We start from the raw sequence: 144,179 nt of genomic DNA, 5'->3' as shown, positions 1-144,179 counted from the left end.
ATACCTTTTGACTACCTTCACACATTCTGCCCACCCTAGTCCCTTGTTTCTGGCAACCACCAATCTGTTTTGTAACTGTGATTTGGGGTTTTGCTTGTTTGTTTGCTTGTTTTTAGATTCCATGTATAAGTGGAATCGATCACATGCCATTTGTCTCTTTCCATCTGACTTATTTCACTTAACATATCCCCTCAGTGTCTATCCATGTTGTCACAAATAACAAGATTTCCTTTTCTTGTGGCTGAATTATATACATATCACATTTTCATTATTCATTCATTCTTCAATGGACACAAGTCACTTCTATATCTTAGCTATTGTTAATAATGCTGCAATGAACATGGGGGTACATATACTTTTGGAGTTAATATTTTCATTCCTTTTGGTAATATTTATTCCCAGAAGTGAAATTGCTATATTAAATGGTGGTTCAATATTTAATTTTTTGAAGACCTTCCATACAGTTTTCCATAGTGGCTACACCAAGTTACATTCTCACCAAAAGTAATGTGGGAATGTGTTTCCTTTGCTCCACATTCTTCCCAACATTTGTTAATTCTTGTCATTTTTCTAATAGCCATTCTAACAGGTGTGTTATTGATGATTGTTGATGTTCAGCATCTTTTCAGGTACCTGTTGGCCAGCTGCATGTCATCTCTGGAGAAATGCCTATTTAGCTCCTCTACCCATTTTTAAACCAAATTTCTTGTGGTTTTTTTCTCAATTGACTTGCATGAATTTTTATGTATTTTGAATACTAACCCCTCTTCAGATATATGATTTACAACTATTTTTTCCTGTTCTGTTTTCATTTTGTTGATAGTTTCCTTTGCTGTGCAGAAGCTTTTTAGTTTGGTGTAGTCATATTTGTTTATTTTTGCTTTTATTGCCTTTGCTTTTAGTCAAATCCAAAAAAAAAATCATTGCCAAAAGCAATGTTATGGAACCTGTTTTCTTTTAGGAATTTTATGATTTCAGGTCTCATGTTTAAGCCGTTGATCCTTTTTGAGTTGAGTTTTAAGTATGGTGTTGACTAGTGTCCACTTTTAGCCTTTTGCATGTGGCTGTCCAGCTTTACCAGCACCATTTGTTGAAGGGACTGTCTTTCCCAGTTATGTGTTCTTGACTCCCTTGTTGTAAACTAACTGACTCTATACTCTTTATTTCTGGACTCTCTTTTCTGTTCCATTTATCTATGGGTCTGTTTTTTATGTCAGTACTATACTGTTTTGATTACTCTAGCTTTGAAACATAGTTTGAAATCAAGAAATGTGTTGCCTCCTGCTTTGTCCTTTTTTCTCAAGATTGTTTTGGCTACAGTCTTTTCTGATTCCATACAGATTTTAGGATTGTTTGTTCTCTTTCTATGAAAATGTCCTTTGAATTTAGATAGGGATTATATTAACTCTGTAGATTGCTTAGGGTAGTATGGACATTTTAAAATATTAACTCTTCTAACCCATGAGCATAGACGATCTTCACTTACTGTGCCTTCTTCAGTTTCTTTCGTCAATATCATATGGTTTTAAATGTACAGGTCTCTTACCTCCTTGGTTAAATTTACCCCTAAGTATTTTGGGTTTTTTAATGCAATTATAAATGGGATTATTTTCTTAATTTCTCTTTCTGATAATTAGTTATTACCATGTAGAAGTGCAACTGATTTTTTTTATTGATTTTATATATTCAAATTTAACTGAATTTTTTGTTAGTTCCAATAGTTTTTTGATGGAGTCTTTAGGGCATTCAGTACACAATAGGATGCCATCTGCTAATGGTAACAGTTTACTTCTTTCTGATTTGGATGCCTGTTATTTCTTTTTCTTGCCTAGTTGCTCTGGCTTGGATTTCCAATACTATATGAAATAAAAGTAGCAGGAGTGGAAACCCTTGTCTTGTTTCTGATCTTAGAGGAAAAGCTTTCACCTTTCCACTGCTAATAATGATGTAATTTGGGAGCTTGTCACATATGAGCATTATTATGATAAGATATGTTCCCTCTGTATCTATGTTGTTGAGAGTTCTCATCACAAATGAGCTGAATTTTACCAAAAGCTTTTTCTACATCTCTTGAGATGATTGTGTGACTTATATCTTTCAATTTGTTAATATGACATATTACATTGATTGATTTGCAATGTTGAATCATCCTTACATTGTTGGAATAAATCCTAATTGATCATGGTGTATGATCCTTTTAATATACTGTTGGATGTAGTTTACTAATAATCAGTTAAAGATTCTTTGTATCTATATTTATCAGGAATATTGACATGTAATTTTCTTTTCTTGTGTCTTTTTCTGGTTTTAGTATAAGGATAATACTAGCTTTGTAAAATAAGATTGGAAGTGTTCCCTTTTGTTTTTTCTGGAAGAGTTTGAGAAAAATTGATGTTAGTTCTTCTTTAAAAGATTGGTAGAATTCACCAATGAAACCATCTGGTCCTAAAGTTTTCTTTGTTGGGAGGTTTTTTATTACTGATTTGATCTCCTTACTGGTAATCAGCCTATTCAGATTTTCTATTTCTTCATGATCGTCTTGGTAGGCTATGTGTTTCCACGAATTTATACGCTCTTCCAATTTGTACAGGTTTTTAGTGTTCATATTTGTCTCTTATAACCCTTTGTACTTCTGCGGTACCAGTTGTAGTGTCTCCTCTTTCATTTATGATTTTGCATCCTCTATTTTTTTTTTTCTTGGTGAATCTAGCTAAAAGTTTATCTATTTTGTGTGCTCAGTCGCTTCAGTCATCTCTGACTTTTTGCGACCTAATTGACTATAGCCCTCCAGGCTCCTCTGTCCACAGGATTCTCCAGGCAGAAATACTGGACTACATTGCCATTTCCTTCTCAGAGTATCTTTCCAACCCAGGGTTCCATCTCCTGCATTGCAGGGAGATTCTTTACTGGCTGAGCCATTAAGGAAGCCCTATCTATGTATTTTATTTAAAAAGAAAAGAAAACAGCTCTTGGCTTCATTGATCTTTCTGTTGTCTTTTTAGTCTCTATTTCACTTATTTTCATTCTGATCTTTGTTATTTCCTTCCTTCTACTTACTTTGGACTTGGTTGTTTGTTTGTTTTTCTATTTCTTGAGGTGTAAATTAGATTGTTTATTTGAGATCTTTTTTGTTTCTTAGTAAGCATCTATCATTATGAACTTTCCTCTTAGAAAGCTCTCTGCTCTCTTGCTACAAACCACAAGTTTTAGTATGTTGTATTTCCATTTTCATTTGCTTCAAGATACTTTCTGATTTCTTTTTTGATTTCTTTGTTGATCCAATGATTGTTTAGTTGCAGGCTGTTTAAACACCACATATTTGTGAATTTTCCAGTTTTCTTTGAATTGATTTCCAGTTTCAAATCATCACAGTTAGAAACGATGCATGATATGATTTTAATCTCATTAACTTTATTAAGATTTGTTTTGTGGCCTAACATTTGATCTATCCTGGAGTAAGTTTTGTGTGAGCTTAAGAAGAGTGTATTTTCTGTTGTTTGGTCATGGAATGTTCTGTATATGTCTGTGCATGTATGCGCTCAGTCGCTCAGTTGTATCCAACTCTTTGTGACCAGTCTTCTCTGTCCGTGGGATTTTTCAGGCAAGAATGCTGGAGTGGGTTGCCGTTTCCTACTCCAAGGGATCTTCCCCACCAAGGGACTGAACCTGAGTCTCCTGTGCCTTCTGCATCGGCATGCGGATTCTTTACCGCTGCATCACCTGTTAAGTCCACCCAATTTAATAAGTGATTTAAGGCTAGTTTTCCTTATTGAATTTCTGACTGGATGATGTTAATATTGACAGGTATTAAAGTCCCCTACTATTACTGGATTTCTATCTATTTCTTCCTTCAGGTCTTTTCATATTTGCTTTACACATTTTGGTATTCTTATGTTGGGTGGACAGATAATTACAATTATTATATACCCTTGATGGATTGACCCCTTTATAATGACTTCTGTGTCTCTTATTACAGCTTTTGTTTTAAAGGCTGTTTGTCTGATATATGTACAGCTACTTCACTTTACTTTCCGTTCCCATTTGTGTGAAGTTATCTCTTCCATTCCTTTATTTTCAGTCTGTGTGTATTCTTACATCTGAAGTAAGTCTCTTTTAGGCAGCATATAGATGGGTCGTGTGTTTTTTTTTAAATCCATTCAGCACCTTGTTGTCTTCTGATAGACAAATTTGGTCTTTTTACATTAAAGGAACTATGAAAGGTATGGACTCGTTGCCATTTTGTTAATTATTTTCTGGCAGTTCTGTAATGCCTTTCTTCTTTATTCTTCTTTTGCTCTCTTCCTTTGTGGTTCATTGATTTTCTATAGATTTTTTTTTTCTGTGACTGTTTTCAGTTAACAGAATGAAACAGACATGATGTTGTAACAGCATGGGCTCTAAATCTTAAGAAGGTATTTTTATACGTGGAGTCCTGACCACCACGTACTCATGATGCTCTCAGAGCCTCACCTGAAGATTACATCCTGTTGGACCAAATGGACTTAACATACATATATATAATAGGTAGCAAATTTCTTTTATACTTAAACCTTTATATTTTGTATTTTCTATTAGTTATATCTGAAATGATCTTTGTATAAGGGCCATTACCAAACAAGAGAGAGGTTTTATAAGCTAGGCAAATACCTCAAGAGAGGGGTTTGGGGAAGAAGATACATGTATATGTATGGCTGAGTCCCTTCGCTGTTCACCTGAAACTACCACAACACTGTTAACCGGCTATACCCCAATACAAAATACAAAGTTTAAAATTTAAAGGGGAAAAGGAATGTAACTCCTTTTCATTTAGATAAAGAGCTGTCTTGTAAGCACAGAAATTTGGGACAATAGAGGAGGATATGAGGTCAGATGGTTTCTTATTGCCATTACAACTGTTCATGTCATCTGTTAGGAAAGGAGAATGATGGGAAAGTAACTGAAACCTCCTGAGCCCCTACTATGTGCTAGGCACTGGCCTTGGGTCTTTATGTATTTTACTGAATCTTCACAAAACCCTTTTGAGTAGGTCCTCGTAATACTGCAGATGTAGAAGCTGCAGCTCTGAGAGGGTAACTGGTGAACATTGTGTTCTGTCAGGCAGGTCTTCCATCTGGATGCACAGCTTCTTCTCTTCTCCTCTCTCCTTTGTTCAATCCCAGAAGCACCCTTTTATATCAGTTCTGTTACCTCCACCATTAAGCATAATTAAACAATTCCCAGTTGTGGATGTGACCAGTGATAGAAGCAAGGTCCGATGATGTAAACAGCAATATTGCATACGAACCTGGAATGTTAGGTCCATATTCAGTTCAGTTCAATCACTCAGTCGTGTCCGACTCTTTGTGACCCCATGAATCGCAGCACGCCAGGCCTCCCTGTCCATCACCAACTTCCGGAGTTAACTCAAACTCACGTCCATCGAATCTGTGATGCCATCCAGCCATCTTATCCTCTGTTGTCCCCTTCTCCTCCTGCCCCCAATCCCTCCCAGCATCAGAGTCTTTTCCAATGAGTCAACTCTTCACATGAGGTGGCCAAAGTACTGGAGTTGATTTAGCTTTAGAATCATTCCTTCCAAAGAAATCCCAGGGCTGATCTCCTTCAGAATGGACTGGCTGGATCTCCTTGCAGTCCAAGGGACTCTCAAGAGTCTTCTCCAACACCACAATTCAATTCAGCACTCAGCCTTCTTCACAGTCCAACTCTCACATCCATACATGCCCACTGGAAAAACCATAACCTTGACTAGATGGACCTTTGTTGGCAAAATAATGTCTCTGCTTTTGAATATGCTATCTAGGTTGGTCATAACTTTCCTTCAAACAAGTAAGTGTCTTTTAATTTCATGGCTGCAGTCACCATCTGCAGTGATTTTGGAGCCCCAAAAAATAAAGTCTGACACTGTTTCCACTGTTTCCCCATCTATTTCCCATGAATTGATGGGACCAGATGCCATGATCTTCGTTTTCTGAATGTTGAGCTTTAAGCCAACTTTTTCACTCTCCTCTTTTACTTCCATCAGGAGGCTTTTTAGCTCCTCTTCAGTTTCTGCCATAAGGGTGGTGTCATCTGCATATCTGAGGTTATTGATAATTCTCCCAGCAATCTTGATTCCAGCTTGTGCTTCTTCTAGCCCAGTGTTTCTCATGATGTACTCTGCATTTAAGTTAAATAAACAGGGTGACAATATACAGCCTTGACATACTCCTTTTCCTATTTGGAATCAGTCTGCTGTTCCATGTCCAGTTCTAACTGTTGCTTCCTGACCCGCATATAGGTTTCTCAAGAGACAGGTCAGGGGGTCTGGTATTCCCATCTCTTTCAGAATTTTCCACAGTTTATTGTGATCCACACAGTCAAAGGCTTTGGCATGGTCAATAAAGCAGAAATAGATGTTTTTCTGGAACTCTCTTGCTTTTTCCATGATCCAGCAGATGTTGGCAATTTGATCTCTGGTTCTTCTGCTGTTTCTAAAACCAGCTTGAACATCAGGGAGTTCACGGTTCACATATTGCTGAAGCCTGGCTTGGAGAATTTTGAGCATTACTTTACTAGGATGTGAGATGAGTGCAATTGTGTGGTAGTTTGAGCATTCTTTGGCATTGCCTTTCTTTGGGATTAGAATGAAAAGTGACCTTTTCCAGTCCTGTGGCCACTGCTGAGTTTTCCAAATTTTCTGGCATATTGAGTGTAACACTTTCACAGCATCATCTTTCAGGATTTGAAACAGCTCAACTGGAATTCCATCACCTCCACTAGCTTTATTCGTAGTGATGCTTTCTAAGGCCCACTTGACTTTGAAATCCAGGATGTCTGGCTCTAGATGAGTGATCACACCATCGTGATTATCCGGGTCGTGAAGATCTTTTTTGTATAGTATAGTGTTATTTCGGAGTTCGAATTTTGGAAACACACTACCTGGGTTCAGTGCTCAGCCCTATCACTTCCTGAGTGGGTTGGGCAAGTAATTTCCCCACCTGTTAAGTGGAGAAAATAACATCACCTCTCTCTTGGATGTAAAGCACACAAAACGGTATCTAGAACACAGTGAGAGCTGTGTTTCTCACCACTGACCAGCTTACAACTCATGGTCTCAGTGACGTTGATTCTTCTCCATTCTGGCCCTGTCTTGAGCACCACCCAGGAATTTTGTTATACTCTGGTTACCTTCAGTGTGAACTGAATTACAGTCTTTCTGTCATCTGCCTATATCTGCTCTAAAAAAGAATTTTTGATCCATGTGTTATGAAGTAAGGGAGACAATAAGACAAGACCCCTAATTTGGGTCCTAATATCTCTAACCTTTAGTTTTCCCTTTTTGCTTTTCCCACCTGTTGGTGGCAATAGAAGGAGTGGGGCTCAGAGTTTTCCTCATCCCACCCTCTAGATTTTGAAAGCTGCCACTAGGAAAGGATCTGATAAGCTAATTTCTGGGTAATTTACTGATAAGGCCTAACCAACAACCTCTTCTTTTAGGGACATTTTGAAGTTTTACAACAGGTTAAAGCCTAAACCAAAAGATCTCTAATGTTAGGGTTTTGGTATGAGTTAGGAGAAGGATTGGAGAAGGCAATGGCACCCCACTCCAGTACTCTTGCCTGGAAAATCCCATGGACGGAGGAGCCTGGTAGGCTTCAGTCCATGGGGTCGTGAAGAGTCAGACACAACTGAGCGACTTCACTTTCACTTTTCACTTTCGTGCGTTGGAGAAGGAAATGGCAACCCACTCCAGTGTTCTTGCCTGGAGAATCCCAGGGAGAGCCGAGCCTGGTGGGCTGCCGTCTCTGGAGTCGCATAGAGTTGGACACGACTGAAGTGACTTAGCAGCTTAGCAGTAGCAGCAGGAGAAGGATAGGTTTGCATTTTGGTTTTGTGTTGCTGGTATGGGACTGCAGAGAAGGAAAGGGAGGAAGCTCACATTTTTCCTATGAACCCAGTCTCTATCCTCCAGGCTGGGAGTGAGCTAACCATTTGGCAGTTGGGGAGAAGCACTGGATTTTTTCCCAGAATTTCTTGAGGCAACTCAACTAGGACAGAAAATCAGAATTTCTTTCAGGGGAACCGAAGAGTGGGGTTAGATGGCGACTCCACCAAAAAATAGAATGTTTACTGAGAACAAAAACATATCTAAGCCAGAATAGGATAGAGTGACCCACAAGTAATGCCAGGAATGAGTCTGAGCCCTGACCTTACACTCTTTTTTAATTTGAGCTGGCTTTGTGTGCTATGAGACAGTGACAGGTTCAAGGTCCCAAAACATGTTCACTTGTTTCTGCCCTTTCTTGCTGTTCTCAGGGCTGGTACACCTTCTAAAGAGCTGTGGATGGAGAGAGCCATTGACTATTGTGACCAAGAGTTACTTGGACTTCTGGAAAAGCGAAATTCCAGCCAGGCCCATCCATCAGCCCACACAGAGTTCCCTCTGCACTTCTTTCAAGTAAAGTTCTTTGGAAATGTGAGGAGGAAATGGATCTACAGAAACGAGAAGCCCAGATGTAGCAGTTCATCTGCTAGAGGAGAAGAGCTAGATCAGGAGCCTAGCGATGGGCATGGGAGTAGGGTGGGCAGCAGGAGCAGCAGCAGAAATGCATGCTTTCCTGATTGTGGGTCATTAGAGGCCTTTATGCAGCAAACACTAGCTACAGACTTCATAGATATGTTTTCAGACATTAGATAACATGTTTTCACATATGTATGTCACTGGTTTTTCGAACACATTTGGAAGCTATATGTAGTAACATGGTTAATGCTGCTGCTGCTAAGTCACTTCAGTCATGTCTGACTCTGTGTGATCCCAAAGACGGCAGCCCACCAGGCTCCTCTGTCCCTGGGATTCTCCAGGCAAGAATACTGGAGTGGGTTGCCATTTCGTTCTCCAACATGATTAATATCATCTCTAATTTATAATTCATTGTCAATGAATGCATAGTAAAGTTCAATGACTCTTATACAGGGTTCCACGAACTAACTTTGACTTGCAAGAGAGAGTCTTGCTCTTGTAAAGGTTAGAAACACTGGGCTATATATATGTCTTTTTATTGCCACTGCCAGGTACTCTGTGACAACCTAGAGGGGTGGGATGGGTTGCCAGACATGAAGGGGATTCAGGAGGCAGCAGACATATGTATACCTATGGCTGATTCATACTGATGTACAAAAGAGGCCAACTCAATATTGATGTCCTTGATCACTGCCTCCTGCACAACATCACGAACATAGTTCTTCAGACACTCTGTCTATCAGATCTAATCTATTTGTCACTTCCACTGTATAATCGTAAGGGATTTGCTTTAGGTCATACCTGTGTTAGCAGACAGATTCTTAACCGCTAGACTACCAGGGAAGTCCTATTTTATTTTCTTTTATTAAAACTCAACAGTTAATTCTTTTATTAAAACTCATCCAAACCAATGCTTATGCATATAACATTGAAGAAGTGCTGCTTCTTCAAATTTATATCCTCCTTCATCATCTTTGTACTTCTCCTCATCAGCATCAAAGAATCAGCTGCCGTTTGTGTTTTGTTGGGAAACTCATGTTCACAGTATCTGTTCCCACGTTTAGTAAGCAGACTGTTTCCTTGAGTTGAGACACCACCTCGGTGACCTGACATTTATTTTAGGAGCCAGAATGACGCTGGTCCCTACAATAAATCTCAGGACACTCAACAAATTTCTGAATATCCTATGATGATTGCGGGGCTTCCCTGGTGGCTCAGTGGTAAACACCTGCCTGCCAATACAGGAGACACAAGTTCAATCCCTGGGTCAGGAAGATCCCCTGGAGAAGGAAATGGCAACCCAGTTCAGTATTCTTGCCTGGAAAATCACTTGGACAGAGGAATCTGTTGAGTAATAATCCAGTCCATGGGGTCGCAAGAATCAGTCACAACTTAGTGACTACACCACCACTACCATGATGATTGCTTCCTTGCTTTCAGGGAATATTAAATATGAAATTCTTTCAAAACATGTATATATTTCTGCTTCCTCTATCAGATAACTCAATCATAAAAGGGCTAATATACTTTATACTCTCTGAACTCTGAAGGTCTCTGATTTGAGAGCAGTAATTTGGAGAGTAGGAGCAGAGATGTAGAGATTCATTAACAAATGGTATCAAATCAGGCTAAACAAGAAGTCACTTTGTGTGATGGAGGAAAATTAATAAAACTATTTTTAAAAGTCAACGAGCACCCCACTTAAGTGTGGGCTATGCATAGCGAGTTTGGAGGAACGTAGTATGGGAGGTGGGGGTGGGGAGAGGTAACCTTCCAGTGGGGAAATCTGATAAAGATTACCTCAGCCATGTGATCAAGGTCAACATCAACAATCACAGGTCATGTTGATAGTATATACTGTTGATATGGTGTGATGAAAATGGCACCTTACATCTGAGGTCCTCTACCAAAACCCGTTACCTTAGTCTAAGCACAAGAAAAGCATGAGACTTGTCCCCAGAGGGGCACATTCCCTTACCTCTTACAAAATCACTGCTGCTGCTGCTGCTAAGTTGCTTCAGTCGTGTCTGACTCTGTGCAACCCCACAGATGGCAGCCCACCAGGCTCCCCCATCCCTGGGATTCTCCAGGCAGGAACACTGGAGTGGGTTGCCATTTCCCTCTCCAAAGCATGAAAGTGAAAAGTGAAAGTGAAGTCGCTCAGTCGTGTCTGACCCTCAGCGACCCCATGGACTGCAGCCCACCAGGCTCCTCCATCCATGGGATTTTCCAGGCAAGAGTACTGGAGTGGGGTGCTATTGCCTTCTCTACTAGTATACCTCAAAACTGGCAAGGTCATCAAAACCACTGAAAGCTTGAGAAACTCTCACAGCCAAGAGGAGCCTAAGAAGATACAGCAACTAAATGCAATGTGGTGTCCTAGATGGAATCCTGACATAGGAAAAGGACAATGGGTAAACACCAAGGAAATCTGAATAAACGATGGACTTTAGTTAATACTATTTTGATATTAGTTCATTGATTATATCAAAGGTGCATCAGTAGATGTTAATAATAGTGGAAACTGGGTCTAGGGTATAGGGAACTCTGTACTATTCAGTTTCTTCCACAAATCTTAATTGTTCTAAAAACTAACAGCTATTTTTAAATTTGAAAATTTAGGAACAGTTATTTAAAATAAGAACAATGACAATTTTTTTAACAAGCTCACTGAGCCCATACGTGGGGCGGGTGGGTAAAAGCTCTTTTTGTTAAGAAGGGACCTTTCTGCCTAATGATTTGACTTCATCTGACTTTTTCTGGAATTCTCTGTAATGAAAAGAATATATAAACTATTGATTTACTCTGTACTCCCATGGCCAACTCACATTTTCTAGGCCACAGCCACCTGGAAACTTCAAGTTAAAATTTATAAGCATAAGCTAAGTTTTTCCCCAGAAAGAGTAGAAGTTATTTTATAGTTGTACCAGGATTGGTTTTCTGGCTGTACCATTTATAAGCTGTGTAACAATATTGAACATATCACTTAACCTTTCTGAAACTCAGTTTTCTCCTTTCTTTAAAAAAAAGAAAGAAAAACAAAAGACATTGCCAGATTATGACAAGCAAGACAACATGTAGTCCTTAAGTCAGTATCCAGCACATTAAAGTTCCCAGTAAGTGATAGTTAATAATAAACAGGGTCGTCAATCCACAACAAAATGAGATCATCGCTTGGGTTGCACCAAAATATAACTTAGAGCTCTTCCCTTCCAGTCCTCTTTCCCACTCCAGCAGGTCACACAGCATCAAGCATCTAGAAGGCTTTCTGCCAAAAACGGTACTGGTTTGTTATCTAAGTGAGTCTAGTTCATTTAGCAAAGTCAGGGTCTTTGTTATTGTTTTCATCACCACTAGCTGAGCAGAGAAAGACCAAGCCACAGGGTACATCTCTGCCTGCCAAAGTCCTGTGTTCCTGAAACAAAACTGCAATAAAAATGGCAGTTCACGGCAGACACTGAGCCCAGGCTCGGGAGCCCATGGGGAGGGGCTGCTCCTTCTCCTCTTCCTCAGCACCTGTCACTGAGACAGGGTGGCCCAGCCCGGGGGCAGCTCCAGCCCCGGGGCTCCCAGCAACGCCGCCCAGCCCACTCAGCGACTAGAAAGCGCCCATTGAGGGCTTGCAGCTGCCGGGGCCGCTTGCCCAAATACTGCATAAAGCCTCAACTTCAGCTCCAGTGAAGAAGTCACTACTGTGTTCTTCCTGAGCCCCAGTCACGGCTATCAAACATTCAAAGCAAACTGGCGATGGTTAAACACTGCATGTGTTTACACCCCGAATCTTGAATCACAATGGGGAGGCTTGAGCTGCCAAGGCCCGGCTTTATTCTGGACACTGAAGTCTGTTCTCTGACCCACCGGACAGGAGTAGCGTTGAGTAAATACCAGATCACTTTGCTTTTCATAGATGTTTGCTCTCAGGGACTTCAGTGGGGTTCGTCTCCAGGCAGGGCTTGAAGGGCACACACTTGCAGAGTCAAGATGCTGTCTCCCGTGAGTGGGCGTTCAGAAGCTTTAAGGCTTTGGAAGCCATCCCTAAAGAGAAAACCCAACAGTATAAAATAAAATATATCCAAGCAGATGAAAGGATAACTGGGATCCTGAAAAAAAAGAGAAAACTGCTATGAAAAAAAGTGAGGAGGAAAAAGAAGAAAGGCAGTGTGGTTAGTGGGGAGAGCTGAGGGCTGGATGTTCAGAGCCTCCTAACACTGTTCTCTACCCTTGAGAATTTAAACACAATTCATTTTAAAAAATACTATAATAAGAAAGACCCTTTGCCTCGCCCCTTTATCTAGGATAAAATACAAAACCTAGATTTTCTTTTAAATGTCCCAGTCTGTTCTGTGCTGCTAACTCTTTCAGGGTTTTTATCCTTTACATTGCATGTCAGGATTTTGTGTGGTTTTTTTTTTTTTTCTGACTACAGAAAAGTACATCATCATTGTGACAAATTGAGAAATGCAGGAAAGAAACATAAAGAAGAAAGTGTAAGTACTATATCTTCGAATTAGAGCTTGTATTTTTACACACTTCCTTGCCCCCTTTGTACACAGAGAGAAAGAGAAAAAAGTTATTTTAAACATACTTAAATAGAATCCAATTTTGTTTAGCTTTATACTATGTGTTGTTTTTCTTTTTTTTGAACTTCTCATGACCATTCCCCATACCACTAGATATTCCTAAAAGAATGACTCGTAATGGCTTTGGAATATTTTCACCCCATGTTTTTCAATGCCAAAAAAGGTTCAAAACAGAGTTTTACTTATACCATGCCATACTTTTAGAGAACAAGCTTTTTCTAGCTAGAGAGTATAAGGAAATTTATTTTGCACTAGATATATACCACTTTCTCCAGAATAATTTAGGAATTGCAGCTGGATTCAGCATAGTATTTGGCAAGTACAAATATAGTAGTAAGATGAAGTTTTCTTACCTTCAGATGTGCTCCAAAAGGGAAATGAGACAAAGGAATGGAAATTGAGCACAAGGGTGGGTTGTAGATGTGAGGAGCGAAGCCAGAAATGGGAGATGGTGACTCATTTCTCACACACAATCACACACACACACACTCACTCACTCACACCCCGACTTCTGCAGTCTGTGCACCAGCTGACAGGACCTCTCTCTTTCAAGAACTTTGAAATCAACACTCAAAAGGATCCAGTGAAAATCATAAAGATTAAGAGGAAAAGACATACTACATATTAGAAATGCAGACTAATTGAAGGGATGACAGGCAGATCGAAGGACAAGCCCTCCAGCATTGTCTGGGCACTTGCCTCACCTACAGCCATACATCGGATATGAAGGTGAAAGAATAAGCTACAGTGTTTGGCCCTGAGGAGCTCCCAGACTAATGGAGAAGACAGGATGTAAGCAAGTCGTTTCAGCTCAACATGAGACTTGAGAATGGAAGGCAGCCCTTAGCCAGCCTGGGCGCAGAAGGATGAGGATTCATGTGGCATCAGAAGGTCTCAGAGAGGATGCAGCCTAGGAGCCAAGCTGAGAAGAATGAGAGCTCACAAACGTAGGAGGAAAGGGAAAATCACGGGGGGAACACTGAGTTAGCAAAGAAAGAGAAACAACTCTATTTTAAAACATCTTTTTATCATGGGCTTGAGACCCAATATTATTTGATATAGACTTGTCCTTTTTTCCTGTAATTTACATACAGAATATATAATATTCTGAAGCACCCCTGAAAACTTTGATAATTTGAAGCATATTCCAAATAAACGAAGGGACAGTCATTTAAAGAAACCCTATTTAATTTGTTGGGATTCCCTGGTGATTAGATAGTAAAGAATCTGCCTGCAATGCAGGAAACCAGGGTTGGATCCCTGGGTCAGGAAGATTCCCCTGGAGAAAGGTAATTTGTTTATCTAGATAATCCCTTATTCCATTATTTTTTTAAAATATAGGATTATACATACTGCAATTAGTGCAATGGTGAAAATAGATGTCTCCCTACTTATTGCATTTGTTAGTTCAAAACCCAGAAGGACCTTGAATGAATTTTATGTTTATTTTCTGATGCCCTGTCTCTCACTCACACATACCCACTTACTTAGTCAACTTATATAGTGAATATTAAAATTCAGATGGCAAAGGCAGGCAACAGTACAGATAAATGTGGCCAGTTGTTGTTCAGTCCTTAAGTCCAGTCTGACTCTGTGATCTCCAAAGACTGCAGCACACCAGACTTCCCTGTCCTTCACTATCTCCTGGAGTTTGCTCAAACTCATGTCCACTGAGTCGGTGATGCTATATTACCATCTCATCATCTGTCATCCCCTTCTCGTCCTGCCCTGTCTTTCCCAGCAGCAGGGTCTTTTCCAATGAGTCAGCTCTTCATATTAGGTGGCCAAAGTATTGGAGCTCCAGCTTAAGCATCAGTCCTTCCGAAGAATATTCAGGATTAATTACCTTTAGGATTGACTGGTTTGATTTCCTTGCAGTCTAAGGGACTCTCAAGAGTCTTCTTTACCACCACAATTTGAAGGCATTGATTCTTCAGCATTCAGCCTTCTTTACGGTCCAACTCTCACATCTGTACTTGACTATTGAAAAAAAACCAGAGCTTTGACTATACGAATCTTTGCCAGCAGAGATGTCTCTGCTTTTTAATATGCTGTCTAGGTTTGCCATAGCCTTCCTTCCAAGTAGCATCTTTTAATTTCATGGCTGCAGTCACCATCTGCAGTGATTTTGGAGCCCAAGAAAATAAAATCTGTCACTGTTTCTACTTTTTCCCCTTGTCTGTGGGCCATTAAAAATAAGGCCAGTATGAATGCAAATTTTACAGATTAATCTCTTTTTTTAAAAAGCAAGTTGAGTTGATTTTGAAAACTATCACATTTGCAAAGCTGACTTAGCATTTATAATTCTCAGGATTTTTTTCAGTCAGTTTGCAGGCTCCCGCAACCTACACAGTGACAGTTAAGGTAGGTCAGGACTATAATTACCACTTAGCAAACAGAGAAACCAAAATGAAAAGGCAAGGTTGGCTTTTAGGGGCTCTCCCAGGTAGACCTTTAGATTGTCAGCTGTAAATAGAGAGGTTTTCTGAAGTGACTAGAGGCTGCAGCTCAGATGAGTTCTAGGTCCACTGAGTTACAACACAGCCTTTTTCAGGAGGTGAATCATGCCCTCTACTTCAATTTAATTAGAACTCTCAAATCTTGATGGTATTGAAAGTATCTATGAATCTGTGGCAGGATGGTCAAGTGCCCCACAAATTAGCTGAAGGGACAGGAGGCAGGAGATTATTCTTATCTCCCTATATTATTGCTTTGATCCCCAGGCCAGAATGTGTTTCACTGTAGTTAGAGTAAATACAGACTGAGAATGACTTTTTTTTTTTCCAAACAGAAAAAATTTCATTTTTCATTTGTCCAAAAGAGCAGTGATAACACAAAAGAAGACAAGTGTAGTTGTTATTTAATGAGTCATCTTGGTTTCATTTCTCTTGAATTTTTATTATTCAGAATATAATGTTCCATGGATATGTTTCTAGTTTGAAGGAACTTAAATTACTTCACAAGGTTATACTTTAAAAAAAATAAGATAGTGTAGAACATGGCATGATTGTTTATATGGATTTTAGGTCACTTATTACCACTGTTATCTTTCTCTCCTAGAGTGTGGACTATATACTTACTGGAAAATTTTCTTGACATAGAAATATCTCTGTGTTAACTTTGATTCTGGAATAATCAAGGGTCATTTCAGTGCCCATGTTGTTCTGGTAACTATTGTTGCGTTACACCTTACCCTGAAATCAGTAGCGTAAAACTGACCATTTTATTTTGGTCACAGTTTGTGGGCTGGGAATTCAGGAAGAGCTCAGCCTAGGCAGGTTTTGCTGGGGATTTTTCAGGCTGTTGCCGTCAGATGTTGGCTGGGGCTCCTACCATCAAAGGCTCCACTGTGTTCTCTCCTGAGTGTGTGGTTGAGGAATTGCTATGGGAGCTTGGCATGGTTAGTTAACAGAGCACCTACACCAGCATGGAGGTCTTGGGGTGCTCAGACTTCCCAGATGCCGCATGACTTCACCCAAGCCATCAGTCCCAAGAGAAGCAGGCAGTAGCCTTTGCCAACCTAACCTCCAACATCACACAGCATCACTGTCACAGACTCAACGGGTTACAAGCGAGTCACTAAGATTGACCCCCCTCTTATAGGGAGAAATATCAAAGACACATTTTTAATCTGCCAGATATGTCTGTGTTTGTGTGTTAAATAACAACTTAGAGTGTATTATCTGAAACTGGCAACCTGGATCCTGCACAAGTCTGTGAGTTCATTTTTTACTTACAGTACCTAGCATAGGCACTGTGTTGTATCGAATGATCCAGGGCGTCCCTGGTGGCTCAGACTATAAAGAGTCTGCCTTCAATGCAGGAGACCTGGGTTCGATCACTGGGTCAGAAAGATACCCTGAAGAAAGGAATGGCTACCCACTCCAGTATTCTTGCCTGGAGAATCCCATGTACAGAGAACCCTGGCGGGCTGCAGTCCATGGGGTCACAAAGAATCAGACTCGACTGAGCAACTGAAACACACACATGTTAAACTAAGCAGAGAACTGACAAGCTAAGGACACTGCAATCCAAATGAAGAAGGGACTTTGTGACTGCCAAATGTTTACCTTTTGTGAGCTGGAAGGATGATTGTGCTGATAAAACCACTCTATATAGTAACAACAGAAAAGCTTGGGGTTTAAAGGTAAAAGGAATCTCAGAAATCCTGTGGCCCCACCATTCCTTATAGCCTTCCTCGTTGTAGCCCAAGGGCCTCGCTGGTGGCTCAGAGGGTAAAGTGTCTGTCTGCAATCGTGGAAGACCCGGGTTCGATCCCTGGGTTTGGAAGATCCCCTGGAGAAGGAAATGGCATCCCGTTCCAGTACTCTTGCCTGGAAAATCCCATGGAAGGAGGAGCCTGGTAGGCTACAGTCCATGGGGTTGCAAAGAGTTGAACACGACTGAGCGACTTCACTTTCACTTTCATTGCACCCTAGTTTTTCCAGCTGAAGCCCAGAGAAAGTAAATGACATAACTAAGTGACAAAGATCAAGTCTCCAGTCATAAATTCCAGTCACTGCTTTTGGTACATTATAAAACTTTTTGTCAGCCACTGTTTGAGGTTATGACTTGATCAAATTGCAGGGGCTTCCCTGGTAGCTCAGACGGTAAAGCATCTGCCTGCAGTGTGGGAGACCTGAGTTCAATCCCCGGGTCGGGAAGACCCCTGGAGAAAGGAGATAGCAACCCACTCCAGCACTCAGGCCTGGAAAATTCCATGGATGGAGGAGCCTAGTAGGCTGTAGTCCATGGGATCACAAAGAGCTGGACACAACTGAGCAACTTCACTGTGTTCACTGGTTCACTGTGGTTTAGATCTTTTTCATATATAAGGGTGAATGAGGTTGAGACTCTGCCAACCTGTTGACTCAGCATGAGTCCTTTTATTGCTGGACTTTTCTATCCATTCCATCAGGCAGATAAAAGAAGTCCTAGAAATGTCTCACTGGGAGGCCCCAGGAGTGGCTCTTTTCCGTCTCGGGGCAGAAAACCTAACTTCCTAAGGCTTTCCTCCTGTCTTGCAAAACGATCTTGTAGCTTCTACGACTGGGCAGTGTAGAATCTGGAAAGCTTCCTGCAATTTACAAAAAGCAGTTAGGTAATGAAGGTATCCCTAAGATGGCCTAAAACCTGTCACAAGGATCCACTGTATTTCTGGGTAGTGACCACCCAGCCTACTATGACAACGTGAGAGGCTGTCCTAGCTGTTTGGAGTCTTGGAAGCAGAAAGATAGCTCAGTCCCCTATTTTGCACTACACTGATGCAGTTTTGTCTGGAAGAATAGGATTTTTAAAGTGACCACCCAGTTAATTACTATAAGGAAAGAAATCACACCTTCTCCTTTGAAGTTTCTGTAGCTCCCTTTAGCAAGGGAAGGCTCCTGCCATAGCCTGTGTCAGGGCCATGTTTGAGGCTTGTTCAGTTTAGTAAATTGCATAGTTTTGCAGAAAGACAAGTGATAGAACTGGTGCCTTGGACTTGTTCTTAAACTAATGTCTTAGCTCTATAAATATGCCTTTAATTCATTAAATTGATGTTTGTGAAAGTGACTGGCTCATAGCATGAACTCAGTACACATCAACTCCCCTTTTCCAACCCCTCAGAACTATATAATGAGCGACTCATGTCCACAATACTAGTGTTTCTCTAAAATCTTCTGACTCTTCGTTAGCAATGAAATGTCGTTAATATTTTCTTTCCTGACCTTATTAAGGCAGAAAAATCTTCTGGAGCTCTTTGTATTAGGGTTCCCCAGAAACCTAATAGAAAAAAAAAAAAAACAAATATATATATGTATAGAAAGTGAAAGCAGCTCAGTCGTGTCTGACTCTGTGACCCTATGGACTGTAGCCTGCCAGGCTCCTCTGTCCATGGAATTCTCCAGGCAAGAATACTAGAGTGGGTAGCTGTTCCCTTCTCCAGGGGATCTTCCCAATCTAGGGATCGGACTCAGGTCTCCCACATTGCAGGCAGATTCTTTACCATTTGAGCCACCGGGGAAGTCCATATATATGTATGGAAACATAAATATACATATGTGTGTGTGTGTGTGTGTGTGTATGTATATATAGAGAGAGAATTATTATAAGGAATTAGTGATCATGGAGGCTGACAAGTCTCCATCAGACTTGCAGTCACTCTCCATAAGATCTGCAGTCAACAAGCCGGAGACCCAAGAAAGCCAGTTTAGTTCCAATCTGAGTCCAAAAGCCTAAAAGCACCAGAATCAATAGTGTAATTGCAGGCTAAAAGCCAGCAGAGTTTCAACTCAGGAAGAGCCAGTCTGAGTCCCAGGGAAGGAGAAAAACCAATGTCCCAGCTCAAGGTGATCAAGCAAGAGGAAATTCCCTCTCCTTTGAGGGAGGGTAAGCCTTTTTATTCTATTCGGGTCCTCAAATGATTGGATTGGGTTCACCCACAGTAGGGAGGACACTCTTCTTTACTCAGTCTGCCTATGCACATGTTAATCTCATCCAGAAACACCCTCACCAACACATCCAAAATGTCTAGGCCCTCTGTGGTCCAGTACAGTTGATACACGAAATGAACCATCACATTGCTCTTCCAATGAGTGCTAGCCAAACTGAATTCAGGTGAAATCGGTATAGTTGTAACAAAAATGACTTTCTAGTTAAAATGGATGTGTTACTGAGGATGTGTAATGTAGCTAATTCTCTGTGCCATCAGGCGTAACTGAGTGCTCAGAACATTTCATTCCAGTGCTGTGTGCTTAGTCGCTCAGCCATGTCTGACTCCTTGCAACCCCATGGACTGTAGCCCGCCAGGCTTCTCTGTCTATGGGGATTCTCCAGGAAAGAATACTGGAGTGGATTGCCATGCCCTTCTTCAGCAGATCTTCCCAACCCAGGGATCAAACCCAGGTCTCCCACATTGCAGGTGGATTCTTTAGCATCTGAGCCACCAGGGAAGCCCACAGTAATTTTGTGGTTATGTAAAGGAGAAAGTGCAAGTCATTCAGTCGTGTCCAACCCTTTGCGACTCAACCCCATGGACTGTAGCCTGCCAGGCTCCTCTGTCCATGGAATTCTCCAGGCCAGAATACTGGAGTGGGTGGCTGTTCCCTTCTCCAGGGGATCTTCCCAACCCAGGGATCGAACCCAGGTCTCCCGCATTGCAGGTGGATTCTTTATCGTCTGAGCCAGCAGGGAATCCCAGCATTCCAGAGCGTGTGAATAAATGTGATGTTCCCCTATCTTTGTCCCTGGGAATGCATTTGCAAGGATAAGGCAGGGCCAGAGGCAGGAGGATGTCCTATGTAGAAGGTTGCCTAGGTCACTATCCTAGGAAGGGGTGCTGGTGCAAGCCCTCCATCCTCCCTTCAGAAGGTGAAAGACTTGCCTTCAGAGGTATCACAAGACATAGAGAGTACAGTACACTTCACAGACGTTTACAGGCAGCAATGGCATTTTAGTGCCAGTAGTCAGAAGGTAAACCATCTGCACAATCATGATGGATCCAAAATTCAGAAATTGTAAATGGGCTGCACTTTGGTCTTATTTAGAAACCAAATATTGCTGCTCATACGGTAGCAGCAATATTCTTGCCTGGGAAATCCCATGGACAGAGAAGCCTGGCAGGCTACAGTCCATGGGGTTGCAAGAGTTGGATGCGACTTAGCGACTAAACCACCGCAGCAGCAGGTTTGCACCTTAGCAGTCGGGGGTGTCAACTGCAGTGGTTCAGAGCATGCAACTATTAGGGCTGCTACTGCTGCCAACACAGAAGCGAAAATGGGGAATCTTGTAGAGTTTCGGAGTAGGAAAAAAAAGTTATAAAAACAATGGCTGAAGAAGCCTTGTGTTAGCTAGAATTTGTGCTTGTGTTAGCTAGAATCCATTATCTTTATAATGAATCACTGAAGAGATTGTATCTATATAATGTTGTACGCCCATTGTACTGTTATCTTGCTCATGATACAGTCTGAAAACAGAAACAGAGAGCATAACGAACTTGTCCTCAGGTCACGCAGCAAGTAAGTACCAGAGCTCCCTGCAGGGGTTTGAAAAGAGAGTCTGGCTCCATGTCTAGTCACCAAACTAGATGCCCCATCTAGAGAAGTGGGTCCTTTCTCTGCAACTCAAACAAAACCACAGTCTCCCCCAGGAACCCCATAGGGTTGCTGCCTTGTCCTGCCAAGGTCCAGGGGGATTACTGAGCAAAGGTTCTCCTTTTGTGTTTTCAAGCCGTGCCACTGAAGCCATAGGTAGAAGTTTATGGGGGTGAAATGAAGACCAGCTCTGGTGGAGTCAGAGCCTCTCCTCTGGACCCTTCACCTAACTTGAGCCGAACTCGCTCCATCCACCATCAACTACAAGCCCCTTGAAGTTTTTTATTGCCCATTCCACTCAAGACTTGAATTTCCCTTTGAAGTTTTTGTTAGTTTTATAACAAATATCTTGGCACTGAATTTTAATGTCCATAGCAGTGGGGCTGCCCTTGGGAAATATTTCCGTCTCCTCCCTTGGTCCTCATCACAAAGAAAGAGGGCTGCCTCTTCTTCCTTTGTGAGGAAAGCTGCGGACTGGAGACGCAGCGGTGAACAAAGCAAACAGGGCCCCTGCTCAGAGTGTATAGTTTAATGGGGAACACAAATGTGATTCAGAGACTTACACATAAATATAAAGCTTACTGTGGCAAGTGCTATAAGGGAAAGGAGCAGAGTTCAGTGGGCCAGAATGGGAGTTGACCTACTCAGGAAGGTCCAGGCAGCCTTCCCTAAGGAGGTGACACAGAGTGAAGATCTGGAGAGAAAGGAGAGTGTGTCACAGGAAAAAGCTGCTCAGAGGCTGTAGACCCAGGCAGGAAGGAGTATGGGGATTTTGAGGAACCAAGAGAAGACCAGCGTGGCTGGAGAACAGTGGATGGGGATGTGGCAGATAATGAGGGAAGAGAAGGAAGCAGAGGCAAGACCATATCCAGCCCGCACGAAGCGGGGCTTGTATGCCTAGAGCAGTTCTTGCAACGTTAACTTTTCATCAGAATCACCTAGGGAGTGTTTTAGAAATACTGGTCAGAAGATCCCACTCCGGAACAATTCAATCCAGGCGTCTGGAAGTGAGACCCAGGCCTAAGTTTCGTTTGTTTGTGCATTTGCTTGTTGTAAGGCCTCCAGATGACTTTATTGTGAAGTTTGGAATGAGAATCATTGCCCTGCAGCAAAAAAGGAAACAGTATAACATTTAAAAGATGTTTATTGCATGTGTTTGGGGGGAGATGGATGTCATCATCAGATTTACACTTCAAAAAGCATCCCTTAGCTAGAACCGTGGAGTAAGAAATGCTAGGAATTAAAGGGTTCAGAAAGGAGACCAACTGAGTGACAAGTAAATGGTGCAACAATTTTGGATTAGGGTAGCAGCAATGGAGGGCTTCCCGGGTGGTGCTAGTGGTAGAGAATCCAGTGGAAATGAAAAGAAATGGGTAAAGATGAGAGACTTCTCTTTGAACAGCTGGGACTGGTGGAATGGTGAAATGATGGACTTGGTACAGGAGAAAAGAGGGATGATAACTACTGGGGTTCTGCTTATACAGCAGACTAGATAATTGCCCTCTTTACTGAGACAGGGACAAAAGCTAGCCGCAGACATGGTTAGAGTGAGTGTGGGTCTTCAGTTTCGGCCTGTGGTGTATGGTTTCATTGCGTGCTTTACTTCTCTTTTCTCCAGGTGATCAGTATGTCGCTCACCAGTCCTTGCTATTTATTGTCCATTAAAACAAACAGCAGCTACAACAACAAGATTATTGAGCACTTACTAAGTTCAAGTCACTTGCCTTATTAATCTGCTTTCAATTTACTCGAAGAAGCTTACTTATGAGTGAATAAGCTTTCTTAGTAAATATACCTATTTCCCTAGCACAGTTCTATTTCATCTTCTCCTTAAGAATTTTTAATACTGTGTATTTATTAAGACATTGAATGCCAAGTGACAGAAGCCCCACTCCAATAAACTTAAATAGAAAAAACATTTTGTTGTAATGATATAAAGGTATCTCATGGATACAAATTTGAATCTGCAGGAAAAGCTGAAATCAGGAACTCAGGACTCGATGGTAGCTCTCCTCAGTTCCTCCTCTCTGCAAAGGTGCTTTGTTCTTCTCTCTCCTCACAAACCAGCTTCCATGACGTTTCATGTCAGCATGAAAGAAAATAGGGTAACAGACAGTTTGGGAGCTTTAAATGTTAGAGCTCAGACTGACTGACTCATCACAAAATCCAAAATCCTGAGAAAGGAACTCATTGGCTCAGTCGAGCCACATGTCCTTCTTTGGACCAATCAGCTGTGGCCAGGGGATGGTCCTCTCACACTGATTCAGAAATCCCACTGCACTCTGGCTGAAATGGATGCTCCTATGATAACCCCTGGGTACTGCATCAGTACCAGGCTTGCAAATCCTGGAGAAGCAGAGGTTAGGCAAATAGTGCAAGTTTTCCAATTCATCCCAACTGAGTAAATTCACATATGTGAGCCATCAGGTCCATCTGAGAAGAGTTTCAAAAAGGTCGATAATTTGCAAAATATTTTATCTCTCTGGACTAGTGCTATCGTGACATCTGAAGTTTCCAAAATTTCTAGAATGTCATATCAGATAGTGACCACACCAGTATGTTTGTATTTGAATGTATATGATTTGGAAAGGGCTTCTCTGGTAGCTCAGATGATAAAGAATCTGCCTACAATGCAGGAAACCTGGGTTCAATCCCTGAGTCAGGAAGATCCCCTGGATAGGGAATGGCTACCCATTCCAGTATTCTTGCCTGAGAACTCCATAGACAGGGTAGCTTGGCAGGCTAAAGTCCATGGGGTTGCAAAGAGTCGGACATGACTGATCAACTAACGCTTTTCATGATCTGGACTACAAGGTTTTGAATGGATTCAACAAAGCAATGGGAATGCACTAAGTGTAAAATTATGCTGATTTGAAATATCATTTGCATTTCTGTAGATGGAAAATTATATAACAATTTCTAGCTCTTTTGATTCTCATTAATATTTGATTAACACTGACTCCCCAAAGCCCTAAAAGAAGGAGCAGGGGTTGCAATTTCAATTGCATTTGGGAAAATATGTACTTTGTTCCCTTGGAAATGAAGGAGAACATATTAAATGACAAGTCACGAAGAAGCTGGTTTTGACAGTGTTTTCTTTTGAAGCTCTAAGATAAAATGAGGACTTTGCATATGACGGGTGATGAAAATGATCAGAAATAAAGATTTTGGCTGGGCTTTCTTATGGATGGGCCTTGAAAAACATTAGGAAATGATCAGGTTGATATTTGCATTCTAACTTCTCAGGGTGGGGCCCTCTTTGCAGACCATAGTCATGTATTCATGACCTTTGGAACGTCCCTCAAGGCATTTACCATCCGGTTAGAATTAAATGGATGCATGGCTAATAACATTTGTAAAACTTCTACTTCTGAGAGTCCAGTAGACAGTCTACATTAGTTTTAGAGAGAAGTCAAGGGATGGGAATCCAGGCAGGCATGAGCGGCCTTGCGCTGCTGGCCTGACAAAACTGTGAAATAACTGCCTCCAGACACTTTCATCGGGCTTCCCTGGTGGCTCAATTGGTAAAGAATCCACCTGCAATGAGGGAGACCTGGGTCCGATCCCTGGGTTGGGAAGATCCCCTGGAGAAGGGAAAGGCTAGTGACTCCAGTATTCTGGCCTAGAGAATTCCATGAACTATACTCATGGGGTCACACATTTATCAGCACAGACTGGGTTTTCTCCCTGTTGGCCTGTCTTTACTTACCTTTAACTTCCTTCTCCATCTTCTGGAGGGCCTCTCTGATTCATTTCAGTCTTGCTCTCAACTCGTCTTTAACTCTTTCCTGCTAAGGCGCTAACTGAAAACTGAGGTGTTGTCTCAAACACAGCAGGGCAGCGGATTGAGGGTTTAGATTCTGGATCTGTGTCTGCTGTTATCAGTGTCATCTGGGGGTCAGTTTCTCTCCTGTCCCGAGACCTCAGTTTCCTCACCTTTAAGACAAATGGGAAAGAAGTAGATGCTAAACTCTCTCCCCGGTATTGCATGTTAGTCTATGTAAGAATAGCTTTCAGATGAGTTTGTATTCTAAAAGGTATGAGGAGGACAGTCCCTCTCCCTCCCCAGTATAATTCAGAGGAAGGGTCAGCAAACTCTTTCTGTAAAGAGCTAGTAACATTTTAGGCTTTGTGAGGCATACAGTCCCTGTTGCAACTACAAACTCTGCCAGGCGAGCATAAAAGCTGCAGAGGAAAGGGGAGTTATTTATGAAAATAGGTGGTAGGCTGGAGTTAACCTGCAAGATAGAGTTTATAAACCCCTGGTTTAGAAGATGCTGTATGAGACCAAGTTGCTTGAGTTGAATTCAAAACTCAGCTCTACCAGTTCCCTGATCTTTTTGTGCCAGTTTCTTTATCTGCAAAGTGGGAGAGATGGCACAGTGGATAAATTAATTCTTATGTGTAGACCAGTGCTTGATTCATAGGAAGTGTGGTTAGTGGTTATTCTCCTCCCACTTTTCAAATTCATGTTATGTTTCTGCACACTGTCTTTCTGTTGATGAGCTTAGCCCAACAAGCTATTCTGCAGGGAGGTGTTACTAAGGCAAGGGCCACTGGCCTGCCAGGTGAAGAAAGACCTATCCCTGGACAGAAACTCGTCTCTTTTGAGCTTTCTACTGGTGGACAGTCACAGCTCTCTCCAAATCTTCTTACTAGAGCAAAAGCATATGAGCTTGGCCTGCCTCAGATGAATGGCTCTTATGCCCTCTTGTAGGATATCACCTGAATCTAAGACAAATGGTCTTCTCCCTTCTGCAGGGTAGCCTTATTGTTACGCCAAGAAGTTTCTGAACCCCTCGCTAAGAGAGGATGAATAAGGAAAAGCTTGACAAAGCCACCTCTGTCAAAGTACTGAGGCTCCCTTGGTGGTCCAGCAGTTTAGACTCTGTGCGTCCAATGCAGGGGTTGCAGGTTTGATCCCTGGTCCGGGAAATGAGATCCCATGTGCCATGAACTATGGCCAGTAAAAAAAGGTACTGAGTCTCATGATGTGTAGAATAATAGATTACCAAGGATTGGTGAGGGAATGCCTCCTGCATGAGGGGAATGTCAAGACACAGTTTTAATGTCGTCCAACATGGTCTGCTGAAGGGAGATGGTGTTGTTGCTGGGTGTGGAGAGGGTATGTGCCATCATTTTTGGCCAAGTAAATGGTTTGGGAAATGGGTACATATTCTTTTTTCCTTTTGAATTGAGTGACTGAAAAAACAGCAGGAATTGCCATCTCTTTGCCACAGAACTGTGTGGTAGAGTCTTTTATAGCATTTCACACTTAAAGAAGCTTTGTCCTTAGATTGCATCGTCAGCCTGCATGGTTCCTCCTACTTTTTCCTGTGGCTCAGTGCCTGAATTATGTACAAGATTATTAACCTTTTACAAGGCCGTTGTTGACAGACCTGTAGTCATGTATACAAGTCATAAATCTTGTCTTCCATAAGTCAACAGTGCCTGTTACATTTGGCAAGTGCTTACCGGGCACCAGCTAAACCAGAATCATACCAGTGAGGCCATGGGCCAGACCAGTAAGCCCCACACCTGGTTTAGGAGATGTAGGTTCTTGTCATGATTCTGTCACTAATTGGCTGTGTGACTTGGAGCATCACCTAACTCAGTATCATGGAGATAGTTATCTACCCTCTCTGAGACTCAGTTTCCTTCTCTGAAATATAAGAGAGTTAAACTATTAGGTTGGTACAAAAGTAATTGTGGTTTTGAATTGTTGAAGTTTGTTGTTTGACATTGGAATATATTCTTAAATGTGGTTATGTTATATATCATTTTAATGTGTATTTCTCGCTTTATGTTTTTTGGTAATGACTTATTAAGTGAAAGTGAAAGTGAAGTTGCTTAGTCGTGTCCGACTCTTTGCAACTCCATGGACTGTAACCTACCAGGCTCCTCCATCCATGGGCTTCTCCAGACAAGAATACTGGAGTGGGTTGCCATTTCCTTCTCCAGGGGATCTTCCTGACCCAGGGATTGAACCCGGGTCTCCCGCCTTGCAGGCAGATGCTTTAACCTCTGAGCCACCAGGGAAGTCCCAATGACTTATTACTTGCTGTTTATTTTATATTTATTTTAGACTAGGAAAATGATGTTAGACAAAAAGCAAATTCAAGTGATTTTTTTATTGAGTTCAAAATGGGTTGTAAAGCAGCAGAGACAACTCACAACATCAACAACCCATTTGGCCCAGGAACTGCTAACGAACATACAGTGCAGTGGTGGTTCAAGAAGTTTTGCAAAGGAGACAGGAGGTTTGAAGATGAGGAGCATCATGGCCAGCCATTGGAAGTTGACAGTGATCAACTGAGACCATCATCGAAGTTGATCCTTTTACAGCTAAACAAGAAGTTACCCAAGAATTCAACGTTGACTATTCTATGGTCATTTGGCATTTGGAGCAAACTGGAAAGGTGAAAAAGCTCAAGGAGTGGGTGCCTTGTGAGCTGATTGGAAAAAAAAAAAAAAATCATTGTTTTGAAGTGTTATCTTCTTATTGTATGCAACAACAAACCATTTCTCAGTCAGGTTGTAATGTGCAATGAAAACTGGATTTTAAATGACAACCGGTGATGACCAGCTCAGTGGTTGGACCAAGAAGAAGCTCTCAAGCACTGCCCAAAGCTAAACTTGCACCAAAAGAGGTCACGGTCACTGTTTGGTGGTCTGCTGCCCATCTGACCCACCTGGTCCACTACAGCTTTTTCAATCCTGGCAAAACCATTATATCAGAGCAGTATGCTCAGCAAATCGATGAGATACACCAAAAACTGCAGCAGGCATTGGTCAAAAGAACGGGCCAAATTCTTCTCCACGACAACGCCTGACCACACGTCGCACAATGAACATTTCAAAAGTTGAACAAATTGGACTACAGAGTTTCGCCTTACCTGCCATATGCGCCTGACTTCTTATCAGCCCAACCACCACTTCTTCAAGCATCTTGACAACATTTTGCCAACAAAGTTCTTCCACAACCAGCAGAATGCAGAAAATGCTTTCCAAGAGTTTGTCAAATCCTGAAACATGGATTTTTACAATATAGGCATAAACAAGTTTATTTCTTATTGGCAAAAATGTGTTGATTGTAATGGTTCCTATTTTGGTTAATAAAGATGTGTTTGACGTAGTTATAATGATTTAAAATTCACAGTCCAAAACCACAATTACGTTTGCACCAACCTAATAGATACAGCAGGTACTTGCCAACTCTGTGATTCAGGATTACCCAAGAAGGGAGATAAGGTGTTCCCAGAGGTGTGAAGTTCTCTGATCAGCCTAGATCCTGAGGGAACTTCCCTGGGGGTCCCGTGGTTTAAACTTTGCCTTTCAAGGCTGTGAGTTCAATCCCTTGTCAGGGAGCTAAGATCCCTCAAGCCTCATGGCTAAAAGACATAAAACAGAAGCAAAATTTCTCCTGGATTTGTAGTGATAAGATAGATTAGCTGATAATTGCAATGGTTAGACTGAAAGTTGCCTAGAAGTGACTTAGCACAGATTGAGGATAAGGAGCACATTAACCGAAAGGGAGGTATCACTGAACAGCAAGGCAGCCCATGCTGCAGTCCTAGAGTTAAAAAGCCCCAGCGGAGATTTTATTCTGCTGCTCTCCATCTGTGAGACCTGGGTCAAATCACATAGCCTTCCCAAGTCGTCTTCTTCATCTGTAAAGTGGAAATCATGATGCATGCTCTGCCTACAATGTAAAGCAGATGCATCAATTGAAAGAATTCATGACCAAGCCCTCTTGAATCGTTACAATCCAATACAAAAGCCGTAAGCTGTCATAAGCATGGCTCCCTTTTACAACAGAAAGCATAAGATGTATTTTTCAAACATATCCATGCTTAAAGAAGCTCATGTCCCCCCAAACCATCCTAAATGAGGAGTCGTCATTCCTTCACAATGCATTTTGCTTAAAGCTGTTAGCATTGTGATACAGTCACCCAACAAAAGATTTTAACTTCTTGTAGAAAATTGGTACTGTCGGAATATAGCCTTACCTGATCTAAAGCGTTTTCTTTGCATACCCAGCTTGGCAAGACCTAGAGGAAAGGCAGTGGGGTGGAGACTAGACTGGAGAGGCTGATGGTAATGGGTTTCCTTTATTCTGTGAGGCTGTCTGAATCCTTGGGGCTCGCACTGACAGTTCTGGATCCCCTCCAGTGGAGGGAACAAAGGCTGGGGTTTCTTTTGAAAAATTCTTTCTGAGCACTGAGATTGTCCAGCACAGTTTCCTTGATAAAGGGCTCATTATCTATCAGTGTGACTTTGCCCTTAATTTTTATGCTGGCAGTGCCAACATGAGCATATTTAAGCCAATCCTTTTACCCAGACAGCTGTAACAGCACCCTAACAATTTGTGCCAGTGCTCAAAGCTTGGGTGTAGAATATAATCAACTATGGGTGAAATTTCCAATTAGTTGAATCACCAAGAAATACAATTTATCAGCTTGCTTTTCCTCGTATTTACACTTCTTGTCATTTTCCAAATGCAAGCCCATTTTAAATTTAAAAAACATAGAACATTTCAGAATTGCTTCCTTAGCTCAACCGACTCATGTTTATAGATCTAAAGAGGTTGCTTTTGTTGGAGAAAGGTGGCTCCAAACTTCGGAAAAGGGGACCCTTTGAAAAAGAAATCCATATTAACAATGAACATATGAGCAACCAGCCAGAGAGGGAGAGTCTGTTGATGGTGATGGAGAAAATCTTATATATCACCAAGTCTAAACAAGGTGACTGCATTTTAGTCTCTAAAACTGGAAGGACTGGAATATGATGTTAGCTCAGAAAGCTGAAAGCTAACTAAGCATACTGTAAGCTTCGTAAACGATTTTTAATCAAAATGACAAAGGTTCAAGGAGCCTACACAAAACGGAATCAAAGAGTACAAGTGAAGTAGTACCAAGGGAAGGCGTGTGAGATGGGGTATATAAACAACACTGCTCACTGATGGGGGAGGGGTGCTCCCCATTAGGTGCCTGGGACACTTTGGTAAGGTTTTCCAAAGGCAGGATGAAACATCCCTCAAGCTTCCCCACCCCGTGTAGTATGGATGTTTTCAGGGTTTAACCCACGTTGTAGCATGTGTCAGAACTCCATTCCCTTTTTTACAGCCAAATGATGTTCCATTGCACATCAGTATACTTTGTTTAGCGTTTCATCTGTTCATGAACATTTGTGTAGTTTTCAGCTTTTGGTTATTATGAACAGCACTGTTATCAACACTGCATGCAAGTTATCTATTTGAATCCCTTCTTATTGTTGTTTTTATTTGCATTTCCCCAATAACTAAAGATGCTGAGCTTCTGTACACTTTATTCTTGGGTAAAGTGTTCAGATCTTTTGTCCATTTTTAAAAACGTTTTGTTTACTTAAAAAAAAAAATGATTGTGTTGTGAGGGTTCCTGACCTATTCTAAACACAAGTCCTATGTCGGATATATGTTTTGACAATATCTTCTCCAAGATGTGGCTCTTTAGTTTCATGAATGGTTTTTGAGAAACAAATGTTTGTGATGAAACCCAATTTATTGATTTTCTTCTCTTGATAGTTCATGCTTTTTGTGTCCTAATACTTAAGAACTCTTTCCTAAACCTATATTCTCTTTTAAAAGTTCCATTTTTAAGTGCAGATCTATGATCCATTTTCACTCAATACCCCATATTCAGTGGGGTACTAACATCAAGGTTCATTCTTCCTTGCATGTAGCTTTCCAGTTGCTCCAGGCCTGGTGATGTTTTAGCACCACTCTAACAAAGGTCCGTCTAGTCAAGGCTATGGTTTTTCCAGTAGTCATGTATGGATGTGAGAGTTGGACTGTGAAGAAGGCTGAGCGCCAAAGAATTGATGCTTTTGAACTGTGGTGTTGGAGAAGACTCTTGAGAGTCACTTGGACTGCAAGGAGATCCAACCAGTCCATCCTAAAGGAGATCAGTCCTGAGTGTTCATTGGAAGGACTGATGCTGAAGCTGAAACTCCAATATTTTGGCCACCTCATGCAAAGAGTTGACTCATTGGAAAAGACCCTAATGCTGGGAGGGATTGGTGGCAGGAGGAGAAGAGGACGACAGAGGATGAGATGGCTGGATGGCATCACCGACTAGAAGGAAATGAGTTTGAGTGAACTCCAGGAGTTGGTGATGGACGGGGAGGCCTGGCATGCCGCGATTCATGGGGTTGCAAAGAGTCGGACATGACTGAGCGACTGAACTGAACTGAACTGAACTGACTAGTAGCATTAATGGCCCTGTTGCTCTGTCCTCACATCTGGTTCTGACTTACTCAGACCTTCAGAGATTCTGTCTGAATAACCTTTGCATTCTATTGCTTTAACAGTAACACATATTAAGAATTTCCAGTTGTTTCATTTAAACTTCCAGACCTTTCTCCGTTACTGAGTGTCCACAGTGTACCGGGAAGTCTATTATTTGCTGGAGTCATACAAAAATACAAGTGGTTCCTGGCATTCAAAAAAATAGCTACAAAATTTTGTTTGCATGTTTCATATTTTATCAACTCAAATTAGATTATCACATTTTTTTAATCCAGCTTCTTATTACAGGGGATTTTGAGAGCAGATACAGAATAGAATTAACTGAAAGTTATTACTAAGGTGGCTCATTTACTTCCATTGCATACTGGTTGATTTATTTCGTTTCCTTCCCAAAGTGTGAGGACTAAAGAGCTGAAAGAGACAAGAAATGCCCAGACCACAGATTATGACCAAAGAACTTTGAGTACAGGTGATGATGATCTGACATGTTCACTGAGGGTACAGTCCGGAAGTTGCCTCTCCTTCTGATCCTTCAACATGGTTATCAGCATGTACAAGCTCAGAAACAGCAGAATGAGAATTCTCAATCTGTTGGCCTTCTGAATTCTCCCTCTGCTAGGAAGTACTATTCCAGCCAATAATTTTTTATGTGCCTCGTAATATGTGTTTAACCTGGGTAGCTCACAAAGAGTGGAAAATTTTAAGCTAAATAATACAAAGATTGATTTTTTGTCCCATTTTAGTTATCAGGGCAGGAGATAGGGCAAATAAAAATATTGGGCAAAATGTCAGAGTATTTTGCCCCAAGGTTGCTAGCACTGGTATCTCACCCATTACCAATTCTCAGCCATTGAATTCCTGCAAATGTTTGGTGTTGTAGAGAACAGAAGTTTCGAAATACATGAGCCTTGAGATTAACAGTTTGACCTCAAGTTCATTATCTTCTTGGGCGTCCTTTCTTTTTTTATTCTTTTTTTAGGCCCACTTAATTTTATGTCATAGAGCATCATAAAACTATAAACTGGTGGTCATAACTCTTATGTGGCCTAAACCCAGGGTTCAAAAAATGTTGAATGAATTGCCAGCATTTAATAATTGGGAAATCGCCCATAAAAAAAAAAAAAAAAAATCTGGATTTCCAACTTCTCTCTGAAAGGCCTGGCAAATCTGGGCTCACATTCCTGCATGACCACAGTCAGCTAAACTCTAGTACCAGCTGCTTCCTTTAAGACCAGCCATTTAGGCTCCAGTTTCTCCCTAGCTGGCTTTCCTATGGCACTTTTCCCACCTGGGTCCTTTAAGACAGTGGTTCTTGAACCTGGCTTCAAATACTGGAATCATATGAAGAACTTTAAAAGATACTGATGACTCTGTTCCAACCCCCAAAGATTTTGATATAATCTGTTGTGTAATCCAGGCATTGGGATTTTTATAAGCTCCCCAGGCAATTCCAAAATTGAGGATCAGTCTAAAAGCATCTCAGAGTTTAACTTGCATACAAAACACCTGGGGACCTTGTTGAAATGCAAATTGTGATTCAGCAGGTCTGGGATTCTGCCTATCTAGCAAGCGCCTACATAGTGCCCGAGCTGCCGGCTCTAAGACAAAGGCTTGAAGGCATTTGTTCTTGTTTAATTTTGATTTTGACCCTGAATGACAGACTTAGGTTTCAAGTCTAAAGGAAGTTTATTCTTTTTGTTTGAAGTTGTTTATTTATTTATTTCTGGCTCTTCTGGGTCTTTGCTGCTGCGTGTGAGCTTTCTCTAGTTCAGCGAGTGGGGGCTACTCTCTAGCTGCGGTGCACGTGCTTCTCGTTGCACTGGCTTCTCTTGTTGCCGAGTACAAGCCCAGTAGTTGTGAGGCCCAGGCTTACATGTGCAATCTTCCTGCACCAGGGATTGACTCAGGGCCCCCTGTGTTGGCAGGAAGACTCTCAGCCACTGAACCACCAGGGAAGTCCTAACGGAAGCTTGTTCTAGCACTCCCGTCATTGAAGTAGCTGCGGTGATGGTGACAAATGAGAATATCCTACTGGTCCTCTTTGAGGAGGGTACTTCTCAGCTTGCTGTGGGCTCTGAAAGCCTTTCAGTGTTGGGGGTCCTTGACCCCTGTAGGTCTGCCTTCTGAGCCACCTTCGCTGTCACCAACCATAATATCATGTCACCACACGATAAATCCTCTCTCTCTTTGGAGAACTGTACCTCCTTTGACATTTTGAGCTCTTTGATGGTGGCACTGCTGCCAGCCACCAGTTCGACTGTTACTGATTGAACAGTAGTGTTTGCGCATTTATTTGAGCATTTTATTGCAGTGGTTTCAGTTTGTGTTTCCAGATGCCTTAGGCCTGGAGCAATGGTTCTCACACCCTAGCATGCCACTTGGAAGGCATATTAAAACAGATTCACAGACTCTACCCCCAGTATGTCTATTTCACTGAGGAGGGAATTTGTATTTCCAACAAATTCCCAAGATGTAATGCCATGGCAGATCCAAAGACCTAGAGATGCTCTTGGTCTCACCACATGGCTTCTTATAACAGTTACATTTTGGGAGTCCAGATAAGATTAGATTAAAGGCAAAAGTTATTTTTTAAAAATCTGAATACTGCTATTTTGGTGACTTTCGCTTTTATTATTCAAGTTAGTAGAAAATGAATAAATAATTGAATATTGGTGAAATGGTGAAGAGGTATCAATTTAATAGAGATGAAACAAAGACTGCTGCTGCTGCTGCTGCTAAGTCACTTCAGTCGTGTCCGACTCTGTGCGACCCCACAGATGGCAGCCCACCAGGCTCCTCTGTCTATGGGATTTTCCAGGCAAGAGTACTGGAGTGGGTTGCCATTGCCTTCTCCGGAAACAAAGACTAAAATTATTCAGTTTATGGAAAGAGAGACATATTGTCCTTCCAGGCAACACTCTATGGACTTATGCTATGTGTTCAAATAGGATAGAAAAATATATATATACTGGAAATAAGTGGCTGAAGTCTAGAAAAAGCAGCTTGATCAAGGAGTTCATGCTATTTTTAGTTATAGAACCCCACTAGAGCAGTATGTAAGTGTCTTTCCAGGAACTCATTATATAGGAAAGGAGACAGCTGGTAAGGTTTCTTCAGGCCCATGCCTAACGGAAATACAGCAAATGTCATACCAGTTATATCTGTTTATTGGACTGGATAAAGTTATTCTGTCACAGGGGGAGGCCCCTCCTTTCATTTATAAAGCTCAATATATGAGGTCCTTCATTTCACAGGATGCATGGGAATGATGTAGCTTGGTAAACTTCATATTTACTTTTAGATGAAGTGGATTCTTACGTAAGTAGGTAGCTGTCTGCTTTTGTATCCCCAGCTCAAGAAATACGTTGGAATAACAAAAATGCCAGGCCTGAAAACCCTAGAGTAGAACTAAGCTGTCCATTAGAATGTGAATCACCTTTAGGGATGACTGTCTTTCCTAAGGACAGTCAATAAATTTCAGGATATTCTTCCTCTACTTCCATTGTCCATTAAAAATAAAGAAAAGAAAAAAACTACGGAATTAACCTGAAAAAAAAAAACCCACCAAACTCAAACTTTGACAAAAGTAAATTATTGGTTAAAAAACAAAAGTAATGTTCTTGCAAGGAAATTGGGAACAGGGCTTTAGGGCAAGTCGACTGGGCGGGTGCAGGTCTCGAAACCGCAGAAAGAGGAATCTGGGAAGAGGTTTTTAAAAGGCGGACTATTACGTGTTTTCATGGGCGAAAAGAGGAACAGAGAGGGTGGTGGCATCCCATCATACCGTCAGAGGAAGGTTTGTATCAACAGCAGATTTTTCTTGAGCAACTAAAATAATGAGGACTAGCTGAAAAATACGCATTAGAAAATTAAGAAATTTAAGGAATTCACAGTTCCCGTGAGCTTCCTTCCACCGAGCCACGAGCAACTGCGGTCTGCCTGAGCGACCTACATTTCCTCCGTCATCTCAGGACTGGGAGGGATCAGTCAGCGTGCGCCCTCCTCATGAAACTCTGCCCTTCTGGCGGGCCCGCCTGGTTCCCGGGGACGGCAGTGCCAGCCAGGCTCCTGGAGTTCGAGGCAGGCTGCGGACGCCTGTCCCTCCGGTTCACCCTTTCACCCCTCCTTCACCCCGAGGCGCCACGCGGGGTGGCGCGGTTTTTCCGCCCACCTCCGCGGCCGCACTGGCCAAGCAGAGAACTGCAGGGCCTCCGGCTTTGGCTAGCCTGGAATCCGAGTGCTCCCCGCCCCAGCCCCTGCGCTGGGACGCTGGGGGCTCGAAAGATGCTGGGATGTGTTTCAAGACACCGCGATTAGAGACGCAGCTTCTAAGTCTGAACTCGTCCTCGGTCTCTCCCAGACCCGCCGCCTCCAGTCTCGAAGACTCCCGGCAGCCGGCTCAGCCCCAGGCGGGGAGCAACCTGGCCGGCCCGGCGGGCGAAAACCCAGAGCACTCGGCCGGGTCGCCCAGGGCATCCCCGCGGCTGGGGGCGGAAGGGGAGCCGGGCCGCAGGAAGGGTCGGCAGGACCCGAGCTCCGCCCAGCTGGCCGCCGGGCTCGCTGGCCGCGCGGTGAATGGCAGCGGCGGAGGGCGCGGTGCCAGCGGAGAGGGGCGGAGCCGCGGACGCTGGTTGGCGAGGGCTCGGGGGCGGGGCGCGCGGGGCGGGGCCGGAGGCGGGGCCGCTGCCGGGCGCTGGAGCTGCTGGCGCACGGAAAGGAGTCGCGAGCAGCTGGAGCGGAGTTGGAGGAAGCGGCGGCCACGGCTGGCAGCGGGTTGGAGACGGCGAGCTCGGGTCGGGAACGGCTGGCGGATCTGAGCTGGGTCAGGGGCTCATCGGAGCCGTGCGCGCTAGAGGCTGCCGGTGTAGCCTGGGCTCAGCAGAGGAAGGAAGCCGGCCGGTGGGGGAGGTAGGCGGCGGCAGCGGGTCCGGGTGTGTGCTCGGGAGGGGGAGGCGGTGCGTGCGCGCGCGGCCACAGCCGCTGTCTTCCTGTCACCAGCAGCCGCTTCTCCTTCTGCAGAACCGAGCCGGGGGAAGCGAGCCGGCCGCCTTCCTCCCTGCCGCTGGCATCTGCCGCCCTCCGGGCACCCGCGGGTCCCTTTCTTGGCCAGCGTCCCCGCGTGCTCCCGGCTCCCTCGCGGCTCTCGTTTCCCTGGTCCTCTTCCGAGCGGGGTGTGCGCGCCGCCGGGAGCATTCTTCCCCGGAGTTGCAGGCGAACTCGGGCTTCCGCCACCTCTCCGTCACCGTACACTTTCCTGAGGGTTCCCCCCAGTCGCCCGGCTGCAGTTTTCCGGAGCCCTTCAGCGAAGGAGAGCGCCCTGACCGCCGCCTTCGCGTTAGCGGGCCGGATCTCTGCTTTCCCCCGCGCTCTCCGGCTGCACCTGGGTCGCTGCCCGGGGCGGGCGGGGGTCCCAGGAGCTCGCCCGCCGCCCCCGCCCTTCGAAGTTTGCCTCCCTCCTCTTCCGGGGTGGGGGAAGTGTGCCTCGGGGCGGCCGGTCGCTGGGGCCCTAGCTCGGCGTGTGGTGCCGGCCGGGCCTGTGGCAGGTTGTTGGAGGCAGATTTAATGGGGTCTTCGGATAGCCCAGAAATCTAGCTTTTTGTAACGTGGGGCGAGACCGGAGGGACCGGCCCCGCAGTATGGAGCCGGCTAGAGGGAGCGAGAGAGCGTGCAAGCCCGAGCTGAACGATCGTGCGGAATTGTCTGGAATCCACAGCTCTCACGCTCACTTCCCAAGGGCAGAAACTGCCCGGCAGATCACAAGACAAAGAGAACAGGAAAGCTCAGGCCAACCGCTTGAGTGCAGAAATGTACTTTGGTAACCAGATTCGATCGTGTAATGAAAGGGTGTGAGAGAAATGGCTGTTACATGTTGAAAGCAGAATGTGTGTGAACTGGATTTGGGGAAATTCTGCTTCTCTGGACGTAGTTTAATATCAGAAAGCTCTCACGTTTACCGTTAATCTCTGGTGTAGCTGCAGCACTGCTGGTATACAAGTGTGAGTTTACTGGGTTTGGGGGTTTGATGACTTTCGAAGCGATAGGGGGTTTTCCGGCCTTTTTTGCCCCCCTCTCCAGTTCTTTCCTCTTTGTCAGTCTGTGCGAAGTACGAATGGATAAAACAGTTCCGGGTTTTGAATGCAGCATTAGATTGTCATTTCAGTTTGATGGGGCTGAAGTTTTAGTTGTTAGGCGGGACATTCACAGTGTAAGTGACCCAGGCATTATGTGAAGTGGGTTCTTTTGCTTTTTTTTTTTTTTTTCATTAGCTTGTGTTGCCTTTTGGCAACTTTAAAGATGGTTAGGTGTTAGTTAGAAAAGGTCAGAATAGGAAGACAGGTTTATCACTCATCATCAGGAATTTGGTGACTTTGCACAGAAGGGCACAAACATTGAAATCGTTGAAACACACAAATCATTGAAAGAGAGGGAAAAAAAGCACTCAGCCATAATTTCTTGATAGAGTACACTGTCTTGAAATAAATAGTTTTTTTAAAAGCAGTAGATGATAGTTTTCTTAGGAACAAGAGTTACTTAAGCTTTGGGAAGCAAGTGTTTTGGTCATTCCAGAGAAAATACCCAGAGTTATTATTATTATTATTATTATTTTTTTTTGAGGGATCCCTCTTCAATTTGGAAAGATATGTTTGGTTGAGGATCAGGTTTAAACTGGAAAGGCCTGTGGAGGAGGCTCTCTGCCTTGCAGAAATCCTAGGTTATGTCAACTACTGGCTTCTTTAGCTTTTATATGCCAATTGCAACTAGAGAGTTGTACTTTTTTTCCATAGAAGTATATAAATTTTTGTGATTGGAAGAAAGTTTTGTATATCTGATACTGGCTTTCAAAGTGGGTTAGGATGTAGCTTTTTAACTTTCCTCTTGATCTGGGACCTGTTGTTGTCAGTTGCATAACAGATATTTGCATTGTACACATTACTATCTGCTGTTTTATCTCCTTTTGTAAAATGATGGTATCACTGTGTCTTTTCACCTCTGATGCTGAGAGCCGACATGAAAAAAGCATTTCATTTTCCATTGATTAATTGTATTGTCTTTCTCTAGCTGTGTCTTTAAATTTATTAAGAACGGTAAACCCCTAAAGTATTAAGTTGATTTGGGAAATAGAAGTGGTACAATAAGTGATAGGTGATATGTATTTTGCTTATTGACAGTGATGGTGGTAGTGCAAATTTATCTGCTGGAAATGCACCTTGGCTGGTTATAGAGGGTTTTGTATTTTCATGCAAGCCTGCTCCACTTACTCAAATGTTGTGTTCTTAAAAGTTTTGTTCATATCTTTAAGTAAAATTTCATGAATGCCATATAATTCTTAGGCTAGTATGTTGGTCAAAATCTTTCTTAGGTATTTTAAGGGAGTATTCTAAAAAGACATCTAATCTGAAAGGTTGTCCACTTGCTCATTAAAACAGGAACAATTCTAGTTCAGCTCGCATTGTGTTTGCATTTTGTCATATGCAAAGTCAATTTTAGTGAATAAAGAGATGGTCAATAAGCAGATTTAAAAAAAAATATTTCATGGTCAGGTAGAATATTGAAAGCTAAGATCATGTTTGCATTTGGTGTTTTGCTTTTAATTCTCCCACAACTGAGGCATACATAATGCAGAAGAAAAGGGGAAGTGCCTTTTTTTAGTATATTATACATTTAGACGGGCTGCCCACAGCTCTTCTATATTTTGGAGGACACAGGAATTTGCCAGTGAAGGCAAGAGAATAGAGTGTCCTAGTGAAGCCCTCAGAAGCCCTTACTTATCAATGGAAGGAAGGGGTTATCACCTTAGAAGGCAAGGCATAATATCAATTATATGACAGCTTTTAATAAAAAACTTAGCCTGTAATTCATTCTTGAGATATTCATCCTATTCTTTTTTCCACCCGCCCCTCTGTATCCCGGTCTCCTCCACCTACACCCTAATGTGATTACCTGCCATGATTCTCCCAACGCTCTTATTGGAATTAGTTGCTTAAGAAAGTGGCAGTTAGAGGCAATTTCACATACATGATGCCAAAGCAGCTGAAAATAGATTGTAATTACTGCTAACCATGTCTGTTTGGGTGATGTTAGGGTTTTTGTGTATTTATTTGAAAGGATAGAGTGAGTGTAATATACCTTTTGCTTAAAAAAAAAATCCTAGTATAAGAACATCTTGGAGATTTTAGCCTTCCAGCATTGTTTTCCTTGAAGTATATCTATACATATGTGCTCCCCATCCCCACTGCCCCCCACCTCCTGCACCTGTAGTCAAAACGGTGTTCATGTTAATAATCACTCCAGAGAGTATTGCAGTCATAGGAGTCTGGCAGAAGGGAGGAGAGAGTGAAGAAAGGGAGGTGCCAGGCTGGACCCCTCTCCCTCACTGGACTTCAGTGGTCCAGCCCTGAGCTCAGCCTTAGGAGCTAGGGCTGTAACAGGAGCAGCCACTGCTTTCAGTCCCTGGAGAATTGTGTGAGTGGGATCACCTGTTTTCCTTTGAAGGCAGCTAGGAAGCAGCCACCACAGCTTCCTGGAGAGGAGTTTTGTCCCCTAACTCCACCCCCTGCTTCTTACCACCCTCTCGCACAGCCCTGGCCCCTCCCAGGTCTCCTCAGCCCTGACCTCTATAGAGCCACCCTCTGCCCCAGGACTAGATGGACAAAGTCCACAAGCAACCCTTATCTGTCTATCTATTTACTCTGAAAAGGAGTTAAAGAAACAGAGTTTTATTTTGGCTAGCTTCAGGAATCTTTCTGTACAGTTTGCAGAGTTTAGAAACAGTGCCAAAGAAAAATTCTTGGCAAATGTTTCCAGTTTTAAATAGGAATTGTATAAGTGGCAATCAATGCTAATAATAATGATAGGATATACAATACTGCTGCTACTGCTGTGATTTACTAGCTGTCTGACCTGAGGCACATTATTTAACGTCTCTGTGCTGATTCTCCTATCTGTAAAATGGAGATGATAAACTGTACCCAGAATGCGAGGATTAAATGAGTTGATATATACAAAACTAGAAGGACACTGCCTGGCCCCTAGTATGCACTGTGTCGGTGTTAATTATATTAAGCTCTGATTATCAAGACCAGAGCTCAGTCTCTGTATAAATAATTTCCTTTTATCTTCATAATAAACAGTGGCACAGAGAGGTTTAAGAGACTTGGTCAAGTTGGAAAATCTAGGACCCAGTGGGGACAAGCATCTTTGAGTGTGAAGTCCAGTGCTTACACTCACCTGCTTGCTGAGAATTTTCCACAGTAACATCCTATTTTCGCAAGAGGAGAGACGCTAGAGTGTCTTTTTCCGCCCTGCCGTTCCAGGGCAGCCTCTTCTCAGGGCTTCCTTGCCCCGGGTGATGCAGAGAACTGGAATGGTCCACCCCAGGGCCTTTTCTGGCTTCTAGGATGTGTTTCTCAGGCTCTGGAAGCTGCAGCCTCCCTGTGATGACCGCTGAGCCTGAGAAATGCATCCAGCTGGGGCTGTGTTTCTGCGCCTCCAGCAGTGCTGGCGCCATCCCATCGCTTTGGTTTCTGGAGAGCCCCATGTCCTTGTTGTTTGACCAGGGCTTGTCCAGTCCCCACACACCCAGCCCCCAGAGGGCCTGCGGGCAGGAGGCATGGCTCAGATGCCCAGCTCCCCCAGAGCATGGCAGCCTGGCACTCATTCTGGTTGGTTTGAAAAATGAATGGAGATATTTGAGGTTGCTGATTTGGGGCTTCATCCCAGCCCTTCATTTTATTTTAATTGAGATGAAGTTCTCACCCCATAAAATTTTACCCAGAGCCCAGCACTTTAGGTTGAAATTCATTATGTTTAATAGGAAAATTTGATTTTCATGATTTCCAGGACACCATATTTGAAAGAGGAAAAGATTTTTAGATGATGATTAGATGATTAATTCTGTTTTCTGTTTTTTAAAAGAGCGATGTGAGTTTAGGTAGGGAGCTTGCCCTACTGAAGATGAAAGGATGAATTGTAGGGCTGGGGGCCCAAGAATTGATCCGTAGCTTTGCAGCTGGATTGAAGGTCTGTCTTGTTCTGAGAACCAGGACCAAACAGCTGATTTCATGGCAAGGTAGAATCACACGATCAGGATATATTCTTGGTTTATTTTAAGTGATTTGAAAATATTCTTTATTCCTGCCTCCCCACCAAGATTGCTAAACCTCTGTCCTTTGTAAATGGGAATGAGTAAGTCAACAAAGTCAGAGGACTTTTCAAAGAGTTGTGTTTGGTTCTTTGCCCAAATGCCTGTGGGTTAGAGGGTTAAATTGGAAATTTACTTTCAAGCAGTTGTACGTTAAGAAGTCGTGGATAGCTACTTGTGGGGTATCAGAAACAACTTTATTCTGAGGAACAGAATGAGAATTGGTCAGTATTTTAGCAGAGAAAAAATCTGCCTTCATTGCAGGCAGTCTATAAAAGGCTTCAAAGAGAGGAGCAAAATAATTCCTGTGAAGGAACTTTTGAACTGTTTCATATGATGTTCTAATAAGAGTAAGTTAATTTGTTATTTGTTCCTAGGTTTTCTTTATAGCTTTTGTTACAGTAACTCAGGTTATGCACTGGCTTAGAGCCTATGTCATAAAACTGCCTCAGTTGTTTGAAAACAGTAATTACGAATAGTGGATACTGTTGTTTAATTGCTAAGTCCTGTCTGACTCTTTTTGCGACCCCGTGGACTGTAGCCTGTCAGGCTTCTCTGTCCATGGAATTTACCAGGCAAGAATACTGGAGTCGGTTGCCCTTTCCTTCTCTAGGGGATCTTCCCTGCTCAGGGATCGAACCTGCATCTCCTGCAATGCAGGCGGATTCTTTACCATCTGAGCTGCAAGGGAAGCCCCGTGGTGGATATTATCTGCATATAAAAACCTAAACTGTGGAAATAATTCCAATGGAACTGAGTGGAAATAGTTCAATGGACAGGGGCATGTAGCCAAAGAGGTTAAAGATTCAAGCTTGTGAATCTGCGGAACATATAGTGTGGGCTCCACACTGACCACAGGCGAGTAATCTAGGCACTACCAGTGTCTGAGGTTGCAGAGATTTCTGCTGTGCTGGGGCAAACCTGAAGGTGAGAGAAAGAGAACTTGCCAGTCCTCTAAACATGATCTCCCCAGTGACTGTGGATGATTTACATCTCTCCCCCACCACCCAGCAGGGACTGAGTTGTCAGAAGTTGTGCAGTGACAGGACTAGGGTAGCAGCAGGAGGCATTTAGGTGACAGAAGCTGAAGCTTGTAGACCAGAAATGGACAGGATTCCAGAAGAGGGCAGCCTTGCCATTGCCTTCTCCATTCTAGAGGTTGGGTGCCCAATATTTGATTCACCCCTTTATGGACTTGTTTGGCAAGGGTGCATCTCAGTGAAGTCTCTTTGGAAGAAAATCTGCATGGTCCAGGATGCTGAGTCTCAGACTTGAGGGCACTCCTGCTGAGTTATAAAGGCTTCTCTATGTGCACGTGTTTTTTTGTTAAAGAGCCACAGACACTGCCAGTAAGGCCACTATCACAGAGAGTAAAAAGCAGACCGTCAAGATGAGTTTGAGAGGTCTGAGTATGCAGGCAGGGGGTCTACGTGGATGACCTTATTGACGTATCTGGCCATCCATGGGCATCCAGGGAAACTGAGTGTGAGCAGCAGGTTTTAGAATGTTAAAAGTGATGACTCTGGAGCCAGACTGCCTGGATCTGAACTCTAGTTTTACCTGTCACTTGCTGAGCATTGTCATGGCCAAGATATCACAGCCAAGACACAAACTCTCTGCACCTCATTTCCTCTTGCGTAAAGTGAGAATGTTGGTAGTACCCACCTCATGGTTACTGACCCATGTTAATACACATATCAGTCAGTCAGTTCAGTCACTCAGTCGGGTCCAACTCTTTGCTACCCCATGTATCGCAGCACACCAGGCCTCCCTGTCCATCACCAACTCCCGGAGTTCACTCAGACTCATGTCCATCGAGTCAGTGATGCCATCTAGCCATCTCATCCTCTGTCATCCCCTTCTCCTCCTGCCCCCAATCCCTCCCAGCATCAGTTGACTCTTTGCCAAAGAGTCAACTTTTCGCATGAGGTGACCAAAGTATTGGAGTTTCAGCTTTAGCGTCATTCCTTCCAATGAACACCCAGAACTGATCTCCTTTAGGATGGACTGGTTAGATTTCCTTGCAGTCCAAGGGGCTCTCAAGAGTCTTCTCCAACACCACAGTTTTCAAAAGCATCAATTCTTTGGTGCTCACCTTTCTTCACAGTCCAACTCTCACATCCATACATCACCACTGGAAAAACCATAGCCTTGACTAGACGGACCTTTGTTGGCAAAGTAGTCTCTGCTTTTCAATATGCTATCTAGGTTGGTCATAACCCTCCTTCCAAGGAGTAAGTGTCTTTTAATTTCATGGCTTCAGTCACCATCTGCAGGGATTTTAGAGCCCCCCAAAATAAAGTCTGACACTGTTTCCACTGTTTCCCCATCTGTTTCCCATGAAGTGATGGGACCAGATGCCATGATCTTCGTTTTCTGAATGTTGAGCTTTAAGCCAACTTTTTCATTCTCCTCTTTCACTTTGATCAAGAGGCTTTTTAGTTCCTCTTCACTTTCTGCCAGAAGGGTGGTGTCATCTGCATATCTGAGGTTATTGATATTTCTCCCAGCAATCTTGATTCCAGCTTGTGTTTCTTCCAGCCCAGCATTTCTCATGATGTACTCTGCACATAAGTTAAATAAGCAGGGTGACAATATACAGCCTTGACGTACTCCTTTTCCTACTTGGAACCAGTCTGTTGTTCCATGTCCAGTTCTAACTGTTGCTTCCTGACCTGCATATAGGTTTCTCAAGAGGAAGGTCAGGTGGTCTGGTATTCCCATCTCTTTCAGAATTTTCCACAGTTTATTGTGATCCACACAGTCTAGCTCCCAATAAATATTTGATGGTGATGGCTGAATGGGTTAATACATCTGTAGCTCCCAGTATTAGATGACGACCATGACGGCAATGAAATGGCAGTCCACTCCAGTACTCTTGCCTGGAAAAGCCCATGGACAGAGGAGCCTGGTAGGCTACAGTCCATGGGGTCGCAAAGAGTCGGACAAGACTGAGCGACATCCCTTTCACTTTCATGATGACAGTGACATCGTTTAAATGGGCGTGGCCATCAGGGGAAAGTGTAAGGTGTACAGCAGAGAAGCCACGTGCTTCCTCCCTCTAGCCAAGGCCTCTCTGTACCTCTCCATAGGATGCCCTTCACGTGCCCCCCAGATGGCTAGGCAGGTCTCCCTCTTAATTGCTCTCCACTCACTTAATTGCCACTGAATCATGACTGGCCTTGGATTGTTTTCATTGGTCTTTCTGGCCTTGATGGTGGAGTCCCAGAAGATAAGAGTAGTGTGTGTTACTTGCAGCCCTAGGGTCATAGAAGATCTGGGGATTTTTTTTTTTTTGGTTGAGGGCCCAGAATTCTGCACAAGATTCTGACACACAAAATAATGTGGTTCTTACAAATGGTGAGGATGGGGGGCTTTGTAGAGACAAGTCTCCGGCATGTAAGGCGAGGATTGTTATTGCTGCTCTAGAGTCTAGTAGTTGCTAGAGTCTTAGGGTTCCCTGGTGGCTCAGAGGTTAAAGTATCTGCCTGCAATGCAGGAGACCTGGGTTCGATCCCTGGGTTGGGAAGATCCCCTGGAGAAGGCAATGGCACCCCACTCCAGTATTCTTGCCTGGAGAATCCCATGGGTGGAGGAGCCTGGTGGGCTACAGTCCACGGGGTCGCAAAGAGTCGGACACGACTGAGCGACTTCACTTCACTTTTACTTCACTAGGGTTCCTCAGGGTTCTTTATCTCTTTGCAGGGATTTAGCTTCAGGCCAGTGTTAACATAGTTTTTAGGTTTATACAACCTTGAGCAGACCTAGAGGCTTTTCGTACTACAGTGTCCCCTGGTGCAGGACATGCATAGCTGCAGAGATATGTCATGAGCAAGGCTTGGCAATTTGCTGAGGCTTTTTAGAGGGGAGAGGAGGAGTTGCAGGGGGCAGGGAAGAAGAGAGAGAGGGATCATTATACTGCTCATTCTGTTAAGAATCTCACCAAACTGGCCTTCTGGGTTGTTGAAACAGGAAGCCATAGGCAGCAGCTGGCGGAAAGATCTACCCAGCCTTCTAGTTGAGGATTTTCCTCCCCCCAAAAAGACATAAATTGCCAGGAAAAGCTAAGAAAAATTTCAAGGCAAATTTGGAGGAATTAAATTATTCTTAGGCATATTGCCTGGTTTCCAGGCATTTAGGGATATGTAAATTTCCATGTTCTTTAGAGTTCTGTGTCTCGTTTGTAACAGAGTACATTAGTACTAAAAATGGGATTTGCTAGTTCTACATTTTCGTGTGAATTTATGCAGTGAATATTTAATTTGATTCTGGATCTGGCAAAAGGAGAGGCTGTCTTCAAACATAACATAGTTTATTTTTCTCATATGCTCTGCTGGCTGCTTTAATTTTTTTTTCCTCTGCCGACTGAAATACAAAGTAGAATACTACCCCAAATTAATATTCTTGCTACACAAAGATCTCCAGTGTTTGTTTTTGCTTCTTTTAATATGTAACTCTTCTAAGAGTGTTATTGTATTACAGCTAAGAGGCTTTAGCCATGTAAAGTTGAATGCTTTACACTTCTGAATGCCAGCATAACAATTAATCTGTGATTAGATTTTGCTTCTTAAGATGCCTGCACCGCAGAGTGCCTATAATATTAAACTTCTAAGGGGTTCTACTCTTGAAAACTTACAAAAGCTCTCTTTGACATAGCACACCGACATTGTGAGGCTATTGTTTTTACTGCTTTATTGTTCAGCCAGCTTAACTGAAACCTTGAGTTTGCTTTTCCTCTTTATGACCAAGATAACCTGGAGAAATGAACGTGGGGCGCATAGTGTGTCCGAGTGCACGCTGTTCTCTGTTGTTCTAGTGGCAATCCAAGCTGCTTACTGCCTCTCTTAAGAGAGTCTCTTGACTCTCCAAGCCCTCTGCCTCCACTAGTTAAAAAAAGAAGAAACTTGCATTTCCTCCTTCACTGAACTGTCTTCATAGAGTGATCTGCAGCGGCTATCTGCTTTCTCTTTATTCCTTAATTCCTTAAAGGCGTGCTGCAAAGTCCACAGGGTTGCAGAGTCGACACAATTTAGCAACTGAACAGCAACAGATCCTCTATACCATTAGACTAGAGTGGCTTGCTCTGCTTTTCTGCCATGCGTCCACGATGGACGCAGCCCTGGGGTGACCTAGCCCTGTCTGTTTTACACACCCAGAGGCCTCTGCAGGATTTAGTCTTAGAGATCACCCTTTTCTACCTGAACCCTCTTACCCCTTATTTCCAGGACGTGACATTGTCTCCAGACCTGGACTTTCCCATTTCAGCAGCATTCAGTGAGCCTCAGTGTTTTGACCTTGGATTTTTTTTTTAACTTTTAATTTTTTTTTTTCCTGAGTTCCTTCATTCCATTGAGTTTGCCCATGTCTTATTTGCAGCTGATTACCAAACTTCAGGTGTGTTCCCTGTCCTGAATCACAGACCAGGTTTTCAGCTACTCACATGTGGGTTTGGATGCTCAGCATCACTTCTAGCCCACCAAGGCCTCCTGGCTTCCCTTTGCCTGATACTGGTATCTACGGTCTTCTCATGAACTCAGGGTCAGGTACCCTTTTTGCTTTCTCTTTTTTAAAAAAATAATGTATCACTTTTATTGCTTTTTAATATCAGACAGTAATAACCTTTGGGATAAAGGAGAAAGTGGGAAGGAGAGAGCATTTTTCCTTTTTATATTGTACTTTTCTGTATAGTTTATGCTTTCTACTTTGCTTTTTATTCCTTGGAAGGTACCAGCAAAATGACCTATGTTCTGGTATTATATACTAAATTTTTGTGTCTTTTTTATTTCTGTGTATTACCACATGCTAAAATGTTGCTAAACAGACACACAAGTAAATATTTCTTGGTTATCTGACTTCATGTAGAAATGAGTTCTAAAATAGTGGATGGAGTAGCTGACCTCTAGGCCCCAGTAGTCGACAGTGCCTTGAACTCAGCTGAGCAGTGCTCAGCTCTCGAGGCTGGGAAGAGCCCTTCCTCTTGGCTTCTCTGCCGTCCGGTTCCTCATCTTGCTGTGGTCTCTCTGTCTCCCCCACTGGGATGCAGTATCCCAGTCTTGCGTGCTTCTCTCTCTCCATCCCTTTATTCAGCGCTGCCATGCCCCCCCACCTCTTTGTCCCTTTTCAGTTCCCACCTCTCCACGCCTTCTCCTGCCACTTTGGTTCATGCCCTCATGCCCACTTGCCCAGACGGCTGCAAAACGCCTTGCCTGGCTCTCCTCTTCTGTCTCTATGACAGCCCCTCTCATGCATCAGGATTCGATTGAAATTCTTCACATGTAACCCTGGTCCTGTCCGTCCCCTTTCTCCAAGCCTTTTCCTGGCTCCCCATTGCAGTTAGCATGACTCATGAACTCACCACAGGCATGCGTGGCGTCATACCACCCCTGCTTATCTTTCTAACTCGGATCCGATGCCTCCTCTTGGGCTTCACACATACTGGACTGCCTGTTCTGGCTCTTCCCAGAAGGTGACGCGTGCCGCCTCACAGCTTCACCTAAGTTCTTGCCACATGTTCTGTCTTCAGACGCCTGCAGTGAGATGGGGCTCGCCCCTGCTTGAACTCCCTAGCGTTCAGTCTCTGCTCTCTTAGGACACGTACCTCATGTCATGCTTCCTTGTGTCCCTTCTTGTCTCAGAGATGTTGCCACGTGCCAGCACCCCTCTCAGCCTGCCGAGCATTCTTAGAAAGCAGGGACCGCCTGCCTCCCTCGTCTTTGTTGTGTATACCGCGTGAAGTGCGAGCACGCCGGCCCGCGTCCTTCTGCCCGATTGGTTAAGTACTTGTTGAATGGCAGTCCAAGCCCAGACTCACGCAGATGGCCCAAGTGTGCTGCTCATTCATAAGCCTTGCTTTCCCTCTGCTAGGTGCAGCTCGCATGTGGCGTGCCACCGTCAACGACAGATGGGCAGCGTGACAAGAGTGTCAGAAAGGATCGGGCCTCGCCGGGGGAGTCAGCTGGGAGTCGACGTGTTGACGAGTCGCTGAAGAGGAGGCTGGTGGGGGCACCGTGGCCACAGAGGAGGAGAGCCTTGACTTCAGTCACACCCTTCATGGAGGACAGATGGACGGCCGGATGGCCAATCACCTCTCCTCCTAAACCTTTGGAGATTGATGCTTTATCCCCTGCTGGAGGTGTATCAGGAGCCTTGGCACACACTCTGAATTCACTTCCTGGAGAAACGTCAGGGTAGACTGCAGTGTGCAGCCAGCCTCAGCCATTGCATGGTCTCAGGTGTGCAGCCATGAGTGCCGAGGGGTACCAGTACCGGGCGCTGTACGACTATAAAAAGGAGCGGGAAGAAGACATTGACTTGCACCTGGGGGACATATTGACTGTGAACAAAGGGTCCTTAGTCGCTCTTGGATTCAGTGATGGACAGGAAGCCAAGCCTGAAGAAATTGGCTGGTTAAATGGCTATAACGAGACGACAGGGGAGAGGGGAGACTTTCCGGGAACTTACGTAGAATATATTGGAAGGAAAAAGATCTCGCCTCCCACACCAAAGCCCCGGCCGCCTCGACCCCTTCCTGTTGCCCCAGGTCCTTCAAAAACTGAAGCAGACAGTGAGCAACAAGGTCAGTATTGATGAGTGATTGCTTCAAGACTCCTTTTTTTTTTTTTTTAAAGGAAAAGTCTCAGATTGGTTGGGCTGGGCTAAAATGCTCTGGGCAGAAATTGTTTTAGCAGCTTTACTTGAATTTACAAACAGTGCATAAAAGTTGGTTAGTTATTACATGGCTAGAAATCTGTGTTCGTGGGGTGGAGGGTTGTTATAAAAAATAGGACATGATGTCTGAGAACCTGTTTAGTGAATGTCTCTGAACATGATTATTAGAGTCACTGTGGAATCAAACACCTATTGCATTCTTATTCATGTAATTGGTACTGTATATCCAAATAATCATTAGGGGAAAGTACAGGGTCAGGTTAATGTAAGTATATTTAATGGAAAATGATCTTCATGGAAAATGGAGAGAGTAATAAAATGACCACAGCACTCGGCAGAGAAGAAACCATTGTTTTTATAACCTGGTGTCTGCCTCTTGGTTTCTTCTCCAGGAGTACTGGCTGAAGCTGAAACTCGATCCTGTAGTTAGTATAGATGCACAGGGAACCTCTTGCTGCCTGGGTCATGTTGTCTGTTCATGAGCAAAAAAGAAGCCACTGAATGTTTTTCTCAAGTGGAAGCCACCTTGATCCAAACCCACTCATGGTTTTTTTTTCCTTTATATAATTTCATTTATTTATTTTTGGCTGTACTGGGTCTTCCTTTTCCCTAGTTGTGGCCAAAGGGGGCTACTCCTTAGGTGCACTGCTCGGGCTTCTCGTTGTGGTGGCTTCTCATGTTGCAGAGCACAGGCTCTAGGGGCTTTAATAACTGTGGTTCCCCAGTCTCTAGAATGCGGGCTCAATACTTGAGGCATATGGACTTAGTTGCTCCGAGGCGTGTGGGATCTTCCCAAACCAGGGATCGAACTCGTGTCTCCTGCATTGGCAGGCGGGTTCTTTACAACTGAGCCACCAGGGAAACCCCAAAACCCGCTCATTGTTGATGGGAGATGGTCCCACTTCAGCTTCGAGCACAGCTATTCCTTAGGTGTTTCACAGGGACGAGCCGTTTGCTGCTTTGCTGTTAACAGCATTGTCAAATCATTTCTTCACTAGTAAATCTCAAGTGTTATTCCCCCTGTATAATCTTTTGCCCACAGACAGAGAAAGGTATGGAAAGATGTGTTTCTAATGGGTGGACTCAACTGCAGTAGTTATTTGTCAAGTAAAACTGACTCTGTATTTCTGAATAAGCTCCTGGTACTCTTGTGTCTTCTTTAACATTGACTTAATCTAGCTCAAATGAATGACGTACCAAGAGTGAAGAAGCAGAATGTAGGGGTAAATAGAATTGGGAATATTTCATAAAAGTCAAGGAACTCGCTAAAGGTACTGGAAGAGAAGAGCTTTTCTCTTCCATCCCAACCCAACAAGGATACTTGTTTTATAAACATTATACCATTTGTTAGAAGTAATGCCCAAATGATACATTTAACTCGACAGTTCAAAGCAATAGTATTTCTTTCTAGATGACTCAAAAAAGCTTGACACATCTGCATGTAATTTTGTCAACCATTGTGTTTCTTGCATAGTTTCACTTAGCTGGGGTGGGGTGGGGAGGCGTGGAGGGAGGTAGGTGATAATTGTTTCTTTTTTCCTACCAACTACATATTCTTCATTTGACTTTTGATATTTTAAGTTAGAGACACTTCCTTATATGGAGACTAATTCAAAAGGGAAAAAAATTAAATTTCTCTCAGCATATGAAAGATTCAGTCAGTTCAGTCGCTTAGTCCTGTCTGACTCTTTGCAACCCCATGGACTGCAGCACGCCAGGCCTCCCTTGTCCATCACCAACTCCCAGAGCTTACTCAAACTCGCGTCCATCTAGTCAGTGATGCCATCCAATCATCTTATCCTCTGTCATCCCCTTCTCCTGCCCTCAGTCTTTCCCAGCATCAGAGTCTTTTCAAATGAATCAGATCTTCGCATTAGGTGGCCAAAGTATTGGAGCTTCAGCTTCAGTATCAGTCCTTCCAATGAATATTCAGGACTGATTTCCTTTAGGATTAACTGGTTTGATCTCCTTGCAGTCCAAGGGACTCTCAAGAGTCTTCTCCAACACCACAGTTAAGAAGCATCAATTCTTTGGCCCTCAGCTTTCTTTATAGTCCAACTCTCACCATCCATACATCTCTACTGGAAAAACCATAGCTTTGAATAGCTGGACCTTTGTTGGCAAAGTAATGTCTCTGCTTTTTAATATGTTTTCTAGGTTTAATATGTATGTCTAGGTTATAGTTTTTCTTCCAAGGAACAAGCATCTTTTAATTTCATGGCTACAGTCACCATCTGCAGTGATTTTGGAGCCCAAGAAAATAATGTCGGTCACTGTTTCCATCATTTGCCCCATCTATTTGCCGTGAAGTGATGGAATTGGATGCCATGATCTTAATTTTTTGAATGTTGAGTTTTAAGCCAGCTTTTTCACTTTCCTCTTTCACTTTCATCAAGAGGCTCTTTAGTTCCTCTTCACTTTCTGCCATAAGGGTAGTATCATCTGCATATCTGAGGTTATTGATATTTTTCCTGGCAGTCTTGATTCCAGCTTGTGTTTCATCCAGCCTGGCATTTCTCATGATGTGCTCTGCATATAAGATAAAGAAACAGGGTGACAGTATACAGCTTTTTTTTTTTGGCCAACACTTATATTTTCCTGTTTTTTTAATTTAATATAAATTTATTTATTTTAATTGGAGGCTAATTACTTTACAATATTGTATTAGTTTTGCCATACATTGACATGAATCCACCACAGGTGTACATGTGTTCCCCATCCTGAACGCCCCCTCCCACCTCCCTCCCCATCCCCTCCCTCTGGGTCATCCCAGTGCACCAGCCCCAAGCATTCTGTATCATGCATCAAACCTGGACTGGCGATCTGTTTCGCATATGATAATATACATGTTTCAATGCCATTCTCACAAATCATCCCACCCTCGCCCTCTCCCACAGAGTCCAAAAGAGTGTTCTATACATCTGTGTCTCTTTTGCTGTCTCGCATACAGGGTTATTGTTACCATTTTTCTAAATTCCATATATATGCGTTAATATACTGTATTGGTATTTTTCTTTCTGGCTTACTTCAATCTGTATAATAGGCTCCAGTTTCATCCACCTCATTAGGACTGATTCAAATGTATTCTTTTTAATGGCTGAGTAATACTCCATTGTGTATATGTACCACAGCTTTCTTATCCATTCATCTGCTAATGGACATCTAGGTTGCTTCCATGTCCTGGCTATTATAAACAGTGCTGCAGTGAACACTGGGGTACACGTGTCTCTTTCGATTCTGGTTTCCTTGGTGTGTATGCCCAGCAGTGGGATTGCTGGGTCATAAGGCAGTTCTATTTCCAGTTTTTTAAGGAATCTCCACACTGTTCTCCATAGTGGCTGTACTAGTTTGCATTCCCATCAACAGTGTAAGGGGGTTTCCTTTTCTCCACACCCTCTCCAGCATTTATTCCTTGTAGGCTTTTGGATAGCAGCCATTCTGACTGGTGTGAAATGGTACCTCATTGTGTTTTTGATTTGCATTTCTCTGATAATGAGTGATGTTGAGCATCTTTTCATGTGTTTGTTAGCCATCCATATGTCTTCCTTGGAGAAATGTCTGTTTAGTTCTTTGGCCCATTTTTTGATTGGGTTGTTTATTTTTCTGGAATTGAGCTGCAGGAGTTGCTTGTATATTTTTGAGATTAATTCTTTGTCAGTTGCTTTGTTTGCTATTATTTTCTCCCATTCTGAAGGCTATCTTTTCACCTTGCTTAGAGTTTCCTTTGTTGTGCAGAAGCTTTTAATTTTAATTAGGTCCCATTTGTTTATTTTTGCTTTTACTTCCAATATTCTGGGAGGTGAGTCATAGAGGATCCTGCTGTGATTTATGTTGGAGAGTGTTATACCCATTCCTCTAGGAGTCTTATAGTTTCTGGTCTTAGGTTGAGATCTTTAATCCATTTTGGGTTTATTTTTGTGTATGGTGTTAGAAAGTGTTCTTGTTTCATTCTTTTACAAGTGGTTGACCAGTTTTCCCAGCACCACTTCCTAAAGAGATTGTCTTTTCTCCATTGTATATTCTTGCCTCCTTTGTCAAAGATAAGGTGTCCATAGGTGCGTGGATTTATCTCTGGGCTTTCTGTTTTGTTCCATTGATCTATATTTCTGTCTATGTGCCACTACCATACTGTCTTGATGACTGTGGCTTTGTAGTAGAGCCTGAAGTCAGGCAGGTTGATTTCTGCAGTTCCATTCTTCTTTCTCAAGATTGCTTTGGCTATTCAAGGTTTTTTGTATTTCCATACAAATTGTGAAATTAGTTGTTCTAGCTCTGTGAAAAATACCGTTGGTAGCTTGATAGGGATTGCATTGAATCTATAGATTGCTTTGGGTAGTATACTCATTTTCACTATATTGATCCTTCCAATCCATGAACACGGTATATTTCTCCATCTATTTGTGTCCTCTTTGATTTCTTTTATAGTTTTATAGTTTCCTGTATATAGGTCTTTAGTTTCCTTAGGTAGATATATTCCTAAGTATTTTATTCTCTTTGTTGGAATTGTTTCCTTAATTTCTCTATTTTCTCATTATTAGTGTATAGGAATGCAAGGGATTTCTGTGTGTTGATTTTATATCCTGCAACTTTACTATATTCATTGATTAGCTCTAGTAATTTTCTGGTGGAGTCTTTAGGGTTTTCTATGTAGAGGATCATGTCATCTGCAAATAGTGAGAGTTTTACTTCTTCTTTTCCAATTTGGATTCCTTTTATTTCTCTTTCTGCTCTGATTGCTGTGACCAAAACTTCCAAAACTATGTTGAATAGTAGTGGTGAGAGTGGGCACCCATGTCTTGTTCCTGACTTTAGGGGAAATGCTTTCAATTTTTCACCATTGAGGATAATGTTTGCTGAGGGTTTGTCATATATAGCTTTTATTATGTTGATTTATGTTCCTTCTCTTCCTGCTTTCTGGAGGGTTTTTATCATAAATGGATATTGAGTTTTGTCAAAGGCTTTCTCTGCATCTATTGAGATAATCATGGTTTTTATTTTTCAATTTGTTAATGTGGTGTATTACATTGATTTATTTGGGGATATTGAAGAACCCTTGCATCCCTGTGATAAAGCACACTTGGTCATGATGTATGATCTTTTTCATATGTTGTTGGATTCTGTTTGCTTAAATTTTGTAAGGATTTTTGCATCTGTGTTCATCAATGATATTGGCTTTTAGTTTTCTTTGTTTTGTGGCATCTTTGTCAGGTTTTGGTATTAGGGTGATGGTGGCCTCATAGAATGAGTTTGGAAGTTTACCTTCTTCTGCAATTTTCTGGAAGAGTTTGAGTAGAATAGGTGTTAGCTCTTCTCTAAATTTTTGGTAGAATTCAACTGTGAAGCCATCTGGTCCTGGGCTTTTGTTTGCTGGAAGATTTCTGATTATGGTTTAAATTTCTGTGCTTGTGATGGATCTGTTAAGATTTTCTGTTTCTTCCTGGTTCAGTTTTGGAAAGTTGTATTCACATCAGATAAAATAGACTTTAAAACAAAGGCTGTGAAAAGAGACAAAAAAGGACAATCCAGGTATAACAATTATAAATATATATGCACCCAACATAGGAGCACCACAATATGTAAGGCAAATGCTAACAAGTATGAAAGGGGAAATTAACAATAACACAATAATAGTGGGAGACTTTGATACCCCCCTCACACCTATGGATAGATCAACTAAACAGAAAATTAGCAAGGAAACACAAACTTTAAATGATACAATGGACCAGTTAGACCTAATTGATATCTACAGGACATTTTATCCCAAAACAATGAATTTCACCTTTTTCTCAAGTGCTCACGGAACCTTCTCCAGGATAGATCACATCCTGGGCCATAAATCTAGCCTTGGTAAATTTAAAAAAATTGAAATCATTCCAAGCATCTTCTCTGACCACAATGCAGTGAGATTAGATCTCAATTACAGGAGAAAAACTATTAAAAATTCCAACATATAGAGGCTGAACAACATGCTGCTGAATAACCAACAAATCACAGAGGAAATTTAAAAAAAAATCAAAATATGCATAGAAATGAATGAAAGTGAAAACACAACAACTCAAAACCTGTGGGACACTGTAAAAGCAGTGCTAAGGGGAAGGTTCATAGCAATACAGGCATACCTCAAGAAACAAGAAGAAAGTCAAATAAATAACCGAATTCTACGACTTCCAACTAGAAAAGGAAGAAATGAAGAACCCCAGGATTAGTAGAAGGAAAGAAATCTTAAAAATTAGGGCAGAAATAAATGCAAAAGAAACAAAAGAGACCATAGCAAAAAATCAACAAAGCCAAAAGCTGGTTCTTTGAGAAGATAAATAAAATTGACAAACCATTAGCCAGACTCATCAAGAAACAAAGGGAGAAAAATCAAATCAATAAAATTAGAAATGAAAATGGAGAGATCACAACAGACAACACAGAAATACAAAGGATCATAAGAGACTACTGTCAGCAACTACATGCCAAGAAAATGGACAACTTGAAAGAAATGGACAAATTCTTAGACAGTATACAGCTTTGACATACTCCTTTACCGATTTGGAACCAGTCTGTTGTTCCATGTCCAGTTCTAACTATTGCTTCTTGACGTGCACACAGATTTCTCAGAAGGCAGGTAAGGTGGTTTGGTATTCCCATCTCTTTAAGAATTTTCCACAGTTCATTGTGATCCACACTGTTAAAGGCTCTGGTGTAGTCAATATAGCAGAAGTATATGGTTTTCTGGAACTCCTGGCTTTTTCTGTGATCCATCAGTTGTTGGCAATTTGTGTTGGCTCAGATGGTAAAGAAACTGCCTCCAATGCTGAAGATCCCGTTTCGATCCCTGGGTCAGGAAGATCCCCTGGAGATGGGAAAGGCTGCCCGCTGGAGTATTCTTGCCTAGAGAATTCCATGGACGGAATTCTATGGGCTATAGTCCATGGAGTCACAAAGAGTCGGACACAACTGAACTACTTTCACTTCATTTTCATTTGTCGCAGTTTGAGACTTCCCTGGTGGCTCAGATGGTCAAGAATCTGCAATGCAAGAGACCCAGGTTTGATCCCTGGGTTGGGAAGCTTCTTTGGAGAGGAGAATGGCTACCCACTCCAGTATTCATGCCTGGAGAGTTCTGTGGACAGAGGGGCCTGGTGGGCTACAGTCCATAGGGTCGCAGAGAGTCAAACACGACTGAGTGACTGAGCATGCATACAGTACGAAAGATTACAAAATCATAAAACTATCTGAGTTGGAGTAGAAAAGATTATTTAAAAGGTGGAAAGGGGTGCCTTGCCAAGATTAGGGACAAAAATTTTGTAAAAATAAGTGTTAAGCAAAAATTGCATTTGATATCTGCTGTAAGGTGTAACTTCATTTGATGATAGTATGCGGAAAAGCCATTTTTCCTTAAAAATAATTTTCTCTTTGTAAAATATAAAATATTTTATAATGCTTTCTTTCTCATGTACTGTGGTAACAACTGAGATTTTTAACAGCTTTCTCTTTTTTTTTTAATGCATAGAAAGTTAGAGTAAAATGAAAAATTTTAGCAGAGTTTAAAAAGAAAGAGATTCATAATGTGCACTAAAGTAAAGAGCAGGCCTGAATATAAATGAGAAATTAGGAGCCATTGAAAGGTTGAAAAGGTAATATGGGGAGGTTGGGTAGGGAATTGAGAAGCTAATTGTTAGATTTTCTAGAAATGTTAGTCTTGTCTTCTGAAGAGGATTCAGCAGCTCATGGTAGTTGCATGTCAGATTGATAGAGAAAACAGTCGTAAGGACAGATTTGTTGGAACCTGTGGGACTCTAATTTTGTTTGCCTAAGAGTGTGTTTATTTGAAAAGTGTTTGCAGGGACAAATTATGTGAAGGTGAGAAAGGATGGTTCTTTTCTTACTGTAATTGAATTCGTTGGCCTTTTTTCTGTTTTTACTCCTTCACCTGACTTAGCCTGTTTTTCAGGTTTGACTGTTTTTATTTTATTGAGGAGTTACCCCCATGACATGACATGCAGGTCTCTTGTGGAAGGAGTGTCCTGAGGATGGTGGGCATGGCACCCCTGCCCCCACGAGCTTGGAATAAAAGGAGGCTGCTGGGATGCGCCTTTAAGACTCCTCACTGCCTACCCTGTTTGTAAAAGGAAGTTGTCCTTAAACTCTGCCCCCAAGTAGAATCTCTGTGAGAAGTTCCCTCTTAGATAACAACATGCTTTCCCCACTTTTCTTGTATGTTCCTAGAAGTAACGCTGTCATGTTTCACTTTGGGGAGGAAAAGAGGGTCACAAACCTATTTGAAGATCTGGCACCCAATTCCTCTCGGGACAATGGGCCATCCACCTATCTGGTTTGCATGCACTTTTCTTAGGAAGCGCTGGCCTGTTGTTTGGATTGAGTTTGTATACTGAATAACCTTGTGTTTATTGGAGTTTAAATGATCTGAGTGCCTAATTGTGCTAGAAAGCAGGCATGAAAGATGAAGTCAGGACCTGAGAGAGATGGTGTGCCCTCTGATGCACTTTGCAGCCCCCCTCAAGCCCCTTTCCCACCTTGTGCTCTGCTTGGACACTCTCTCTGCTGACCTGCTCTCCACTCTTTGCTTAAAGCTTTCTTCTCAAGGAGACTGGCTCTGCCCACCTCAGTCCCACGTGGCAGCCTGCCTCTCTGCTTTGGCAAAGCATTTATCATCTAACTTGCTACAGAATTTACTTGCCGTGTCCTTTGTTTATTTTCTGCTCCCTCAGGTAGACTGTAAGCCCCGTGAGGGCAGAGCACGCTCCATTGTCCCAACAGTGCTGTGGGTGCTCAGCAGGGGGACAGATGCTTGCTGTTGAAATGCATCATCTAACTGATTCACAGCCCACGTGACTGTGGAAATGAGCCATAGGCTTTGTTTGTCAAGTCTGTCGCAGCCCATTTCTGTTTTTAGACATCACGATTTATTGTTCATGCATATCATTCACATCTGAGGAATCTTGCAGCCTTGGCCTTGACTGTTGCCTGGTTTTCTCTGAAACTGTTATTTTTTTATCCCATTTCCTAGGACTGGTGGTTCTGCTGGCAGGAAAGTTTGTGGAGCTGAGAGTGGGCTCTGTCAGCCACTTAAGCGAAGTGAATAGAACTTGTGTCAAGATCAGCAAGTGTCCTTGGGAACAGATTTTGTGCCCTCAATCCCCGTTTTTTATCTCCTCTTTGCATGGAAGCTAAAATCACAGCTATGAGCAGCACATTTCGTTTCCGCAAACCCAGTCGAACCCTGTTTTACCCTCTGGAGAGAACCTCTTCCCTGCCTGGTGCAGGTAACGGGTGTGCATAGTGGATGGGACGTGTGAGCTCTTGAAAAGCAGTCCTGCCGCCCCCTCTGCATCAGGCTGCTTGCACGGGACATGGCATTCCCGTAAACACAGCCCTCTTTAACCACGCTGCCATATTTCCCCTGACACAAGGAAATGAGTTGATGGAAGTGAGGATTTAGGGATAAGAGAATCAAAATGTGTTTCTTTTAGATAGCATCCACTGGGGCTATTTCTTGAGACAGTCTTCTGCAGTCCTTCAATTAAAATCACGCTAATGTGGAATATTTAGACTAGCGAGATTCCATGACCACGTCAGTTCGTATAGGATGTTGAAATCCGCTAGCCTGAGAGATCACTTAGGAATCTGAGTTCATCTCCACCTCCATCCCCCATCCACACACTCCTCCCCCCAGCTCCTACTTTGGACTCTGACAGTGGGTCCCAGCTGGTCCCACATATAAAACATAAAGCACACATTTGGTGTGGCTTATTTTAAACTTTGATCAAAATTCTTTCTAAACAGAAAAGGAGAAAAGCCTGCAGCTTGTGTTTGCTTTCACGGTCTCCCCAGGCACGTGCTTTTTCCATTTTTCACACTCAGTATTTGTGTGTCCCTTCACGGTTATCGTTCCCTGTCTGGGAAGCCAGCTGTAATAAATCACATAAATCAGCCAGACTCTACAGAGGTCACAGAGGATGGTGACCTGATCCCAAATTATATACTTCTGCCGAGCCCCGGGGTAGAGCGTACTGCTGTTACCCACAGAAATGGTACCCGTGAAAATAGTTGGCTTCGCCTCACGAATTCCTGCCTTATGAATTCTGTTTTAGTTCAGAATCTGCTTTGTCGCAAATTTGCTCACCTTTCCTCCTGCTTAAGTGAGACTTTGCTGTGACACGGGAGGACTGTGCTTAGCCACCCCCAGTGACGGGGAGAGACCCTTCACTTTGGTGTTGACTCCCTGTCAGTCACTCTGCTTTGGGGAGCAAGCAGGCCTGGTTATAGGATATTTGAAGATCAGGACCTTGGTGTCCTGTCTTTAACTTCTGACCATTCAGAAAAAAGTCAGAACAATAGAAATTTTTACCCAGATATTAATATATAAGTGGGTTTTTTTGTGGGGCGGGCGGGAGCGTGGAGATCTTAGTTCCCCGACCAGAGATTGGACCGTGGGCCCCAGCAGTGGAACACCCAGTCCTAACCACTGGACTGCCAGGGAATTCCCAATATATGTGTTTGCTCTTTGTGTTTTAGTAAGAAAAGTGCTGCTGAAAGATGTCAATGTAATTGATTAAAGAGCAGGCCTGGGTGGGGGGGGGGGGAATGTGATCATCATTTTTGATAAAATCAGGTGAGCCTAACCACTTTTCTCATGATAGAATATATCACTCAGGCATTTAGTTACATATTAGAACACAATTCTCTCTCTCAGAAGCACCAATGTTTCTATTCTTCTTACTGAATTCTCTAATTTTAAGATGTTGTCCCTGTTAATTTTAAATTTATTTATTTAGTTTCCCCAGAGGAAGTAACCCTAATTAACAATTTCCATATCCACAGTTATTTGAAAAGGAAATTGACGAGAAGAGAAAGGATTCTCACCTTTGCTGCTGTTTAGCAGGAAGGTTCCACCCAGAGCTGACCCAGCCACATTAGAAACTTGCAGGCCACCCCGAGGTGAGAAGGAGCCAGAAGCTCCTCTCTCCCAGGTGGGAATGAGCTGGACCCTCTCCTCTTCAGCTAGAGTTTAGAACTTCTCCCTCCTTCTTCCAGTCTGTTATTAGAAGAGAAGGTCTTGATACTCTTTCCTGGAGCTTCCGTGACAGCTAAGTTCAGGGTTACAGATAAGACATTATTCGAGGAAAAGCTTTCCTACCAGGATTCCATGGCCTGTGTCATTTAGAATCTCAGCTGTAGTATGAAAATTATTACTACATTTTACTTAAGTGAGTTATATTTCAGAGGCTTTTATTAAGGCTACTGGCTCGACAGGTTTCATTCTGTGTTTTTTTTTCCAAAATGGGTAAAGGGTCCAATGTCTATATCTGTGCAACCTAGCAAAGCCCTCCCACTTCTGATTCAAACAGGAGCTGTATAAGTGGAGGGATCCTGTTTTGTTTACTAGCGACCTAGCTAATGTTAATGTTCTGATACAGTTTTCTTTGTCGTGAGAACGCTGTATGTTAAAAGTGTTTCTGTTTTAACTTTTTAGCTTAGTTGTCAATAGATCCTGTGATAACTTTGATGTCAGTCTTTTCTGGTTTCTAAGTGAACATATCTTAGTCTAAAACAGGCAAAATTGTGAATTCTGATTAATAAGCACTTTTCAGTAAGTCAGAGTTTGTGAAAATAAACATTCAAAATTCTGAAATTCAGCAACACATGGCACCTTATATGCTAAGTGGCTTCCCAAAAGGGGGAGAATATGGTACCTCTGGCAAATAAGAATACGAAGTATTAGATGCTATTTACATATCCGTGTTTTTCTTAGTAAAACAAAACAGATGTTAGCAGTACAGCTGGCTGTTGCATATTTGTGTGTTTTTGTTGCTAACAAATTTCCATGAGGAAGGACATAAAATTGGTTTGAAGGCTAAAATGGGAGAAAATAAGTTGATATTTTAACTAGAAATGAGAGGCATAATTATATGATGGATTGTATCTTAATTTTTGAGGTCTTGATTGAATTTATAGCATTCAAAATCAAAACAGTGTTTTCAGCTTGCAATGAAACTAATCTAAATAGAGGAGGTCAGAGTGAACTAGAAATTGGCTTTATTTGAATTACTCGGTACAGCTCCCTAAAATGACAAGTTCAATGGAATGTTAGAATACTTTGTATGGCCTTCCCTGGGGGCTCAGATGGTAAAGCGTGTAAAGTATAAAATACTTTATATAGTAAATGTGTTATTCCTAGTTACTAATTTATATAAAAGACTGTGATTTGCATCTGCTATGATAATTGCATGCAGTATGCGTTTTTAAAATGTTCTGATAAGACGTAACTTTGCAGTTAAAAACAAAGCAGGCAAGCAGAAGATCTTTATGTTTAATTTTTATATGCAGAACTTTGTCCCACTGACTGTATGCCACCTAAAGTTTGGCTGTCGTTGTCCTGAATACCTTCTCTACTCTGTTTCTTGCTTGGGGGTGTTAGCACTCAGCTATTTTGTCTGTTCTTGGTTGGCTGCTTGTATCATGCAGCACCTATAGATTCTTCTGTCCTGTCACAGTCTGATGCATACTAAACTTAGTACTGTGAGTTCGTTACACTCTATTATAGGAGACTATTTGTAATTTGATGATCAAATCTGATACCCAAGATGGTGAAGATGTAGGCATATGTGAAATAGAAATCCCTGTGATATATCATTTGAATCAAAAATTCCACTCAGCTTTGCTTTCTGTAAATTATGTAACCCTTCTTATTTATCTTACTGGTCTCTACTTGTAAAATAAGAAGTAGATGCTGGATCTGGCTATATTTTTATTTTAACCTCTCACTCCAGTGTTCTTGCCTGGAGAATCCCAGGGACGGGGGAGCCTGGTGGGCTGCCATCTCTGGGGTCGCACAGAGTCAGACATGACTGAAGTGACTTAGCAGCAGCAGCAGCAGCAGTGACACTTGACCAGTAAAAGTTTCTCCATTCCTGTTTATAAGAATTGTTGGGCAACCAAAACCCAGAAAATATAAGTTCTCACCAGTAGTGTTTCCGCAGTAATGCAAACCAGGACTTCCCTGGTCCTCCAGTAGTTAAGGCTCCATCACTTGCTGTGCATGGGGCACAGGTTCAGTCCTTGGTCAGGGAACTGGGATCCCACATGCTGAGGGGCGCAGCCAAAAAATGTATGTGTGTCTATGTTAGTTGCTCAGTCGTGTCTGACTCTTTGCAACCCCGTGGACTGTAGCCTGCCAGTTTCCTCTGTCCATGGAATTCTCCAGGCAAGAATACTAGAGTGGATTGCCATCCCCTTCTCCAGGGAGTCTTCATGAACCATGGATCAAATCCTAGTCTTCCCTGCATTGGAGGCAGATTCTTTACCGTCTGAGCCAGCAGGGAAGCCCCGGCCAAAAAATAAAAATAACAATAGTGTAACTCAGAAGCTAGAAGAGAAAACAAGGAAGGAACTCAGAGAAATGAACAAGGACAGGTGAGCAGAGGTGCTCACGTGACCTCACGCAAGCCCTGATTGCAGGTCTGATTGGGATGATGTGGGATTGTTGCTAATGAAAGTGCCAAATTGGTACCAAGTTTTTTCAGATCTGTGTACTGTGTGATTTTAAGATCTATTTCACGAGTGTGAGAATTTATGCTCTACCTTTATCGCTGGCGTCAAAATTGGTTTGGGAGTCTTCCCATTTTACACGTTGCAGTTCATCAGCGAGTTAAGACATTGATGGAATGCCTCCCTTGGCCTGTGTCTGTGTGGCATAACTGAATTTGTTGACGTGATATGTGATCAGAGCTCCTAGGGATTTTTCTAGTGGGTTTTTTGTTAAATTTTCCAAGGCAGGAGGTGATGTTTATAACATTTGCCTATTCAAGTTTTAAAGACTTATTTAGACTTCTTCCAATTTATGAGATAGACATATTAAAATATCTACCCAAGAGAATAATACTCTTGCATAAGTGTTAGGTAGTGTGCATTGTAAAACTAGAGGGACTACTGTGTGGTCAGTGTTATCTCCCAGACTTTACCTTAAGAAGGAAAACGGCGCGGTGCCCTCAGACTCAGCACGTGGGACCACCGCCACAGCAAGAGAAAGGCAGCATTGGTTCCCACTGGCTACTGTGTTTTGGAACATGCAGTTTTCAAAATGACCTGAGGTTGTTCATAGAATAATCTATTGTGAATCTGCACTCTTTTTATTTTTATTCTTTATTTTTTATTCTTTTGAATAAAAGAATTATTTTATTTTTATTCTTTTGAAAATTTTTCTAATGTTTAAGAATGTTGCTTCTTTTATCAGTAAATAATTCATTTGAAATTTCTTTCTATTCCTGTGTCTTAACTATGGAAATGTCATTGAATACTTGTATCATTGTTAATTTATAATTTCAGAGTATTTTACAGCATGGTTAACTTAGGTCTTGCCATGCTTCTTCCAGGAGCAAAAAGTAAATTTTCCATTTTCAAAGGAGAGAGGTTCGAAGAAGTTAGAGCAAGATGTGATTTTATTGGTAAATAATTGCTCAGTGATTATCTACAGAATTTAGTTATCAAAGTATACATTAGAGTCATTGTCCCATGTTTCCCCATGTATTTATTTAAATACTGAAAATGGCTTTTTCAAAATACACCCTAAAAATCTGCTGACTTAACAGTTTGCTAAACATTCTGCTAGGCATTTTAAAGACATTTTTCCTTTGATCCTTATAGCCACTCTGCAAATACGGCATTATTATAACCATTTCCCAGATTAAGAAACTAAAGCTCAAATGATTGTATAAATATTTGAAAGGGGGGCAGGGGGGCTCCCTAAAAGGAGCATTCAGAGGTTCAAGAACACCCCAGCAGGCAGTTGGGTGGGTCTCGTGAAGCAGTCTGTTGTGGAGTTACCAGTAACTGAAGAAGTCAACTATTTTCTGCTTTTTGGGTGGTCTGTAATTATGTGTATTTAATCTGTTAAGTTTAATTGGCTGTTACATTCATACAGTCACACAAATTATCTTATTTTACCTACAACTTGAAGAGTTTTCTTATGTTGCTAAAAGTATGAAAGAGTTGAGTCACAAAGAGAGTGATAATGGATTAGGCCATGAACCTGAAACCAAGTTTGGGGTTACATGTGTGTATGTGCAGTTTTTCTCAGATACCTAAAAGCTGTGTACCATTGATAAGTGGTTAGTTTTGAAGAAGTTAAATGTCTGCCTCAAATGTGTCCCTGAGCTCCACATTTTCTGACTTCTGATTCAAAATTGAGTCATTTTGTCTAAAATTGAGCACAGGCTGGTTATTACCTGCTTCTTAAAAGCCCAAACCTGAAGATATTCAGCATAAAAGTTATGTGTTTTGGCATGTGGATAGCAGCTGCTTAAAATTCCTAATTTTAAGAAATCTCAAATGAAATCACGTGAATATGAAGTCTTGTACCTGAGTTCTGTCAAAATTAGCAATAAATGCCATTTTTAGAGTTTGGCTAAATTACTAACTTCCTTTGAATGTCAAACTTTATTTCTCAAGAATGTTAGTCACTGCCAAGTTTATAACATAAACATCGTGTTTTTGTTACCTGAATTCTGACGACAAGAGGGTAGATGAGGGCAAGTGAAAGGCTCAGGTGAATTTTATTTCTAGGTGTTTAATTTAAAAGGACACTGTGACATTACACAGAGAAAGTCTCTCCAGGGATGTGAGTGCCAGTAAAAATTCTTGGATGCTTTTATTTTTGATTATTATTATTTTTTTCAATTAAAAAGGAAACTTATTAAAAGTTTTCTGATTTAAAAAGGTGTCTGCCTGGTAGTTCTGACATGCTTCTCGCTGGAGTCTCTAAGAAGGTAGAGAAAAGCCCTTACATTCTAAACAGTTATAAAAACTAGAACTAGCTGGAGAAGTGTCTACTGTAAACCAAAGGAACTGGGTTTAAAAATACGGGCAGAATAAGTTTTGACACCTAAAAATAGGTAGGCAGAGCCATGTCCTTGCTGACTCTGCCTGTAATTCAGAAAGAGCCTCCTAGCAGCTGTCCCCAGAATGCTCTTCCCTTCCTCTTTCTAATCTCCTCCAACAGTGCCTTTTTATTCAGTGGAAGGTCATAACTCAGAAAATAACCAGGCAGAGCTGGGGGTGGGATGGGTAGGGGCTGTATTACTGTTACATCCTGAGAATCTTACTCCATAAAAGTCAAGTGCTGGAGGTCGGGTAGAGTTAGAGCTGTGTTTCCTGAGGGTTTGAGTATTGTTTGAGTCCACCATCATTTAGAGCTTCAGAAAGCCTTGGCAGTAAAGGTTGGAGAAGGTTTGCTTTCAGCAAAGCTATATTACAGTGAAAATCACATTGGAAATTGGCCTGGGAACTATTCAGCTCATCTTGCCCACCAGCTCTTGGTCTGAAGCCAGCACCCATGTGGATCAGCAGTAGCTCAGAGCAAACACCAGGGCTAGGCACTTATCTCCCTGTATAGTGACCAATAAATAGGAGGGGGGAAATAGCTGAAAAACATTGCTTTGTAAAGGAAAGGAGAGATCATAGCGAGATTTGAAGGAAGAACAGACTGCCAAACAATGGCCCAAATGAAAGAGGAGCAGAAAGCAGTTAGATGATAACGAGCTAAAAAGAATTAGATGGGATGAAATGAGAGTGAAACCATTAAGAAAAAAATGTAAAGAAATTAAGAATGCTGTATAGTGCATTAAAATCCATAGGAGATGGCAATGAAGAATAGAATTAACACTGCTGCTGCTGCTGCTGCTAAGTCACTTCAGTCGTGTTCAACTCTATGTGACCCCATAGATGGCAGCCCACTCGGGCTCCCCTGTCCCTGGGATTCTCTAGGCAAGAACACTGGAGTGGGTTGCCATTTCCTTCTCCAATGCATGAAAGTGAAAAGTGAAAGTGAAGTCGCTCAGTCGTGTCTGACTCTTCATGACCGCATGGACTGCAGCCCACCAGGCTCCTCTGTCCATGGGATTTTCCAGGCAAGAGTGCTGGAGTGGGTTGCCATTGCCTTCTCCTGAAAGTAAAATTAATGTTGTGAAGGAGAAACTCAAAGCTCTCCTAGAGTCCAAAGAGAGGAGAAAAATAAAAGAAGATTGTAGATGCATTGTGAAAAGATACAACCTGGGGATTTTAAGTGTTGACAAACGAGAAAGAACTAAATCATATCAAATGAAAAAAATAAAGATATATAAGAATAAGCCTGTGTGTATTTTGTGCTGATTTGAAAGTGTTACTCACGTTGTTCAGAGAAGATCAATGAAAGGCCACCTCTAGATATGTTTTGACAATTAAAAAATTTTTGTTTAAGAATACTATCAAACATCTTGCCAAAATATCTGTTTAACTATCACAAACCCAAGTTCAGGCTTCCTTCTCTTTTGTAGCAGTAAAGCCAAGGTGGTGGATGGAGTTTTGAGGAAGAAAAATGGTGACACAAGACCTCAGTGTGTTGCTTCCTTACATATCATGTGGAAGGAATTGAGAGGCGTTCTCTGATAATCAAGAACTCAGGGAGATACGCTCAACTTCTCTTGTCAGGAGGGTGAACTTCAAAATTGCCGTTTCATTAAGTTTTATAATTAGAAAAGCATAGATTGAAAAGAAATTCATTTTGATTATTTTAAAAATAATTAGCAGAAGAATAAAACTGTAAGATTGTTTTTTTCCAAATGCCTAGGCATATTTATTAAAAAAACAACTAGACAACAAAGGGCAAAACTGTTATTGACATGGAGAAAATGTTTACTGTGTATGAAAATTTAAAGAAATACATATATCAACATATATATATACATGCAGAAATATAAAATTCAATTTGTTACCTACCTATATTTGTGTGTTCAACAGATACTTGCTTTGTGTCAGATGCTGTTCTAACATTTTGCTACATTGACATGTTACTTTTCATTAGGTTTCATGACATTGGCCTTAATGTTTTACCTGTTGTAAAGATAAAGAAATTAAAGCTTAGCTAATGGCCCATAGTCACATAGCTTATGCAGGAGTTAGGGTTTGCCCCCAGCCGTGTGACTTTTGACCCAGCTTTCTTTCTTTCTTTCTTTATGTCTGGCTGTACTGGCTCTTCGTTGCTGCGTGCAGCCTTCTCTAGTTGCTGTGAGTGGGGTCTCGTTGCCGTGGTTTCTCTTGTCGCGGAGCACAAGCTCTATGGTGTGCGGGCCTCGGTAGTTGGAGCACACAGGCTCAGTAGTTGGGGCTTGAGGGCTCCAGAGTGTGGGCTCAGTGGTTATCACTCACCAGCTTAGCTGCTGTGCAGCATATGGAATCTTCCTAGACCAGGGATTGAACCCGAGTCCCCTGCATTGACAGGCAGATGAATGCTGAACCACCAGGCAAGTCCTGACCCAGCCTTCGTAAGTGACGGTGTGATGTGGTGGAAGCACGCTTGGGCAGTGTTGTTTGTGCTGTGTGACACTGCTGTGTTTCTGGCCACAGTCTCCTAGCCAGGAGGACAGATCATCTCCTGGTTTGCCAGTGACCTATGCTGTGGTCTGATATCGGGGGAAAAAAAAAGTTAACCAGGTTTTTCCATTCTCAGGCAGTAGACCCAAGAAAATCTAAAGAGAATGAAACAAATGCACGAATTACTCTTGGGTTCAGCAAAAGAACCTCATCGGAACAGACTGGGAAGAGGTGATTAGTTTTAAGGGACAGTTCCTTCCCTTGGCAGTTGGAAGCTGTGCGGCTTATTAAATGGTTAAACTATTAACCTTTGCGTCACCCCTCACTTGGCTAGGGTTTCTCAAAATGTTTTATATATCTATATCCATAGATATATTATTATATATATTACATATATACATAGATATATAAAACATAAACAAAACATAAACTTATGGTATAACTAATATATAATCATGTATGTATGTTACATACATGATTATATATTACATACATTATTATATAAAGTTATATAATTTATGTGTTTAATAACATTTACATAGACAATGTTTATGTAAACATCTGTCTGCTAGAGCAGTGTATAAGGCAATATAGGAAAGTCATTGTTGGGTTGATTATGCAAATATAACTGATCTGTTTCGCTAAAACAGGCTTGAAAGGATTGAAAGCAACTCTAACTCGCTGCTTTCCTGACGATCACTGTCTGCAGTTACATGCACAGTTATAATGTAACTGTCATTTGTGGTCTAATCTTTCCCTCAAGGGAAGCTTGAGAAACCTGGTCAGCTTTAACATTTAGAGGAAGTTTAAACATACTGGAACATAAAATGTACAGTTGTTTAGGTTAAAACTCCGTTTCTTGTCAGATCACATCTATCCAGCTCTTCTGTGATTAGAGTCATCTGACTTTGACCTGAATTAAGAAAGAGCCTCGCTAGACACACAATATGTTTGTTCTTGTTTGCTTTGCCAGCTTCCGGAGACTGTGCAGTGGGCTGAGACCTCTGAAGGCAGTGTGGCCGCATAAACCAGTTGTCACTGGTTAACTGTTTTCATCCCCCTGAGCTGCTTTGGGTGAATTTCAGCCTAGTGACTACATCTCTTTAATATTTTCAGCAATTTATGTTCTTTAAGAGTGAAGATATTTGTGGGATTTTTTTTTGAGGGGGAGGGGTTAGTTATAGTATAGCTATGAGGCTGGTTCCTTTCATATACTCCAGAAGAGAAGGAAAGGGTCAGTTTCACAATGATCTTTTTCCAGAATGCAAAACCACTGTCCTTCTCATCTCTTGGGCAACCCCTGCTCAGTCCATTTTCTAGAAGAATTTAAAATGCAGCCAAGGCTTTGGCTTCAGAGTCTCTGGGTCCCTAAAGGACCATCTTTTGGCTGTGTCATATGTTGTGTTTAGTTTGCATTTTGAAATGTTCCAAATTTTATATGCTAGTAAATATAGTTAATAGTCTTCAGGTTATGTTGTCTCACATTTGTGTGTAATTTCCTAAGAAAGGGAAATGGAGAGGGTGGGGGTGAATAGAGTAGTTAAACCTTCTTAAAAGGAAGGGAGGGAAGTCTCTTGTTTATACATGTTGAATAGACCACTACTGATTGATGTTACTTTTCCTGGAAATCCAATTCTCACAGAGTTGATACTCAATGTTTTAGGCAGAGGTGGTATAGGCTCTGATAATTTTGTCACCTTATTCTAGACCTTTCATTTATGGTCATTTAGTTGAGAAGGCAATGGCAACCCACTCTAGTACTCTTGCCTGGAAAATCCCGTGGATAGAGGAGCCTGGTAGGCTGCAGTCCGTGGGGTCGTGAAGTCAGACACGACTGAGCGACTTCACTCTCACTTTTCATTTTCATGTGTTGGAGAAGGAAATGGCAACCCACTCCAGTGTTCTTGCCCGGAGAATCCCAGGGACGGGGGAGCCTGGTGGGGTCGCACAGGGTCGGAAACGACTGATGCAACTTAGTAGTAGTAGTAGTAGTAGCTGAATGATGAGGGCTCCCTTGTTGGCTCAGTAGTAAAGAATCCACCTGCCAATGCAGGAGACCCAGGTTTGATCCCTGGGTTGGGAAGATCCCCGGGAGGAGGGCATGGCAACCCACTCCAGCATTCCATGGACAGCGGAGGCTGATGGGCTACAGTCCATGGGGTCGCAAAAGAGTTAGACATGACTTAGTGACTGAACAGCAAGTTGAATGATTACATGAATTTTTGATTTGCTAAAAATATGCAATTTTAAAAATTTTACTTTTTAGTTCACTGAATCTGAATGCTGCCTCTTTCCTTTCTTCAATATGTGTCAGATGAAATGTTTTACCTCTGAGATGAAAAGTTCCAAGTTTATTCTTTATTGATACGTTTGCTAGCATGTGTGAGCATTTGCTCTGTGCTTTATCTCTATAATTTTATTTATTTAGTGCTATTTATAGGTGGTGGCTTAGAAAAAAACAACCTAGTAGATGACATTAGACGTCTGATGTAGTAGATGGTAGACAGCTGAGACTTGGCATCCAGGCTCTGACCTGAGGATGTGTGCTTTCTAACCTGTATCGTCCTCCAAGGAAAATGGGGAGGGAAGGAACCTCTAGTAGAAGTAACTTCTCCAGAAATCATGTCATTAAAGCAATCACAGGTTCTGAAAACAAATACTAAAAGGCAGACATTTTAAACGGTCTCACATCTTTGTAATCTTTGCTCTATAATCAGGTTACCCTCAAATTAATTGAAAAATGTTAAAGACAGATACTAAAAATGCTTGATTGGCTGATATTTTGTCTCTGTCAAGATCATGTGCTTGAACCATACGTCAAACCAGAAACTTTTTTGAGACAATTTGTATGAAAATGTCAGCTTCTCTAACAGTTTTCTTGCAGTAAAAAGGGAAGAATATGAACTCTATAAGTTAAAACAGTGACCTCATTCCGTTCATGCAAAAGTGTTGTGCTGTCAGAACAGTATCAATGTTTAAATCTGGAGTTGAACTCCTTGATAGCAGTGCCAGTCTAGAAGAGTATGTGTGTTTTAATGTGCCATTTAAATAAAAGGTTAATTGTTACTCGGAAAAGAGAGCACTCTGAGAACAGTTGAAGCTAGAACATGGATCAGGGGACTGATTGAATGTCCCCATGTGGCCTCTCGTTGGGTCTTCCTCAGGGAACACAGCAGCCAAACTTCAGTTCATGTCAGTCATGATGTCAGAAGCCAAAGAAAAAGTCCTAGGTGCTAGGTGGTTTTGTTAAGTCATCAAGATGGATTTAATGTTTTTACTTGAAGCATTACTTCCAGTAAACCACAGCTTGGGGGCTCAGAGAGTTCTTCCAAGGGTAGACAGGCCCTCAAATGCTTTTCCAGTGTCCGTTACTGCAATCTATTTTAACTCTAAGGCAGAAAACTCTTCCCCTCTTAGAAGTTAGGGTATCCTCTGTAGCTGGGATAGGGGAAGCTTCACTCCCATTAAATGGGAGTTATGAGGGCTTGACCAGTTCGCCCAAAGCTCAACCATAGACAAGGATTTCTCAAATTCACAGGGCCTCTTTCTTAAGCTTGTCTTCCTTCAGACTTAACGCTCAGTTTCTGGGTAAGTTGCTGAATATCTATAGGGAAAGCCCCTGGTTTGAGTTTAGTCAAGCTTGCCAGAGAATACTGGATCTAAGTGGGAATAAAATTTACTGACCCCTGTTCTCAGAGGTTAACATTTTCATTTATGTTTTACATGACTCATTTTAAATTACAGTGCTCTACAGATATAGAAAGAAGCTTTCCTCTTCCCACCCTCCCCCAGACACCACATAATGGAAAAAGCAAGAATTTTCTGCATAAGCAAGACTTTTTTCTTTTTTAAACAAAAAGCCAGTCTCTGATGGGACTTTTTTTCCTGCCAGAATTCCCACTGGTCCACTGTTGCAATATTTACAAAAGGCCACGAAGAAAGAGGAAGGCCCATTTTTTATGCACTTTGCCTCTGTGTTATGTGAAAGTAACTTGTATTTCTGTTCTTGGTGTCAGAAGAATTGCTCTCTTTTCACTTCTCTGATAGATTTATAAACCCACTAGGCCCTCTGAACTCTTAAGGTATCATTTTAAGAGAAGATTTGTTCCTCTGCTCTAACTAGACACGTAAGACTTTGAAGGGTTTTGATGTTCTATTTCCTGTTTAAAAAAAAGGTGTCCTCTCTTGCGAACTCCAACTAGATGAGAGGATTTTCCTCAGAGAAAATTCAGCTCTGGGAAGAACCATCCATGGAGGTCGTAACCTAGAACATTTTTGAAGGGAAGTTTCAGTGAATTAAAAGAGGGCAGGGTAAGGAAACAACATTCTGTCCTACCATAGCTGCAGCTAAATCAACCGTTTCACTCTAGAGCCTGGGCAGTATCATAATTTGTAGCCAATTGTCCACAGAGGTCACTGATTACAGTTCATTGTGGAGGGGAGAGGAGGCCTGGACCCCGCTAAGAATTTATATTAATAGTTGTGTCTTTCCCAGAATGTTATCTGGAGAGCATTCTGTCAACCACTGATCCTCAGTGATCTTTTATTTCTACGTCAGTTCAGTTCAGTCGCTCAGTTCACGTCCGACTCTTTGTGACCCCATGGACTGCAGCATGCCAGGCTTCCCTGTCCATCACCAACTCCCGGAGCTTGCTCAAACTGTTGTCCATCAAGTCGGTGATGCCTTCCAACCATCTTATCCTCTGTTTCTACATAAAAACCTTTTAAAATGGAAGTAATTTGACTTGATTTTTCTTTTTCTTTTTTTAGTTAGGTGAAAGGAAAGTGAATCTGCTCAAAACACGCTTAAAAGAAGTGTATTTGCTTGGGTGCGGGTCTGAGAGATGGAAAACTGCTCTTTCCTCAGTGGGACAGTGTAAGCAACTGCAGTAAACACATATCGCCCCTTGTGTAGCCTTTCTTCTACTTTAGAGACAGTCTGATATGGTGACCAAAAAGAAGCTACATCATGACAAGCTTCCATCCCAGGCCTTTAGCATAAAGCAAGTGCTCAGTTCACTTTGGGGGCTCAGGAGGAAGAAGCAAGTTAGCTTTGGGATCCAGAGTCTGAAGAGTCTGCTGTTGAACAACCACAGGGACCCGGGTGACAAGAGGCTGTTTAATTGAAGCTTCATAAAATGGTTCCTTAAGTTTCATGGACAATTAAGGAACTTTCAGTTTCCTCTCTTTACTCTTGTTCACTTCCTGCTCTTCTAGAATCAAGCGTTAGGTACTCTAGTCTCTCACAATGAGAAGCTTAGACAGATGTAGTTTAAATTAAAGCATTAATTTGGAGTGTTCTGTAGCTGCGTTAATTATATCTTTCCTAAGATTACATTCCTGTGGATTCAACAGAGGCATATGAGCAGCAGTATGACTTATCTGGGGCAAACCCAGATTCTGTTAACCATTGAGCCTTGGTGATCTTTTATTTATACATAAACACCTTTTAACAATGAAATAATTCACCTTTATTTTTTTTTTTCTTTTTTTTTTTAAATACTAGTTAGGTAGAAAAACAAAAGAACTGGCCTGGTGCAGAGTTGTGAAGAGTGTTTGCATGGATGTAAGACTGAAGTATGTATGAAAAAGTCTGTTCCTCAGTGAGAATTAGCAGGAAGCATATGTTGAAAGTTTCTCACCTAAACAGGTCATAATTACAGACTTTAGGATTTATTTCTTTTAATAGAACATGAAGCTCACTTAGTGGTCCTTCTGAAAACTTTCCTTCCAACTGCACATTTTATGTCGAATAGTAAGTTAAATTTCTCAGGTAGGAAGAAGAGTTTTTTGTTGTAACTGTGATTGTAGCTCGTGCCGAATATATCAATGCTGCTTTTCCCTAAGTAGTTGACTAGTCAGCTTTTAAGTTTTCTTCCTTTGTTTTCTAAGATTAGCCTTAAGTCAGTGCATGTTTTTAGAAAAATGTACTTGTTTGGAATGTCTCAGATCTACCATGACCATCAGTGGCAATAGAGGTGAGAAATTACAGCTTTTAACTGAGCATCGTCTAGAATTCTGTAATATTCCATTGCATGACACATCCCATGTTTTTTACAGTTTCTACGAAATTCAACATTGTGTGCAGTTTTATCAACCTCCCTGCATCCCTGGAGCACAGGGAATTATTTTTGTTATTGAGGGGACAAAACAGGGGTGAAGTGACTCACAGTTAATTGCCGGATTAAATCGGGCATCTAAGCCTCTCTGCTTCGGGTAGATTCTCAGACTCAGCTGCTATCTTCAAAAGGAAGAAATACATCGCCGCATCCGAAAAGAACATGGTGTGCAGTATGTGATGGGTTTTGTTAACTATCCCTTGTTTTCTAATCAAAATAGCCTCTGGGCTGGAGGAAAGTTTTGAACTTCTGTAGTAAATCAGTACATCTCTTATTATGTTTCACCATTATTTATAGCATTGTGAATGAATATATTTAACAGTGGCAGGTTATGGTAAGTTGAGGAATTCTAATTTTTTTTCTTTTACTTTAAGATGGTTGAGTTCTACATAGGCTAAGTTCTGATCTCTGTGGGCTTGTGAAGATGCGTCGGAGAATGCGTTCGTTACTGATGTTACAGGAGCACCCAAGCAACCATCACACTTGTTCAGCGTCCTTTTTCATTGTTCTTGCTTTCACGGAGCCCTGTGCACCGGCCGAGCATCTCAGGGCTTTGAATAATGCCCTTTGCCAACCGTTAGTCCTAATTGCTGTAACTAATTTGCTGTGTGACCTAAAGACAGTAACATCCTTAACTTTGGTTTTCTCATCTGTAAAATAGAATTAATGACACTCTACAGGCCAGGGATTTCAGGGAGGCGGCGTCATCACAATACTAATTAGAGTGTTAAAAACCAAATATCTGGTGAAAGCCAGATATACTCATTGATGCCAGTCAAAACCATGAAAAACACATTTGCCACAGACAGATAAAAATATTTCATAGACTTAAGTGATATGTTTAGACCTGAAGGAAATGAAAGGAGTCGAGTTGTTGAACTATAGGAAATGAAGATCTGGGGCCGATTTAAACAGTTGAAAATTATTTGAAGAAGTGTTTTGTCTCCATAGTAATGAATTCTTTTTTAGCTTCTTTTGAGGCTATCCAAAGAAGAAGTGAGATTCAATTACAGCAGAATTACATAAGTTAGACAACAACGGTAGTGATACCAATTCTTTGTAAGATGCAAACCTGAGTACCTCAGTTTCAACAAAAAGGTCACTGAATGTGCCAGAGTTGTGTATGCGTTGCCTCAAAAGAAAATTAAAAAAAAAAAAACCCACAAAAACACTGGGCTAGTGCTCTGAAGATGTTTTCTAGTTAACCCCTGTGTTCTTTTTCTATTTGTACGGCTTCATTACCTGTACAGTTTCACTGACAGACGTTCCAGAATCTTCATCACGCTACCCGGGCACACTGTGTACTTTCCTTTGCTGTGTTTGGAGATAATACTGTCAAGACCATGCTGGATCCTCCCCCACCCCCTGAAAAGCGTCTCCTGTTTTTCGTGTTTATTTCTGAGGAGATTTCCAGGTTGTCTTTTTCTCTTCCAAGCCAAAATTACAGTGACTTAGTAAATTACAACTCTTTCATTTTTTTACCATTACCAATCATTTGTCAAATAGCTCATTTGTGTAAAAAAAAAAACCAACATTCTGAGCCTTGACAGGAGGGAGAGAAAAAACAGTCTTACCCAGCTGAATCTTTTGCCTGAATATTCTTGGCAATAAAGATTGCCACCTATTGGTTAAAGAAAAGAACTAAAACTGAAAAAAGGTTTGCCAGTCCCAAGTACTAAGTGTGATCAAAACAGGATTATTTCAGTGGTGCTCTGGGTGGAGGTATTTGAAAATGTGTGATCTGATGAGAATCTTTATTCCGTGCTTTGAACTTCGCACAGCCAGTATCATTAAAGTACAGCAGATATTTAAGGAGAGGATCCCTTAAATATCTGTTCTCAGGATCCCTTTTAAACATGTATTTTTGAGACTGTCAGAATTCCATTTTAATGGAATCCTAAGTGGGTAAGTGCATTTTTAATTGGACAAATGTTGGAAGCTTGATTTTGAAAACATTTTTCTAACTCTGTAATTTGGGCTTCCCTTCAGACTTTGAAATCCAGCATTTGCTGTCCAGCCAAAATGGGATGGGGTTGGTGACATTGGCTTTTCGTGCCCCGTGGTGCCAGGATGTGTTTTTTCCAGATTGCAAACACTACATAGAACACAGCCCTGGGCTACGTCCTCTCTCCAGCGTCACCAAGTGTCCTTTTAAGGTGCATTTGATAATCAAAAAAAAAAAGCTTCCTATTTTGAAAAGTCCCAAATGGTTGCATACTGGGAAAATGTTCTTTTTAATTATTTTTTCCTAATATTATATATGTATTTATACATATATATAAATTCAGTTATTAGGAATACTTCTACTTGATATAAAACACCAGTGTACCAATTCTTTGTTAATACTGTACCATCTTACGTCTGCCTCCCTCTGTGTTTCCTCAGCATTTAAACACCCTTTACATCTACAGCTAATTAAAGTTTACAGTGTGTTTTATCAGTGCTTGTATGTTACATATGTATATGTAGGTATATATCCTAATAAATTTAGGATTAAGGCCATCACTGTTCCTGTGTTGTTTATTTTTTGCTCATATGTGTTTGTATTTAAAATGTTAAGCATTTTCATCTTAGGTACTTGCCAAATAATTCGATGCCCTTTGTTGGCATCATCTATTTGGTTAGTAAATTTGACCAAGCCTGTTGATCATCCTTCCTGGCTAGGGAACCAAGTACTCTTAACAGCTACAGAAGAGGTGGTACAAGGGAAATTAGGAGAAGAACCATATGTTATTTGACTTAATTTGTACATAGCACACCTATATGTGTGTTAAAAATATACATAAACTGTTATAAAGCGACATATTGATGAATTTAAATTAGTAGGTACAATTAAAAACAAAAGTCAAGCAGAAGAGCAGTTGGAGTGAGGCCATAATAAATCAAGGAATGTTTTTCAGCAGATTCCAATCTGTGTCGGGAGTAGGCTTATACCTGCTGTATACTTTGAAAAGCTGAGATAGAGAAGAAAAGGTAGCTTTGTCAACATTGTCGAAGAATGTAAGACCTGAGCATTTTTATGTAGGAAAGTTGGAATGCATTGTTACAATCAGTCTGTGTAATTTCCTTCTGTAAAGGCCTGCCCATTTACCAGTAATGATACCTTCTTTCTCTTCTATTTTTGTCCCTTCCCTTAGGAAAAGGAATATATGCTTACTCATTATTTAAAATTCAGAGTCATTTTCCTGTTCCAGTTGGTGGGGTTCCTACCATTACAGAAGAGTGGAATTAGGTGCATGTGAAACTTCAGCCCTCCTTAACTTGTACTCTTTCCAGCTACCCAGCTTTGTATACCTTTTAGAATTCCACTCTTCCAAACATCAAGTCTGTATAGTGGTTATCTCACCTTGGTCTTTTTGTGGTTTGTTTCCATCAAAGCAGATGTACTGGGCTTTTTCAGTTGCTGGAATGATCTGCCTTTGGCACTAAGAGGTGCTGTCACAGAATCCAGTGCTTAAACATACAGGATTGACCTGTTTACGTTCAAACTCACTTATAAAGAATACTGTATAGGGCAGTTGAAGGTCTTAGCTAAACAGTTTCTTTTCCCCAAAGGACATGTTAGTCCAACAGGCCATTCTAGGACTAATACTAGCCCAGTAGCTCCTGTTACGGTGCTACTACAATAATGATTTAATCTCCCATAAAGCTGCATTTTAATAGGTGTTTATAGGCATCACTTACCAAGCGTTTTAAGTACTCTTTGGATGGAAACTGCTGGGGAAAAATGTTAACACAGGTACTTTCTCAATCAGGCCACCATTTGAACATTTTACATAGAAAGCAGTTGGTAGATGGTTTTGTGAGTAAATGAATATAGTCGTTTACATTCAGATGGGATTTGTTTACCAGTTAATAATATTTATTATTCAGATGGGTAAATGAATACCCAGCTCAGGCCAGTGACCTTCAGTTGTTCCCGTAGGGATGTGGAGGTGATTCCCTGGGCACCTCTGTTCACATTTATTAGGCGCTTATTTTATGCTCCATGCTGAGCTGGATGCTGGGGTCACCATAATGAATAAAGCATCTTCATTGCCTGCCGGGAAGCTCCAAAAGTGCAGGCAAACAGAGAGCATGAGCGAAGTGCCACCCCTGCTGTGTGTACGGCGAACCTCGGAAACGGAAGGCGGTGCTTGCTTTCACCCCTGCACCAAGCCTCTCTCCTGCATCACTGCCCTTCTCCCTGATGTGGGTTGCCGGGGCTACAATGCCCCCTCCTCTGCTCATCCAAGCAGGAGGAGGGTGGGGGTAGCCTCTCACAGGGTCTGGGGTGTCAGTGACAGTCCTCAGCTGGATAGAACCCACATGTTGCTTCCTGGCATTGCTAGGTCTCTTCTAACTCTTGCTTCCCACCCCTTGAATTTCCCCCCTGCTCCGTCATTGCCTGTGCCTCTGATGTCACTGGGAAAGGGAGGGAGGTCTGGATTATTCCTGTCGGTCTTGAAATTCTTACATAGAGAAATTCGTTCAAGTGATTTCCGTGTTTATTTACTATAAATTCTGTTACCCATGGTGCCATGAAATACACTAATTTGCAGTCATCACCCATGTAGTTACTGAAAATAGCTTGTGAAAGAGACTTTGGTGGTCTAATCTGGGGAAGCTAACCACCTTTTGTAATGTTTCTAGGGAAAATGTGTTCCAAGTTTTGCACAACCAACTTACAAATGAGCTTGGAAAACACAGTTCATATGTAAGTCAGAGACTTCCTGTATTGACATTCAGCCACACTGGGAGAGCCTCATTTTGCTAGTGCTGGTGTGTCCCCAGCCTTCTGCTCCCAAAAGTAATCTGAAAGCAATGCTGCTGGGGATTTCAAATTGATTCTGGGATTCTTGAAGTTAGGTATGCAATTTCAAAATCTGCTTACCAGCACCACAGAGCTAAATGAAACCTAATTCATATCTGAAATGGTCCTTTCAGATCAGGAGTGTGTGTTTTTACCTTTTATGCACATACTGAAGTTAACCTGGTGCTCCCAACAACTTTGTTGCCTTGGGATGCTCTGAGGCATTAGGGAAGGGAGTGAAATGATTAATTTCCTGACAAAGTAATCACCTCTTGGATATTAAAGATTTATCTTCAAAACCTTTCAGCATACAATAGGTTACCTTTGGATAAGGATCCCATTTAAACTGCCTTAGAGTTTGTATGGAGAAGGCAATGGCACCCCCCACTCCAGTACTCTTGCCTGGAAAATCCCATGGACGGAGGAGCCTGGTAGGCTGCAGTCCATGGGGTCGCTGGGAGTCAGACACGACTGAGCGACTTCACTTTCACTTTTCACTTTCATGCATTGGAGAAGGACATGGCAACCCACTCCAGTGTTCTTGCCTGGAGAATCCCAGGGACGGGGGAGCCTGGTGGGCTGCCATCTATGGCGTCGCGAAGAGTGACACAACTAAAGTGACTTAGCAGCTGCAGCACCAGGGTTTGTATTGTTTGTTTGGTTGAGGTTTGTTTTTTTTTGGCCAGGAAGATTCTTGTAAAGTAGTTGATTCTTAGTTAAAATTCCTGAATTCTAGATTTGATTTTAAAATAGCTATTTGATAATGTGTGATGTATTCTTGATAAAACCTTTCCAGGACATCTCTGGTGGCCCTGCTGTCCGTGAGATGATCCAGAGTTTCTTGGTTCAGCAGATGCAGGGTGTACAGTGTTTCTGAGTTGGTTTTTCAATGAACCCTATGTTTTTTTAAAAAACTTTATAATGAATATATCTTTTTTTGAGCCTTACTGGTCCTTAACGTTTTTACTTATTTGAACTAAGCAGGCTGAATGTTCCTGAGCCATTCACTAATACAGGAAGTGCATCAAAGTCAGTCTAGGTTAGAGCTGGGGTGAGTGGATTGACGGGTTCCTGGAGCCCTGGATTCATCAGGCATCTATTCTGGATGGTAGACCCAGCTGCAGAAAGTAGGAGGCCTCCCTTAGGGGCTAGAACAACTCCTGTTCTTTCTTTCAAAACTTCTAGCCTTTTCATTTTTCAGATTTTGCAGGTTTGAAAATCGAGTCTTTCTCTATCCAGAGGAAGGCCCAAAATTGACACTACTGAGAGAGACAGATAGAGAGATGGGAGGGGACTCATATCCTCTAAGGAGGGCCTCAGATCTGGAGGTCTGCATGTCCCCCACCCTGCTGGGGGTGGGGGGTGTTGGTGGAGCCTTGGCTGTGTGTGGAAGGAATGGCTGACCTGGGAGATGTTCCGGCTGAATCATGCATTTGGGCTCGGAAAGCCCTGCCTCAAGTTCACTGGCAAGAATGAGGCAGAATTCACGATGTGGTGTCTTAAGATCCTGACGTTTGCCAAGGATTTGAGCAATCCTTGACATCTCCTGTGGAAGAGAAGAGCTGTGTCTTATCCCGCAGTAAGTCCAGCAGAGATGGAAAAAGTCAGTCCCTTACATCTCTCTTGTGCTGTTAAGACTAAGACCTCGGCCTTGCTGGCCCACTGTTGGCACACGTTCCTGAACCTGAGGACCAGCAGAATTACAGGCCCAATTTCAGGCCGACTTGAGTTGGTGTCTGATGACGGACAAGTACCTACATGTGTCTTTCATTATTCTGTTGCCTTAGGAGATGCTGTTTAAGTTGGCAGATAGACTTATTGAAAGCAAAGCTTGTCACTGGTGAGATTACTGATTTCACCAAAAAAAAAAAAAAAAAGGCTCAAATGCCAAGGGAGAAGGAGGGGTATGTGTAGCATTTAAAAGTGTGGTGAAGCCATCAAGTTAACAAGAAAAAATAGAATAAAATGTGGTTTCAATTTGTTGTACTGGGCTTGGGATGATAATGTTTCAATAGTAAACTGTAGGGAGAGAGTTTTCTGAATTTCAAAGTTCTGGAAGTTATTTAGGAGGTTTAAATTTGCTTCAGTTCCCAATTCTAGACTATAGTAAATAAAGATTTTTTTGCAGGACTTGCTGATGATAACAGGTTGGCAATTCTAGGCTGGAGGTCCTCAGCCTCTTTATGGAGAGGAGCTACTTTTTATCTCCTGAAGCCTTGGGTTATGGGGCAGAGTGTGTTGGGGATGTTGAACAACCCATCCTTAATCTTCACACTTCTTACCTACGTGACGCCCAGCTGCCGTCCAGTGGCAGCTGCTGGACAGCATGGGAGCTGTCGAATCTACCTTGTTTTGTTCTCCTTTCCTAAGCATCCGCTTCTCTGCTGCTTCTAGTTTGGGCGTGTTTTCCGTAGATAATACCTGACCCAGTCTTGGATGGGAAGAATTGACTATATGTCTAGTTTCAGTCTTTCAGGGTAAATGTGCATTTCTTTACCTCGTCCCTTCTTCCTAGTGGTACTAATTATTGTCTGTATTGATATTTTTCCTCCTCAAATTAGTGATAATGTGCATACTTTTTCCTTCAATGTTCTTGTTTCGTTGGCTAAAGAGTTAGTGCCTGATGGTATTTCCCCATTACAGTTTTAATTCAAATGAGTCTTCACTTATATCTTCGTGTTTATGCTTTGAGCTGTGATTTCCCAGCTCCCAAGTATGTTTCATGACACTTACCCTACATTTCAGACAAGGATTTGTGTGTCCCATAGGATTCAAGCTGGATTTGGAGAAAGCGCCAACTAGCAAATGGAATTATTCTGTCTCGTGAAAGGTTCCAGCCCTTTTAAAACTCGACTCAGCGAGATAGAAAACAAATATTCTTGGGAAGAAACTGGGTTTGTTAGTACTTGGCGAGAAACTTTCAGAAAGGAAAGAACATTTCCCCTGGCCTCAGGAGCACATTCAATGTGAAATATGACTGTTTTTAAAAGAGTTAAACTTAAATTTATCTTTGGGTCATTTATTTGACTTGAAAATGAATGAATCTAGTCCTTAGTTTAAAAAGAAAAGATTCAGAATCCTATTTTAAATAAGATGATAGTTCAGTACATTAGGCAAGATACTCCCAACATCAACTCTTCACTGAAAACAGCTGGGATTCCAGAGGTGTTTGCAGAAATCCTTACGAGCTGGGGGATGGGCGAAATGTGGCACAAGTTAGTTCCAGCTGCACACATTTGCCTCGTCTGAGCTCCTTATGGTAAATGAAGCACACGCTTCAGACTTACTGTGGTGGAGTCAGATTCTCTCAGCAGCGGACTGAGCAGGTGGAAAGTTTATTTAGTCAGAGGAATGAGAACAGTGAGCTATAAATCCATCAATAGCCATTCCAAGAAAGAGCTGTTAAATGTCTTCTTTTTATTTTCCCACAAATCCCATTTTGGGGGTTTGTTTTCATATTTTTATAACCTTTCCAGAATCTTGAGTGATTTTGAAACGCTTGCCATTTGGTCATAAATGTGACAAGTGAATAGGAGCCTGTGCACTTGGATATGATTTAATGCAGTTGACCCACCAGTGCTGGGCATAACTTCTGAAGATGGCTCCGTGAACACCCTTTCTCCTGGCACCAACAGCAAACAGGAAGTGGGCCAGGAGAGATTTGTTCTTGACAAAAGAGTGATCTGTATCCCAGCTCTAAACTCACACTGTTCAGATGTTGCTGTGTTTGGTGTGGTCCGTTCCCTCCTCTTGTCCTCTCCAGGGTGGAAAATGGAAAGTGTACTGAACAGAATTTTGAGTGGAATTTTAGATTGGAAAAGGACCATAGGGATCATCTAGTCCAAATCGAAAGGAAAAAAAAAAAAAAAGTCCAAAGAGAATGAATGATGTCGTGTTGGAATACTGGAATCGCTTCATAAAGCAAGAATCATCTTAAGGTGTCTTCATCTGAGACCTCTATCCAAAAGGGTAGCTTTACAAAGACTGCTTTAGTGAAGTCTTCAGTTTCAAAAAAGTGGCTCTTTGTCAGGCATTCTAAGGACAGGATAATGGGTATGTTGCCTCAAACAGTAAAGAATCTGACTGCCTTGCAGGAGACCCGGATTCAATCTCTGGGTCCAGAAGATGCCCTGGAGAAGGGAATGGCAACCCACTCCAGTATTCTTGTCTAGAGAATTGCATGAACAGAGGAGTCTGGAGAGCTAGAGACCATGGGGTTTGCAAAGAGTCGGACACGACCGACAATAAACACGTTCACTTTCAACATTTCCTGAACACTGGTTTAGTATTGAAGTCATTCTTACCTTGGTGCTGGTCTGAATAGCCTGGTAATTGAGTTAGTCACCATCTGTAACTTACTTTGTACAATTCTAATGTGATTTCAGGGAAGACACCCTTGGAAGTGCTTAGCTATGGTTCATGCCCATAATCAATCAATCATATTTCTTCTCGGTCTTAAAACTTTATATAATACAGGGAAGTAGATTGAACAAGGACATTCTTTTTTTTTTTTAATGAAGCAGTGTCTTAAATTGAATCAGGGTTTCCTGAGGATCTGGAATCTTATTCCTAAATTTTCCCCTGGGTAGCCTCCAAATCCTTCTCTCGCCTTTGTCCCTAGTTGACACGAGTCCGGTCACAATTCACACTGTGAACGGAAACGATGCTGCTCTGAGGCGATACTTGTTGGCAGGGAAAGATTTCTTCAAGGGAAGTCAGTCTAGACGAACGTGTGTTGCTGGATGGCTCCAGAAGCATCTCATTAGAGCTTAACTCCTGAGATTTTTCAATAAGGGGAATGAAATTTTAACAGTATGTAATTTTCTAAAATTACTGAAAGAAAATGGTTTCAGCCCCTGATTTGCAAAGTACTCACATTATAGTACTCTTGAAATTTTTGTTGGATCAAGATTTTTCCATGCCACGGATGTGGAGGGAATGGCCCACTCTTGCTGATAAAGGGAAGCTAGTGTTGGACAGGAACAAACGGTGAATTCAGGGCTTTTCCGGAGTCTTTGGAGGTATTCATTCTTGACCAAGCTATATGCGAATAGCATCTTTATCTGGCTCTGCCTCTGATTCAGCCTCACCATCTCCTTCAGCAATAGATTAAACAAATGTCACTTGTTAGCTACTTCTTCCTGACCCTAATGGACCAAGCATTAATTTGAAGCCGTGTTCTATGAAATACTCCTTGGGGAAATGGGTCAGTGATTTTATAATGATAATGGGGGTTGGAGAACATGCTTAAGCTTGCTCATAATGATTGTATACGTCTTCATTTTGATTCTCAGCTTCACTGCTTTCATAGCATTCTTTTAGGATCCCAGCCTGACTTCATCCACCCTGCACTGCTTCTTTTAACTCAGAAATTGAGGGCCACAGAGAAACATGCTGGCCGTCAGGATGAAGCAGCTTTTTAGCATTGGTGTCTGTGGTCTTCTATCACTCTTGCAATGGAGAGATTATAATATATACATTCATCTGTGTTCTTAGGTTGGCTGGAATATTATTTATGCTTTGCAAAATTCCCAAGAGTGGTGCTTGGAACTTTGGTCTGCAAGCCATTTCGCATTAAAATGCAGATAACATCTTTAAAAACCACGAAGTCATGGGCTTTGCAGGCTTGGTAACTGAGTGCCTCTGTGGTGTGGTTTTACTCTTTTTTTCTGAAGTACTTGGTTGCAAGTAGTGGGACACAACTCATAGGGGCGTATGCACTGAAACCTTTAAAAATAGTATCTATTTATTCCACTTAGCACATCTTTCAAAACAACTTTGATGACCCCAACTAGCTGTTTTTCTGGTCTTAAATAATAACATCCTGAGCTTATTTATTAACCTGGTCTTTCTCGCCCTTGACCACTCCCCTCTGCTTTTTTTCTTTATCTAGTTTCTCTCTCGAGGATCTCAAAAACAAACACATATGCACTCATTTTGTAATCTTTTAAAGGGTCTAGATATGGAAGGCATTACTGTTATCCTTCTTTCTTTTACTGTTGTGGTGTGAAGTGGATTGTTGCTGAAGCATTGACCGCGAGGATGGTTGGGTGTCTTCAGTGATCATCCAGTCTCAGCTTTGCACACCCACCGAGATCCTGAGCATTTTAATGATCTTAATTAGATGTGTTCTGATGATTCATTCATAGCAAAGTACTAAAGGACCATATAAGTGGGTGTATGTTTTCAGAGAAGATCATGCTTGGAATTTCTGTAGAAGAACTTTGCCGCAGACCCTATTAAAATCATCCCTGTCCCTCTGATACAACACAGAAAGCTTTGTTAACTTCCATTTCAGTGTGATTGTTTATCAGACCTTTCCTAAGAGACTGGTTTCTGAGTGGGGGTGGCGGGTGGAGGGGGTGGGTGATGCGAGAGACCGTGGGGCCCTGAGTGGTCTCAGGGCTGAGGGAGGAGGGTTAGCAAGAAAGCGAGATGATGGAGGAAGAAACGTTTGCCAAGCAGGACACAGGTTTAGGAGGAGAAGATGGAGGTGCTCAGGACAGGCCCCTGGTTTTCCGTTGTTTTAGGCCTTGCCCTGTTGAGGAAGGCCAGTGCATCCACCTGGCCGGCTCGGGGTTACATTAGTGCTTGTCCTCTGCAGGGCGTGGCCACACCGGGGAGAGGCGGACGTGCTTTATGGTGCATCCCGGTCACTTCTGTGGTGGGTACCGTGGGGACGTGGGCCGCTGCATGGTCTATAGTCCGAGGTGGGGACCCCAGAGAGGGGGCTGCTCAGGGCCCAGCCAGGCCCCGCTCACCTCCACACCCTGTCATTTCTCTCCCCGTCAGTATTCTGAATTACAGGAGCAAGTATAGGGGCTCATAACGCAAAGAGATGTGACAGACTCACGGGGAAGCTGCGTCTTCATCGGGAGAAGTCACAAAGTCCCTCTACCCACAAGTTTCACCCCCTGTCATCTACCAAGTAGCCTGCTGAAGTGCAGACTTTACCATGAGCAACCGACCCATTAATACAAGCCTGGCCTTTATTAATTTTAAGTTGGTCCTAATGCCTTTGGCTTATTATCTGTGGAGGGTCCTAAAAGGGAGTGATAGAGTGTGGTAGTCGGTAGGATAGGGAGAGGGGCTTTCACTACTCTGAAGTTATGATACTTTTACTTACATCTTGCAGAGCAGTATTCTCCTTCCTTTGTTAGACAATTTTTGTAGAACACATTAATTGACGTTTTCAAACATTTACTGTATATGGTGTTACTTAGAATTTTGTTTCGTTGTTTTTTTTTCTCTAACACCATAATATCATTTTATTGTTCATCAGTAATCTCTGAGTTATTCATATACCATCTTCAAGTGCTGTGTAAGGAAAGATCTATTACTTATGGTTGTTAAAATTTTGGTGATATATTACATTAGGTATTTTAACATATTGTTGACAGAAATACACAACACAGTTGCTCAGTTATTTTCAAACAGCTAGTTCAGTTCTCAACCATTGTTCAGAGAGCTTTTGAAAAGATCTTAGAAATAATCCACTCCTTATAGTTTTATGTCTAAGAAAACTGAGATCCGGAAAGAGTCAACTTAGAGGAGTCCAACATTCATTCATCAAAAGGCTTCTATGTATCAGGCACTTCACAAAGTGCAGGGTCCAGTGACTATCATCATTGCTCCAGTTCCCTGCCCTAGAGACACCACCCGGTGGAAGAGAGGCAGAGGTGTTATTTGAACCCGGGTCAAACTAATTCTAAAGTGATTGCTCTTTCATTAAGTACCTAAGGTTTCTTAATTAAGCACCTCAGATAGATTGTAATCTGTCCAGAGTTTTATCTTCCAATGGTCCTTGTAGAACAAGATTTCTTAAATATTTGAGGTGACAGGGACCCCTTTATAAATGCATTGTCAGCTGATCATATCCTCTGTGTCCTTGTACAGTGAGTTTAGGGCACATTCCAGGAGTGATGTCCCCAGACCTATATTCTCTTCATGATCTTGAGCCCCTTTTTGGAAATACGAGTTTGCAGCTGAAGTGAATCTCCTGGCTCTTGAGTGTAGGTGTTGTGGACCTAGTTTTACAGACCATACTCTTCAGCCAGTTTTCCTAGGTATTGCCACCATAAAGCACATTATACGAGGGCTTCACCTGCAGAGTCAAAACCTGAAACCATTCACACTGACACCTCAAAAGCCATGCTACCTTGAAGAACTCTGGGTCAGCTGCCTTTCAAGGAGCCAGCTCATGCAGACTTCTGCTTAGAAGTTCAGGCAGTTCAAAAATTCGTGCTGCCTTCAGCCCTGTAGACCTTATGCCAGAAAGAGCCCAGAGGGCTCAGAAGGACACACTCACTGGAGATTTCTATTCTTTTCTCGTTGCCTTTCCTGCATGAGGAATCTTGATTCGGTGCCTTTGAGCTCTTTCTCATGTTATCATATCATCTGAATTGGAGCTGCTTGCCACTTCCAGCCTCTGCCACCCGTGAAACATTTCACATTTGGAGAAAACAATAGCAGCTTGACTTTCTAAAGGAAACAGCTTCTCTTCCGGGATCAAACTGGAAGCAGATATTTGAGCTGTGAAACTCTTTTTTAAGTGTCAGGGGCTGAATTGAAGCATCATGTTCCATGTACTGGGACAAAGTCAAGTTTTAGGGCTAGAAGCAGGCGGCGTGGACACCTGCTGCAGAAGAGACCGCCTCGGACAGTTCAGTCTGTCCCTTAAATGTCTCCACCCTTGTCCACAGCCCCAGGTTTTAGCCGAAGTTGGAAGCCCGGAAGGCATTTACTGTTGTAACCCATAGAGCTTAGTCTCCAAGGTTTTATAAGAATGGATACATTAAATTATACCTTCTGAAAAGAGTCAGTGTATTAAGAGGCTGAATATAAAGATGCCGGGTAACACACTGGGCCAGCTTATCAGAAGGAATGCTCTCTAAGGTGCCTGTCTCTGCCCATCAGAGGAGGTAGTCATTTCTACCTCCATCCTTTTGTTTTGACTTTTGCTTATTTATCCTGCAGCAAATATCAGACATGTTAACGAACCCTAATTTTATAAATGAAATTATTGCAGCTCACGCTGTCAAGATGTGAACCTAACCAGACCTCAGGTTTTCTGACTTAATAGCTGGACTGTAGCAGCCTTTCCCAGATAATGGAAGCTTCTGTCAGCTGCAGTCAGCCACCTGTTTCTAACAGGAGGCACCCAGACACACAGAATGCAAATTCTAAGGGTAGCCAGTGGCAGATGGAGAGCCATCAGATGAAGCAGTTCCACTAATCACGGGCATTTCTGAAGAACCGACTTACAGGTCTGGCCTCATGTCCTGACCCCAGGCCAGGCACTGTGACGGACACCAGGCATCTGCTGTCTCATATTCCAAAAGGTTCTTAGTGTATAATGAACTCTGCAGGTGCCCTAGCCTCCCAGTCAACCTGGACTCAGTGCCTTCACAGTAGGATTAAAGCTGGTTGTACTCATTACACACAGTAATGAGTAAAGAAGAGTGGAAAACTCAGAACTCTTGTTTGGTCTTTGGGGATCTAAGGAATATATTTCTTTTTTGTCTGTTTTTTTGTTTTTTTTAGTTTTGATCCCACAGCTAACATCATTTGCAGATCACCAAATTAGCATGAAGACAAGCCGAAAGCTGTCCTTCTCGAGCTGTACTTCCCAGTACAGGGTCCACCAGCCACGTGTTTCACAGTCACCCTGAGCCATGGAAATGTGGCCGTGAGGATGAAAAGAGAAATGAAAATTGTCAAATAGCTCATTAATAACTTTTATACCGATCATATGTTGAAATACTACTATTTTGGATATATAGTACTAAGTAGAAGATTAAACTTTCACCTGTTTCTTTTTGCTGGTAACGTGGCTAGTAGAAAATTTTAACCAACATGGCTTACATTTGGACCCCACCATTCATGGGAAATAGATGGGGAAACAGTGGAAACAGTGTCAGACTTTATTTTGAGGGGCTCCAAAATCACTGCAGATGGTGATTGCAGCCATGAAATTAAAAGACTCTTACTCCTTGGAAGAAAAGTTATGACCAAGCTAGATAGTCTGTTGAAAAACAGAGACATTACTTTGCCGACTAAGGTCCGTCTAGTCAAGGCTATGGTTTTTCCTGTGGTCATGTATGGATGTGAGAGTTGGACTGTGAAGAAGGCTGAGCGCTGAAGAATTGATGCTTTTGAAGTGTGGTGTTGGAGAAGACTCTTGAGAGTCCTTTGGACTGCAAGGGGATCTAACCAGTCCATTCTGAAGGACATCAACCCTGGGATTTCTTTGGAGGGAATGATGCTGAAGCTGAAACTCCAGTACTTTGGCCACCTCATGTGAAGAGTTGACTCACTGGAAAAGACTCTGATGCTGGAAGGGATTGGGGCAGGAGGAGAAGGAGATGACAAAGGATGAGATGGCTGGATGGCATCACTGACTCGATGGACGTGAGTCTGAGTGAACTCCAGGAGTTGGTGATGGACAGGGAGGCCTGGCGAGCTGTGATTCATGGGGTTGCAAAGAGTCGAACACGACTGAGCGACTGAAAAAAAAAAAATTCAAGGTACATGGAGTAGGAAATGGCAACCCACTCCAGTATTCTTGCCTGAAAAATTCTGTGGACAGAGGAGTTGGGTGGGCTACATACAATCTCTGGGGTCACAAGGAGTTGGACATGACTGAGGAACTAAATGTACTGAAAGCATCTTCTTTCTCTGAGTTTCTATAAACTCAATGACTATTTTGCATATTCTGTTGGATTCCATTTCATGTATGCATATCTGTGTCTCTTTTTCCAAAATGAATCATCACTTACTCAAAGACAGGACCTTGGAAATAGTCTGTCTTATGCCATGAATTTCAGCAGTGGAGAGGACTGGTAGTCCCCATGCCTGGAGAGGGTTTCTCTACTTTGTGAGTACAGAGCACCCCTGCCTGGAAAATCCCATGGACGGAAGTGCCTGGAAGGCTGTAGTCCATGGGGTCACTGAGGGTTGGACACGACTGAGCGACTTCACTTTCACTTTTCACTTTCATGCATTGGAGAAGGAAATGGCAACCCACTCCAGTGTTCTTGCCTGGAGAATCCCAGGGACAAGGGAGCCTGGTGGGCTGCCGTCTCTGGGGTCACACAGAGTCGGACATGACTGAAGTGACTTAGCAGCAGCAGCATGCTCAACATCCTATAGAATGTCATAGAATTCAAAACACATGGGTACCAGGGACATGGGCCAGCAGGGGGCGCTATTCCTGAGCACCTATTCTCTGCTTTCCTGGTCTGTCCTTGGGAGAACTCTAGACAGCTTTGTGTTTTTGTTTTTTTCCTTTGTGGTTCTGACTCTTGGCTGTACCAGTTTCTAGAGTAGACAAGAAAAGGTACAGTCTTTAAAGAAGCCATGTGCCCTGTGTCCTCAAGGGGAATGACAGTACAGAAGAACACTTGCAAGGGAACTGCTGGATGGTTCTCCAAACCAGATAACCCCTCTCAATTAAGTCCTGGCTCTGACTGGTACAGCTGTGTGAGCCCGGGCAAAGCTGTTAACCTCTCTGAGCCTCCATTTTCTTCTGTGTAAAATGAGAATACTGATAGAACATTCCTCATAATCAGATAATTTCAGTAAAATAACAGCGCAGTATCTGGCACATCATAAGTGTTACCCATTGTTATTATTACTATCGTGGTAATGAGAGCCTCCGCTACTAAGCAATCTTGAATGGTTTTTTCCTGATCTTGTGTGATTTGGGATTATTCCTACTGCCACATTTTTGAAAATGTATCATTTTTCAAATGACTGAATGGCAAGCCCCAAGTCCAGAGGGGACTGGGTAAACTGACAAAGATCTAGGATTTGGGGAACAGGGCAGTTTCCTCTGAGCATCTAATTCTGTCCCTTTACCTGTTTTATCACTGACGTTTGCATTCACTGAGTGCGCAGCATAGATCACAAGCTGATTTTGCATGGAGTCCCATTTACTGGAGCCCACTGTGCTTTGGTCAGAAATCTCAAGATGTTGAAAGGAACTGGGTTTACAAGCAACTTAATTCAGAAACTCAGAAGAGGGTGTGTGTGTGTGTGTGTGTGTATGTGCACGTGTGCACTTAGTTACTCAGTCATGTCCAACTCTTTGCAACCCCACAGAAATCTCAAGATGTTGAAAGGAACTGGGTTTACAAGCAACTTAATTCAGAAACTCAGAAGAGGGTGTGTGTGTGTGTGTGTGTGTGTGTATGCGCACGTGTGCGCATAGTTACTCAGTCATGTCCAACTCTTTGCAACCCCGCAGTCTGTAGCCTGCCAGGCTCCTCTGTCTGTGGGATATTTCCAGGCAAGAATACTGGAGTGGGTTGCCATTTCCTTCGCCAGGGGAACTTCCAGACTCAGGGATCAAACCTGGGTCTCCTGCACTGTAGGCAGATTCGTTACTGGCTGGGCCACCAGGGAGACCCCAGAAAAGGGTGAACAGGAGAAAACTCCCTGGAGGAAAATCACAGGTGAAGTATAATGAGCAGGGCCCTTGGATTCAGACAGACATGGGTTGTAGGATCTGCTCTGCCAAGCATCAGTCAGTTGATCTTGCTCTAGCCATCTAACCTGTGTCTTTCCCACATACACAGTGAGACGGATGGACTTTGCAAGGCTGTTACCATGACTAGGAAGTGACCTAGATGACTAGAACCGTCTAAGCCGGTGACTGCTCACTCCTCCCCTCCCTTCCTCACTTGGCCTGACCCTCAGTCTTCATTTCACGATCTTTCCTCCCCACTCGCACTCCCCCAAATCGTGGTGTATAGCAGGGGTCCACAACCTCTGCAATCTGACGCCTGATGATCTGAGGTGGCGCGGATGTGATAATAATAGAACTAAAATGCGCTTGAATCATCCCACACACCCCCATCGCCTGTCCATGGAAAAATTGGCTTCCACAAAACCAGCCTCTGGTGCCACAAAGGTTGGAGACTGCTGGATAGAAACCAGTTGGTGTTAGATTCCCTGACTTGCAGCAGCAGTGACTGTGCAGTACACTTAAGAACATGTGGTTAGTAGTCTTCCATTAGACCCACTTACAGAAACGGGAGAGAGATTTTAGTTCTTCTTGAATTTACTATTCATTCTGGAAAAGTGGAAGTTTATATCTCACTTAAAAACTTTCAAAAAAGTTTCCCCTCCTCTGTTAGAAACGATGGGTTAAAGTGTAAAAATGAAATACAACTAAATGTTGCCATTTTCCTACTGACTTTATTTAATTTACCCCCCACTCAGTTATTTGAAGTAAGTTTTTGCTTGGGGCCAACACCAGCCATCTCCCAGGTACCTGTGATTTTTGTCAGATTTATAGCAACACGGTGGCTAACTGGAATATAGAGTTATTTTTACAGTAATTTATGATTAAGTGCAATTTATGATCTCCTTGACTTTTATCTTCAAATCATGGAATTATAAGGACTCGTAGTTACTTTAGAACTTATCTAATCCTTACCACTTCATTGATACAGAAGTGAAGACCCAGAGGTATTAAATATCTTTCCCAAAGTTCCCAATATGTTATTGACAGATCTAGAACTCGTCCTTGCCTGTTGTCTTTTTTTTTTCTTTACTATGACACAGTGGCTTCTGGGTTGTTTTTCATATGATACAGTAACAATCTTGCATAGGTATGGCATTTTAATTGTGTGTGTGTGTGTGTGTTTTTTTTTAACAGAAGTCAAAGAAAGTCTGGCAATGTATTTTAGGACCCTAATTTTCAGTTTCTTTAACAGATTACATTCAAGTAATACCCAGAAAGTATTTTACAGGCTGAAATGAAAGACTTTAGTCTTTAAAAGACTAATGCAACAAGTGACCAACAGGGGGAAACCTTCTACAGCCTTTTGGATTAATTCGCTTAGGTTTAGCCCCTTTTAAAAGCTCCTGTTGAAGTCAGCAAAAAACGTCTGTTGACTTATTTATAGCCGCAATTTCTAAGAAGCATATTCTATAGCAGATGAAGAAGTAGTTGACAGCTCATAATTCATAGAGTTACTGAGGCCTAATCTAATAGAACAAAATGTACACAGCTGGTTCCTGTGGTTCAGGCCGTCACTCCCCTTGCAGCTGCGGACAGAATGCTAACGGGGGGTGCAGGTGGTTCTGGTGGTTAAGACAGGCGGCTGGATCCTTTCTCATGACAACGTCACAGGTCTTTCGGTTGTAGGAGACCAGCGTTTTTCTGACCAATCTCACACGGTGATATCTACAAATTGTTACCAGTGTATTGTCTGGTAATCTAAGATGTTGATAAGAATGACTGATTGAATACTTCTGTATCTGGGTTAAGCTTAACTTGTTACTTCACTCCTTTTCTTTGGCCACGTATTGTATTATAATATTTGACAAAGCCATGTTGTCCTTGCTGACTTTTAAGCAATTACTAAAAATATACCTAAAAAATCTATATTTTGTAGCTCACTTCTGGTCTTTTTTGGGAACGTAGTCAGATTTCTTTCTATAATTAATTCATTTTATATTTTGCTTCTGTTCTATCTGTAGGACCAACCCAGTTGGTTTTTTTGTTTCTCGTTTTTCTGGGGTTTTTTTTAGTCACAGTTTGGGGGGAAGAAAATGGTAGCTTGGTCTGGCACAATTAAGTCTCTGTAGCATTTATTACCCTGTGCTTTTTTGAGAATTTAATGATAGGATCCAACTGCTGCCAATACTGACCCATCTAAAATTATTATCCTTAAAAAGAAAATTATATCCAGAACAAGTCCATGGACTTTAGCTGAGGGGTGAATAGCCTTGTGTTCATTTCACAAATGATTGTCGTACATTGTGAAAACGGAGAATTTATTAACCCACCAGAATTACTCACATTTGTCTGAGGTAGTAAAAGCATCACTCTATTTTTTAAAAACTCGATTCCTCACACAATTGTTAATGGTTGTGTTTGCTTTTATCTCACAGTTGCTATCCCTTATTGTATATATGAATTGCTTAGTTTTCTGTGATTAAAAAAAAAACATTTAATCAAAAAGCATGATGAAGTTATCTCTTGCATGCTTAGTTTTCTCTGTTAGCTGACAGGGTATTTCTATTCAGTTATTTTCAGGTCCCTTGTCTTTCTCACCTTTTTCTTTCTAATCCTGTGGACGCATCATCTTTTTCCTTTTCTCTGCCACTTTGATCATGAGCATTTTAACTCCCTTATCCTCATTAAGCAGGCATACCACATTAATATTTCATTTTGGACTCTTTGAAATATAAGTTACTATGTAAATCTTTAATTTTTTTTTTTTGGTAAATTATTTGCGGGGCCCTTTCCCTATCTGATGATTAACCAAAAAAAAAGTCCATCTGTACCTTGCAGAAAGTGATGTTAGTCAGCTATATTTAGCTAAATAAAACCCATTACATCCTTGGGGAAGAATGTGCTTAGTTTAGCCTTATGAGAAAACATTGAATAAATGCTGTCCTGAAAATATTTAGCCTGGCTGGGTAGACTGGCGAGGGTTCAGTCCTGATAAAGCTGAGGTGATGGTGAGAAGCTGGCCCTCTAGTCCAAGCTCAGGCTGAACAGACGCACCTCTTGTCAGTAAGGGGGTAGCTGTGGGTGCCTCCTGTTGCCACGTGCTGTACCATTGGCTTCCTGCAAGGACTTTCCACCCGCTTCTCGTGGCTCATAACCTCCAGAAGGGCATATGCGGCATGTCTGCGTAAGGAGGAAATGAGGTTCATGGAGTGGTTTTATGGCCAACGTGCTGAACTTGGCCTCAGTGTCCTCCTCTGTAAAATGGGGACAATCATAATACCACAGAAAGTTCTGCACACTAAATGAGGGGAAGCGCATCAAGTGCTGAGCAGTTTCCAGCACTAATTGTTCAGTACATAGAAACCACTGGTTGTCGTAGGAGTAGCTTGTCAGGTCAGCTTTCCTAAGGTTTCCTTACCTTCCTCCCTCCCACCCACCCTGCAGTTTAACAAACTGAGTCCTCTGAATGTGGCAAGGTAGGAAAAGCTCTTGTGTGGCCATCAGGACTAGGTTCTAGCCCTTGGCCTGAACTTCTGTGGGATCTTGGGCACATGGTGACTCACGTGATCTCTTCCCACACAATGGTACACAGAGGCACAGAGCAACACTAATAAGATCACACCTTGGTCTCCATTCTGCTGGTGACCCTTAGCCTTGGAAGAGAAGAAAAATGCTCATCTCTCTCTTCTGATATCTAATTGGGTATGATAGAAAGTGAAAGTGAAGTCGCTCAGTCATGTCTGACTCTTTGTGACCCCATGGACTGTAGCCCACCAGGCTCCTCAGTCCATGGGATTCTCCAGGCAAGAATACTGGAATGGGTTGCCATTTCCTTCTCCAGGGGATCTTCCCAACCCAGGGATCGAACCCAGGTCTCCCTCATTGCAGGCAGACGCTTTAACCTCTGAGCCACCAGGGAAGCCCCTAATTGGGTATGATAGCAGATCTAATTAGAATTGAGAGCCAGACCCATCACCTGCCTGACACATATTTGGATACTGGGCTGTGAGATCTGGTGTAACATCAGCCTGTGAAGCCGAGGGCAATTTAAGTGACAAGTTATCAGTGTGTGAAGGTTAATTGTTGAGAGTTTGTCTCCCACAGTGATCTGGATTTTCTCTCTCCAATTGGTGGGCCCAATCCTTGCTATTCAGAGTGGTCTGAGGACCAGCAGCTGGGTATCAATTGGGAGCTTGCTGGAAATGCAGAATCCCGAACCTCACCCTGATCTACTGAATCAGGTTATTAATACACATTAAAGTTCAGGAAGCACTGCCCCAAGTGGCTGCCATGGGGAATATTCTATCTGACAAAGAGGACGTTTACTAAATACCTATAGAATTGGTATTTGACATTGATTCCCACCCCCGCCCCCACCCCCGCCTAGATTTATAGCTTCTTTCCTCTCTTTGGGTGTAATGTGTTGATGTGTTAGGTTTGTCATGACAAAATACCATATCAAAGTGGCTTAAATAGCAACAACAAAAAGTAGTTTCTCAGTTCAGGTCGTGTGGCTGAAAGTCTGAGATCAGGTGCCAGTGTGGTTGAGTTCTGGCGGGGGCCCTTTCCTGGACAGTGTACAGTAGCTTGTTTTGTGTTCTCACATATTGGGGGGCACTAGTGGTAAAAAGAACCCAGCTGCCTATGCAGGAGACGTTAAGAGACGTGAGTTCGATCCCTGGGTCAGAAAGATCCCCTGGGGAAGGAAATAGCCACCCACTCCAGTATTCTTGCCTGGAGAATCCCACAGACAGAGGAGCCTGGAGGGCTGCAGTCCATGGGGTCGCAAAGAGTTGGACATTACTGGAGTGACTTTAGCACATATTGGGGCTCTCTGGTATCTCTTCTTACAAGGGCACTAATCCCATCGTGATGGCCCCCACCCTTATGATTTTATCTCAGTTTAATTACATCCCAAAGGTTACATCTCCAAATATCACGTTGGGAGTAAGGCTTCAACATATTAATTTGGAGGGATGTGGTTTAGTCCATGGCAGCTGATTTCTGCAACTTATTTTGAGATTCATCCAAAAAAGTAAAACAGGCAGATGGAAAGATACGTAATTAAATATAGTAAAATGTTAATAATAAAATCTAGGATATCCACATTCACTGTACAGTTCTTTCTGGCATATTCAAAATTGTCAGAGAAAAAGCCTTGCTCTCTTTAGTTACTGCAGTGAATCTAGTGGTTCTTTTCTCTGATTTCCATCCAGGCTTTCTTAAAACGGCCTCACTGGACAGCTTTGCCACTTTGGCAGGAGACCCCTTTGCATGCCCTCCTTGGTCAGGTAATGTCCTGTTAGTTATAAGGTTCCAGCCTCCACTGAGATGCTTCATTCTGGCCTCTGGCTTCCCCAGTAGTATCTTTCTGTTCAGTTTCTCTTAGCCCTCTCCTGATAAGAGGACCCTTCGATGCTTATAAGGTTGGTGCCTCTCAAGTTTCATTGAAAGAGCCTACATAAAGCATTTCTTACTTTTTCTGCACTTGACCATGAAATCTATTACCAGATGAAAGTGGGAGAGAAGGGTGTGCTTCCGTGGTCCACCCTGCCCCTGAGAGAGAGAGCGTGACTCACCTGGAGCCCCCACCTCACTCATGTTATTAACGGGGCTCCCATTGTTTTCTTTTTAGGACCATCCGGACCTGAAGTTCAGGGTATTTTCTAGTGAGGGGCAATGTACTGGCTTATTTATTTGGTCAGTTCAGTTCAGTCGCTCACTCGTGTTCAACTCTTTGCTACCTCATGGACTGCAGCACGCCAGGCCTCCCTGTCCATCACCAACTCCTGGAGCTTGCTCAAACTCATGTCCTTTGAGTCAGTATGCCATCGAACCATCTCATCCTCTGTCGTTCCCTTCTCCTCCTGCCTTCGATCTTTCCCGGCATCAGGGTCTTGTCCAATGAGTCAGCACTTTGTGTCAAGGTGGCCAAAGTATTGGAGCTTCAGCATCAGTCCTTCCAGTGAACATTTGGGACTGATTTCCTTTATGGATTGATTGACTGGTTGACTGGTTGGATCTCCTTGCAGTCCAGGGGATTCTCAAGAGTCTTCTCCAGCACCACAGTTCAAAAGCATCCATTCTTTGGCGCTCAGCTTTCTTTATAGTCCACCTCTCACATCCATACATGACCATGGGAAAAACCATAACTTTGACTACACAGACCTTTGTTGTGTAGTGGTAATGTCTCTGCTTTTTAACCTGCTGTCTAGGTTGGTCTTAGCTTATCTTCCAAGGAGCAAGAGTCTTTTAATTTTATGGCTGCAGTCACCATCTGCAGTGATTTGGGAGCCCAAAAAAAGTCTCACCGTTTCCATTGTTTCCTCATCTATTTGCCATGAAGTGATGGGACCGGATGCCATGATCTTAGTTTTCTGAATGTTGAGTTTTAAGCCAAGTTTTTTGCTCTCCTCTTTCACTTTTATCAAGAGGCTCTTCAGTTCTTCACTTTCTGCCATGAGGGTGGTGTCATCTGCATATCTGAGGTTATTGATATTTCTCCCAGCAATCATGATTCCAGCTTGTGCTTCATCCAGCCCAGCATTTCACACGATGTACTCTGCATATAAGTTACATAAACAGGGTGACAATATATAGCCTTGACATACTCGTTTCCCAATTTGGAACCAGTCTGTTGTTCCATATCCAGTTCTAACTTTTGCTTGTTGACCTGCATACAGATTTCTCAGAAGGCAGGTCAGGTGGTCTGGTATTCCCATCTCTTTCAGAATTTTCCACAGTTTGTGGTGATCCACAGTCAAAGGCTTTGGCATAGTCAAAAAATCAGAAGTAGATGTTTTCCTGGACCTCTCTTGCTTTTTTGATGATCCAACGGATGTTGGCAATTTGATCTCTGGTTCTTCTGCCTTTTTTAAATCCAATTTGAACATCTGGAAGTTCACGGTTCACGTACTATTGAAGCCTGGCTTGGAGAATTTTGAGCATTACTCTGCTAGAGTGTGAGATGAGTGCAATCGCGTGGTAGCTTGAACATCCTTTGTTTATTTGGTGGGGAGTGCAAAAACTGGTATTATTAGAGTCATTTTACTTGAAGACACCAGAAAGTATCAATACTATAGCTGCCCACTTGGGGAGCATCCACTGTGTGACACATGAGTCCCTTGCTACAGTTACCCTTAAACTAGGGAGCCTTGGTGGAAAATTTGGGGAAACTTATCACAGGTTTCTGTCTTTGAAAAGAAGAAATAAGATCCTGGTGGAGAGAAACAGGTCCAAGCTGAACTCAGGGACACTATTCAGGAGGTTTGTGATTAAATGGCTTCATTTCTCTCAGTCTCCTTGCCTTTAAATTGAGGGTGGTAAGAACTGCTGTGAAAAATAAGTGAAAGCCTGTCTGTAAAACGCTTAGTGTGGAGGTGTGATTCCTGACTGATGTTCCGTAACAGTCATTCACTCAATAAATGGTCAAGCGCCTGTTGGGTTTGAGTCACAGGATTCTTCCTCTCTTTCCTTCCCTTTTGGGGCCTCTCAGCACACTTTGTATGAAATCTTTCTAAGCCAACCAACCAAAGGATCCCACCTTTTCTTATAAACCATTAGGCTCCCAGATCCTAGGGACTCAACTACGAATTATTTTCTGCGTTCTGGGGAGAGGGAGAAGTCTTTTTCTCTTCCCCGTTTATCTCTTGCTCAGCATCTTAATTTGCTATGTGCTATAAATGGTAATCTTTAAATCAGACTCCAATTTAGGTGATAAGAATCACAATTAATTAGGCTAGCCTGTCAAAGATTAAGTGTAATCTTGCATTTCAATTATCTCAATGCCTAGACTTCAGCCAAGGCCATCAGAAGTGAAACTAATGTCTGCTTAGGTTTAATAAAGTCTTTGCCTGCTGTTTGTTTCCTGGACTAGTCTCTTGTCTGGAAATAAATTAGATGGGCAGAGGATCTCAGATCCCTTTTTTCAGCTGTGGAGCAGAAGAGATAAATGGGAGAAGATAAAACTTAAAGGTATTAAAGACTAATTAGGGGATCTGAAAAGATTTGCAAACTTCATGTTTAAATCTGTTGACAACTCTTTAATTCCCTCCAACTAGTTATGCCTAAAAATAGTGTAGTTATGGCTGAAGATTTCCTTTGATATTTACTTTCTATTCCCATTTTCAGTTGCTCGTGTTTTTTTTCCTTTCTGCTACTCCAAAAGAAAAATCCTAGTTTCCACCAAGTTCAGTATCATTCCAACCACATCTTTCCTTTACATTCAGAAAACTGAGGCATAGTATCTCAAATAGATAGTCCTTACAGGGAAAAAGTGCACTGTAGTGAAAATCATGTGATAATTTAGATATGATTTCTGAAAAGATATTGAGTGTTTTTTTATATATAGAAAGGCAAAATGCAGATATCTACTCTAATTAAATGTTTCCTGTTTGCCACCTTAAAAAAAAACTGTTGAGAATTCTGTCTTAATTAATAATTTCTGATGTTAAAACTTACCATTGCTTTTGGGTATTTTAAAAATCTATGAATAATAAAAAAGATTAAATGGATAATTCAAAATTAATAATAACTACTCATTAGCTTGTGCTTGCTACATTCTAGGCACTGTACTTACCATGTTTGTTTATATATTATTCATTAATCCTTGCTGCACTTAAAATTATTCCCATTTTACAGGTGAAGAAACTGGGGTTCAAGTTAAATTAACATACCCAAGATTATACTCAGTAAGTGGCAAAACCAAGGTTAAAACCCAGGTCTCTTTGGCTTTAAAGTTGTGCTTTTAGTAATTTCTCTACTGCTCATTAAACAGTTACAAAGTTAAGGAACTCATGATTATTTTATTTTTGTGGGATTTGTTTGTTTGTTTAGCTTTTTTCTGCATTGCCTTAGCCAGCATTTGTTATGGCTTTGCCCATAGAACTTGAGAAGTTTAAACGTTCAGAGTACTAGCCATTATAAGCATAAAGTATGAATGTGCTTATAAGGTTTATTTAAGAAAAGTATTATTGGGATTTATTATATTTTAGCCTACCAACATGTCCATTTTTCATTTGAAAGAATGAGAGAGATTGTTCCAGGTGGAAAAAAGTTTTGATTGAGCAACAGTTAATAGGCAAGCATCTTGATTTAATATTGATCCACGCTTTGCATATACTTTCTTTTCTGTTTATTTGTACTACATTTTAAAAGGTAAGTGGCAGCTTTTTATGTACTTCCAAGCTGCTTCCATCAGTAATGAAATACTTGGCTTGGGCCGTTTCTGGAGTCCCAGAATTTCAGCTTAAATTTTCCGTTCGTCCCTGCCAGGCCCTAATTCTAAAATATCTTTTTTTATGGAGAAGGCCTCCAAAAGGTGCAGCTGTGTGCTGGTTTCATCTTGCACTTTGTAGCGGTGTTGGCACCGTTGAACATGAGGAATGCCACTGTCTCCCACACACCACTGGCGCCCAAGGATTGTTCAGGCCTGTCCATGTTAGTGATTTGGGAAGGGCCTCCGTCGGGAGGGAAGGCTCTCTTCTGTTGCATGCGATTGGCTGTCGCCAGGGCGAAGAGGGGGAAATAGAACGAGTGGGAAATCCAGCATCTGATGAGTTTGAGCAAGCGCTGGGAGTTGGTGATGGACAGGGAAGCCTGGTGTGCTGAAGGCCATGGGGTTGCAAAGAGTCGGACGCGACTGAGTGAGTGAACTGACGGACTGATGTGTCCCCAAGAATTCTTTTCTACAGCCTGGGACACCTAACTCGTTAGCTGGTTGTTGTTCAGTCGCTCAGTGGCATCTGACTCTGCAATCCCATGGAACTGCAGCACGCCAGGCTTCCGTGTCCTTCACTGTCTCCTGGAGTTTGCTCACACTCATGTCCATAGAGTCGGTGATGCCGTCCAACCATCTCCTCCTTTTGTCGCCCCCTTTTCCTGCCCTCAATCTTTCCAATGAGCGGGCTCTTAAACAGTATGGCTAGTTCATTGGTGTTCCTGTAAAAGGCTGATTCCTCTTTTTTGTTTTTTTTAAACAAGATGCATCTTGGCTTCACCATCACTTTTAGAGCCTTCTGCTGTTCTTTCTTGTCTTCTTTCTCTTTAAGTAATACTGATTTCTCTTGATGAAAAGTGATTCAGCTAAGTGAAAAACTGGTGTTGGCTTATAGTGGAGGAATCTAAAATTCACCCAGCTTTAAGAGTAGACTTGGCTCTCCACACGTTTACACTGATTACACCAGCATTCAGAAACCAAAAAACATTCCTCATTCAGGTATACAAATCTGTCTGTAAGGTGAAATCAAATGAGAATTTATATGTAAACTTGATGAGGATGACGCTCTGCTAATTTGTATTTCGTTTAATGGTCACCATATATGACCTCCATATTGTGTGTGTATATGAGTTCCATTATGTTTTAGTTTATTGACCTGTATGATGTACTTTATCAAGGACTTTTCAAAGAACAACTTGCCAAATTTGGTACTTCTTAGCAGTTGTCATTTCCTGCTGAAATTCTTTAAAATGGGATCTAACAGAAGTGTAAATATTAACCTTGAGAATTTAATAAAACTAAAGGAATAGTTGATTTTAGTTGAAATAATTAATACTTTGCTTTAAAGTGCTTTTTAGACTTTCACTGTTAATTGATCCAAATACTCAAAGTAGAAAATGTGAACTTCGTAAGTTTCTTGGGTAAAGCTTTCACATCCCCTGTTTTTAAATATTTTTAAGGGAAATGGACTGAATCATAGATATTGTACTACAGAATAGGAAATCCTTGCACTGTTATTTTTAAAAACATTGTGTCTTTGTAAAATTTACTTTTTAAAGGATTGCAAAACTTTAATCAGTTGTAATGATTTATACGTTTGAGTAATAAGCTTTTTTCAATATTAAAAAAAGATGCAGTGATAAATTCACCCGATGTGTTACAAAGGAGTACCTGTACTTCCTACTGCATACGTCTAATATTTTTCTTTCTAAAATATTTTGGGGTGTACTTTGAGAAAGGTGTTGTTATAGATACCTGATAGCCATCACAGTGCTTTTTAGAAACTTCACGTTGCACTCGTATGAGTGAAAGAGATGATACTTTGCATCTCAGGATATGGAAAGCAAACTACCATGTTTTGCCAAAGAAACATTGAAAGGACTTAGGGAAGATTTTTTTTTTCCCTCCTTCAAACTGAAATGAAGAAATAAGAGTTTTATATGTAGTATTTGCCATCCCAGTAATATAACAACTGTTGGGTGCACATTTCAATCACAGTTAGGTGAAATCTTTAATTATCACTTAATTTAACTTTCATATTTGCTTGCAGAAATGATCATGTTGATAAGATTCTGGGAGAAGATAAACTTTTATTAAGCAATTCCATCTTTGGTTGCCAACTTTTTTTTTTTTTTAATTAAAAAAAATGCCTGTGTAATTTATGAGGGAAGAGAAAGAGGAACTAGACATGTTAGTTGGATGAATGTTGTGCAGATATGTGGGTTCATGTATTTACTATTTAATCTTTAGCTTTTTGCACTTTGGTGTATGCTGAGGTCTTTAAATTTGAGAAGGTTAAGAGATGCTACAGTGAGTTCTAATTAATAATATTTCTCTACATCTGATCTCTACCTTTGTGTTTTTCTCCTGTTACATGTGCTGATAGGAAATTTCATTTTGCTCAGTGTAGAAGTCATCTGTAGGGGAGGATATTTTTTGTGAGCTGACAATCTAAGGCAAAAGGAAGTAGTTTATAATTTACCAGAGGAAATGAGATGCTGTGCTCTTTTATAGTATTTTTTTTTAATTTACAGTGCTTTTAATTAAAAAGACTAGTTAAAAAGAAACTTTCAAGATATTTGCATTTTTTTACTAAAGAATAGTTGATTTACAGTATCATGTTAATTTCAGGTGTACATCATAGCAAGCAATTCAGTTTCATATATACATATATATAGTCTTCAGATTTTCTTCTGTATAGGTTACTGCAAAATACTGAGTAGAGTTCCCTGTGCTATGCAGCAGGCCCTTGATTATCTATTTTATATACAGTAGTGTGTATATGTTAATCCCAGTCTCCTAATGTATCCCTCCCCCCACCCCAAGATACTTCTATTTTAAGGACTTTTCAGGTATACTCATATTTTAACAGATGTGGGCAGTGTCATTGCTGGATTTTTTTTCAGGCAGTGGCTAGGGGTCACTTGCATGGATTTGCTTCTCATAATAGCATGTCCTAAAACTTTATTACTAACCCCAAACAGATGACTAGCTTCATTCTTGGGTATTCTGATTCTGGGGGTTTGTAGTTGTACCAGCAGTCTGTCTGTGTACCAAGTTCTCCAGATGATCCATAGGCTCAGGTTGGTGGCGGAAACACAGGTGAGATGAAGTTCCCACTCAGCTTTCTGCATTGTGACTGTCTGGCGAGTCAGTAGCATGCCTGCCCTGCTTTTATGAAGTGCGAAGTACATTCAAGTCCTGTTGCAGTAGGACAAAGTGGCCCAGGAAACTCAGTGATAAACCTCATGTGCCCTGTGTTCAGACGTTGTTGAGTCCCATGTACCAATGCTGGGTGCTCAGGGCTGGCTTTATAGTGGGATCTTTGTAGTACAAAATCAACTCAGGAATCTTTCTTGTGCTTTTGACGAAACCTGCCCTTGTTCAGGCTATGGAACTGTGCTCTTCAGGACTGTGGTCAGTAGTCGTTTATAGCTATTTCATTTTAAATCAATAGACATTGAAAATTCTCTTCCTCCATTGCAGGAGTTACATTCCAGGTGCTCAGGGCACTTGCTGGGTAGCACAGCTGATAGCGCATTTCCACTATCACAGCAAGTTCTTCTGGCGAGCGCTGCTATAGGATTTTCTTCTGTGATGTACCTCTTCTCCTTTTATCCTCGGTAGTTGGTATGCCTAATAGAGTTAGGGGGCAAAATCATGTTACGGTCTCAGGGAATAGAAGGGTCTTATACTATAGGCTCTGGGTTTCCAAAATCACATAAACAATACTTAATTTTCTGAGGTCAGAGTGTAACATAATCTTGCTTGACTGTTGTTGTCTTGTGAGCCTGTTGTTTTTCTGTGCTATCTCACTATTAGAAAGATTGGCTGCATTAGAAATTTGCTTAACATGATATATGGCTTTAAAAGTCACACCACTGAAATCTCATTGAAACAAAATTGTCAATATTTAGTCTTAGATTATATAAACTATGTGAGAGTACATACACAGCCATGAACCTCAGGTGTCTAAAAGTGATTTATGAGTTGCTGATAAATAGACTGCACAGCTAAGTATTTTCATAAAGACTCTCATTTACCTATATTTTGCATTTTGAGACATTTGAGGTGCGTATATTTAGCTCCCTCTTCTGGTATCTTATGAGAAAGGTATTTATATTTATGTATATTTTTTGGAGTGAAAAATACAGTTATCAAATGTTGAAGGACATTATGTGTGTCACCCAATTAGATTTTTTTTCTTCTGTTATCATTTGGTAAAACATGTAAATGCATGGAAAGAACAGTTTGTGACAGTATCACATGTGTTAAGATATTAACTGACCAAAACACGTGTAAGCCAATAAAGGCATTTCAGTAGCAGGTCCATGGGGACTTGTACCTGCTTTGTATTTGATAGTACACCCAGCTTGGCATTTGTGGATCCTGGGGCAAAACACAAAGGAGGCCCAAGCAACTTGCATCTGAATATTTGAAAGTTAAAATCACATTAACAGACGGTTTGATAAAAGTGGTTCCATCTTCCTACGTTGACAGCTATATCTTCACAATGACCAGGAAGCTGGATTTGAATTTTGATTTCTTGGGTTCCGAGTTCTGCCTGAAAGCGCATGTGGAGAGCTGGTCCACACCTGGCTTGGCCCCGTGCTGCCGGAACCTTGCGCAGCCAGACTGCATTCCATCCTGAGCCCACTTCCCTCCGCCCCAGCCCATGCCTTGGGCCAGCTGGGCACGCGGGAGCTAGGTCTGCGCTCAGATGGATGGGCCTGAGGCAGGGGGTCTGGGCTTCTGGGGAGCCTTCTGATTGTGTCCTAGGAGAGGAGCAGCAGGTGTGTCCCCCAGGCAGCTCACCCCGTGGGAAGAGGCAGCGCTGGAGGGTGGTGTCCTAAGAGGAGCCTTCTAAACACAGGGCCCTGCTCAGAGGCGCTCTCTTTCATCCTGGCCTGAGTTTGCTGCTGTCCTGATTGCAGTCCGTGGCGCCGTGTTGGGATCGTTTTCACTGCTGCTGTCTGCGTTGGATTACCCTCAATCAGACGTAACCGCAGCATTGTTTTCGTTTGCAGCTGCCACTCTCCCGGACCTTGCAGAGCAGTTCGCTCCCCCTGACGTTGCTGCTCCACCGCTGCTTATCAAGCTCGTGGAAGCCATTGAAAAGAAAGGTAATCCAGCTGGTCAGGGAAGTCAGCTCACAGGTTATAGCCTGATCTTGTGGGTGTCATCATTTGTATCTGTTGCGTGGACGTTCATTGAATCCACTTCCTGCCACCTGCGCTGGATACATAAGCTGTTTGTGGCCGTGACCTGGGGAGATAGTCTTGTTTGACTTCTCACTCCATACTAACGTGTAGTTACTATATGGGAACTTTTAAATTCTATCTTAATAAATGGAATTAACTTGTTCCTCCGTGGCCAGATGATTTTGCCAAAAGTATTGATATGCCAAATACGATGAATAGTGGGAGTTGACTTCCAAGAATGCTCGGTACACATCTTGAATAGACACTGGATGAAAACTGGAATGTCTCTCTGGCTGCAGGCTTGCAGGTTCCCCAGAGAGCTGTGTTTTGCATACTCAGTCTCTTTTGTGTCCTAGGTCTGGAATGTTCAACTCTATACAGAACACAGAGCTCCAGCAACCCAGCCGAGTTACGACAGCTTCTTGATTGTGGTGAGTGTCAGAGAGCTGGAAATACACAGAGGGAAAGACGGTTCTTACCTTTGCGTTTCAGGTAAAGCACAAAACCCTTGAGCTTAAGCGTGCAACGTCCTCAGTTTGGAGGGAGCTCAGAAATCAGGCACACTTCCCTCTGTGCTCTTCCTGTAAGAGGGCAGGCCTTTGATGTTTGTCTCCTGAGCAAGGGGTGTCTGTGCCCGTTTGCCAGCAGGCACATTGGCTGGCATCACAGCCATGAGCCTCTTGGGCCTGCAGAAATTGCACAGGAGAGAAACATCTTGGGATTTCTCTGATTCTGCTCACCTGTCATTTTCCTCCACCTAGTTCATCTGGACTAGTTGAAAAAGTACTTATGAACCTGTCATTTAACAAAGGTCTCTTCTGACCTTTTCCCTTCTTTTCTGTCCTCATTCCTTTCTTGCTTGCTTCCTTTTCATGCCATATTTTTATCAAGTAAAGTGAAAGTGAAAGTCGTCTCAGTCATGTCTGACTCTTTGTGACCCTATGGACTATACAGTCCATGGAATTCTCCAGGCCAGAATACTGGAGTGGGTTGACGTTCCCTTCTCCAGGGGATCTTCCCAACCCAGGCATTGAACCCGGGTCTCCCGCATTGCAGGTGGATTCTTTACCAGCTGAGCCACATAACCACACTGTAAAGAATCTGCCAGGTTTGATCCCTGGGTTGGGAAGATCCCCTGGAGAAGGAAATGGCAACCCACTCCAGTATTCTTACCTGGAGAATTCCATGGACAGTATAGTCCGTGGGGTAGCAGAGAGTCGGACACAACTGAGTGACTAACAATTTCAACATCATGATATTATTATGTTTAGTAGTGTGCTGGTAAACCAATTCTTGGAGAAGGGGGGGAACCCCTGGTTTGTAGTGTCGTGTAAATATTCCTACGCAATTAATTTCATGTTACCAATGTGTTACCACTTGGGAACAGTTGAGCCAATTCAAGTCAACTCTTAGCACACCATAAATGGCATCCATTAATTTAACCAAATGGTACCTGAACTGTTGGTTCCTTCTCTCGTTGCCATACAGAATACAACTAGAAAATATAAATTTACTTGCCATCATTCCAGCAAGTCATCTTCTACATCAGCTTTGGGAATCTCTTAGACCCTTTGTTCCCTCACAGTTCTTTTCTTTTTACTGATAATTTTTTTTTGCCTTGCACTGTTTTAACTGAATTTGGGTGCTTGAACCAAAAGAAGTAAAATCTAGTTTTAGAAGAAGCATTTTCAGATGTACAGTTATGCAGAGAATACCCACGTGATATTTAATAAATGAAAAAAATGTGAAGTGTGAGGCAGCTTCAAAACGAGGCAGCTTATGAAAATTTCTAGAAAAGATGTTTCTGGGAAAAGAAGGAGATTAGATCTTCATCAGTTGATAGTTTGACTTGAAACACACCACCCAAATGTTTGAAGTTTGAAAAAAGATTTTTTTTAACTTTCATTTTTCCTTTGTACATGGAAATCAGTCTTACACACAACACAGGGTACATCCTCCTACACATCCAGAGTAGGTCATTAGAAGTTGACTGGCAGAAAAAGCAAGGTGAAAAGCCGTGGTTTTTTTTTTTTTTTCTTCTTCTTCTAACAGCTTTACCAGGGTGTTAAGGAAACACTGAATTTTGTCCTAGCCAATTGAACTAGAGATACATGTTTTGGTCAGAAAATTCGTCAAATTGAGCATGTTAAAAGTCACAGGAAATGTTTAGACTTCAGAGACTGATGAAATGGGGGTTATTTGAAAAAGAGTAGTAATGTTTTCAAATGTGACCAAAAACAAAATGATCCAGTTGAGCTTTTAAAAAAAATCTTCACACCACCTGTAAGAGGGAATAAATAACCCAAGTTCAAGTCAACAAGCTATTTTGATAGACAGCTTTCCTCCTCATTTGAGACCAAGACACACACAGAAAACTGGTTTTCCTTGGATTCTGTGCTATAAAAGTGAATTTTGTGGCAAAACAAAAAGAGTAAACTTTATCTCAGTTTAGGAGTGAAGATCCTCTAGGACTATTTCTAGCTTGAGTATTTGTCTATTTAAAAAAAAAACGTGATTTCCAGAGATTAAAAACTTATCTCTGGAGGAAGCTCAGAGATAAGTCACTTAAAAACAAAAAGCATGGCTTTTAACTAACCCCACGAATCAGCAATGTCAGACAAGGGTGGACGTGGGTGGAGGACCACAGCCCACTTTTATTAGCGCCCACTAAGTTACTTTATTTCATCCACACATCAGTCTTGTGTATAAAAGTTACTGCTGCTTATAAAGCCATGACTTGCATGCAGATTGTTCTGACCCTAAAAGTCCTTATTCTCCCCCCTCCATATTGCCCTAAAATACATTGTCTATTTAAAAATTTTAATGGTGTGAATTATTCTCCTTCTCCCCACCTTTTTGGTTTCTCTTAACCTGATTCAGGTTTTTTCTTTAAAAGTTATCATCACAAGCAAAAAATTTCTATGTGTGACTCTGTGTGGATATCAACCAGACTTACTGTGGTGAGGCTTTAACAATGGTATATACAAATAAGAAATCATTATGTGGTAATCATATGTCAAGATACCTCAGTTTTAAAATTCAAACTTTTTCAGCCTCAGTGCATGGACATTTTAGGATGGATAATTCTTTGTTGTCAAGGAGCTGTTCTTAGCATTGTAGGATTTCAGCAGCATTCTTGGCCTCTGCCCACTTGATGCCAGTGAGATTGTACCCTGCTTGTGACAGTCAGAACTGTCTGCAGGTACTGGCTGATGTCTCCTGAAGTCAGGAGTAGGGCAGCAAAATTGAGGACCCCAGTTGACAACCCTTGACTCAGCTAGAGATCAGTCAGGGAGGGGACTCCATTCCAGTGGAAGAAGGGCCGAAATGTAGGAGAGGTTACTGGTTACCTGTCAGGCGCAGACTCATTGAAAAGCAGGGTGGAAGAGAGTGTAAATGCCCCCAACCCAGACCCGAAGACTCAGCCAACTTCCACAGTCCTCACATGACAGCTGTGTCCAGCTCTTGGAAAAGCATGTTAGGATAGCTTTAATACAGAAAAGGAGACTTCTAGAACAGAAGTCAGAAAGTCCAAGGAGCTTTAGAAGTTATCTGTAAATAAATAGAACATACTACATCAGTTCTGGTGGAATTTGACATAAGGCGAGGTACCTAAAGACTCGAAGTAAGGTTACTTCATCCAAAAGCTATAAAGTCTCTTTGGAATAATACCTCATGTGTTGGAGAAGGGCTTCGGTGAGTTAACATCACTCTCAGGAAAGTCCTGAGCCCACAAAGTAGCTCAGCCCACGAACATTTAACAAGCACATTCTGTGTTGAGCCCTGAGGGATGTGAGAATAACAGGCGAGAGCCACAGTCTGTGCCCTTGAGGGACGTCAGCCTAGTAGTGCCCATCAGTCTCCGAGAGAGACTCGTAATTACCATAGTGGGAAGTGTCCCAGTAGAGGGATGGCTTATCAGCCCTGCTCCTGCACAGAGAAGGCAGCAGATAGCCTGCCTGAGGGAAGGACGTAGGGAATATTTAGCATCTTAAAGTTTATACCTCATTGCGAAAATGGTTTATTACTCTTTTTAGGATGAGCAAATTAGGAAATATGAATTTTCTGGGCAAAGTAATATTAAATGGAGTATACAGATGATTGGATTGCGGGGGGCGGGGGGGCGGTGGCCAGCAGCTATGGAATGCTCCAGCAGGGATGCACACACAATTTTCACAGTCACACTAGTTGTATTACTTTCCACATGGATCCTTTATGCAGAGACCTAGTCTTGCCCTTCCCCACACTTAACTAAAGATGTGATATGTACCTGGTTTCTTCTTTGTGGGACATTTAAGTGGTTTAACCCCTTGCTTCTCCACCTTTTCATTCTTTTCCTATCCGTATTTGCTACCAGATGGATATCTCTGAGCTTTGAGATATTATATGATTATCTTTCATAAGATCTACCTAGCTGGTGAGACAGGTTTGGCTTATGATGACAATGTGTTCAAGGAACTCTGGTAGCTTCCAGCTCCACGTGAGTGCTTTATACAGTATCACACCTGGTTCATGAGCATCCAGGATGCTGCTTCTCCTTCTCAAGCTGAACGTCTCCGAGTGAACTTCGCTTCTCTCTTCTCCTCTCCTAGGCCATCACCCCATCCCATCAGCCTCCTAGTTAGGTTACTTCTCCTAGTTAGTTTCTAACTGTCTTGGAATCCAGATTACCAAAAGCGGTATCCGCACTTCAGCAGTGCTCCTTTCTGACTTACTTGAATGCCCAGTTAATAAAGCTGTTTAACAGATATCGTGTATTAATGAAAATATACGGAATCTAGAAAAATGGTACTGATGAACCTATTTGCAGGGCAGGAATAGAGACGCGGACGTAGAGAACTGACTTGTGGACACGTGGCAGCGGGGGAAGGAGCAGGTGGGCAGAGAGTAGGGCTGACGTACATACACTGCCATGTGTAAAGCAGTCAGCGGGAAGCTGCTGTATGGCACGGGAGCTCAGTTGGTCCTCTATGATGACCTAGAAGGGTAGGATGGGGGTGGGAGGGAGGCGATAAATGTATGAAAGTGAAAGTCGCTCAGTCGTGTCCGACTCTTTGCAACCCCATGGAATATACAGTCCATGGAATTTTCCAGGCCAGAATACTGGAGTGGGTAGCCTATCCCTCCTCCAGGGGATCCTCCCAATCCAGGAATTGAACCAGGGTCTCCAGCGGATTCTTCACCAACTGAGCTATCATCATGTATGCTTAATAGCTGATTCACATTGCTGTAAGCAGAAACTGACACAACATTGTAGAGCAGTTACTCTCTAAACAAATTTTTTTTAATGAAAAAAAGCTGTTTAAAGATGTAGCATTTTGCTCCTCAGCTTCCCTGTTCTCCACTGAGTACACGAGTCCCCAGATAATTGCTCTTGAGTCGTCTTTCCCATCGCTAGTGTGCGTCCTTCAGCAGTGACTGTGGTCCTTCCAGCCCCCAGCAGCACTTCTTCCCACTGGGCTGTATGCCTCATTATACCCCAGGTACTCACAGAGCAGCTGTGATTCACATCAGCCCAGGGTTGAATTGCCTGACCTCTTTTCCAGATGAAGGATTTACTGGACAGATTGCACATCTTATATTTCTTTCGAGATAGTTTGGTGCCCACAGGTTTAATTCATAATACCTTTATCAGAATACTCTGTCAGTACTAGGGAGAAACATTCTAAGGATGTTCACATTTTTTTTATGGCTATTCTTGAGATTACTAAAATTCTGTAATTGCTTGCTGTTAAATCAATCAGTCTGTACTCTCCTGGGTTAAATTGATACTGACATTGAACAACTCAGATTTTAGGAAATCTGGGGACAGGATTGCATTTCATGTTTCCTCATTGGGATTTCAGGAAGGTTTTACTATGTGATTCAGCATCCTTAGAACCCTTCTCCACCAGGGCAGCAGAAGCCCCATCTCCAGAACGTATTTGCAAGTGATGTTGTGGGCTGCGGTAGTTTGCCATGGCTGCAATAACAAAATTCCATAAACTGGATGCTTTAAAACACAGAAGTCTGTTTTCTCACCATCCTGGAGGCTCGAAGTCGCAGCCTGGCAGGTGTGGCTGCTTCTTGGCTTCCAGGCGGCCGCTTCTTTGCTGTGTCCTCGTGGGGCGTGTCCTCTGCATGCCCTTTGCTGTGTCTCTGTCTAAATTCTCTCCTTTTATAATGCCAGTCCAGTTGACTAGAGCTCACTCCAATGGCCCCTAAAACACCTCTTCAAAGGCCCTGTCTCCAAATACATTCGTATGTGGGGGTGCTGGGAGTCAGGGCTTTGACATAGGAGTTGCAGGGGACTCAATTCAGCCCACAGCAGAGGCACTGTCTTCTGTTGTCCCAAAGTCTGGGAATGTGTTCTGGCACCACGGGCAGGGGCAGGGGCCTTCATGCTAAATGCTTACAGTGTGGGCGACAGACCTGCACAAGGAGAAATGCTCCGTTCGAAATGCCATGCGCAGCCCCTGAGAGAAACACTGCCAATAAATGCTCAGGCATCTTCTATTTGTCTTCATCCTGCTTCCTTTCACACATCACACTTAAGTTGCACATTCAGAAAATCGCCCCAAACAGTGCATAACAGGTCTGATTTGGGTTGTTGTTGCACATTTCTATCAACAGATGCCGCCTCCTTGGACTTGGAGATGTTCGATGTGCACGTTTTAGCTGACGCCTTCAAACGCTATCTCCTGGACTTACCGAATCCTGTCATTCCGGTAGCCGTTTCCAGTGAACTGATTTCTTTAGCCCCAGGTATGTTGTCTCTTCTGAGAGCCTCCTTGAACATATGTTGAGATGTGGATGGACTTGTAAACTCAAGTGCTGCATATAAAGAGAGATTGCTTAGAAAATGTTAGTAAGACTTTGCTCGCCCACCCCACCCCCGTCCCATCAGCACAAACTCCCTCCCTTCCAGGGTATCCAGTAGAAGACCCACGTTCTCATTTTCATCCCCATGCTGAATTTGGCTAATCGTGAACCCTTTGTCGGTATTTTAAGGCTCACTACATCAGAGAATGCCTCACAGTGCCAAGCATCATCACTGGACTCAGGGAACTGGGCTAGGACTGAGGGGCTGGGGATGTTCCTATCACCTTCCTCCAGTAGAACATGAGTTCAGGGAAGAAGACTCTCTGTTTCAGGAGCTAATGCTCAGTTAAAGTGCTCTGGGGACAGGAAATTGTGGTTCGTAACCTTCACAGTTAAAACCTGCGATACTTATCTGCTGCTCCTCCGAATTAGCCAATCACACTTGAAGTTGGCCCACAGAAGGCAGCACACCCAGAACCTCCTGGGTTCTGCACACCAAGAGTTTCTTGCGTTTCCATTTGACATGAGATTTCGACTTTCTCATAATGCCTTTTCTAATGAGAAGAGCAAACGTACTCTGCTGATTCTGGTGCCTTCGTTTTAAACGACTTCTCTGTAGCTAGAACGGAAATCTAGGTGTTTAGTCACTGATAGCTACCAACAGTCTCTTAGTCTTTTCCTTGCTTTTTTGTTTTCACTCACAGAAGTGCAGAGTTCTGAAGAATACATCCAGCTGTTGAAGAAGCTCATTAGGTCGCCCAGCATACCTCATCAGTACTGGCTCACGCTACAGTATTTGCTAAAACATTTCTTCAAGCTCTCTCAAACGTCCAGCAAAAATCTTTTGAATGCAAGAGTACTTTCTGAACTCTTCAGCCCTCTGCTTTTCAGATTCCCAGCAGCAAGGTGAGTGATAGAAGAGAAACCTGGATTTGGGGGTGATGAGGGTAGTCCTAAGGTGGTGGGTCATTTAGGCTTCTAAAGATATTAGTTCACAAATGCATTTGCACACTTCCATCAGACAGAGTCACCTGGATGTGCAGAAATGAAAATGAGTTTGTTTAGGCAACAAGCTTTCTAACAGACCTCTCTCTCTCTTTTTTTTTTTTTTGTAGTTCTGAGAATACTGAACACCTCATAAAAATTATAGAAATCTTAATCTCCACCGAATGGAATGAACGCCAGCCTGCACCAGGTAATGCCTTCTGAACTTTTAAAATTTCCTCACTGTTCAATTTTTAGAGCCTGAAAAATGGTGGCTTTCAACCTCCTTTGAAGTAGCATAAGTTTCTCGTGAAATTGAGATTCATAATAACATGTTACTTTATGATTTAAAGAAAAAAATATCTGGGTGCTGCATATATAATCAGTATTATGTGGCTTTTGAAATTTGTGGATTTTCCATGATCTTGGTTTTAGATGAGGGTTGTTGGGAGTGCTCCCCCGACCCCTTCAACTTGATGCTTCTGGTTGTTGCATAAATTATGGCGTTCATTTTACTTGTTGACATTTCTGTTTTTCTTTCTAATATGTATAAAGTAGGGAGTTTATAATTACTATGTAATTTAAAGTATTTTGGAATGTGTTTTTTGGAAATAGGTAGGCTAAGAAATGTCCTGTCAAGATAAACATTTTTAGTAATGCAAGCAGTATGAAAATAGGGGTCGACTGCAACAAGTTAGAGCAAGCCATACACTTCTGTGAAAGCAGCTTGGCATTCAGTTAGCCTTTTAACAAAGTGGGAAATGCAGATGGAACTAGCAGTGGATTTTATCTAAACTGATGTATTTTTCTTCTACTGTGGAAAGTCTAAACAACCTTGTTTTGCTGTGTACTGATTAAAAGTGAACTGGTCATTTAGAAATGGTGATGAGGGCCCTAGAAGTGAGGTGAGAGGTTTCAGGACCAGTAATATCGCTTGTAGTCTGAGTTTATGTCTTGAATTTAATTAAAACATCATGAATTTATTGCTTATTACAAGTAACTCATGCAGATTACCAAACTCATCTCTGTATGAGCAAGCAGTGGGAACCCAGTTATCAGCCATACATTGGTACATTATGTTGTGCTTGTGTGTGTGCATGTGTGCACACAGATTTTTTTAAGGGTGTTACATAGCCAGGCTTAGTTGTATCTGAACTGGGTGGACAGAGAGGGGAAGGCCTCAACTTAAAACCCACCTAAAGGATGGGATAGGTAACCCATTCATGACGCAGGTATTGGGCAGGACTTCTATGGACAGACCCAAAATACGGGATCCACAGGTGAAAGCTGTAGCAGAAACAGTCCCTAAGGCAAGCCTGGTCCATTCCAAATGGTCCAGATCCCAGCAAGGAGGATATATAACAGGGATATCCTGGATTGTAGGTCCACTGCATCAGAGAATGTTAACAGGTATGGCCCAGGTGTGTAGTCCTGGCCTGTAGTCCTGGGGCTCCAGGCCCCAACTTTGGGGTTGGCCGAAAAGTTTCATCTGTGTGACTGCTCAGATCACTCGATAATGGTTAGGGAGCTCTGAGCTGGTGTTCAGAGGCTGCCTTTGGGCTCAGTAGGAAATGATGCAGTGACAGGTTAGAAGTGCTCTGAGGGGCGGGGGTGGGCCGGTGTGACCATGGCACTAGAGCTGTTTATAGCCCACCCCCTCTAGGCTGATCACAGGGTGGAGAGGAAGAGGACAGGACCCTGGGTCAAAGCATCGAGCTGCCATCTTTCATTTCCTCCTGATTCTTGTGGAGGTCCATCTCAGAGACAGGGAGAGCTGTGCCCAGCTTGCAAGGAAAGTGGGGGTTCCTAGTCCTCTCAGCGCCCCACCCTGCTCCAGAGAAGACGGGAAAACATGGAAGTGAAAAGCCAGACCCGGCTTGACGGAGACCACAAATGATTTCATTCCATGAGAGTTTTCAAGCATTTGTACTGCACGGGGTATACTAGAATCGGTGGTAGAGTTTGATGCTTCTGCTTCTGATGTAAACTGGCTAAATGTCTTTCTTAGTTTCAGCCTAATTCCACCCAAGAAAAGCTTACTCTGTAACTGTTTTTCATCATGCACGCTCAAGACTGCTTGCTGTGTCATGGACCCTACCTACATCTTTCTGCTAAGAATTTAGTGTGCCAATTTCAAGGGTGGATTTGTTCTATCAGCTCTGTTGAAAATGATCGATAAAGCTTTGAACATTTCCTCGACTATCCCAGAACTCATGCAGCCTCTCCCCCCCAAATTGCATCCAATTAATTTTTAAACCCAAGTTGGAGGCATTTCCCCATTTGTGTGATATCTCTCATGTGATTCTGGAAATCATATGGAACCTTTGGAATTAACTTGTTGCTTCATTGCCTCTCACTGGTGAAAATAGCCCACCCACCCCAGGAGAGTATCTCATCATCCACACCTTTGTATTCAGGAATGGCTCCAGTGTAGATGATTAGCGGGGCACCCCAGGTTAGAGAACTGACTTCCTTGGCTTGGTAGGAACGTGATGTTTTCCTGGAGTCTCTCATCATTACCCTGACACGTGCTCGTCCCATGGGGCTGGGAAGAACAACACTGGCGCACCTCCAGGGAACAGTCATAAATCATTCATTTGCAGTAACTTTATTATCGTGAATAGAAATGAATGCCTGAGTGATATTTGGGGGGTGGAGGACAAGCAAGACTATTATGGGGCAAACAGATACCTTTTCTAGTTGTTACCAGTTAGAACTGGAAATGAAAGACAGAACTAATGATGTGTGAGGCACCGTGTCAGTTCAAATAAAACCCATCAGCACATAGCATCTCATTAAATTCTAGGTGGGAGGGAGTGTACTGGAAGTATAAAAAGAATTTGAGAGATGTGATTGGTGACTTTTTAGGGTAATTGAATAGACAGAAAAAAACTCATAGGGAAAAACACAGAACTTGAAACGGGCTTTGAAGAATAGGTACAACTTGAAAGAGGGAAGAAGAAATAGCATTTCATTGAAAGAGTTTCAAAGATTTATTCAAAATAAATTGTAAAGGATAAAAATAACGGCTCAATATTTTTACCAGGTTTGAAAAAGCAGTAAATACTTTTAAGTGACAGCATCGTCCAAAGCATTGCTTTAGAGTTGAAAGTATTGTCCAGCTCTTCGCTTGTACCTGAAGGCCATAGAGCTTGATGGTTTCACCTGGGGCCACCTCAACCAGTATGAGCCAGGGCTGGGTCTGCAGCAGGGGGCCTGGGCTCAGGACACCAGCCTGCGGCTCTGTCTGCCGCCTGGACTTCGGGAATCTTCACTGGCAACAGGGCTGCTGTTAGTGTCCAGTCAAAAAGTCCTCTGAAGTTTCCAGCAAGTAATACATTAAAAATAGGTGACGTTTGCACCCATGGATCACATATAGGGAACAGCCACAGTGCAACTGTTACAGCTTTTGAGATCAGGCTCCAAGTTGCTCCGTCGTGCTTCATACATCGTGCAATGGAGAGAAGAGGATGAGTCAGATAGATCCAGGTGTTTGAATTCCAATTCTTGCTGCTTCCTTGCTGGCTTCATCGCCAAGACCTTCATTCAGCCTTTGCTAACTGTTTTCCAGTCTGTGAAATGGGAATAATGCCTCTCTCCTGGGATGGTTATGAGAATTAAAGGAGGTGAGGCAGACTGAAGCTCGTGACAATATAGTGTGTCTTTAATGTCCTCCTGTCAGCTCTAGTGTTTGAGACCAGAGCTGGCCTCGTGCTCAGCTCCGTCTCCTCAAGCCGGCTTCCTGGTTAATGCTGTCCAAATCCTAGCAGGCGGTGCTCCCCACTGGAAAGCTGGAGGGGATCTGAAAAGGACACTCTCTGGGCAGTTGCTGCCCCGTGGGCGCACTGCTTGGAGGGCTGATGCCCTCGGCTCTGTGTGCAGCCGGGTGAGTGGAGGCGCCTGGATCTCGGGACCAGCCCTCCTCCGCCACCTTGCCCTGGTGCCCTTAAGTCGCTGCGCACAATGTATCAGTGCCCAGCAGCCGCTGACAGTGCCATCCTCTTCTCTGGCACCCAGGGAGCTTCTCCCCTGCTGGATGTGCAGGGTTTTGACCCATTCAGTACATTTATCTCCTGAAGTCCCTCATCCTGTTTTATATTTAGCTGTTCAGTAGTGTTCTGTTCATTTCATCTGCTCAGCTACATTTCTCAAGGACAAAGCCTTCTTTTCGGCTCTTTCTAGCGTAGAACTGGGCATAGCCTAGTAATCCTCCAAGTAAAATTTTTAAAAATTCTTTGATAAAGTTCCCTACTGTCGGAGTACTCTTAAACACCAACCCATTTAATGCAGCCAGCACACCTGTGAAGTAAGGCTTCTGTCCTGTAGGGAGGGAAACTAAGGTTTGAAAGAGTAGGCACCTAGTATGTTCTTAGAACTTGGTTGACAGTTTGCTGTTCTCTTTGTTACTAAAAGTCAAAAATGGTTAAAGCAGAGCAGCAGGTTTTCTTGAATCACTTTGTGTTATGTTTACCCTACTTGATCCTTAGGTTGCTAAAGCAGATTTCTATAGGGCAACTAAGGTAAAACAGGGGCTATTTAACACAGGGTGCCTTTGAATGAAACCCATTATAAGTGTATTGACATATTTCAGATTTCACGGATATATTCAGAAATATTAATGTAGCATAATTGAAGTCTAATATTGCACCCTCAAGCCCAGAGGGAAAATAAATGACTTTCTTTCTCCCCCTTGCCCTTCTACACCTGTCAGAGTTAATTTTTAACCACTGGTGCATTGCAAAACATTTATCCTGAAGAGCCTAATTCATAAATCTTATTTTAAATGCTCTGGGCTTGGTTTGCAACCAAGACTAAAGCAAGCACTAAGCCAGAGGGAAATGACTTTCAAAGAGTTTTACTTTTCTCTGATTTATTTTTTATTGGGTTTAAAATGTGGTCTGACATTAGAGGTTTGTTTCGAAGGTGAGAAATGAAACCTTGAAAAAACTGTGTGTTTAATAGATGGGTAGGAGTAAACAGGCCAGGCGTGCTCGGTTTTGACAAAAAATAGGAAGTTTATTTGTGCTCTGAACAGCAGGAGCATGTCTTGGAGGCTGTGGTTCACGTCTACTTTTGTTTTCACAGTGCAGCCTTCTTTGTCTCAAGGGGCAGCTGAGAGGGAAATTGTGAAGGGGCTCTTTTTTTTTTCTGCTAAGCAATGGGCACACCTTTTCCAGTAGTCTACAGAACGTATAACTTTGGTGCATCTGTAAACCTGAGTTTATATATAAACTCAAATGGACATTTTTCTTAGTGTAGGGTCATGAAGAGCCCTGGATGTGGACTGGAGAACTGGTATCACCCTGAAAGGCCCTTCTACTCTAAGTTGTCTTAAGTTGAAATTAAGAAAAGAGGCATTAGTTGAACCCTTAAAAGAAGATTTGGGTTCATTTATTTTTTTTCTCACTGCCCTTGTTTGTTTTTCAAATGGGCTTTTGTTCATAAATTGTGGCCCACAAAACCATTTAGGAAGCTGTGCAGGTTGAAAGCTGCCTGTGGAGCATTGGCAACTCAATGGTGATTGGCACGTATGAGATTCAGCGTTCAGTGTGGAGCTTTCACACTATGTTAACAATTAAGAAACCTTTTCCTGACTAGCTCACACCTGCTGAGAAGTGCCACATGGCCTATTCTGCCTCTGAAATGAGTTTTACAAAACTTTGAGGAAGGGGAAAGTCTTAAGACTTAGAGTTTTGAAGAATCTGGAAGGTAAAGTTAGTTTTCAATTGAGTAAGTTTTCTATTGTGGAAACCCAGATTTCTGAAATCTCTGGGTTTCAGAAATTAAAAGTTTTCTTACAAGAGTTTAGCAGGCATGTGTGAAATATTTCCAAGGTTGTTATGACATCTGTGCATTTATTAGTTTTTTTCTTAGTGAGTCATATAGATTAAAAGACAGTCGGGCAGTTATTTTTGTGTGTGTGAACTTTTGAACACAGTGGGAGATGAGTGAAATACACAGCAAGTTTTCTCTGGAGCCGAAGTTACTGATTCTGTTCTACCAGCAGAGGGCTCCCTTTTTAAACTAATAAACAGCATGTGTTTTGCAGATTCCTAAGTTGACTAAAATTGAATGGGGAGAGACTCTTCTCATACTTTGAGTAATTAATAGAACCTCTATGGTAGATGGTTGTACATACTGTGAGAAATGTGAAGCAAAGTTTTCAAATCTTTTTAAAGGTCTTCTCTAAGTAGTGAGCTATTTCCCCATGGATAATTTTCTTCTGACACGGGAAACAGACTGTTGGACTAGAGAACATTTTAATCTTAAAAGGTTTTGACATGACACATCCTGTGAATCCAGACAGATATGCCCAAGTTACTGATGTTTCCAAGATTTCCAAGCTTTAGAAAGACTTTTTCTTTTTTTTTTTTTTTTAGGTAGGGCAAGATTATGCAACTCAGGATGCAAGAAAGGGTATTCTCTGAACTAACCGTATGTCTGTAATCAGTTGGCAGGAGCTAGGAAATTCACGTATAGACCAATTTTTCCCCCATTGGAAAAGTAGATGCTTCATATTCTATCAATTGCACGAAAGCAGAGCTTGTAAAATCACTCTCGTTGTGAGTTTGGCAGCATTTCCCAGATATTGCAATAATTCTGAAGCTGGTTCCTCCCTTTTGGACTCTGGGTCAGCACTTAGATCTTCCTTTATCATTGCATATGACCTTTGACATTGCATGTCACCTTCTTGTATAGAGTCTAAGAGTATCACAGAATGCATGTTTCTTCAAAGATAAGTAGAAGGCAGCTTTTTTAAAAAATTAAAAATAGGAAACAAAAAAAAAGTCAGTTTTGTTCTAGGTGTGAAGTTTTTTGCATGTGGCTTGAAAGAAATTAACTTCAGTTTCACTTGTTAATTTTTACTTTCTCTGGCAGAGGGAAGTAAAGAGCAGGGCCAGTGGGTGGAGAAAAAGGAGTTTAGGACCAAAAAGGAGTTTAGGACTAGTGCTATAATCTTATGCAAACCACTTCACTCTGGGTCAGAAGAGTGTGTGTGTGTTGTACGAGGGAATTGCTTGAAGTGATCTCTAAACTTTGTTCTGGTTTTCAAGCGAGTGTTCTGGTTTTCAGGCATGTGTGTGTGTGTGTGTGTAGTAGGAGGGAATTGCTTGAAGTGATCTCTAAATTTTGTTTTCACCTTCTAGCAAGTGTTCTGGTTTTCAAACGTGTGTGTGTTATAGTAGGAGGGAATTCCTTAAAGTGACCTCTGAATTTTGCTCTGGTTTTCAAGCTAGTGATTCTGTGATTTTACATTGGGTTAAGGTTCTTGAGATAACAGTAAAGCCATCTGTGCTGATGTGAGTGAAAATTTTCTTTGGCCGAATTTTAGGTTTGTTTTTTTAATAGAAGCCAAGGGCCCTAAGTTTGGTTCGTTGCAACTTTTATCAAGTAAAGAGAAAAGAATCCTCTAGCATGGGGTGCCACCTCCTTGCCCTCCTATTCTTTGCTCCCTGTAGAGTATGCATTTTTATGGCCATTTTAACTGGAGTTGAAATTGACTCCATACAAATAGCTGCAGAGTACAGTTTTTATCTGAGTGTATCTTTAATACTATGGCACTTACTGTGGCCATGCAGTCACTCTTCCCTAGGAGCCTCCTCCTGTGGACCAATTTGTAACCCTGTTCCCTGCTGGGGGGCTCCCCTGGGGGCTCCCCGTGACACCTGCAGGGTTGTCTGTGCTGGTGCGTGGGAGGAGGTGGACGCGAGCAAGGCACGGTGTTCTGGGCCCTTCTGAGAGAGGTTCAGGCCTTTACAAGCAAGGCTTTGATTCTATTTTTTGCTGAACTAGCTCAGCCACTTCCTGTGTTTGGCAGCGCCTAGTGCCTCGCTGCGCTGTGGCCACTTGAGCCCCACGAGCCTGCGAGCCGCGCTGCCGCCGCAGCCTGTGGAGAACCTATTTTAGGCCCCCTGACAATGGCCTTCTCACTTCCTCGGCGAGGAGGAAGAGGAGGAGGAGGAGGACCCGGGCTGGCACTGGCCACTTGTTAGCCGATGATGACAACTTGGACTTGGGCTCCCCTCCCCCACCCGAAATCCCTAGCTCAGCAAATATTTGAACCTGCCCGAGTTAATCATGAAGCCGCGATCTTTATCTGAGAGGGACGTGCGAGCGCCCCGGCTCCTTCTCTCGCCGGCAGAGCCCCGACCCCGGGCGGCCGGCTTCTGCGCGGGCTGCGGGCGCTGAGCGGCGCTGCCGCGGGCGGACGAGTCCCGGGGTCCTGCGCCGCCTGGCTGGAGGAATCGGTTTGGGGATTTTTTTTTTTTTTTTTTTCCATTGCCGGATACAAGCATTTCCAAGGGAAACCGTTGAAATGCATAACCTGCAAAGTAAGTTGCTTTTCATTTGTGCACTGTTCTGTCCCTTGGCTTTTGCACAGTTTTGGGGGGACTCTTTTGGAAGGTTCATTTCTACAGTTTGTGTGTGTGTGTCCCAGGGAGAGAGGGAGCGACAGTAAGCACTTCATGAGGAGGGCAGATGAGAGATTAGGGGAACCACTCCCCCATTTCCTTGGGACAGTGTGAGGGAAAGATGGGGTTCCGGTTGGAAATGGGGAGGGACGGTAATTACCAAGTGCTGGTCTGGAAGTTGGGGTCTGGCCAGGCCTGGGAGAGACGTGAAAAGTCACCTGTCTCCCTGCCCTCCTCCCGGGTCTGTTTGCACATGGGCTCCAGCGGCAGGACAGGTTTGCACCAAGTGCGTCCAAAGGCATGGGGTGGGGGAAGCCCTTGGGGCTGTCGCGCTGTCCGTAGCTGCTGGGAGGACTTGGGTCAACATTTTTATTAAACTCAAAAAAAATTTTTTTTTTCTGAATCTTTTCTGAGGGCTTATCCCCCCCCATCCCCACCATCACTTTTACCATTTCTTTGCATTTCGGGTTACTAAAGCTTTAAGCAAAGAGAGCATGTGAGTGAGAGAGGGTGGGAGGGTGTAGGATGCATCTGCCTTCCTCCTTAGTGGGAAAATGAAATAAGCTGGAAGAGGGACACGTGAGCAGTGCTCAGAGACTGCCTTGCCTTTTCTATTTCTATATATTTTATGATTCCAAATTTGACAGAACTTCTAAGAATAAATTTCAAGGGCTTCTGTGTTCTTTAAATTGTGACAGAAATATGTGACAGGCACACGTACGCAGATCACACAGCCCACTGTAGTTTTTTAAATTAGCTACATTTACCATGGGTGAGGGAAACCTTTTCTTCTTCTTCCCTGCTCATTATAGAAGAACTAGCATTTAGATTTATAGGGGAGTTGATTTCTTTATATTAAATACTGCTAAGAAGGAATAATAATATTTCTCCCCAAAGTGAGGCATTTGAGATGGAACGGGAGAAAAAACATACCCCCCCCCAAGTGATTACATCACCCACCCCCTCAAGCAGTATTTAGCACAGTAAATCTGAAGATGGGCTCATCAGTGAGAAATACTTTGCAAAGATAACTCTGCCTGTACTCTGCATTCTGATATATGGCCTGTTTTTTTTTGGGGGGGTTGCATTCCATATTCTATAAAGTCTAGTTTCAGCTGCAGTGTTTAATAGAGATTTTTGCCTCTACGTTTTCTTTTAATTGTGCTTTCTAATGTAGTACATTTGTGACAGTGTATAAGTTCTGAGTGCGTGAAATATCCAGAGAGTTTTTGATCCTTCTTGCTCTTAATATATATCGGAGGCATTTTAGGACTGTAAAACATATCCTAAGTATACCATTTGGATGCCTTTATAAGATTTTTAAACCAAGACATGATCAGGCTATCTATAAACCCAGATGCACTAGGGGGAGGCGGCAGGGGGGGAAGCTACGTGCGGCTGCATATCAGCTTTTGTCAGCCTGCCAACAGTGGAGCATACCATGCTGCAAGGAGCAATAAAAAAGGAATTAGAAAACTCACGGCTCAAGAAGAACAGTCAGATTAAACACCTTTTTGAAACGAAGAGCGTTTACACATTGCAGCTCTGTCAAATGTAGGATCTTCGTGAGGTCGGGGCTGTGTTAAGGCTGGTAGGGAAGAGAAATGATGAAGCAGGAGTGGTCTGGTGACATTTTTGTGACTTGATTGGCTGGGGTGTGTGATGTCATAGGTTACAGTGCAGCCCCTTATAGGTTTTAAAATGAATTCCAAGACACCATTACAAAGAAAGCCGGACTCTTTTCTTATAACTGAGCTCAGCCAAGGAAACTCTCGCACAAATGTACAACACTGTTTGGAATATGGAAGACCTGGATTTAGAATATGCTAAGACAGATATAAATTGTGGCACAGACTTGATGTTTTATATAGAAATGGATCCACCAGGTAATACTGCAGTATTCTTTAGAGAACTGGTTAATGTTGTGGCATTTAATTTTTTTGACAACTGCTATTAACAGCTCCTCTTTGGATGTCCGTTTTTATTAATTTGTTCTAATTTAATGAGTTTGCTCACAGTGTGAAAATGAAACAAATGGTTTGACTGCCTGTGGAAGCAAGCAGGTCAGGCTGTGTTGGGTAAATGCTTATTCTTAGTTGAATGGATATAAAATTGGATTCCAGTTTTTCACCTGTGTCTTTTGTCACTCGAGCTCATTTGCTATTTGGGTTATATTGTTGTGTATTGTTCCTTTAATTAAAAGGCTGCATCCTTGGTGCTTCTTTTCTGACAGTGGTTGAGAACAGTGTGGTACTTTGCAGTGATAACACTCGGTACTTTAGAAAGCATGTCAAATGTAGCAGTGATTGCAACTCAGTTCTTGGTGCCTTGAAACTATTCTGAATCAAATGTTGAGACTTTGTCTGTTCTCTCTTTTAAGATACTGCAGTGAGAGAAGTTGGCTTTCCATTATTGAGTCTCAGGCATTATAAGATATACCTGCTAGACTACTGAAATAATTTTTGCTTAAAATGTAACAGTGGCGCTTTAAAACTTGTGACTTAGAATTTAGCAAGATATCCTAGACTTATTTTACTTTCTCAATTATTTCAGCCTTCCTCCCAATTAAGAAATTTGGAAATACTGCAGTCTTTTTTTTGTCACCAGTTGGTTTATGAATACTGATTTGACATTGAGGAAGAGGGGATATGGTTTTTAATCAGTCTTGGCATAATATAGAGCACAGTTATCCAATAGAATATTAACATGAATACTAAAGAGATTGAGGTCACAGAGGAGTCTCTTCAAGTGGCATTTGGCAGAACAGTGCCTGAAATACTAAGATTAGAGAAACCCAATTCCTTCTCTTAAAACATATTGCTGTGTAGATGAGCTTTTTTATTACTGCAACGGCATTTGTGGAGGACAGAAAGGAAATTTGTCTTTTATAATTAAATAAGAGGAGGAAATTAAAACCAAGCCATGTGATTGCTCCTGCTACTCTGTTCGTGGTTTCTTACTTTAGCTAGATTTGACCAGATATGAAACTTTAATACAACTCAGACCTAAAAGTAGATGTTGTGACTCTGGATTTACTTTGAAATTCATTTACATGGCCAGCCCATTTTATTTGCTAGTCTCTAAGCTCTTTTTTAAAATTTTAATCTGTAGTCAAAAATTTCTGATTTAAAAAAAAGTTTCATGGACTTGTACATTACTGCTGTTTCATAGCTAATCTTTTCTACATGAAAATGTTATTTATCTAAGGGAACTTGGGTAGAATTTTAAATGTTTATTTACAGTTGGGATTGCAAAACTTTTTCTTTCTCCTCCATCTACAGCACTGCCTCCCAAACCACCAAAACCCACTACTGTAGCCAACAACGGTATGAATAACAATATGTCTTTACAAGATGCTGAATGGTACTGGGGAGATATCTCGAGGTAAGGCTATAGAGACTCTGAGTTTTTCAGCAGAGCTGGGGAGTTTAGAGGAAGAGAAAGAAAAGCAAAAGCACCAGCTTGCTAAATTCCATTTTTAGGATATCATCCAACATAAGCATGAAGCATAGTTGGTTCCCTTCCAGAGACGACCATAGAGGTCACTGAGCTCTGGGGAGCTGTGGGTGCTGGATGCCGCAGGAAATTAAATACCCGAGAAGGTTCATTATTGACAGAGATGTCAGGGAGGCAGGAGGGTGAAGTGGCACTGCCTCAAGGCAGAGTGTAAAGTCACTCTCTTTATTAGACGAAAACTCTCAGAATTAACGTTAAACATAATGAAGTGGCATTTTTAGTCTAAGCATGTTTTTTTTTTTTTTGAGGGAAATAAAGAAACCTTTTGGGGATCATGATTTTCTGTGCTGATTTGTTCAGAGTGACTGGGGTGTTAATTCTGAAAATGCCTTGAAAAAACATAACTCACGAACCATCAAATCTTCGAGGTGAGCATTGTCTCATGTTCTTTTCACTTCAGGGAAGAAGTGAATGAAAAACTTCGAGATACAGCTGACGGGACCTTTTTGGTACGAGACGCATCTACTAAAATGCATGGGGATTACACTCTTACACTAAGGTGAGTTAGGGCACGTGGCTAAAATTGGCATGTTCAGGGTGATAGTAGAACATACTGGGGTTTGTTTGTTTTTTTTTTTTAAAGAGAATTCTAATGCCATTATTTTTATATTGCCTTTGCAGGAAAGGAGGAAATAACAAATTAATCAAAATATTTCACCGAGATGGGAAATATGGCTTCTCTGACCCATTAACCTTCAACTCTGTGGTTGAACTAATAAACCACTACCGGAATGAATCTCTAGCTCAGTATAATCCCAAACTGGATGTGAAATTACTTTATCCAGTATCCAAATACCAACAGGTAATCACATACCCATGTTATTAAAATATTTGTAAAGGATTCTTTTATTGCTTAGAAAATATTTTGAGGCAGATGATTTCCATGTCATTAAACTCAAAAAACTTTCAAACTGTAATTTTGTGATCACAAGTATATAAAATACTTTAACAATAAAGTACTGTAACAGACTTTCTGATGTGGAAAAATCCTCCCAACAGTGGTCATTTAAAAGTACCTTATCAACTGAATTTATTTTTCCCTTTTTCTTCCAATCTCTATAATCCTTCCAGGATCAAGTTGTCAAAGAAGATAATATTGAAGCTGTAGGGAAAAAATTACATGAATATAACACTCAATTTCAAGAAAAAAGTCGGGAATATGATAGATTATATGAAGACTATACCCGAACTTCCCAGGTGAGTTTTCTGTGAAAATCACGTTAAAACTATAGAGTTCTTAATTATTAGAATCAAGTGCATGTTATAGTCAGCTTCCAAAAAAGACTGTAGAATGTTCTTTTCTGGCAATAGAGGAGAGAGATCATTTATTTGTGAATCATTGTTGATTATTCTAGTACTTACTTACTATATCTCTAAACCTTTTAAAGAAAGCCTGTAAGTATCAGAATAATAAATTGATTTGACATAATTGCTGATTGCAGAATTCTCTTTAGAGTAAAAGCTAATAATTGGAAGTTCTATAGACTTGTCTAATCTCTGAAATGGGGATTTAACTATGATAGGTAGGTCCTGCTGCAATGAAAGGTTGAGGCTACATTTACTGCCTTGTTTTCCTAGAGGCTTAATCTCCTCTAGGCCATCACATATCTGGGACCGCCAGAGGGAGCAGAAGGATGCCATAAACTGCTGATAAAAGTGGAATGGCTTTTAAAAAAAGATGAAAAGTGTAGCAGTGTCAAGCAATCATCTTCCATAGACTGGGAAAATTCTCCAAAGGAAATGTGTACTTCTCTGATACTATTTTAAGGAGCTTTATGAATTAGAGTCCTACCTTGCTAACACAGGACTTACATGTCAGATAGTAGTGCCAATCAATTGTCTCTAGTAGTGTCTTGCCGTAAGAAATTGTCTGTTTTGTGAAAGGAATGACCTTGTCTTATTAAAATTTGTGTTGCAGGAAATCCAAATGAAAAGAACAGCTATTGAAGCATTTAATGAAACCATAAAAATATTTGAAGAACAGTGCCAAACCCAGGAGCGGTACAGCAAAGAATACATAGAAAAGTTCAAACGTGAAGGCAATGAGACGGAAATCCAAAGGTTGGTGACCTGGGAGGGCTTCATTGCCCTTGTGCTTGAGCTCACCACAATTCTCTTACGCTGTCTAAAGGTGACCTCTATTTCTGAAATGACAGGGAGAGAAAGCATTCTTTACCTGAGGCAAACTGCTGGGAATCAATACTGAAACCTTGGGGGAACTTTCATGATTCTCCAGGTAATTACAGATGCATTTCTCTTGCCTCTACAGGATTATGCATAATTACGAAAAGTTAAAGTCTCGAATCAGTGAAATTGTCGACAGCAGAAGGAGATTGGAAGAGGACTTGAAGAAGCAGGCGGCTGAGTATCGTGAGATTGACAAACGCATGAACAGCATTAAACCAGACCTCATTCAGCTAAGAAAGACAAGAGACCAATACTTGATGTACGTACTGGAAGTGGAATCCTGCCCATGCATGATAGGTAATTGCGAAAATAAAGGATAGGTTCCTAATGTATTTTCTTTTTAAAACTCTTTTCCAGGTGGTTGACTCAGAAAGGTGTTCGGCAGAAGAAATTGAACGAGTGGCTGGGCAATGAAAACACTGAAGAGTAAGTATTTAAGTACAGATGGGAGAGGGCACGGGTATTTTTTTCTTTTGAGGAAAATGCATGACTTGCTTTGTCTGCAGAGCAAGTGAGGAATGGACTGTCTTGTAGGAGAAAATACATCAGTCTCATTACCCAGAATTTTCAAAAAGGAAAGTTTAGCAAAAGAGAATGTAGATTTATCCGCACCACTTCCCTACTCCCACCATAGGCTGGGGAATAAGTGACGCTGTGTCCATAATGAAGCCCCAGAACCATCTGGAAAATCCCGACATATTTTGGGAACAGTCAGAGGGGAGTTGGGAGGGAGACAACTGCTGTTTAGTATATTTTTAAAGCTTATGTATACCTTTTGTTTCAATTATTTAAAAATTGGCGTTCCTCCTAGTCAGTCAATTTCCTGATCTAAACTGGACAAACAGGATTGTTTAATACCGTCCTCTCTGCCCAGGTAGCTGAGCATAGTTGCCGACTTGAAAACAGGAAGAGTCTCACTTAGTGCTGCTAACTTTGTTCAGGGGGTTGAAGGCTAAACGCGATGAGGAAGCTCAGGCCCGAGGAGCTGGTTGAGTCAGCCCCGCGGCCGCCAGCCTGAGTCGCTCAGAGCAGAGGCAGGAAGCAGGTCGAGGCGATAGGCAGGCGAGGGGCAGCGAGTGGCCGCCACGCGCACTTCACTCAGAAACCTCCTCTTCCACCTTTTCAGCCAATATTCACTGGTAGAAGATGATGAGGATTTGCCCCACCATGACGAGAAGACTTGGAATGTTGGAAGCAGCAACCGAAACAAAGCTGAAAACCTGTTGCGAGGGAAGCGAGACGGCACTTTTCTTGTCCGGGAAAGCAGTAAACAGGGCTGCTACGCCTGCTCTGTGGTGTATGTATCTCCAGCCAATTATCTGTCTTGGGAAACGCCTCAAGGAAGTATTCCAGCCAGCCAACCTTGGGGGCAAGGATTTGAAAAAGTTCTAATTGTCAAGCATTACGATAGTGTAGAAGAGGAAATAAAGCCTAATATTTGAACATCTAAGTAGAGTATCTACTCAGAGGGCCAGCAGAAAGAAAGCTGCTCTTCTGGTGGAAAACTGGGGCTCTGGGCGGCAGTTCAGCAACTGTCTCATCAAGAGAAGTCTTTTGTTTTTCATCTTTAAAATGGAAACAGCCATACTTGCTGTTTGGGGGCTTTCGGATAGTTAAAATCTGAGGAGATTCATGTGGAAATACCACCACCAGGTAAAGTCCCTATCAGGGACAGGTTAAAACGGTAAGAGAAAGGGCTCTGCTCACTGTCCCTGCCATCAGTACACCCAAGAGAAGATGCTTCCCTCCTAGGGCCGGTCTTTTCTTTGTTTATTGTCATAGTCTGGGGAGTACCATGAAGGGGGAGAGGTTGGGTCACTAACGTTAGTGGCCTGCTGAAGGGAAAGGCTCTCAGGTATTTTCCAGCCTATCGTGTCCCTCCATGTAAGCAGAGGACCACTGCCACAGGGAGGAAGGGAAAAGATCTTGAATGAGGACGAGGCAATAGGAGAATTTAGAATAGATGGAGAGGTATGCGGACAATTGCAGACCCGTCTCAAAATGACCATCCAGCAGCAGCTCAGTGAAGCTGGCTACCTCCTCAAATCGCTCAGCCACTAAGGAGCACGGGGACAACGCCGCCAGCCCAGAGCTCAGGCAGCATCGGGTGTACCTCAGCACAACGCTCTTCCCTTAGCTTACGCAGGCCTGTGTGCTCTCTCCCCTGTGCAGGGTGGACGGTGAGGTCAAGCACTGCGTCATCAACAAGACGGCCACGGGCTATGGCTTCGCCGAGCCCTACAACCTGTACAGCTCCCTCAAGGAGCTCGTGCTCCACTACCAGCACACGTCCCTCGTGCAGCACAACGACTCCCTGAACGTCACACTAGCCTACCCGGTGTACGCGCAGCAGAGGCGATGAAGGGCCACCCTCCAGCCTGCTCCTCACCCTCGACTCCCCAAGGCCTCTGGCGAGCACAGGGCTCCCCTGCAGCCTGACCTGGGAACTGAGCTGCGGACACCCAGCCGCCTGTCTTCAGATGGGACTCGAGCCTTCGACCCCACGGCAGGAAGGGAAGACGCACCGCAGGGCCACGCACCGGACAGCCGCCGTTCCTCGTCTGGAGTGCTTCGTCAGCCTTCCTCTCTTCCCTCTTTCTGTTTTGGGTTTTGGTTTTTTTTTGGTTTAATTTAAAGCCACAACCACACACAAAGAGAAAAAGAAATGCAAAAATCTCTGCGTGCAGGGACAAAGAGGCCTTTAACCATGGTGCTTGTTCGTGCTTTCAGAAGCTTTACCAGCTCAAGAGTTGGGACCTTGGAGACTGGAGCGGGGACGGGCTGATGAGCCCGAGCCTGGGGTCGCTCAGTCCAGCCTGGGTGTTGCCCTGCACGGTGGCCCCCAGACACACTGCACTGTGGATTATTTCATTTTCTAACGAAATGAACCGATATGTAGCAGAAAGGCACTTCCGCTCGCAGGGAACACTTGAGGGAACGTCTGCTCCGTGCGTTCATAGGAAATTCTGTTGTAGCAGAGTGCCAGAAAGTGTTTTGTTGAAATTCTCAAACCAAGAAGACCCACCAACAGAGAAATGGAGCTTTGAAAACAGGACTTCAAAATGACATTTAGTATATAAAATCTGTACATACTATTGGATGACTAACTATCAAATAGATGGATTTGTATCAATACCAAATAGCTTCTGTTTTGTTGTGCTGAAGGCTAAATTCACAGTGCTATGCAATTCTTTTCACTGTTATCTGTTTTAAATGTACCTTCAGAATAAGCTTCCCCTGCCCCAGTTTTTGTTGCTTGAAAATACTGTCCCTGATTTTTTTGTTAATATTCATTTTGTTACTCATTTCCTTTTTTTTTTTTTTTAAAGAAATGTACAGGATGCCAGTTTAAGAAAAAAATGGCTTCAGAATTAAAACTATGAAATATTTTACAGTCTTTCTTGTACAGAGTACTTGGCTGTTAGCCCAAGGTTAAAAAGTTCATAACAGATTTTTTTTTGGACTAAATGTTTTGTTGGGCAGTGCCTGATAAGCTTCAAAGCTGCTTTATTCAATAAAAAAAAAAAAGATACATGAATATGACAAAGTATCGCTGAGTTCAACAATGTTGTTTCAAGACTTAAGATACGGTACCTGGCAATGTTTGTTTCGTAAAGAATTGTGAACTTCTTGAATCTGGGGAGGGGGATGTAGCAAAGGGTTGTACAAGTGGGGTGGGGGAGGGTTGGCGAGGTGGCATGCACTTTCTCTTTCTTGTGATTACGGAGAAGCGGATCACTGCAAAGTGAAGTCTCTTCCTACTTTGATCTGCTACTTACTATGCCCTCATGACAATTACAAACCTACTGGAACGCTAGTTCTTAGGAAGGCAGGCAGGGTCTTTGAGCAGTGTTCATCCTTGTTGGAAACACTGATTTCAAAATATCATTGCTGCATTTAGAAAACCTGTCTCTCTTTAACATTAGACAACCCATTAACCACCAGCCAACATCCATTTTAAGAAAAAGCATGACCTGAAAAAGATATTTTTATCTGGGTATCTGCTATTTTCCTAGCTTTCCATTCAACTTAGAAAGCCTCACATGGTCATCATCGTTCCTGCCCCGATTGTGGGGAGCTTGTTGAAGTCATGGCCATTGTAGGCATCATAGTAACAGTCCTCATTCACCCAAATAATTGTATGTGTTATACTTCACTGTGGGGAAGAGGGAGGAATTGTTAGAGTATTCTTTCCAACTTACCGCAAGAGCAAGACGTCTCTGCCCCCAACTCATGTGTGTAAAAGCCTTTCAGTTTAGTGGGAACTGTACCTGCACTGGAAGGAATAAAGGGGAGATTAAAATGGAATCTTACAACTTCAGTACTTCTTGCTCAATATTAGATTCTCCACAGCTTTGTTTCTCTTTCCTTCCAACTACTGGGGTAAGGGGTTTTGTTTTGTTTTTAATGTTGTTCCTTTGAAAGGATCAGTCCAGCAGCTGACTTAACTAGAATGTATTTTTTTTTTCCTTTTTACATGAAGCTACTCATATCAAGAGCAATAGTCAGTCTTACAGCCAGACTGTCAGTCCTCAAACTTGACTGTACTGACCTGACCATCTCCCTTTCATCTCCAGACAATTGATGATTCCCCTAGTTTTAGTCTAGGAGTGTCTGCTTTACAACTATCCTTCCATGTCATACAGAAGCCCAGCCATTAGTTAACAGTAGTTTATCAACTAGGTTTATTGCTTTTTTGATAGCACATCCATGTATATTATTAAGTAACTATCATTTAATTTCTAAAATAGCTGAGATGGAGTATTTCTTGGAAAAGCTACCATTCTGTTCACATTTTTTGCTTTAACACTTTGCGAGATGGCATGGTATTAGGCACTTGCCTCATTTTTACATCTCATGAGCATAAATTTTCTTTGAACAGCAAAGGCAGAATTCATGATTTCCTATCACAGTGAGTCACACCTTGCCTAGGATGCTATGCCTCTGGCCCAACGCCTTATTGATAGTGTATAGCATGCCGTCACATCTGTCTTTGTAGATGTTTGACCAGCAGGGTTCTTAGAGTCCAACCATTCATCTGACAACACTGAGTGGCTTATGAGTATAAATGGATACAGCAGAGGCATTCCTGATACATGCTTACATGTATCGGGTGTTGATTTTCCCCACCCGGTGTAGCATCCTAAAGGTTAAAGCCAGAAGCTAAGCTGCAGAGAGGCTGTGATGGGGCTGTAGAAGTGGGAGCGCTGCGACCTGAAATTACAAGGGAAAAATCACAACCATGTGGAAAAGGCAGAAAACTTGTTTTTGCAACTTCTGATGACTTCACGGCCCTTGATATATGTATATATGTATATGTGCATGGACTGTTTCCAGTACACCTTTCAGCCAAAACAGATCCACAGTCGTTGAGTTCAAGTACATAATGAGACAATGTCTAGTACAATTCTTGTATATGTGTATGGGTTTTTTTTCTTTGAAGTTGTTTTGTTTTGTCTTAACAAAGATGAAAATTGTTTGCAAGTGGAGTGAGAAGTTCATAATTCTTTGGCTTTTTTTCTATTGTTTAAAAGTTACTCCTTTTGGGTAGCTGGTCTACGTGGCTCACTGAACTTGGAAATCCTCGTTTTCAGTGTGTCAAGTCAAATGTGTTAATGTGAGCTGTCACTGTGCGGAACCAATTGCTTTGTCATATAGCTGGTTATGAACTAGTAACGTGTTTGGGAAGTCCTACTGATGTTCCTTTTTGGGAGAAAAATTCTGCTGGTTCTAACAACTGTGCTTCTGCTATGCATGGTATCCAAGTCAGTTGGAAAGCAGACCCTGAAATTTGAGTTTAGGGTCATTTAAGAAAGGGGCAGTTTATAGCACAATGCCTCACATGAGACAAAGTTCTGAAATGCCAAATTCTTATTTTTCAGAAATCTAGTTAAATTACTAGTGTAAATGACTAGTATGAACAGAATTGGGTTCATTGGAAACACTAACCAACTTAACATTGAGCTTGTCACCATGAGAGCATTAGCTGCCCAGGATGCTGCTATTTAAAAAAAAAAAAAAAAAAGGCAAAACAAAAATAGCTCATTTATATGTGTGTATTTTTTAAAGCTACGATCTGTTCGATGTTTTTACAAATCTGTTTCTATGACATTGTTAAAATAAAGTTGGTCTTTTGACGAGAGGGAGGTTGTCATGGTCAGCTGTAATTTTGCCTTTACAAGGCACCTGGGGCGGGGGGCGGGGGGACTGTGCCTCCTTGACATTGGTTCAAGCTATAGGTTCAATGGAGCTATGTCTTGTTGTTTTAAGTTGCTTTAATGCATTGTATTAGGTCTTCAAACAGAATAAAGGTTGTTTTGAAACTGAAGTCATAGTTTGAAATTTCAGCAATCACCCAAGAACTTTTTAAACGCTCTTCCTCTTTCCATTAATGATGTTGCATCTCCTTCTGTAGTCTCCCACCCACCTCGGCACTGTCATTATCTCGTTTTTGTCCAGTGAGAAAAACAGGAGTGGTCACGTGAATGATGGGTCAGTGTCATTTACATCATTTCACTATATCCTTAATGGTGGAAAGACATAGCTCTAGGTAACATCATTTCAAGGCACTGCTCTTGCTCTAAGAAAACGTAATCACTGTCAATCTCTCCCATTCACCATCCATCTCCAAAGCTGCAGAATCATTCTTAAAAACTGGTTGGTGAAAGTAACCTCTTTGTCCCTCTGTTCTCCGGGCTGCATATGTGGGCCAGCCACAGCACAGGGGTCCTGTGAGGCATGGAAAGGTGACATGGAGCTCCAGACAGGAAACAAAGATGCACTCTAGATTCTGCTTTCACATTATAGCATCTAGTCAATATATGTAAACCATTCTTAATCTAAAATAACCTTCCCACTTGTTTTGACTGCTGACTGAATTTATAATGAGGTCACTTTGCATGCACCTGGCACTCAACACCTAAGCACAGTGAGGGTCCCAGACATGAAGGCGTGGTCTGGTGATGGTGATGAGATGGGCACACAGTAATTACAGTCATGGCAACAATGACTAAGACACCAAGTATGGCAGTAACTCTTGGATTCATTTCCTGCTCTTTCCCTGCTCTGTTCTGTATTACAGAGAACTCTACACTCAGAATCTCCTGACCTCTGGCTTCTAGGTAGTGAATCTCCCTTGTTTCACCACCTCGGTAGTGATTCTAGGTAGTGAATCTCCCAGCTCCTGCCAGAAACTCTTGGGGATCTGAGCAGCCTTACTATGCTCCTCTCTCCCTCTCTGTTCCTCTGGCAATAGTGTGTCTTCCCATTTTTGCTCTAACCCAAGGTGTAGTTGCAGCTTTCTGTTGTTGCTAAACTTCTGGTTTCTCTCAGAACTCCCAGTTTGGTTTCTGAGCCAAACCTAGTCTATTCTCTGTCACCTAAGTAGCCAACCCTCTTTATTCAGTCCTTTCTTTAAGACTAGTACATTTCTTTTTTCCTGACTGCTCTTTGATTGATAGACCAAGTGATTATTATCCATTTAAACTATGTATGTATTATCTGATTTAATAATTCTTTCACAATTATGAGTTTGAAGACTATCTCAGGTGGGAAAACAAGTATTGAATCTAGGTGACATCCAAGGTCATGCAGCCCTATGACCACAGAGTACCCAGGTGCTCTGACTCAAGCTACAGCTCTTCACTACTAAGTGCTGGAAAAGGCACTAGGAAGTTCAGAGAAAAGTTCACTGGTTGGTCTTCCTGCTGGAGAGTGTACAAGTGGCACATAATGAATGGCAGGAAATGGCATGGGTTTGCTTTAGACCAGTGGTTCCTGCAGTGTGATCCCCAGACCAACAGCATTAGCATCAGGACCACTTGGAAACCTGTTAGAAGTGCCTCTTCAAGGGCCCCACCCCTGACCTACTAACTCAGAGTGAGGCCCAGAAATCTGTTTCAGGAAGTTCTCTGGGTGATTTTAATGTATACTAAAATTTGAGATTCACTACTTAAGATCACCAGATAGTTGAAATAGTGTTTCTTATATTTTAATTAAAAGTCACTACCATTAATGAGTGATACGTAGTTTTACTTTATCATTTGTGTTCATAGCATAGACTATATAGGGAAGAGAATAGATCCATTTACAGCTTAGGAGGTCTTAGCTAGGTCAGCTCTTTCTTTAACCCAGCTGTGGGGATTTATCAACTCCATTTACCTGGAGACCTCCAATTCTACACCTATGAAGTAAGGTTATGAGAAAGTCCAGAAAGTCTTCAGGACTCCTAGGGCACATGTTGTGTACTGAATGAAACAGCTCAGTTGCCCAGTTCTCCACTTACAATTTGGCCAAAATTATAACCCACAACATGACTGTGGCTATAGACCACTAAGATTGTAGTATGGCCCTTTATCTGTAGCAGTGGCTGAGAAGCATTAGCAAAATTAGAATCCTCTTATCTCATTCATGTCTTAAAGCTACACTTCAGATGAGTCCAAATGGGAAGCCAAGTTCTTGATAATATGATGAAGAATACAGTTGAAGATGGCACTTTGTCCCATCTATCTAAACCACAAGACCCTGAGTCAGAGAATTGGGCCTACCAAATCTTTGGAGTTAGGTAAGTATAGTAAGACTTGATACTGTGTCAACTCAAAAAAATATTTCCCCCCTGGACTTGCCCCTTAAAAATGAAAAAGTATTTGTCTAAAAATAAGAATCCTGTAAAGACTTAAATGTACAAGACCTGAAACCATGAAACTCCTAGAAGAAAATAGGGAAAAAGCCCCTTGGTACGGGTCTTGGTTATGATTTTGGATGGGACACAAAGCCCAAACAACAAAATCAAAAATAAACAAGACAGACTGCATCAAACTAAACAGCTTTTGCACAGCAAAAGAAATAATCTACCTAATGAAAATACAATGAACAGAACAGGAAAAATATTTGCAAACCACATATTTTATGAGGTAAATATCCAAAATACATAAAAAATTCATACAACTCAATAGCAGAAAGCCCCACAAATAATCCAAATGAGCAAGAGACTTGAGTAGACATTTTTTAAGGCATTCAAAAGGCCAAAAAGCACATGGAAAAAAATGTTCAAATCACTAGTCATTGGTAAATGCAAGTGGAAACCACAAGTTGTCCCCAGAATGGCTATTATTGATAAGTGATGTCACCCAAATGGTGACATAAGTGACTCCTGATTTGACTTCCCCTCACACAAGGAACAATGCACAGCTATTCATGGACAAGCTGCAACTGCGAATCCTAGAACAAGGGAGTGAGGGGAGCATGCCCCTGCTTCAGTAGTTGTCCCAATCAGCAGCTTTGCCCACCTGTAGAACCAAGTGAGTGGCCCAGTCTGGCTAAGGATACTGGTCTATCTGATTAAAGTGCCTAGTGGAAGTGTTTTGCTGGCCCTGGAGCCTGATCTGCTTACATCCAGGCAGAAAAGCTGAGTCACAGCCTACCAGCTGCAGAACATGGCTCCCATCCTCATATGACAGAAAGGGCTGGTGAGAACATCTGGAAGCTGTGAAACCCAGCAACACTCAAGCTGAGAGGCAGGTAGACAGAGCTGATCACCCTCAGGGTGAAGCTAGTGGATCTGTTCAGCCAAGAAACTTGGGGCCCATGTCTCTGTGACAAAGCTCTGAAACAAAAAGCTTTCGTGGTTTTGGAGCTACTTTTCTCAAGATGCTCAGGCAGGGAAACAAATTCATAGCCCTGTTCATTGCTGAAGACAGCCTTCAGCCTGTCTGACCAGGGAAGCTAACCAGAGCACCTAGGAAGCTGCATAGCCCACCCAATAATCCTGCTTACATGGGAACTTCAACAGAGAGCATACCCCATGCTTTCTCTATCTCCAGAGCAAAACTGGTGACCAAAATATTCAGTTCACATTGTTGCCTGATTCAGGTCCCCATATAATTAGTTGTGCAGGCTATAAGTCCTATCCTGCTGTCCTGCCAGGGAAGGGAAGCTAATTCATAGTCCCACTTACTCCTGAGTACATTACTCAGTCCCTGCCATCTAGTAAACATGACCAGAGAATCCATGCAACTGTGGAGCCCATCCTAAAGCATCATGTGGGCAGGTAACCAAGCTAGCAGTCTCATCCAGCTGTTCTTAGCCAGTGGCACATGACCCCACTCCTGACCTCAAAGCTCAAATTGCTGCCTCACCCCATAATAGACCTTAATAGCAGGCTCAGCCTGCCCAAGGTCATTACCAGGATACCTGTCCGAAACCCAACCTGAACTAACTGGTGAAGAATTATCTCTACCAAAATGTACATGCAATGTCTGGAAAAGGAGGCTACATACTCAAATGCACAGATATCAGTGTAAGAAATCAAGGTTCACAAAAAATGAGGTAAATATCATACCACCAAAGGAAACTAAGAAAGCCCTAATAGCTAACCCTAAAGAAATGGAACTCTGAATAGTCAAAATTTTCAGAATAATTCTCCTAAAGAAGTTTAGTGAACTAAAAGAACACAAACTAAATGAAATTAGGAAAACCACATGACCAAAACATGAACTTCAACAAAGAAACAAACCACTAAAAAAGACATCCTAGAGCTGTCAAAACTGAGGATTCAATAGAGAGCTTCAAAAATGACTCAATCCCATAGAAGAATCAGTGACTTGGAAGACAATATACTTGAAATTAACTAGTCAGAAGAGCAACAAGACAAAAGAAAAGAAAGAGAGTGAAAAATGCCTACATAACTTATGGGGCACAATAAAAAGTAAAAATAGTCATATTATGGGAATTCCAGAAGGAGAGAAAGAGAAAAGGACAAAGTCTAACGAAAGCAATAATGACTGAGAAGTTCCAAAACAGAAATAGATGTTCAGATCCAAAAGGCCCAGAAGTACCTCAAATAGGTTAAACCAGCACAGGGCTGCACAGAGACACAATATAATTAAATTATCAAAAGACAAAGAGCAGCAAGAGAAAAGAAAGGAATTACATATAAGGGAATCCCTATTAGACAATCAACCATGTTCTCAACAGAAACATTTCAGGCTGAGAAAAATGGGATGACATAGTCTACATGGAGAAAGCAACAGCAAGCCACTGCAGTACTCTTGGCCTAGAAAATCCCATGGACGGAGGAGCCTGGTAGGCTGCAGTCCATGGGGTTGCTATGACTGAGCAACTTCACTTTCACTTTTCACTTTCATGCATTGGAGAAGGAAATGGCAACCCACTCCAGTGTTCTTGCCTGGAGAATCCCAGGGACAGGGGAGCCTGGTAGACTGCTATCTATGGGGTCGCACAGAGTCAGACATGACTGAAGCGACTTAGCAGCAGCAGTAGCAGCAGCAGTAGCAGCAGCAGTCTACATGAGGATGAAAGTGAAAGTTGCTCAGTCATGTCCAACTCTTTGCAATCCCATGGAATTCTCTTTGCAATTCTCTTTGTCCAACTCTCTTTGTCCAACAACTCTCTTTGTCCAACTCTTTGCAATCCATGGAATTTTCCAGGATACATACATACATTGTATATATTGCCAGGATACATACATACATCCAGGATACATACATACATTGCAATACATGGAATTCTCCAGTAGCAGCACCAGTCTACACGAGAATGAAAGTGAAAGTTGCTTAGTCATGTCCAACTCTTTGCAATCCCATGGAATTCTCTTTGCAATTCTCTTTGTCCAAAAATTCTCTTTGTCCAACTCTTTGCAATCCATGGAATTCTCCAGGCCAGAACACTGGAGCCGTTCCCTTCTCCAGGGGAGCTTCCCAACCCAGGGATTGAACCCAGGTCTCCCACATTGCAGGCAGATTCTCTACCAGCTGAGCCACCAGGGAAGCCCAATATGTAGACTACCTTTCAATAGTCTACATATTGAAAGATAAAAACATTTGACCAAGAATTCTACACCTGGTGAAGCCATCCTTTAGAAAAAAAGGAGTAATACAGACTCCCAAACAAACAAAAGCTGAGGGAGTTCATTACTACCAGAACTGCCTTCCAAGATATGCTAAAGGGAGCTCTTTGAGTGGGTTGAAAAATGCTAATTAACATCATAAAAACAAGATTGGGAGAGAAAATGACCAAGTAGAAGGACATGAGCTCATCTGCTCTCACATAAACACCAAAATCACAAATAACTGTTGAACAATCATTGATTAAAAAACACTGGAACCTATCAAAAGAGATATCCTACATCCAAAGACAAAGGCAACTACAATGAGATGGTACAAGAGGCACAGTCATTGATAAAAAACAAATCCCATACTCACCAAGTGGGCACCCTCAAACTGGGAAATAGTTATATCACAGAGGCTCTCTGACAGGAGTCAAAATTCTGAACCCCACATCAGGTTCCCCAGCCTGGGAGTCTGGCAGTGAGAGGAGAAGCCCTCAGAGCATGTGGCCTTAAAGGTTAGCAGGGTTTGATCATAAGAATTCCACCAGACTGGGGGAAACAGAAACTCTACTCTTGGAGGACACACACACAAGATCTCATGCACACCAAGACTAGGGGAAAAAGCAGTGACCTCATAGGAGTCTGGGTCATACCTACCTGCTGGTATTGGAAGGTCTTCTGTGGAGGCTGGTGGCATCTGTGGCTCACTATGGGAACAAAGACATCGGTGGCTCTAGTTCCGGGGAGTACTCATTGGCATGAGCCCTCTCAAGGCCACCATTTTCTCACCAAAACATCGCCCCACCCAAAAGCCTGCAGGCTCCAGTGCTGGGATGCCTCAGGCAAACAGGGCAGAAATATAGCACCACTCACCAGCGGACAGGCTGGCTAAATTCTCCATGAATCCACAGCTGTCTGCTAAACACACCCCTTGACATAGCCCTGCCCACCAAAGAAACAACACCCAGCTCCATTCACGAATGGGCCAGGAACAAGCCCCACCCACCAAGAAGGCTGCCCAAACCTCTTAGACCAGCCTCATCCATCAGGGGGCAGAGAACAGAAGAAAGAATTACTACATTGCAGCTTACAGAATGAAAACCATCATAGAAAGTTAGGCAAAATGAGATGGCAAAGGACTAGGTTCCAGACAAAGGAACAAGATATAACCCTAGAAGAACAATTACGTGAAATGGAGATAGGCAATCTACCCGAAAAAGAATTCAGAATAATGATAGTAAAGATAATCCAAGATCTCAGGGGCAAAATGGAGGCACAGACCGAGAAGATATAAGAAATGTTTGACAAAGAAAAGATCTAAAGAACAGAGATAACAAAATAATAACTGAAATGAAAAATAACACTAGAAGGAATCAATAGCAGAGTAAGTGAGGAAGAAGAACAGAGAAGTGAGCTGGATGGTGAAGACAGAATGGTGGAAATCACCGCTTTGAAACAGAATAAAGGAAAAAGAATGAAAAGAAGTGAGGACAGTATAAGAGACTTCTGGGACAATATAAAATGCACCAACATTTGCATTATAGGGATCCCCACAAGGAAAAGGCAAAGAGAAAGGACCAGAGAAAATATTTGAAGTGATAACAGCTGAAAACATCCCTAACACAGTGAAGGAAACAGTCACCCAACTCCAGGAAGCACAGGTCCCAGGCAGGATAAACCTGAGGAGGAACATGCCTAGACACATAGCAATCAAATTGGTAAAAATTAAAGAGAAAACATTAAAAGCAACAAGGAAAAAGCAACCAATAACAAACACAGGAATTTCCATAAGGTTATCAGCTAATTTTTCAGCAGAAATTCTGCAGGCCAGAAGGTAGTGACACAATATATTTGAAGTGATGAAAGGGAAGAATCTACAACCCAAAACATTCTACCCAGCAAGGCTCTCATTCAGATTCAATGGAGAAATCAAAAGCTTTACAGATAAGCAAAAGCTAAGCAAATTCAGCACTACCAGAAGAGCTTTGCAACAAATGTTACAGATCTTCTCTAGAAGAAGAAAGAGCCACAACTAGAAACAAGAAAATTATGAATAGAAAAGCTCACCTGTAAAGGCAAACATGCAATGAAGGTAGGAAATCATCTACACACAAATATGACATCAAAACCAGCAATTGTGGGATTTCCTTGGCAGTCCAGTGGTTAAGACTTCATGCTCCCAATGCATGGGGCATAGGTTCAACCCCAAGTCAGGGACTAAGATCTTGTATGCCACACAGCATGGCCAATAAATAAATACATAAAAATAAATTTAAAAATAAATATAAAATAGGTAAAACATAATTTAAAATAAATAAAAGTCTTAAAAAAACAACAATTGTGAAAAGAGGAGAGTGACCAATTCAGGATATTGGAAATGTGTTTGAAATTAAAAGACCAGCATCTTAAAATAACCTTGTGTATCTATATCTATTTGACTCCTATATCAAAACCTCATGGTAACCACAAACCCAAAATCTATGGTACAAACACAGATACACACAAAAGAAATTAAAACACAACAATACAGTTAGTCATCAAATCACAAGAGAAAAGAAGAAAAGAGAAAGGGAAGAAAAAGATCTACAAAAACAAACTCAAAACAATCAACAAAATGGCAGTTAGAACACATGTATTGATAATTATCTTAAACACAAATACTCTAACAGAAAGATACAGACTGGCTGAATGCATGCAAAAATAAGACCCATGTACATGCTTTCTACCAGAGACCCACTTCAGATCTAGGGACACATACAGACTAAAAGTAAGGAGACATAAAAAGGTATTCCACGCAAATGGAAGTCAAAAGTAAGTTCTAATAGCAATATTCATATCAGACAAAATAGACTGTTACAAGAGACAAAGAACACTACATCATAATCAAGGGATCAATCTAAAAAGAAGCTATAACAACTATAGATATATATATGCACCCAATATAGGAGCACCTCAACATATAAGCAAATACTAACAGCCATAAAAGGATTAATCAACAGTTACACAATAATAGTGGGGGAACTTTTAACACTCCACTTTAATCAATGCACAAAGAATCCAAAGAGAAAATCAATAAGGAAAGAGAGGCTTTAAATTATACATTACACGAGATAGGCTTAACTGATATTTATAGAGCATTCCATCCAAAAGTTGCAGAATACACCTTCTTCTCAAATGCACATGGAATATTCTCCAGGCTTGATTACATGCTGGGCCACAAAGTGAGCCTTGGTAAATATAAGAAAATTGAAATAATCTCAAGCATGTTTTCTGACTACAATGCTATGAGATTAGAAATCAACAACAAGGAAAAATTGTAGAAAAAAAAAAAAACCCACAAACATTGGGATACTAAAAAATATGTTACTAAACAACCAATGAATCACTGAGGAAATCAAAGACAAAAATCAAGAACTAACTAGAGATAAATGAAAATTAAGGCACGATGATCCAAAACCCTACAGGGTTGCAGCAACAGCAGTTCTAAGAAGGAAGTTTATAGCAGTATAAGCTTAGCTCAGGAAACAAGAAAAGTCTCAACCAACCTAAACTTACTCCTAAAGCAACAAAAAAAGAACAAGCAAAAACCAAAGTTAGTAGAAGGAAATAAACCATAAAGATTAGAGCAGAAAAGAAATGAAATAGAGGTGAAGAAAATAATAGGAAAGGTCAATGAAGCTAAAAGTTAGTTCTTTCAAAAAGTAAAGTGGATAAACTTTCAGCCAGACTCATCAAGAAAAAAAAAAAAATAGAAGGCTGAGATCAATAAAATTAGAAATGAAAAAGAGAAAGATACTACTGACTCTGCAAAAATACAAAGTAGTAACTCTATGACAATACACAGACAACCTGGAAGAAATGGACAAATTTTTAGATGAGTATATTCTCCCAGGAAGAAATAAAAAATACTAACAGACCTATCACAAGTACTGAAATTGAAACTGTGATTTAAAAGCTTCTAATAAAATCCCAGAACCAGATAATTTCATGGGTGAGTTCCACCAAATATTTAGAGAAGAGTTAACATCTATCCTTCTGAAACAACTGCAGAAAACTTGCAGAGGAAGGAACACTCACAAACTCATTCTATGAGGCCACCATCAACCTGATACCTAAACCAGACAAAGATATTACAAAAAAAGAAAATTACAGGCCAATATGTCTCAGAAACACAGACACAAATATCCTCAACAAAATATTAGCAAACAGAATCCAACAGTATGGATTCAATACAATCCTTATCATATTGCCAATGGCATTTTTCACAGAACTATAACAAAAAAGAAAGAAATGGCAACACTCCAGTATTCTTGCCTGGAGAATTTCAGGGACCAAGGAGCCTGTCAGGCTACTGTCCATGGGACTGCAAAGAGTCAGACATTCCTGAGCAACTGACACTTACTTAGAACAACAAAAAAAATTGGTTTTGTATGGAGACACAAAAGATTCGAAATAGCCAAAGCAATTCTGAGAATGAAAAATAGAGCTGGAGGAATCAGATTCCCTGACTTCAGACTACAATACAAAGCTACAATCATAGAATCATTATGGTACTGGCACACGCACAAAAAAAAAAACCAGAAATATAGATCAATGGAACAGAATAGAAAGCCCAGAAATAAACCCATGTGTCTATGGTCAAATTAATCTAAAACATAGGAGGCAACAATATACAGTGGAGAAAAGAGAGTCTGTTCAATAAGTGGTGCTGTGAAAACTGGACAGCTACATGTAAATGGAACTAGAACATTCTCTAATACCATACAATAAGCTCAAAACAGATCGAAGTCCTAAATGTAGGCAGAACGCTCTCTGACATAAATCGCAGCAATATTTTTTTGGATCATTCTCTAGAATAATGGAAATAAAAACAAAAATAAACCAAAGGGTCCTAAGTAAACTTAAAATCTTTGGCACGGCAAAGGATACCATAAACAAAATGAAAAGATAACCCACAGAATGGGAGAAAGTATTTGCAAACAATGTGACAGACAAGGGGTTAATCTCCAAAATTCACAAGCAGCTCAT

At 42.0% G+C, this 144,179-nt stretch overlaps 1 protein-coding gene across 5 annotated transcripts; it reads left to right on the top strand.

Moving 5' to 3' along the window:
- The first annotated feature begins 36,219 nt into the window (after nucleotides 1-36,219).
- On the top strand, nucleotides 36,220-130,888 carry PIK3R1 (phosphoinositide-3-kinase regulatory subunit 1). Of its 5 annotated transcripts, XM_068990701.1 has the most exons (16): nucleotides 36,220-36,345; nucleotides 48,443-49,154; nucleotides 105,228-105,323; nucleotides 105,758-105,832; nucleotides 112,014-112,145; nucleotides 112,907-113,108; nucleotides 113,318-113,397; nucleotides 124,882-124,984; nucleotides 125,517-125,615; nucleotides 125,738-125,918; nucleotides 126,188-126,313; nucleotides 127,035-127,177; nucleotides 127,386-127,562; nucleotides 127,661-127,729; nucleotides 128,430-128,600; nucleotides 129,476-130,888. In XM_068990701.1, exons 2-16 carry the CDS (start codon nucleotides 48,821-48,823, stop codon nucleotides 129,663-129,665), a joined length of 2,178 nt encoding a protein of 725 aa, XP_068846802.1. In that variant the 5' UTR covers nucleotides 36,220-36,345; nucleotides 48,443-48,820; the 3' UTR covers nucleotides 129,666-130,888. The 5 variants fall into 5 exon arrangements, with proteins under 5 accessions (XP_068846802.1, XP_068846804.1, XP_068846803.1 ...); XM_068990703.1 differs by lacking the exons at nucleotides 36,220-36,345; nucleotides 48,443-49,154; nucleotides 105,228-105,323; ... (2 more) ...; nucleotides 112,907-113,108; nucleotides 113,318-113,397 and adding an exon at nucleotides 121,412-121,519; XM_068990702.1 differs by lacking the exons at nucleotides 36,220-36,345; nucleotides 48,443-49,154; nucleotides 105,228-105,323; ... (2 more) ...; nucleotides 112,907-113,108; nucleotides 113,318-113,397 and adding an exon at nucleotides 123,381-123,486.
- Nucleotides 130,889-144,179: the final 13,291 nt, after the last annotated feature.

Source organism: Capricornis sumatraensis, chromosome 18 (genome assembly GCF_032405125.1).
Source record: "Capricornis sumatraensis isolate serow.1 chromosome 18, serow.2, whole genome shotgun sequence".
NCBI classification, from domain to species: domain Eukaryota; kingdom Metazoa; phylum Chordata; class Mammalia; order Artiodactyla; family Bovidae; genus Capricornis; species Capricornis sumatraensis.
Note: the sequence above shows the minus strand (reverse complement) of the source record. Positions and strands in the feature narration are given on the sequence as shown.

Excerpts from the sequence above, each read along its gene's own strand:
- PIK3R1 (XM_068990701.1), top strand. The coding sequence starts at position 48,821 with ATGAGTGCCGAGGGGTACCAGTACCGGGCGCTGTACGACTATAAAAAG. Across the intron at positions 125,919-126,187 it reads CAGTATCCAAATACCAACAG|GATCAAGTTGTCAAAGAAGA; the intron begins GTAATCACATAC and ends TAATCCTTCCAG. Across the intron at positions 127,178-127,385 it reads AATGAGACGGAAATCCAAAG|GATTATGCATAATTACGAAA; the intron begins GTTGGTGACCTG and ends TTGCCTCTACAG.